Source organism: Ranitomeya variabilis, chromosome 4 (assembly GCF_051348905.1).
Source record: "Ranitomeya variabilis isolate aRanVar5 chromosome 4, aRanVar5.hap1, whole genome shotgun sequence".
Taxonomy (NCBI): Eukaryota; Metazoa; Chordata; class Amphibia; order Anura; family Dendrobatidae; genus Ranitomeya; species Ranitomeya variabilis.
In genome coordinates this window covers 585,335,502-585,479,680 of record NC_135235.1, presented here as the reverse complement: position 1 = coordinate 585,479,680, position 144,179 = coordinate 585,335,502, and the positions used below count along the sequence as shown (strand labels likewise).

Below are 144,179 nucleotides of genomic sequence, written 5' to 3'. Positions count from 1 at the left end.
CGCTCTGTACACCTCATACACACGGCTCCGCTCTGTACACCTCATACACACACACTGCTCCGCTCTGTACACCTCATACACACACACAGCTCTGCTCGGTACACCTCGTACACACACAGCTCCGCTCGGTACACCTCGTACACACACGCAGCTCCGCTCGGTACACCTCATACACACGGCTCCGCTCGGTACACCTCATACACACGGCTCCGCTCTGTACACCTCATACACACACACTGCTCCGCTCTGTACACCTCATACACACACACAGCTCCGCTCGGTACACCTCATACACACACTGCTCCGCTCGGTACACCTCGTACACACACGCGGCTCCGCTCGGTACACCTATTACACACACACGCGGCTCCGCTCGGTACACCTCATACACACGCGCGGCTCCCCTGTATAGATCAGCTGACATGTGCCTGGTTCAGTGCGGGCTCAGCGTCGGAGCCTGCACTGAATCGGGGTTTATTACCTATGTTGTATTATTACTGCATGGATAATATAGGGGTTAAACAACAGCATCAGAATGGGGGGGCATATACCAAGATAAGGGATATATATTACCAGGATGGGGGATATATATACCAAGATGAAGCCCAGTATAAGGGACATATACCACTGTGCATATAGACAGACTAGCTATTGAACCCGTTCTATGCCCAGGTGGCGAGCATTTATATTGGTATCTGGTCTCCATCCTGGTATGTGCTGCTTCCATCCTGCGCCCTAATCTTGTCATTTGCTGCTGCTATCTTGGTCCCCCTTCCTGTCATGTGCTGCTCCCATCCTGCGCCCCATTCTGTCATGTGCTGCTCCCATCCTGCGCCCCATTCTGTCATGTGCTGCTCCCATCCTGAGCCCCCATCCTGTTATGTGCTCCCATCCTGTGATATGCTGCCCCCATCCTGCACTCTTTGGCCATTACACAGTATATAAAAAAAAAAATCCTATATAATAATAATCATCTTTATTTTTATATAGCGCTAACAATTCTGCAGCGCTTTACAGTTTTTTGCACACATTATCATCACTGTCCCCGATGGAGCTCACAATCTAAATAGAAGAGAAATACCAAATAATATTTGATAAGTAACCAATAGTAAATATTACCAATAGATATATACCCCCAAAAATATTTACTAAGTAAATCAATTAAATCAAATTATTTTATTATCATAAAAGGCAATATGACACAATACATAAATTAAAAATTAATATTTAATTAACCCCTTCCCGACATCTGACGTACTATCCCGTCGAGGTGGGGTGGGCCCGTATGACCACCGACGGGATAGTACGTCATATGCAATCGGCCGCGTTCACGGGGGGAGCGCGGCCGGGTGTCAGCTGCTTATCGCAGCTGACATCCGGCACTATGTGCCAGGAGCGGTCACGGACCGCCCCCGGCACATTAACCCCCGGCACACCGGGGATCCAAGATGGCCGCGGCATCCGGGTCCTGCAGGGAGGAAGGTGGCTTTCCGAGTGCCTGCTCAGAGCAGACGCTGGTAAGCCTGCAGTGCTGTAAGTCAGATCGGTGATCTGACAGAGTGCTGTGCAAACTGTCAGATCATCGATCTGTGATGTCCCCCCCCTGGGACAAAGTAAAAAAGTAAAAAAAAAATGTTCACATGTGTAAATAAAAAAAAAAAAAAAAATCCCCAAAAAATGCAAAAAAAAAAAAAAATTCCTATAAATACATTTCTTTATCTAAATAATAAAAAAAAAAACAATAAAAGTACACATATTTAGTATCGCCGCGTCCGTAGCGACCCAACCTATAAAACTGTCCCACTAGTTAACCCCTTCAGTGAACACCGTAAGAAAAAAGAGACAAAAAACAACGCTTTATTATCATACCGCCAAATAAAAAGTGGAATAACACGCGATCAAAAAGACGTATATAAATAACCATGGTACCGCTGAAAACGTCATCTTGTCCCGCAAAAAACGAGCAGCATCATCAAAGAAAAAATAAAAAAGTTATAGTCCTCAGAATAAAGCGATGCTAAAATAATTATTTTTTCTATAAAATAGTTTTTATCGTATAAAAGCGCCAAAACATACAAAAATGATATGAATGAGGTATCGCTGTAATCGTACTGACCCAAAGAATAAAACTGCTTTATCCATTTTACCAAATGCGGAATGGTATAAACGCCTCCCCCAAAAGAAATTCATGAATAGCTGGTTTTTTGGTCATTCTGCCTCACAAAAATCGGAATAAAAAGCGATCAAAAAATGTCACGTGCTCGAAAATGTTACAAATAAAAACGTCAACTCGTCCCACAAAAAACAAGACCTCACATGACTCTGTGGACCAAAATATGGAAAAATTATAGCTCTCAAAATGTTGTAGCGCAAAAAATATTTTTTGCAATAAAAAGCGTCTTTCAGTGTGTGACGGCTGCCAATCATAAAAATCCGCTAAAAAAACAGCTATAAAAGTAAATCAAACCCCCCTTCATCACCCCCTTAGTTAGCGAAAAATTAAAACATTAAAAAAATTTATTTCCATTTTCCCATTAGGGTTAGGGCTAGGGTTAGGGCTAGGGTTAAGGCTACAGTTAGGGTTGGGGCTAAAGTTAGGGTTAGAGTTTGGATTACATTTACTGTTGGGAATAGGGTTGGGATTAGGGTTAGGGGTGTGTCAGGTTAAGGGGTGTGGTTAGGGTTACCTTTGGGATTAGGGTTATGGATGTGTTTGGATTAGGGTTTCAGTTATATTTGGGGGGTTTTCACTGTTTAGGCACATCAGGGGCTCTAAAACGCGACATGGCATCCGATCTCAATTCCAGCCAATTCTACGTTGAAAAAGTAAAACAGTGCTCCTTCCCTTCCGAGCTCTCCCGGGTGCCCAAACAGGGGTTTACCCCAACATACATACTCAGGACACATTGGACAACAACTTTCTCTAGTAGCCTTCCACGACAGCCACCAGGAGGTTGTCTCCATACCCTAATGGGGGACAGGAAGCACAAGAGGTTAAAAACCCCTCCCACCTCCCATTAACCAGTGTCTTTCCTGTCCCCCATGGGGCATGGAGAGGTTACTGGTGCGCTGCAGCGGCCGGCTCTGGCAGTGTACCTTTATTTTTCTTTGTGCCGGGCTCTGATGGTCGAGCCCTCGGGCTTCCTCCTCCGATTGTGCCTCCCGTCTCCTCCGGATTCTGGGACCGCGATTCCCGGTCCTCCTGCGTCCTCTTGCGGGGATAAAGCTGGCCGGTGAGCCCACCCGGAGGCCTCCCTGAGCTCTCCGGCGTCTCCCCCTCCTGTACGCGCTGTTCGGCGACCCGGAAGTCACGTGGTGCTTCACTTCCGGGTCGGCGCTCCTGCATAGGAGCGATACAGTCCAGCGCTATGGATTACCGAACGGCGTGTTAGGCACGCTGCATCCTCGCACGCCTGCCTGGGACCGTGGAGGGGGAGGGGCGGCTAATTGCCTCGCGCTCTTCATGATAAGAAAACCTTCCGGGCAATCTCTGATTATAATAAATCTAAAAGCTCTCAACAAGTTCATAACTTACCGCAAATTCAAGATGGAGTCAGTAAAAACAGCCATTCCTCTAATAGCTCCTCATTCCTATATGGCAACAATAGACCTCAAGGATGCCTATTTCCATATTCCAATGCATCCTCGCCACAGGAAATACCTAAGATTTGCGGTCAGATTCAATAAAAAAAATCTTACATTTCCAATACAATGTTCTCCCCTTCGGGATCTCCTCGGCCCCAAGGGTGTTTTCCAGAGTCATGGCGGAAGCGGTAGCTCATATCAGGAGCCAAGACATCGCTATAGTGCCGTACTTGGACGACCTTTTAATAATTGGACCTTCCGCCGAAATTCTCAATCAGAGAATTTCCAGGACTCTAAACATCTTACACGGTTTGGGTTGGATACCCAATCTAAAGAAGTCTCAGCTATTACCATAAAAAGTGAGGAAATTCCTCGGAGTCCTTTTGGACTCAGGAAATCAAAAATCTTTCCTACCAGAGGAACATCAGATAAACCTGACATCCAAGGTATTAGACTTCAAGAAACAACGTTCTCCGACTCTGCGGACTGCAATGTCTCTTCTGGGGTCGATGACGGCCTGTATACAATCAGTACAGTGGGCTCAAAGCCACTCCAGAGTACTGCAGGCACACATCCTAGGGAATTGGAACGGAAGCCCAAATTCCCTGAACAGAAGAGTGTACACTCTTTACCAGGGAAGGTAAAAGCCTCATTAACCTGGTGGGCAATCCAATCAAATCTGCAGAAAGGAGTGGACTTGGATACAAGATCCGCTGATCACAGTGACAACGGATGCCAGTCAAAAAGGTTGGGGAGCAGTTGTCTCGCAAATCCCATCCCAGGGTCACTGGAGTCTGAAAGAAAGCTCCAATTCCTCCAACTCCAGAGAATTGATGGCAGTGGAGAGGGCCCTCCTGGCCACCAGCAGTCTCATTATAGGCCAACATGTCAGAATCTACTCAGACAATATGACGACTGTTGCGCATCTAAAACACCAGGGAAGTCCAAAGTTCAACCAATTGAGAGCAATATCAAACAGAATTTTTTGCTGGGCAGAGAAGCATCTCCTCTCACTATCAGCAATACACCTCAGGGGGTCAGTAAACATTCATGCGGATCTCCTAAGTCATCACGATTTGCATCCAGGAGAATGGAGCCTGAAGGCGGACGTTTTCAGAATGTTGACGGACAGATGGGGACTTCCCGACATAGACCTTCTAGCATCAAGCCAGAATGCACAGGTCGAGAACTATTTTTCGCTAGACCCCCAAGGACAAGTCTCAGGGAGTAGACGCCTTCGCGCATACATGGAGGTTCCATCTAGCATACGTGTTCCCTCCAATACCGTTGCTTGCGAAGACCCTCCGGAAGATCCGAGACGAGCAGGTCCAGACTATCCTAGTGGCTCCGGCATGGCCGAAGAGAAGCTGGTACCACCTCATCAGAGAACTGAAGGTGGATGGTCCAGTCTTTCTTCAATCATCAGAAGATCTACTCTGCCAGGGCCCCTTTTATCATCCGGAACCTCAAAAGTTCCAACTGGCAGCTTGGCTATTGAAGCCCAGGTACTAAGAGCTAAGGGTCTGTCAGACTCAGTAATCTCTACCTTACAGAAGTCTAGAAAACCTGTCACCAATGCCATATATGGAAAAATTTGGAATAAAGTCTCCTCGTGGTGTCATCCTCATAATCCTGACCCTTTCCATCCTAATATCTCACAAATATTAGATTTTTTACAAAGAGGATTGGAGTTGGGGCTGAAGCCAAGTACCTTAAAAGTTCAAGTTTCAGCTTTGAGCTCTGTCTTCGATCAAGACCTTGCAGGTCATCGTTGGATAAAGAGGTTTATGGTCGCAGCATCAAGGCATTGTCCAAGAAAACAAATTTTTGTACCATCATGGGACTTAAACATAGTTCTAAAGGGCCTTACGGCTCCTCCATTTGAGCCATTGTCATCTTGTTCCTCTCAGCTTCTATCCTGCAAGACGGCCTTCTTAGTGGCTATTTCTACTGCAAGACGAGTGGGGGAAATACAAGCCCTTTCAGTTAGAGAACCTTACCTTACCATAAGAGACGATTCCATTGTGTTCCGACCAGATCCATGTTTCCTTCCAAAGGTAGTGTCAGAATTTCATCGATCACAGGATATAATCCTCCCATCGTTCTGTCACAGTCCTTCAAATCCGGAAGAACACAGATTTCATACCTTGGATGTACGACGTATAGTATTGTACTATTTAGAACATACTAAATCATTCAGAATTGACACAAATCTCTTCATTCATCTTTCTGGCAAAAACAAGGGCAAGAAGGTAGCGAAGAGTACCATAGCCAACTGGATAAAAAAGGCCATTACTAAAGCATACCTAACTCAGAATATTGCTATTCCTACGGGCCTAAAAGCTCATTCCACCAGATCTACTTCTGTCTCTTGGGCTGAAAGGGCTGGAGCTTCAACAGAGCAGATTTGCAGGGCTTCAACATGGTCTTCTCTACACACCTTTACTAAGCATTATAGATTGGACTTCTGGTCCAACCGGGATCTCGCCTTTGGCCGAAAGGTTCTTCAGGCTGTGGTCCCTCCCTAAATTCAGAATTGGTTGGCATTCCTCCTGGTGGCTGTCGTGGAAGGCTACTAGAGAAAATAGAATTATTCTTACCGTTAATTCGGTTTCTAGGAGCCTTCCGCGACAGCGCTAATTCCCTCCCCATGTTCTTGGATAATTTTTTTCTGAGAACCTTAAAGGTAACCGGTGCTATGGGTTCAGTTGTAAGTCACTGGTTAATGGGAGGTGGGAGGGGTTTTTAACCTCTTGTGCTTCTTGTCCCCCATTAGGGTATAGAGACAACCTCCTGGTGGCTGTCGTGGAAGGCTCCTAGAAACCGAATTAACGGTAAGAATAATTCTATTTTTCGGGTCCAATTTCTCCTGTTACCCTTGGGAAAATACAAAACTGGAAGCTAAAACATAATTTTTGTGGAAAAAAAAAAAGATTTTTTATTTTCACGGCTCTGCGTTATAAACTGTAGTGAAACACTTGGGGGTTCAAAGTTCTCACAACACATCTAGATAAGTTCCTTGGGAGGTCTAGTTTCCAATATGGGGTCACTTGTGGGGGGTTTCTACTGTTTAGGTACATTAGGGGCTCTCCAAACGCAACATGGCGTCCCATCTCAATTCCAGTCAATTTTGCATTGAAAAGTCAAATGGCGCTCCTTCGCTTCCGAGCTCTACCATGCGCCCAAACAGTGGTTTACCCCCACATATGGGGTATCGGCGTACTCAGGACAAATTGTATAACAACTTTTGCGGTCCATTTTCTCCTGTTACCCTTGGTAAAATAAAACCAATTGGAGCTGAAGTAAATTTTTTGTGAAAAAAAGTTAAATGTTCATTTTTATTTAAACATTCCAAAAATTCCTGTGAAACACCTGAAGGGTTAATAAACTTCTTGAATGTGGTTTTGAGCACCTTGAGGGGTGCAGTTTTTAGAATGGTGTGACACTTGGGTATTTTCTATCATATAGACCCCTCAAAATGACTTCAAATGAGATGTGGTCCCTAAAAAAAATGGTGTTGTAAAAATGAGAAATTTCTGGTCAACTTTTAACCCTTATAACTCCCTAACAAAAATTTTGGGTTCCAAAATTGTGCTCATGTAAAGTAGACATGTGGGAAATGTTACTTATTAAGTATTTTGTGTGACATATCTCTGTGATTTAAGGGCATCAAAATTCAAAGTTGGAAAATTGCAAAATTTTCAAAATTTTCGCCAAATTTCCGTTTTTTTCACAAATAAATGCAATTATATCAAATAACTTTTACCACTAATATGAAATATCTTACGAGAAAACAATGTCAGAATCGCCAAGATCCGTTGAAGCGTTCCAGAGTTATAACCTCATAAAGGGACAGTGGTCAGAATTGTAAAAATTGGCCCGGTCATTAACGTGCAAACCACCCTTGGGGGTGAAGGGGTTAAAAATAATAAATAATACCTGTATGTGGGGGGTGGGGCACGTCAGACTAATTGGTATTTTGATAACAAAAAATTTAAGTATATAATATGATATAAATAATAAAAAATATATAATAAATCTCACATGACTGGATATAAAGGATGAGAAAGTATACAATTGGCGACAAAATCCTTAATATTTCATAAAGTGCAAATGGCAATAGTAAAAAGGAAGTATATATTGACAGAAAAATACATACAGTATAATATAAAACCAAGATCCAATCTTTAAGGTGCAATGAAAGAGAAACAAAAGGTAACAAATATAATCAATAATGCTGTGCAAAAAGTAATACTGTGCAAAAGTGTGAATAAAATGGCAATAGTGCAATAAATGTATATGTTGACAACCAAGTGCATTCAATATTCCAAGAAAAACAAAAATTCAATCTTGCAAGTGCAAAAATAAAAATGCCAAATTAGTCTGTGCTGTAAATATGCAGTACTATTAAGGACGTGATTTAAAAAAAAAAAAAATATATAAATATATATATATATATATATATATATATATATATATATATATATATAAAATATATAGTGGCCACCGATTATATAAAATATAGAGAATGATGAATGGATATACAGTGGGGCAAAAAAGTATTTAGTCAGTCAGCAATAGTGCAAGTTCCACCACTTAAAAAGATGAGAGGCGTCTGTAATTTACATCATAGGTAGACCTCAACTATGGGAGACAAACTGAGATAAAAAAATCCATAAAATCACATTGTCTGTTTTTTTAACATTTTATTTGCATATTATGGTGGAAAATAAGTACCGTATATACTCGAGTATAAGCCGAGATTTTCAGCCCAAATTTTTGGGCTGAAAGTGCCCCTCTCGGCTTATACTCGAGTCATGATCGGTGGTGGGGTCGGCGGGTGAGCACTGTCATATACTTACCTAGTCCCGGCGATCCTGGCGCTCCCCCTGCCTGTCACACTGTCTTCGGTGCCGCAGCCTCTTTCCCTGAGCGGTCACGTGGGACCGCTCATTAGAGAAATGAATAGGCTGCTCCACCTCCCATAGGGGCGGAGCCGCCTATTCATTTCTCTAATGAAGCGGTGCCGGTGACCGCTGATAGAGAAAGAGGCTGCGGCACCGAAGACAGGCAGGGGGAAGGAGCGGGACGCCGGGAGCAGGTAAGTATGACATATTCACCTGTCCTCGTTCCACCCGCCGGGCGTCGTGCCATCTTCCCGGCGTCTCTCCGCTCTGACTGTTCAGGCAGAGGGCGCGATGACGCATATAGTGTGCGCGCCGCCCTCTGCCTGATCAGTCAGTGCAGAGAGACGCCGGGAAGATGGCGCCGAGGAGCTGCAAGCAAGACAGGTGAGTATGTTTTTTTTTTTTTTTTTTTTTATTGCAGCAGCAGCAACAGCTATGGGGCAATAATGGACGGTGCAGAGCACTATATGGCACAGCTATGGGGCAATGGTGCAGAGCACTATATGGCACAGCTATGGGGCAATGGTGCAGAGCACTATATGGCACAGCTATGGGGCAATGGTGCAGAGCACTATATGGCACAGCTATGGGGCAATGGTGCAGAGCACTATATGGCACAGCTATGGGGCAATGGTGCAGAGCACTATATGGCACAGCTATGGGGCAACAATGGACGGTGCAGAGCACTATATGGCACAGCTATGGGGCAATGGTGCAGAGCACTATATGGCACAGCTATGGGGCAATGGTGCAGAGCACTATATGGCACAGCTATGGGGCAATGGTGCAGAGCACTATATGGCACAGCTATGGGGCAATAATGGACGGTGCAGAGCACTATATGGCACAGTTATGGGGCAATGGTGCAGAGCACTATATGGCACAGCTATGGGGCAATAATGGACGGTGCAGAGCACTATATGGCACAGCTATGGGGCAATGGTGCAGAGCACTATATGGCACAGCTATGGGGCATTGGTGCAGAGCACTATATGGCACAGCTATGGGGCAACTGTGCAGAGCACTATATATATGGCACAGCTATGGGGCAACGGTGCAGAGCATTATATATATGGCACAGCTATCTATGGGGCAACGGTGCAGAGCATTGTATATATGGCACAGCTTTATGTGGAGCATCTATGGGGCCATAATGAACGGTGCAGAGCATTATATGTGGCACAGCTTTATGTGGAGCATCTATGGGGCCATAATGAATGGTATGGAGTATCTATTTCTAATTTTGAAATTCACCGGTACCTGCTGCATTTTCCACCCTAGGCTTATACTCGAGTCAATAAGTTTTCCCAGTTTTTTGTGGCAAAATTAGGGGGGTCGGCTTATACTCGGGTCGGCTTATACTCGAGTATATACGGTATTTGGTCAGAAACAAACAATCAAGATTTCTGGCTCTCACAGACCTGTAACTTCTTCTTTAAGAGTCTCCTCTTTCCTCCACTCATTACCTGTAGTAATGGCACCTGTTTTAAACTTGTTATCAGTATAAAAAGACACCTGTGCACACCCTCAAACAGTCTGACTCCAAACTCCACTATGGTGAACACCAAAGAGCTGTCAAAGGACACCAGAAACAAAATTGTAGCCCTGCACCAGGCTGGGAAGACTGAATCTGCAATAGCCAACCAGCTTGGAGTGAAGAAATCAACAGTGGGAGCAATAATTAGAAAATGGAAGACATACAAGACAACTGATAATCTCCCTCGATCTGGGGCTCCACGCAAAATCCCACCCCGTGGGGTCAGAATGATCACAAGAACGGTGAGCAAAAATCCCAGAAACACGCGGGGGGACCTAGTGAATGAACTGCAGAGAGCTGGGACCAATGTAACAAGGCCTACCATAAGTAACACACTACGCCACCATGGACTCAGATCCTGCAGTGCCAGACGTGTCCCACTGCTTAAGCCAGTACATGTCCGGGCCCGTCTGAAGTTTGCTAGAGAGCATTTGGATGATCCAGAGGAGTTTTGGGAGAATGTCCTATGGTCTGATGAAACCAAACTGGAACTGTTTGGTAGAAACACAACTTGTCGTGTTTGGAGGAAAAAGAATACTGAGTTGCATCCATCAAACACCATACCTACTGTAAAGCATGGTGGTGGAAACATCATGCTTTGGGGCTGTTTCTCTGCAAAGGGGCCAGGACAACTGATCCGGGTACATGAAAGAATGAATGGGGCCATGTTTCGTGAGATTTTGAGTGCAAACCTCCTTCCATCAGCAAGGGCATTGAAGATGAAACGTGGCTGGGTCTTTCAACATGACAATGATCCAAAGCACACCGCCAGGGCAACGAAGGACTGGCTTCGTAAGAAGCATTTCAAGGTCCTGGAGTGGCCTAGCCAGTCTCCAGATCTCAACCCTATAGAAAACCTTTGGAGGGAGTTGAAAGTCCGTGTTGCCAAGCGAAAAGCCAAAACATCACTGCTCTAGAGGAGATCTGCATGGAGGAATGGGCCAACATACCAACAACAGTGTGTGGCAACCTTGTGAAGACTTACAGAAAACGTTTGACCTCTGTCATTGCCAACAAAGGATATATTACAAAGTATTGAGATGAAATTTTGTTTCTGACCAAATACTTATTTTCCACCATAAAATGCAAATAAAATGATAAAAAAACAGACAATGTGATTTTCTGGATTTTTTTTTCTCAGTTTGTCTCCCATAGTTGAGGTCTACCTATGATGTAAATTACAGACGCCTCTCATCTTTTTAAGTGGTGGAACTTGCACTATTGCTGACTGACTAAATACTTTTTTGCCCCACTGTATATAAAAGCCAGAGGAAGAAAATAAATCAGTAAAACATGAGTCAATAAAAAACAAAGAAGCCAGTCATGTGTACCAACCAAAATGACATGCCGCAACCCCCACACACACCACTCCAACGCACGTTTCGCAACCACTTCGTCACTCCCTGACAGGCATTATTTATTTGTTATCAATTTTAATTATTTTTAATAAACTATTTCTTTTTAATTTATGTATTGTGTCATATTGCTTTTTATGATAATAAAATAATTTGATTTAATTGATTGATTTACTTATTTAGTAAATATTTTTTGGGGTGTACATTATACAGTATGGAGCACTGCGTGGCCATTTTACAGTATGGAGCATCATGTGTGGCCATTATACAGTATGGAGCATCATGTGGGGCCATTATACAGTATGGAGCATCATGTGGGGCCAGAGGCATAGCTAGGCCTAATAGTGGAGGAGAACCTCAGCAGATGACCGCGCTGTTACTGAAGATAATCTATATATATATAATTGTCTAAGGAGTACTTCCGTCTGTCCTGGAATTCCCGCGTCGCTGATTGGTCGAGGCCGCCAGCCGAGAATTCGTCCCTCCCTACTTCCATCCAGTCAGTGCCCGGCCCCCTCTCCATACTCCCCTCCAGTCAGCGGTCATACAGGGTTAATGGCAGCATTAACGGACCGTGTTATGCCGCGGGTAACGCACTCCGTTAACGCTGCTATTAACCCTGTGTGCCCAACTTTTTACTATTGGTGCTGCCAATGCAGCATCAATTGTAAAAAAAAAAATCTAATGTTAAAAATAATAAAAAAGCTGCTATTCTCACCTTCCGTTGTCCGCCAATACGCGCGCGGCTGCCGCCACCTTCCGTTCCCAGAGATGCATTGCAAAATTACCCAGAAGACTTGGCAGTCTCGCGAGACCGCTAAGTCATCTGGGTAATTTCGCAATGCATCTCTGGGAAAGGAACTGGCGGCAGTCGCTCGTGCATCAGGACAGCTCCGCTGGACGATGGAGGGGGAGTATATAACTATTTTTTATTTTTATTATTTTTTTAACAGGGATATGGTGCCCACACTGCTATATATTACGTGGGCTGTGTTATATATTGCGTGGCTGCTATATACTACATGGGCAGTGTTATATACTGCGTGGCCTGTGTTATATACTACGTGGGCTGTGCTATATATTACGTGAGCTGTGCTATATACTACGTGGGCAATGTTATATACTGCGTGGCCTGTGTTATATATTCTGTCATGTGGTGCTCCCATCCTGCGCCCCCATTCTGTCATGTGGTGCTCCCATCCTGCGCCCCCATCCTGTCATGTGCTGCTCCCATCCAGCGCCCCCATCCTGTCATGTGCTGCTCCCATCGTTGATGCCCCCCATAAGATGCTCCATAGCATAATATGCCCTGTATGCTGCTGCGATTTAAAATAAAAAAAAATTGACATACTCACCTCTCGTCACTGGGCGCCGAGTGCCTAAGCAGGTGGGGACACTGGCACACTATGGGGGTCAGGTGCCAGAGTCGCCACTGGCTAAGGCCCCCGATGTAACAGCTTGTCCCTCCCCCGTCCTGTGTCCCTGGACTGCCATGTAATCAAGCTTGAGTCAACAACCAGTAGGGGGAGCCCTCCCCCATGGACGGGTGGATCCGAGGGCACAGAACAATAGACTCATGTGTTGGCTGATTCAATTGTGTGGTGACTTGCGAATGGCTGGGATCTTAAGGTACCGTCACACTAGACGATATCGCTAGCGATCCGTGACGTTGCAGCATCCTGGCTAGCGATATCGTTTAGTTTGACACGCAGCAGCGATCAGGATCCTGCTGTGATATCGCTGGTCGTTGAAGAAAGTTCAGAACTTTATTTGGTTGTCAGACCGGCGTGTATCGTCGTGTTTGACACCAAAAGCAACGATACCAGCGATGTTTTACGCTGGTAACCAGGGTAAACATCGGGTTGCTAAGCGCAGGGCCGCGCTTAGTAACCCGATGTTTACCCTGGTTACCAGCGTAAAAGTAAAAAAAAACAAACAGTACATACTCACCATCTGATGTCCGTCAGGTCCCCCGGCGTCCGCTTCCCACACTGACTGAGCGCTGCAAAGTGAAAGTGAAAGCACAGCACAGCGGTGACGTCACCGCTGTGCTCTGCTCTCACTGTATGGCGGCACTCAGTCAGAGCAGGAAGCAGACGGCAAGGGACCTGACGGACATCAGATGGTGAGTATGTACTGTTTGTTTTTTTTACATTTTACGCTGGTAACCAGGGTAAACATCGGGTTACTAAGCGCGGCCCTGCGCTTAGCAACCCGATGTTTACCCTGGTTACCTGGGGACTTCGGCATCGTTGGTCGCTGGAGAGCGGTCTGTGTGACAGCTCTCCAGCGACCAAACAGCGACGCTGCAGCGATCGTCATCGTTGTCTGTATCGCTGCAGCGTCGCTTAGTGTGATGGTACCTTTAGGCTGAGGCGAGAAACTCACCACATGCAAAACTAGGCACCCGCAAAACTCGCCACACGTGCAAAACTCACCTCATGGAAGACTCGCCACACGCAAAGCTTGCACACGTGCAAAAATTGCCACATGCACAAAAGTTGCAACACATGCAAAAACTGCCTCACACAAAACTTGCACATACTCAAAACGCACCACACACAAAACTCGCCATGCACAAAACTCGCTGTACACAACTTGCTACACTAACCTGTCACATGCAACTCGACACAAAAAGTTGTTACACGCATGTCGCCACACAAAACTCATCTCACAAAAGTCGCTACATGCATGTCACCACATTCAACTCAACACACACAACTTGACACATGAAACTCGCCTTAAAACACACACAAGTCTGGTATTATCCTTCAAAAATAAAAATCTGATTAATAAGCAAACTACAAGAGCAACAAATGAACCATATAGGAAATACGGCAGCTGTCAGTCACATGACCTGTCTATTATGTGTATGTGTGAGCTAATATATACTGCCGAGGGGAGGGCTTCCTGTTGGCTGGGGATTTATCAGGCTGCCAATTTAGCTTACAAATATTGAGGTAAAAATACTGAGCAAATAACGTGTGAACAAGGTCTAATACAGGAGGAGATGACACACAGATATATACTATATACAGGAGGAGATGACACACAGGTATATACTATATACAGGGGAGATGACACACACATATATACTATATACAGGGGAGATGACACACAGGTATATACTATATACATTAGGAGATGACACACTGGTATATACTATATACAGGGGAGATGACATACAGGTATATACTATATACAGGAAATGACATACAGGTATATACTATATACAGGAGATGAAACAGGTATATACTATATAAAAGAGGAGATGACACAGTTATATAGAGGAGGAGATGACATACAGCAGGTATATACTATATACATTAGGAGATGACACACTGGTATATACTATATACAGGGGAGATGACATACAGGTATATACTATATACAGGAGGACATGACATACAGCAGTATATACTATTTACAGGGGAGATGACATACAGGTATATACTATATACAGGAAATGACATACAGGTATATACTATATACAGGAGATGAAACAGGTATATACTATATAAAAGAGGAGATGACACAGTTATATAGAGGAGGAGATGACATACAGCAGGTATATACTATATACATTAGGAGATGACACACTGGTATATACTATATACAGGGGAGATGACATACAGGTATATACTATATACAGGAGGACATGACATACAGCAGTATATACTATTTACAGGGGAGATGACATACAGGTATATACTATATACAGGAAATGACATACAGGTATATACTATATACAGGAGATGAAACAGGTATATACTATATAAAAGAGGAGATGACACAGTTATATAGAGGAGGAGATGACATACAGCAGGTATATACTATATACAGTGGAGATGACATACAGGTATATACACTATATACAGGAGATGACATACAGGTATATACTATTTATAGGAGGAGATGACATACAGGTATATACTATTTATAGGAGGAGATGACATACAGGTATATACTATTTATAGGAGGAGATGACATACAGGTATATACTATTTATAGGAGGAGATGACATACAGGTATATACTATATACAGATGAGATGACATACAGGTATATACTATATACAGGAGGAGATGATATACAGGTATATACAATATACAGGAGGAGATGACATACAGCAGGTATATATTATATACAGAAGAGATGACATACAGGTATATACTATATACAGGAGGAGATGACATACAGGTATATACTATATACAGGAAATGACATACAGGTGTACACTATATATAAGGCAGGTGACAAACATGTACACTCACCGGCACTTTATTAGGTACACCTGTCCAACTTCTTGTTAACACTTAATTTCTAATCAGCCAATCACATGGCGGCAACTCAGTGCATTTAGGCATGTAGACATGGTCAAGACAATCTCCTGCAGTTCAAACCGAGCATCAGTATGGGGAAGAAAGGTGATTTGAGTGCCTTTGAACGTGGCATGGTTGTTGGTGCCAGAAGGGCTGGTCTGAGTATTTCAGAAACTGCTGATCTACTGGGATTTTCACGCACAACCATCTCTAGGGTTTACAGAGAATGGTCCGAAAAAGAAAAAAAATCCAGTGAGCGGCAGTTCTGTGGGCGGAAATGCCTTGTTGATGCCAGAGGTCAGAGGAGAATGGGCAGACTGGTTCGAGCTGATAGAAAGGCAACAGTGACTCAAATCGCCACCCGTTACAACCAAGGTAGGCCTAAGAGCATCTCTGAACGCACAGTGCGTCGAACTTTGAGGCAGATGGGCTACAGCAGCAGAAGACCACACCGGGTACCACTCCTTTCAGCTAAGAACAGGAAACTGAGGCTACAATTTGTACAAGCTCATCGAAATTGGACAGTAGAAGATTGGAAAAACGTTGCTTGGTCTGATGAGTCTCGATTTCTGCTGCGACATTCGGATGGTAGGGTCAGAATTTGGCGTAAACAACATGAAAGCATGGATCCATCCTGCCTTGTATGGAGCATCTTTGGGATGTGCAGCCGACAAATCTGCGGCAACTGTGTGATGCCATCATGTCAATATGGACCAAAATCTCTGAGGAATGCTTCCAGCACCTTGTTGAATCTATGCCACGAAGAATTGAGGCAGTTCTGAAGGCAAAAGGGGGTCAAACCCGTTACTAGCATGGTGTACCTAATAAAGTGGCCGGTGAGTGTATATACTGAGGGGAAAATGAGAGGTGTGAGGTGAAAATGAGAGGTGTGAAGTGAAAATTAAAAGGTGTGAGTGCAAAATGAGAGGAGTGAGGGAAAATAATGGAGTGATCGGAAAATGACAGATGTGAGGTCGAAATGGCAAGTGTTAAGGGGGAATGAGAGGAGTGAGGGGGGAAAAAGAGGAGTGAGGGAGGTAAAGAAGAGGAGTAAGGGAGAAAATGAGAGGCGTGATGGGAAAATAAGATAAGTGAGGTGCTATAACTAACCACAGATATTTACTATGCCCAGGCAACGCCGGGCTCTTCAGCTAATATATATATATATATATATATATATATATATCATGGTTTTAGGAAGTTTTGCCCCCAGCAGTTCGCCCCCAGGTACACTTCGCCCCCGAACATTTCGCCCCCAGGTTGTTTCGCCGCCGCACATTTCGCCCCCACACATTTCGCCCCCAGCAGTTTGCCCCCGGATGTTTCGCCCCCAGCAGTTCGCCCCCGGATGTTTCGCACCCAGCAGTTCGCCCCCGGATGTTTCGCCCCCAGCAGTTCGCCCCCGGATGTTTCACCCCCAGCAGTTCGCCCCCGGATGTTTCGCCCCCAGCAGTTCGCCCCCGAATGTTTCGCACCCAGCAGTTCGCCCCCGGATGTTTCGCGCCCGGATGTTTCGCCCCCGGATGTTTCGCCCCCAGCAGTTCGCCCCCGGATGTTTCGCGCCCGGATGTTTCGCGCCCGGATGTTTCGCGCCCGGATGTTTCGCCCTCGGATGTTTCGCCCCCAGCAGTTCTCCCCCGGATGTTTCGCCCCCGGATGTTTCGCCCCCGGATGTTTCACACCCGGATGTTTCGCCCCCGGATGTTTCGCCCCGGATGTTTTGCCCCCAGCAGTTCGCCCTCGGATGTTTCGCCCCCGGATGTTTCGCCCCTGGATGTTTCGCCCCCAGCAGTTCGCCCCCGGTTGTTTCACACCCAGCAGTTCGCCCCTGGATGTTTTGCCCCCGGATGTTTCGCACCCAGCAGTTCATCCCTGGATGTTTTGCCTGTAGCAATTTGCTACTGGATCTTTCGCATCCGGGAAAGACCTGCCTGAACTGAACATTGGCAGGTTCGCTTATCACTAATAATTCACCATATGAGTCTAAGATATAGAATTCTGATCATATTAGTTTTTTTAATTCTAAAACTTTGTTTTCTAGATGAGTAATTTTACAAACAGACAGGAAAATAGTAGGATTTCATTGGTTACTAAGGAGGTTGTGCCCCCTTGGTAGCAGAACGGATCCTGGCTCCCTATTATACATTCAGGGCTGCTTGTTCACAGCCCTCTGCAAAGCTCCCCTTCACCCACCGCTCATGTGCTCTGTCCTGGACAAGAGGAGGGCTCCCCCCTGCCTGTGTAAAGCCGTTACAGGACGGAACACATGGGGGCGCCTTGCAGAGGGCTGTAAACAGCCCTTTATACATCATAGGGAATATATTGTTAGTTGCATGCTCCTGTGCAGCCACGCCCTCTAGAATCCATCCACAAGTACTGCTACTAAGGAGAAACAACCTCCTTAGCAACCACTGAAATCCTGCAGCACATGGAGCTTTAACTTGGATGAGACATTTCACACAGAAGTCAAGCTGCTGGATGGTCTCCTTTGGAAATGAATATCATGGGCACAGGTACTATAACACAACATGTTTTTTGTAGAGTTATGCTTTAACTGTATATATCAAAACTATTTTAACAAGAAACATAAAAAAGTATAGAGGGGAAGGATTAGAGAAAAAGAGAAAATACAAATTACAGGTTATAATGCTTGAATTATTTTACAGCTAAAAACACTGCTCTCAAAACATACAATATGTGACCATGAACTAAAATTCAAAGCTGTAGGCAATGCCTCTCAGATAATCCATCAAGCTTCTATTATTGAAATCTTGCACGATACGTTTAACCCTTGCTGAAATTGCAGCATACTTTTTGTTTCTTGCAGCGATGGGATTTCCTGCTATTATCTGAATAATTTCAAAACTATGGAGCTCTTGCTGATGTTTCAGACAGTTAATGAACCGGTATATATTTTGGGAAAGAGTACCACATGTTTCTCGAAAGCTACGGTGCCATCCTTCGACATTATTTGTTCGCTGTTGATCATTCAATGTTCGTTCATACACATTCCAGAATTGAACTGGAAACAAAGGTGCTTGACGCCCTCTGCGATTCATTCGACCGATATAGCGGTCTTCAAAATAGTTGGCAATAGGTATTGCTGCTTATGGAAAGTCAGGATCTTCCACCAATTCTTCAAATGGTTGCACAACATTCTGTGGTGGTAGAAAGGCCAGGGCAGGAATCATGCGTATCCAACGGGTAAATTCATGGTCACCTTGGTATTGCATCTTGAGTCCTTCATTTTGAACTTTACGCCAAACCGACTGTGATAGGTGGAAAAAGCAACCAGTCTTCACAAGGTTGGGGAATTCACTTTCAAATGCTTGTATTGCAGCTAGTTCAAAATCCAACATCAGGTTGTCTGGCTGCAGTCCAGGCTGCAAGTTCTTCAGCTCTTGCAGCAACCTCTGGTATGTAGAACGGCACTTGTCTGTCAGCAAGGTGTACACTAGCGGAACAACAAGGCTGCTGTGGACTACATGGATTGTGCAAAGTTGCTTAACCCCCTTCCCGACATCGGACGTACTATACCGTCCGATGTCGGGTCCCCTGCTTTGATGTGCGCTCCGGCGGTGAGCGCACATCAAAGTCGCAACATGTCAGCTGTTTTTTACAGCTGACATGTGCGCGCAATAGCGGCGGGTGAAATCGCGATCACCCGCCGCTATTAACTAGTTAAATGCCGCTGTCAAACGCAGACAGCGGCATTTAACTACCGCATCCGGCCGGGCGGCCGGAAATGATGGCATCGCCGACCCCCGTCACATGATCGGAGGTCGGCGATGCTTGTATATTATAACCATAGAGGTCCTTGAGACCTCTATGGTTACTGATCGCCGGTGGCTGTGAGCGCCCCCCTGTGGTCGGCGCTCACAGCACACCTGCAATTCTGCTATATAGCAGCGATCTGATGATCGCTGTTATGTAGCAGAGCCGATCGGGCTGTGCCTGCTTCTAGCCTCCCATGAAGGCTATAGAAGCATGGCAAAAGTTTAAAAAAAAAGGTAAAAAAAGTGAAAAAAATAAAAAAAATATAAAAGTTTAAATCACCCCCCTTTCGCCCCAATCAAAATAAATCAATAAAAAAAAAATCAAATCTACACATATTTGGTATCGCCGCGTTCAGAATCACCCGATCTATCAATAAAAAAAAAGCATTAACCTGATCGCAAAATGGCGTAACGAGAAAAAAAATAGAAACGCCAGAATTACGTTTTTTTGGTCGCCGCGACATTGCATTAAAATGCAATAACGGGCGATCAAAAGAACGTATCTGCACCGAAATGCTATTATTAAAAACGCCAGCTCGGCACGCAAAAAATAAGCCCTCACCCGACCCCAGATCACGAAAAATGGAGACGCTACGGGTATCGGAAAATGGCGCAATTTTATTTATTTATTTTTTTGCAAAGTTTGGAATTTCTTTTCACCACTTAGGTAAAAAATAACCTAGACATGTTTGGTGTCTATGAACTCGTACTGACCTGGAGAATCATAATGGCAGGTCAGTTTTAGCATTTAGTGAACCTAGCAAAAAAAACAAACAAAAAACAAGTGTGGGATTGCACTTTTTTTGCAATTTCACCGTACTTGGAATTTTTTTCCCGTTTTCTAGTACACGCCATGGTAAAACCAATGGTATCATTCAAAAGTACAACTCGTCCCGCAAAAAATAAGCCCTCACATGGCCAAATTGACGGAAAAATAAAAAAGTTATGGCTCTGGGAAGGAGGGGAGTGAAAAACGGAAAAACGAAAAATCCCACGGTCATGAAGGGGTTAAACAAGGCTGGTGTAGTGAAAAACATGCCATCAGCAAACCACTCTTTACTTTGTGCCAGTAGATGGAGATTGTCTCTTGTTCCAAATATCAACATACGGCTGTGTCCATTTCCAAATTTAAAATATAAGTATTAGTAGAGGAAATAACAGAAAAAGTGTAACAAGCAGCAGACAGAGAATTTTCGGATAAATTCACAAAAAAAAAATCTTAATCAGAAGCCTCTGTTCATATCTCACATTAAAAACTCACATTTTGCTCCAGATTTTCTGATTTCATAATAAAAAAACTGAAGCAAAATCTAGTGTGAAAGGGCCAACCAATAGTTTTTTTTACAACATATATTGTCCCAGTGGAAAATGATATATTTTTGTTTAAAACTAAAATTACTTCCAAACTTGAAATAGGTCACATTTTTAGGGTACCTTTAGACCCTTGAACTAGACGGCCATTCAGCATGGCCGATCGCCGCCATGCTGAACGGCCGTCTAGTTGACAGTCGCATCCAGACGCGGCGTGCGGCTGGACGTCTGAATGAACGACTGGGCGGGCCACCCACCTGAATGGGGAATTTCATTCAGGCGGATGGGCGTGCTAGTCATTGGGTGGGCAGCGTGGACGTTTGTGACGTCCGTGCTGCCTATGCTGTCTCATTGAGAGGATTGTGCAGGACGCAAAAAACGCCAGTAAAATCACCAGTGTGCTTTTGGCCTAAAGCATAACTGAATGGTGCATTAGGCTGGGGTCATATGCAGCATTAATGTGTAAATCCCATCCACATGCTGATGAAAAAATGTTGTTTAAAAAAAAAAACATGCAGTGCAGCATGTCAATGTATGCTGCCATTATACAAAGAAAATTCCAGCTATTCAGACAAGGGGCTGAAATCCTGCACTAAAACCTGCACCTAAATCCATAGAGTTAAGTGAAGATTTTGATACAGAATTAGGGTACCACAATAGTGGCCAGTGGCCACAATTGCAGGCACAAATAGATTCCTGTGGGATCTGCAATTGCTACCGCAATTACAGCCGCTGCGGAGATGCCGCTCCGCAATCCCCTTGCGTCAGTGGGCACGAGGCCTCAGGCTTTATCCAGACAAGCTGGATTTACAGGCGTATTCCGTGCTGTGTTTCCTGCCTGAAACCCGCCCTTTCATGTCTATGGTGCGGGTTACGGGCGGATCCGGCGGATCCCGTGCTTAACTCGCCCATTCAAGGGAATGGGCAAGAGGGAAACCTCCTGAAAAATGCCTGCAAACCATGGGAAATATGCTTGGTTTAGGCCATAGCAGGGCATGGCCACGCCCATAGCAGAGCTTGGCCACGTCCCCTATTTGCAGAAGCGTTTTGCCAAAGCGCTTCCAAAGTGCTTAAAAAGTGCTTGCAAGTAGCAGGCAAAACGCCTCTGCAAATCCTGGCGTATCTCACCTGAGCTCCAGAGTTCAGCCCGACCTGTCCACGGATCTGCAGGACTGAACTACGAGAGCCGAGGAATCAGCCGGTGATGGCAGTTCAGCCAGTGCATGCCGCAGACAGGCGAGGCTGAACTCCGTGGCAGCATCCAGGATAGGTATGGCCAGTACCATGCTGCATATTTGGAATTAGTGTTGGCCGATCCGATCACTGAAGATCTTAATTTATTACGATTTTTAGGCAGATCGTTATTTTAAATTACGCTCCGATTTGTAGCCAGATCATGATGATGACCTGAATTAGAAATCGGAATCCTCCGTAATCTGAAAACACTGTCCGAGCATACACGCCCGAACAGTGTGCGTATATATATACACTCACCGGCCACTTTATTAGGTACACCATGCTAGTAACGGGTTGGACCCCCTTTTGCCTTCAGAACTGCCTCAATTCTTCGTGGCATAGATTCAACAAGGTGCTGGAAGCATTCCTCAGAGATTTTGGTCCATATTGACATGATGGCATCACACAGTTGCCGCAGATTTGTCGGCTGCACATCCCAAAGATGCTCCATACAAGGCAGGATGGATCCATGCTTTCATGTTGTTTACGCCAAATTCTGACCCTACCATCCGAATGTCGCAGCAGAAATCGAGACTCATCAGACCAAGCAACGTTTTTCCAATCTTCTACTGTCCAATTTCGATGAGCTTGTACAAATTGTAGCCTCAGTTTCCTGTTCTTAGCTGAAAGGAGTGGTACCCGGTGTGGTCTTCTGCTGCTGTAGCCCATCTGCCTCAAAGTTCGACGCACTGTGCGTTCAGAGATGCTCTTAGGCCTACCTTGGTTGTAACGGGTGGCGATTTGAGTCACTGTTGCCTTTCTATCAGCTCGAACCAGTCTGCCCATTCTCCTCTGACCTCTGGCATCAACAAGGCATTTCCGCCCACAGAACTGCCGCTCACTGGATTTTTTTTCTTTTTCGGACCATTCTCTGTAAACCCTAGAGATGGTTGTGCGTGAAAATCCCAGTAGATCAGCAGTTTCTGAAATACTCAGACCAGCCCTTCTGGCACCAACAACCATGCCACGTTCAAAGGCACTCAAATCACCTTTCTTCCCCATACTGATGCTCGGTTTGAACTGCAGGAGATTGTCTTGACCATGTCTACATGCCTAAATGCACTGAGTTGCCGCCATGTGATTGGCTGATTAGAAATTAAGTGTTAACAAGAAGTTGGACAGGTGTACCTAATAAAGTGGCCGGTGAGTGTATATATATATATATATATATATATATATATATATATATATATATACACACACACACACACACACTGTACGGGTGTACAGCGTGTGTGCATATTTAGCTTTAGTAAATGGCTCCAGGCTGCGCTGCTAAAAAATAAACAAACCCAGTTACTCACCTCTTTCTCCAGTGTCCAGTACTGGCTCCGACTCCTAGCCCAGCAGTGCAGGGAATCCCGAAATCCGGGCGGCGCATCGCCGCCTCTGTGCCTGCCGTACTATAACTACAATGGAGAGTGATCCCAGGACTGCTCACTAGACGGTCCTGGGAAAGCACCACATCACGTCACAGACATGTGTAGAGGTGGTGATGCACAACCCAGAATGCATAGCGTTGGGATTTCGGAATTCCCTGCACCGCTGGAGACAGCGCTGGACACCGGAGAGAGAGTTGAATAACTGGGTTTGTTTATTTTTTAACAGCGCAGCTTGGGGCCATTATATATATGCAAGTATGCTGGAAGAAGAGTGGCTCAATTGAGATTGTTGCTGAGGACTCAGTGTGCTGCTAGAGCAGGGGTTGGCTTCTGCCCGTACTTAACATGCATCCATGAAGAAAGACCTCCGCGCTGCTGAAGTCCTATACAAATCCTTTATTGCATTACAAAGTTCCAAAAGTGCCAGACCACCATCACCCACCCACATATATACATATATATATACACACACTGTTCAGGCGTACAGTGTGCATATATATATATAGAGAGAGAGAGAGAGAGCGAGCTCTGGAGATTGGATCGGAATTAATTCCAATCTTTCGGTATGATCAGCCCGATCTGATCCTATCTTTCCAGTGATCGGCCAGCACAAGTTGGAATCAGTAGGCCTCACTACATTATATTACCCTCAAAGTTTCCCTTGAAGGCAAAAATCACATAGTATTTTATATCAGCACCTTATAGTCTAGCATTTTTCACATTTGTACAAAATAAACTTTGCAATAATTATGCATAACGGAATTGTTTTAACACAATGTTAAATGGTTAAGTAGATTACCAGAGTCATGCAGAAGGAACTGCTGCTGGACACCATCAATACTGATCTCCTGGAACTCCGGGGGGATAACAAGTTGATCAAGCGTTTGAGGTAACCTTGGGATATTGCCAAGTTGCCTTGCTAATCGTATTGTCCTCTTCAGTGATGCTTTCCTTGGGAGAAGTGCTGCAACATTAGAATGGGCTCTTGAAACGACGTCTGTGAGAATCTGTTGTGGTGTCTCCTGTGTTGTCCTTGCCCTGGTGACTGCCTCATTAACAAGTCGGATTGCTTCAGGTCTTGCAGCTTGTGCTGCGTGACTGTGAAGATTGACTACTTTCACAACTTCGCAAGATTCTTCATTGGTCCAAACACGTCCCTTGCAAGTTGACCGTTTTTCACATACCCAGATGGAATGGACATCATCAGCGGTTCGTTTGGAAAATAAGTAAATGTGATTCTCATGAACCAACTTCCTCCTTCCACGTTTGGACAGAACTGAATTCATAGTTGTAGAAAGTGAATTGCTGTGGAAGCTGACTAATTTTTTGTGGCAGTATACTTCTCTCTTTGTGGAGATTTCAGACACTGCTATATTCTGATGTACAGATGGAATAAAAGCTAGTCTAATGTAACTTGCAGGACATGTGACCTGCTACTTGATACATCTGCAACAAAACTTGCAACAAAGCAGGTCAGTGCTGGGTCAGGTAAAAGTTCAAAATTGTTTAGATTTTTGGCCTCTTGTACACTGTAATTTTAGAGTGGTTTCACACTTGTGTTGGTGGCCGCCAGAGGTTGATCCGCTCTGGATCTGACATCCAGCTGACCCCAGGGCAATGCTTGCGGAATGCTGGCATTCCGCTTGCATTGCCCATAGAAGTGAACGGCTGGGTTCCGCGATCTGCAGCCACCCATTCGCTTTCGTAATGCCGCATTCCGCTATCAGTGTCAGAACAAAAAGAAGAGCATTTTCTTCTTTTCGTTCCGCTGCAGGTTAGTGGAATGCGGCATTACAGAAGCGAACGGGCGGCCTGTAGTGCATATGTAGCGGAAGTGTGAAAGCACCCTTATGCTGCCACTGGTTTAGAACTCCAAAGCACGTGCTTTACTGGCATTTTTCAGAGCGCTTTTGTGAGCGCGCTCGGTAATGACCCATAAGATACAGGCTATTGATGATCGCTAAGTGCTCAAAAATAGCTCCTGTAATAAAATAAAAAGAGCTGGCCAAAACAACACCTCACTTTTCCAGCTATTGACTTTTCTACTATATAATTGTCTAAGGGTCACTTTCGTCTTTCTGTCTGTAACGTTTTATTCGTATATTCATTGGTCGCGGCGTCTGTCTGTCATGTAAATTCAAGTCGCTGATTGGTCATGGCAAAATGCTCACGACCATTGCCACGACCAATCAGCGACAGTCACAGTCTGCCAGAAAAATGGCCACTGCCCTGCACTCACCGCTGACCGCTCACACAGGGTTAATGCCAGCGTTAACAGATCGTGGTGTACCGCACTCCATTAACGCTGCGATTAACCCTGTGTGACCAACTTCTCGCTATTGATGGTGCCTATGCAGCATCAATAGTGAAAAGATGTAATGTTAAAAATAATAATAAAAAAAAGAAGTTAATCTCAACCCCTCCGACATCGCGCTGTCCTCCGCGCCTCTCTCCGATGCACGCCGTGCCTTACGGTCCGAACGATGCTATGCATCCTGGACTAGGGTTGAGCGAAACAGATCGGCCAATTTCAAAAGTTGCCGACTTTTGGGAAAGTCGAGTTTCGTGAAACCCGACCCGATCTCACTGTGGGATCGGGTCAGCCGTCGGCGATCTTCGCTCCAAAGTCGGGTTTCGTTTTTTATATGTATATATGTCATTGAGACACACACACATATATATATATATATATATATATATATATATATATATATATAATATTTACTTCAGCGCGATATATGTGAAAAGCCGGTAATTCAATTGCCGGCTTTTCATTTCTCCTGCCTAAACCCGACAGGATATGAGTAGTGTTGAGCGATACCGTCCGATACTTGAAAGTATCGGTATCGGAAAGTATCGGCCGATACCGGCAAAGTATCAGATCTCGCCGATTCCGATACCCGATACCCGATACCCATGCAAGTCAATGGGACACCAAGTATCGGACGGTATCCTGATGGTTCCCAGGGTCTGAAGGAGAGGAAACTCAACCTTCAGGCCCTGGGATCCATATTACTGTGTAAAATAAAGAATTAAAATAAAAAATATTGATATACTCACCTCTCCGGAGGCCCCTGCACCTTACCTGATGTAACCGGCAGCCTTCTTTGCTTAAAATGAGCGCGTTCAGCACCTTCCGTGACGTCACGGCTTCTGATTGGTCGTGTGCCGCCCATGTGACCGCCACGCGACCAATCACAAGCCGTGACGTAGTTCTCAGGTCCTAAATTCCTAGAATTTAGGAATTTAGGACCTGAGAATTACGTCACGGCTTGTGATTGGTCGCGTGGCGGTCACATGGGCGGCACGCGACCAATCAGAAGCCGTGACGCCACAGAAGGTGCTGAACGCGCTCATTTTAAGCAAAGAAGGCTGCCGGTTACATCAGGTAAGGTGCAGGGGCCTCCGGAGAGGTGAGTATATCAATATTTTTTATTTTAATTCTTTATTTTACACAGTAATATGGATCCCAGGGCCTGAAGGAGAGTTTCCTCTCCTTCAGACCCTGGGAACCATACACTGGAAACTTCCGATTCCGATTCCCGATACCACAAAAGTATCGGATCTCGGTATCGGAATTCCGATACCGCAAGTATCGGCCGATACCCGATACTTGCGGTATCGGAATGCTCAACACTAGATATGAGACATGGTTTACATACAGTAAACCATGTCATATCCCCCTTTTTTTTGCATATTCCACACTACTAATGTTAGTAGTGTGTATGTGCAAAATTTCGGCGCTGTAGCTATTAAATTTAAGGGTTAAATCGCGGAAAAAAATTGGCGTGGGCTCCCGCGCAATTTTCTCCGCCAGAGTGGTAAAGCCAGTGACTGAGGGCAGATATTAATAGCCTACAGAGGGTCCATGGTTATTGCCCCCCCCCCCCCCCCCGGCTACAAACATCTGCCCCCAGCCACCCCAGAAAAGGCACATCTGGAAGATGCGCCTATTCTGGCACTTGGCCACTCTCTTCCCACTCCCGTGTAGCGGTGGGATATGGGGTAATGAAGGGTTAATGCCACCTTGCTATTGTAAGGTGACATTAAGCCAGATTAATAATGGAGAGGCGTCAATTATGACACCTATCCATTATTTTTTTTTAACCAATTAACTTTTTATTAGCAATAAAGAAATAAGTACATACAAAAATCCCCCGCAGGAGAAACAAAGCGGGAAAGGGAACAAGGGGAAAGGGAAATAATACACATTGTTCTAGAATCACAGCAATTCCAGCATAGAAATGCAAAATTAACCATAAGACAAAACACAGCATACAAAAGTTACTAAATGAGAGCCAGGGAGGACGGAGGTATGTGAACCGAGGAGACCCAAGGATCCCACCAGGAGAGCACTTTATTTTTCTTGGAGAGACTCTGAGCCATAATTGCTTCATAGGTAAAATGAAGGTTAATCTTGGAAATTAAAACAGTCATAGACGGAATATCTGAAGATTTCCAGTGACTCGCTATACATTGTCTGGCAGCAATCAGAATATTAGAGATTATCGGACGGAGAGGGGAGGGGAATCCTACGAGAGAGATACCCAAAATGGCCAGACACCCGCTTAAAACGAAAGGAATCTGGATGACCTCCGCGATCAAAGTCTCAACTTGACGCCAGAAGACCTGAATCCGCGGACAAGACCACCAGATATGGGAACCGGAACCAATAGCCCCGCACTCCCTCCAGCAGAGAGGGGAAGAAGAGGGACCAAACCTGGCTAAGCGAGCAGGGGTTAGATACCATTGCAGCTGGATCTTTTTGGACTGCTCCAAGTGGCCTATACACGAGGAATATTTAGAGGGGTGCACCATTGCAAAGTGCCAGTCCTCCAAGGATGCATCAAAACCAAGAGAGGACTCCCAGGAAATCATAAAAGGAAGCTTAGCAGGAATGTCATGGGATATAAGGGCCTTATAGATAATAGAGACTCCATGGGGTACTAAAGTGGCCGGCCTGAAGAACCGGTGTGCTGGGTCCTCCGACAGAGGCGGGGAGGCACCGAATAGCCGAGGAGACCTGAGAAAACTGCGGAGTTGTAGGTATTGGAAGAAGTCTCTACCAGAGAGAGAAAATCTACCTGCAAGGAGCTCAAACGACAACAAGCCATCCGAGCCAAACAGGTCAGCCACCCGGTGCACCCCCCGCAACTCCCAAGAGGAGAGAGAGGTGTGCCCAATAGCACATTCCAGGGCCCGTATGGAGACATAGTCATACATAAATAGGAATTGGGAAGAGCAAACTGACGTCCACATTTTAGAGGCAGCCTTGATAGAGCGAAGAGTAGGGCCACGAGGAGAGACCTGAAGCAGCCGAAGCTCCAAAAGTAATTTGAGAGAGTTTCTGGGGGCGAAATGAGATTCAATGAGCACCCAGGGTAACCGCGAGTTCCCCTCCCACCAAAGCTTAAGAGGCTCCAAGATCGCCGCCCTATAGTAAAACTGGATCGAGGGAACACCCAAACCACCCATAGAGTACGGAAGGGACATGATTTGGCGCTTAATCCTGTGTGGCTTGTTATTCCAAATAAACCGATCTATGATCGATTGGAGAGCCGAGATAAATTTGGAAGGTATGGATAGGGGAAGGCACCGAAATAAATAGATAATCTTGGGGAGAAATAGAATTTAAACAGTTTGTATACGGGCCATCCATGAGAGCGAAGAGCTCGATAGCTGATCGATGCCCCTCCTAATTTCGGCGATAGTTTCCTCGCAGTTAGAACGAACGATGCTATCTAACCTAGTTATCCGGACGCCCAGGTACGAAAAGCCCATAGGGGCCCAAATAAACGCAAATTTAGATTGAATTTGAATTTGGAGATCAGCCGAGAGGAAAAGGGGGAAAATAATGGATTTAGTCAGATTAAGTTTATAGTATGAAACCGCGGAGAATTGGGATAAAATTGAGGTGATCGCGTTCAGTGAGGTTAAGGCCGAAGTGCAAGTCAACACTACATCGTCAGCATGAAGTCCAATTTTATGTTCAGTCTCCCCAACCTTCACCCCCCTAATATCAGGACACTGTCTAATTAAGGCAGCCATAGGCTCCATGATTAGAGCAAAAATAAGGGGGGAGAGGGGGCAGCCCTGATGGGTCCCGTTCAAAATCGGGAATGTCCGAGATTTAAAGCCGCCTGAGCAAACCGACGCGCAGGGATTAGAATATAAAGCCATAATGGCCTTGGAAATCAAACCTGTAAGCCCAAATTTCCCGAGCGTGAGCTCGATATATCCCCAGTGCACCCTGTCAAACGCCTTTTTGGCATCAAGAGACAGGAATACACTGGGGAGACCCTCCCTCTCCACCACATCCAGGAGATCGATCAGTCGTCTTGTGCCATCTCTGGTCTGCCTGCCAGGGACAAACCCAACTTGGTCGGGGTGTATAAGGCTGGGGAGCACCGCTATCAATCTATTGGCCCAGATTTTAGCATAGATTTTAACGTCGCAGTTCAGGAGGGCTATGGGGCAAAAATTTCCCGGGGACGTTGTGGGCTTCCCCGGCTTAGGAAGGGTCGCGATGGAGGCCTCCAACCCCTCCGCCCTGATGCTACCAACAGACTCCCAGTTGTTAAATAAGCGAAGGAGAAAAGGGGAGAGGACAGAAAGGAATTGTGCATAGTAAAGAAAAGGAAAACCATCCGGGCCCGGAGAAGAACACTTATTAGAATCTCTGACAATTTGGGAAAGCTCAGACTCAACAATAGGAGAATTCAGAAAGGAAAGCTGCTCCGCATTGACCGAGGGAAGATTTGCTTTCTCCAAGAACGCCGTAATTAGCTCCGGCGAGGGCTGAGGGACTCCCGGGTCAGAACTAAGATCATAGAGAGAGGAGTAGTACGAAGCAAACTCCTCAGCAATATGAATGGGGTTGTAGACACGGGAACCGTCAGACCCAAGCAGGAATGGAATCTTGGATTGAGCCTCTCTCTTCCTAACTCGCCTAGCAAGAACAGCGCCCGCTCGATCCCCCATTGCATAGAATCTGGCCTTGGTTTTCCTCAGGGCATTCTCAGCTTTATGTAGAAGTAATTGGCGAACACGCATGCGAGCTTTAGAAAGGTCAGAAAAGATCGCCGGGCTAGGGGACATCTTATGGGCAGACTCAAGACGAGCTAGTTCGTCCAGGGCCGACTGAAGGGTCGAGTTGTATTTCCTCTTAGCTGTTGCAGCCATTTTAATAAAGCAGCCCCTAGCAACCGCCTTGTGAGCAAACCAGAGGGTATCATCCCGCACGTCTGGGGTATCATTGGAGGAGAAGAACTCCCGCAAGGCCCTCTCCATAAACTGGGAATTTAGTCGATCGGTAAGAAGATGGGTATTTAGACGCCAGTGTGCGGGAGGCCTGATAGCAAGAGGGTCCTTCAGAGTAAGGGACACCGGGGCATGATCTGACCACATGATGCTACCAATATCTGCCGAGATGCAGTGAGGGAGAGCCACATCATTCACCAGCACATAGTCAATCCTACTATAGGAACCATGTCTGGGAGACATGAACGTGTAATCTCTCTCGCCACAATGCAGATACCTCCATATGTCATGCAGCTTATATGAGTTAATTAGTGGCCCCGCCTCCTTCCTTGACAGGGAAGCGGTCGAGCAATCCAAAATTTTAGACATTGGCACATTAAAATCCCCAGCAATCAGTTTGTGACCATGTTGGATGTCCTGCAAAGTTTGGAAAAAACCCTCTAAGAATTTAAGTTGACCGGTATTAGGAGCTGTAGAGATTAGACTGAAAGAATCCATTGTATCTTTCTCTTGAGACGTCTGGCTTATCAGCAAGAAACTTGAGCAAGTTGACATTTCCTTTTTATGCACGCATTCCTTCTGTTATTATAGCCTTTTACCTACATACTAGAGGTTGTAAATTTCACAGTATAGATAAGCTTTGTAAGAGAATGTGAAATAATGAGCGCTTGTACGCATGTCTGCAAATGCATAACTCTTTTTCTTTATAAAGGAGGGGTAAAGCCCAGAGAGTCAGACGCGCTCCTGAGCTTCCCCTGTATATGATCACACAATACTTTGTTTGCGTGTCATTTACCTGGAAGCTTACCTCCAGTAAGCCAGGGACTGAGAAGGACTTAACATTTCTTTGGCGCCTGAACAGGGACCTGAGATAAGAGTATTTGCTCGAGATTTACCTGCGGATACGGACAACGGAGATCTGGGATAATGGACGGCAAATGAACTGAAAAACCTGGCCAGGTAAGAGACATTATTAGTTCTCTTTTATCTGCCCTGTATTATCCGAAAGATCTCTATGAGCCGTGTCACGCTGGGTTAGTCTAGTAGTGAGTAGATACCTATAAAACTCGGGTTACCATATTGTATAGACTTATGAGTCCTGTCCCTGGCAGTGTGTGAACAGTGTGAAGGTTGTGGTATGTTGTGAAAGAAGAGCAAAAGTGCGTAGAAAAATAAGCCGAAATAGTTGGGGTATAAGCCTTATACACGGAAGTCAGCCTAACTGGGTCATGTGGTTGCGTTCTTCTTCTCCGCCCATGCTTGACTATTCATTAAGTGCTTAACCTCCTTCATTTCTGGATAAGGTTTGATAGAATGAGCCCAGGACGCGGAATCATGAGCCTGGGACAAGTATGCTAACTGACACAGAAAGTTTTGTGATCTGTATGGTGTTGATGGGTCTGTTTGCGTGCATAATAGCACTTAAGTACGTCCTGCATATTAGAAGAAACGGAGCAGACAAGCCCTTCAATATTTTAGCTCCCTAGGAGAGAAGGCAACGAGACGCCACCAACAGAGGAAGTGGTTGTCCAAACGTCACCTAGGGTAGTCATAGCTAATATTGAAAAGAAAAATGGGAAATAAACAGACCAAAACTGTCTTAGGACAAGTGGAAGCAGCAGATATCATACAGGAAAGATGTGGAAAGATAGTCAGAAGACAGATTAGAAGGGTAAGAGAAAAATTGGGAATTTCAGAAGCACTTATGTTCAGTACAGAATGGGAAAGACTGGGTAAAGAACGAGGTGGAATTATCAAAGACAATGGGTGGGAAGAAATCATACACTGTATGATAGAGGTCTCATTAGGACCTAAATGTTTTGCATCCAGATTTTTGTATGCCAGAGGTGCCCCAACATGTCTGTTAGGAACTGATGTACTAAAGAAATTAGAAGCTAACATCAAATTTAGGGAAGATGGCACAGTTATGCTGACTATCCCTGATGATGCAGAATCATTAGAACAATATGTCAGAATTCAGGCTTTTGAGGATTATACTGAAGAAAAAGAGTACAACACAGATCTAGACCTCTCAACGGTCCCAGAAACACTGTGGGCACAGGGTGACACTGATGTGGGATTATTGCATATTTCTCCTGTAAAATTATCTGTGCAACCAGGAGCTGTTCTCCCACAGCTCAGACAATACCCTGTGAGTGCCCAGCAGGAATTAGCAATTAGAAAACAGATAGAGGGATATAGAGAGAAAGGAGTTCTGGTAGAGATACAATCACCTGCTAACACTCCTCTGTATCCAGTCAAGAAGAGAACTCTTGATAAGGGTTCTATGCCCAAATATCGTATGGTACATGATCTAAGAGAAATAAACAAAGTTCTAGATCCAATCACCCCAGTTGTACCCAATCCTCATACGTTACTATCACAGATACCAGCCAGTTCTCAAGTGTTTACTGTAATAGATCTTTCAAATGCATTTTTCTCGGTTCCTTTACACCAAGATAGTTGGCATTTGTTTGCATTTACATTTAAGGGCAAACAGTTGGCGTGGACACGCCTTCCACAGGGAATGATACACTCCCCTACTCTTTATTCAAATGCCCTACAAACAGTTCTTCAAAGGTTTGAACCTGAATCACAGGTAGTAATTTTGCAGTATGTGGATGACCTACTACTTTGCTGCCCAGATTTAGAAACTGCAGAAAGGTCCACTGTGAGTTTACTATGTTTTCTAGAAAAAGAAGGGTGTAAAGTGAATAGACAAAAGCTACAAGTTTGTCAGATCAAAGTGGTCTTTCTAGGTCATTGCATTTCTCAAGGTAAAAAGCATCTTACACCTCAAAGAACTGAAGCAATAAGACAGATGAATGAGCCTATAAATCATAAACAGCTACGAGCATTTTTAGGAATAGTGTCTCATTGTAGACAATGGATTATACATGCCAGTCAACTAATGCAACCACTGTATGACTGTGTAAAAAGTGAACCTTATTTGTTGACAAAAGAAGGTCAGATTTCGTTCCAACAATTAAAAGATGCCCTTGTTTCAGCTCCAGCGTTAGGGCTACCAGACTACACCAAACCATTTCAGCTTATGGCTGCAGAAGTTGATTCTCATGCTACAGGAGTTCTTACCCAGAAGCATGCAGGGAAACAAAGACCAATTGCATATCTTTCAGCAAGGTTAGATCCAGTGGCCAGGGCAGCGCCAACCTGTGTACGTGTGGTTGTTGCTGTCTCGCTATTGTTGGACAAAGCATCAGAAATTGTCCTAGAGCATCCACTCACAGTTCAAACTACACATGATGTTTATGGGATATTAAACCAGGTCCAACCAAAACACATTTCCATGGCCAGACATTTGCGGCTACAGTGTTCTTTGCTGCTCCCCTCTACTATCACATTTGCAAGGCTTCAGACTCTCAATTTAGCTACACTGCTACCTCTCGAGTCTGAAGGGGGGAATAAGGACACTGATCCACACGCAAATTTTTTCCCTACAGATACACATGATTGTACAGAGCTCATTTTACAAGAAACGGTAGGCTTACCCAATGTATCCGAAACACCACTTCAAAATCCAGATTTAGAGCTGTTTATAGACGGTAGTAGGTTTGCAGATGACACAGGTAATTTCCATACAGGGTATGCAGTTGTGTCAGAATCTGAAACTCTCAAAGCAGAACCTCTTCCACCGAAACAGTCTGCACAAGAAGCAGAACTAACAGCATTGATTGAAGCGCTAAAAATAGCTGAGAATCAGACAGCTAATATATACACTGATTCTAGGTATGCACATGGTATTGTGTTTGACTTTGGAGTAATCTGGAGAGCTAGAGGTTACATGACAGCGTCAGGCCAACCTGTAAAACATGCTTCTCTGATCAAACAGATCTTAGAGGCTGCACAAGAAACAAAAGAAGTAGCAGTAATTAAGGTAGCTGCACATGTGAGACTCGACACTAGGGAATCTAGGGGAAATGATAGGGCTGATAAAGCAGCCAAGGCAGCAGCGGTCAAACCCTTACAGCAGGTTCATACTGTAAACCCCACAGAAAATACTGAAGATAGACTGAGACAAGCACAGGAAGATGCAGGAGAAGAGGAGAGGGACAGGTGGAAAAAGGAAGGGGCAGAAGAACAAGCAGGAATTTGGAAGAAAGATGGACTAATATGTCTACCTAGAGCCTGGTACCCGATTGTAGTTGGTGGACTGCACCACCCTACTCATGTGTCTGCAAATGCAATGACACTACTGGCAAAGCAAGTCTGGTTGGCTCCAGGTTTTGGCAACTACGCAAGAGACTATTGTGCTGCATGCGTTATATGCCTGGCACATAATCCCGGACAGACGACAAAGACCCCTATGAAGCACCACGTCCGACCTCTCTATCCGTTTCAGTGATTACAAATAGACTTTATCCAGCTGCCAAAAAGTAATGGGTATGAGTATGTGTTGGTGTGTGTGGACATGTTCTCGGGGTGGCCAGAGGCCTATCCAGTTCGGAAGGCTTCAGCTAAAAACACTGCTGTAAAGCTAGTTGCCGAACTGATACCCCGTTACGGTCTCCCTGAAGTGATCGAGTCAGATAGGGGTACTCATTTCACTGGAGAAATATTTCAAAATGTACTGAAAATGTTGGGTGTTGAAAGTCAGTTACACACTCCATACCATCCTCAAAGTTCCGGTAAGGTGGAACGCATGAATGGAACTTTAAAATTAAAAATACAGAAAGCCATGGCTGAAACAGGAAAGCCTTGGACAGAATGCCTTCCACTGGCCCTTTACTCAATACGCAATACCCCAAGGGGTAAGACTAAACTGTCTCCATATGAAATTTTGTTTGGCAGGACTGCCAATTTAGGATGTTATTTTCCACAACAACTTGTGTTAAATATTGAGTCATTGACTTCTTATGTGCAAAATCTTCAGAAACAATTAACTAAGGTGCATGCACAAGTTTTTGCTTCTCTTCCAGATCCTGACAACACTGAAGGAAGTCACAAGTTGGAACCAGGTGATCAAGTCTATGTAAAAAGACACACCAGAAAGGCTCTTGAACCAAGATTTGACAGACCCTTCCAAGTCCTGTTGACAACACCTACATCAGTCAAGCTTGAAGGAAAGGCATCATGGATACATGCAAGCCACTGCAAAAAAGCAGTACAAAACTTATGATATTGATGTTAATAATGTTAACACAGATGTGGGATAAATTAGTTAGAGCCACGGATTATCTAGATGATCAGATTTGGGATATATTGGATATACTAAACACTAGTATAGCTGTACAGAATCAGCTTATAATAGTCATCAACCAACATACTCTGGTATTGGATTACCTAACTGCCTCACAAGGAGGTATGTGTCAAATCATCGGACCCACCTGCTGTCATTGTATAGACCCGAATAGTACTATGAGTATGACATTTAAATTAGGGGACGTACAACGACTCAGAGATCAGTATGATAAAGACAATGACCAGAATAAGGATAGCTGGTGGTCTGATACTTTCTCTTTTCTCAACCCAGCCAACTGGTTCAGAGGGATTGGTGGGTGGGTTGCTGGGATTATGCAGAGCATAATACATATAGTTATGATTATTGTAGTCATATACGTACTATTCCAGATTGTGCTCAAGGGTATCTCAGTATGCACAGATAAACTTTGTGTAATAGATGCAAGAGTATAAAGTTTTTTTTTTTTTTTTTTTTTCTTCCTTCTTATGTTATCCTCTAGTGATTCTAATTAATATTACTGTACTAATTTTTGTTTTTATATTTTAGTATACTGCTAAAGAAGAAAATAATTTGCAATAGAAGAATTAATACTAGATTTGATTCTCTTATTAATAATATAAGTGTGTGTATGTGTAATACCAAAAATAAAGGCTTTGTCTTTGGCCCTATGGTAATAAATAAAAGGAATATGTCAAAGGGGGGAATTGTAGAGATTAGACTGAAAGAATCCATTGTATCTTTCTCTTGAGACGTCTGGCTTATCAGCAAGAAACTTGAGCAAGTTGACATTTCCTTTTTATGCACGCATTCCTTCTGTTATTATAGCCTTTTACCTACATACTAGAGGTTGTAAATTTCACAGTATAGATAAGCTTTGTAAGAGAATGTGAAATAATGAGCGCTTGTACGCATGTCTGCAAATGCATAACTCTTTTTCTTTATAAAGGAGGGGTAAAGCCCAGAGAGTCAGACGCGCTCCTGAGCTTCCCCTGTATATGATCACACAATACTTTGTTTGCGTGTCATTTACCTGGAAGCTTACCTCCAGTAAGCCAGGGACTGAGAAGGACTTAACAGGAGCATAAACTGAAGCAATGGTATAGGGGGCATTATTGATCAAACAAAGGACTACAATGAACCTACCCATCGGATCCACAATGGAACGGATCAGTTGGAAGGCATTGGCTTTGCTAAAGAAAATCGCTACTCCTGCCTTTTTTGTCGGACCATTTGCAAAGAATTGGTGTGGATATAAACCTGAGTACATTCTGACATTATCACATTCCAATAAATGTGTTTCTTGAAGACATATGATGTCCCGACGAGATTTACCCAGATGCCTCCAGACAATCGACCTCTTGCCCGGGGAGTTGAGACCATTAACATTAATGGAGTACAACGAAACACTCATGGTAAAACAGTATAAATAGACTTAGCCCATATTGAGCACCAATGGAGTATGCATAAGAAGAAACAACATGAGAGCTGCAGACCAGAACATGCGTAGGGGGGAACCAGGAGGGTAGGAGGGGGGAGGGAGGGACAAACAAAACAAACAACACGAAAATTAGGACATCCAGGTCCATTCAGGCAAATCCTGAGTCCAGAAGGTGAAAATCAGAAAAAACAGTTCACCTATGAGGCATAAAATTGAAATGCTGCAATTACTCCAACAAGGAGATCAGCACAGCATATAGAATAAAAAAAAAAAAAAACCTCAAGAGAGGAGAAAAAAAAAAATACCAAAATAGTGCGGGAAATAGCCAGGAACCAAAAGTTGTAATATTCTTCAAGCGACCTCCCGGTCTGATGCAACACGGGCCTTGGGGTTACGGCCAATCCCAGACCCAGAGGGACCCCTCGAGACTGGGGAACCAGGAGCCGACAGGCCCCATCCAGCCAATGCAGACGCCGCGTGTGACGGGGTCAGGCAGGTGGTGATGGATCCATCTTTGCGGATGAGAAGCTTAGTGGGAAATCCCCAGCGATATGGAATGCCTTTTTCCCTGAGAACAGCAGTGTATGGTCCAAAAGCTTTACGGAGAGCCAGGGTGCCCGGAGAGAGGTCCGGGAAAACGGTGACAGAGACAAATCTTTCAGGTAAAGCAGGATTCTTCCTCAGAGCTTGGAGAAAGTTCTCTTTCATTTCATAGAAGTGTATGCGGACGAGCACATCTCTTGGGACCGAAGGCCCCAGACCAGTCGGTTTAGGAATCCAGTGTATACGATCAATTATAATGTCCTTTGAGGCAAGGTGAGGGAGAGCAGCCGCAATAAAGTCCTGCAAGAAAGCTTTCAAGTCTCCCGGCAGGATAGATTCTACAATGCCTCTAAGTTTAACATTGTTCCTTCTGGACCTATCTTCCAAATCCATAGTCTTGGCATGGGTTTTAGTGAGCAGATCTTGCAGGGACTCTTGAGCGTCCCATAATTCATTATGAGAGGAGATCATCTCCACCATCTTGCGCTCCAGACGATCCGTGCGGTTCCCAGGCTCCACCACCTCACCTTTCATCTCTGCCAGCATGGTGCGGATGTCTTCCTGAATGGAGGCCCTGAGATCTCCAAGCAGATCCTTAAGTAAAGCAGCAGTGACTGGGCCGTCGGGAGAATGCGACGCTGCAGCGTCGGAAATTGCACCGCCCGGGAGTGATGAGGCCCCCGAAAGCGACGCTTGAGCGTTGCGTTGCGAGGAGCGGGAAGCTCTGGGTGAGGACGGCGCCATCTTGGGATCCTGCAGCAGCCGGGGGGAGGCCGCAAAGAAATCTATAATCCGCCTGGACGGGTCGCCTGCGCCGGCTCTGAATTTCCCCATGCACTCACCGCCGCACCAGGAAGCGATGCTGATATTATAGGAGACAGAGAGTCCGCCGGGAAGAAGATATGAGCCGCTTTAAGGTTCCTGGACATGGAGCTCCCACTCTGTGTGACCTACTCCATCTGCAGCCAGGCCCCACACCTATCCATTATTAATCCAATTGTATGAAAGGGTTAAAAAAACACACACATGATTAAAAAGTATTTTAATGAAATAAACACACCGGTTGTTTTAATATTTTATTGCTCTCTCAATCCACCTGAAGACCCTCGCTTGGAAAAATAATAAACCAACAATATACATACCCTCTGATGAACTGTCACGTCCCACGAGGTAAATCCATCTGAAGGGGTTAAAATATTTTACAGGCAGGAGCTCTGCTAATGCAGCTGTGCTCGTGCCTGTAAACCCCGGGGAATGAATGAAGGAAATGTAGGTCAATGACCTATAGTTACCTTCATTCACGGTGATGCGCCCCCTGCTGGATGTCCTCATGAACTGCAGCCTGGAAACTTTTTCCCATGCTCGAGGTCATATGAGGACATCTGTTATGGTCTGGTGATTAAGGAGCAACATGGGATGAGCTCTGGAGGAGGTGGTACCTGTACTGACCGCAGTTCCTGAACCTAACACAACACTAGAAGTAGCCGTGGGATGTTCCTGTCACTCCTAGACACCTCGTCACAGCCGGAGAACTAACTACCCGTAAAGCTGGAAACAGGAAAGCTATCTTGCCTCAGAGAAAATCCCAAAAGGATAGATAGCCCCCCACAAATAATGACTGTGAGTGGAGAGGGAAATGGCATACACAGGATGAAAACAAGATTTAGCAAAGGAGGCCAATTCTAACTAGATAGATAGAACAGGATAGAATACTGTGCGGTCAGTATAAAAACTAGAAAAATCCACCACAGAGTTTACAAAATCTCCACACCTGACTAAAGGTGTGGAGGGCAAATCTGCTTCCCCAGAGCTTCCAGCTTAACTGAATACATACATGCTGACAAGCTGGACTAGGAAAAACATAGGCTGAGCTGAACGATTAAGTCCAGTACAAGTGGACAACAAAAGAACAAGCAAGGACTTATCTTTGCTGAACTGGACAGAATATCAGGGAAATCCGAGGAGAGATGTGACTAAAACCTGGAAACATTGACAACTGGCAATGGCTGAAAATCAGAGCCAGGTTAAATAGCCGAGCCAGAAGAAACAATCAGTGGAAGCAGCTGCTACTGCTAAATCCAAGGAGCAGCCGTTCCACTTAAAACCACTGGGGGGAACCCAAGAGCAGAACTCACAAAAGTGCGATTTACAACCACCGGAGGGAGCCCAAGAGCGGAATTCACAACAGACATCCAGCAGGGGGCGCATCACCGCGAATGAAGGTAACTACAGGTCATTGACCTACATTTCCTTAATTCCCCAGGGTTTACAGGCACGAGCACAGCTGCATTAGCAGAGCTCCTAACCTGTAAAATATTTTAACCCCTTCAGATGGATTTACCTCGTAGGACGTGACAGTTCATCAGAGGGTATGTATATTGTTGGTTTATTATTTTTCCAAGTGAGGGTCTTCAGTTGGATTGAGAGAGCAATAAAATATTAAAACAACCGGTGTGTTTATTTCATTAAAATACTTTTTTACTTTTTAATCATGTGTGTGTGTTTTTTTAACCCTTTCATACAATTGGATTAATAATGTATGGTTTCATAATTGACGCCTCTCCATTATTAATCTGGCTTAATATCACCTTACAATAGCAAGGTGGCATTAACCCTTCATTACCCCATATCCCACCGCTACACGGGAGTGGGAAGAGAATGGCCAAGTGCCAGAATTGGCGCATCTTCCAGATGTGCCTTTTCTGGGGTGGCTGGGGGCAGATGTTTGTAGCCGGGGGGGGTCAATAACCATGTACCCTCTCTAGGCTATTAATATCTGCCCTCAGTCACTGGCTTTACCACTCTGGCGGAGAAAATTGCGCGGGAGCCCACGCCAATTTTTTCCGCGATTTAACCCTTAAATTTAATAGCTACAGCGCAGAAATTTTGCACATACACACTAATAACATTAGTAGTGTGGAATATGCAAAAAAAGGGGGATATGACATGGTTTACTGTATGTAAACCATGTCTCATATCATGTCGGGATTAGGCAGGAGAAATGAAAAGCCGGCAATTGAATTACCGGCTTTTCAACATTATCGCGCTGAAGCAAATATTAAAAAAGTATGCTTCCCCATTGAATTGCATTGGGTTTTGTGTTTTGGCCGATCCCCGACCCCGACTTTTCAATAAGATCGGCCGATTTCACTCGACCCGACTTTTGAGAAAGTCGAGTTTCGTGAAACCCGACTCGATCTCCAAAAATGAAAAGTCGCTCAACCCTATCCAGGACCTGCGATGACGTCATGGTCATGTGACCGCAACGTCATTGCAGGTCCTACGCCCAGACCGGAAGCCACCGCCAGCACTGCAGTGAGGAGCGATGACTTCAGGGCCCGTGCCTGAGGTGAGTATATCTTTATTTATTTTTTTTAACACGAATATAGTGCCCACATTCCTAGACTACGTGGGCAGTGCAATTTACTACGTGACCAGTGCAATGTACTACATCAGCTGGCCAATATACTATGTGCGCTGTGCAATTTACTATGTGGACTGTGCAATTTACTACGTGCGCTGTGCAATTTACTATGTGGACTGTGCAATTTACTACATGCACTGTCCAAACTACTACGTCGGCTGTCCAATATACTACGTGGCCTGTGCAATGTACTATGTGGACTGTCCAATATACTACATAACCTGTGCAACATACCACGTGGCTGCGCCTTCTATAATACCCGATACATTAGAATCGGGCCACCATCTAGTATATTGAAAATTGTCAATCTTCTTAGCAATTTTCCAGTGCTTAGCACTTGGGAAAGTGGCTACTGTGAAAGAGGTCTTAGGGCTAAAATACAAGGCCGAAAATCCCTGCCTAATTTGGGGCCGAAACATCTGGGGGCAAAAAGCTGGGGGCAAAACATCCGGGGGCGAACTGCTGGCGGTGAAACATCTGGGGGCGAAACATCCGGGGGCGGGGGGCAAAAAGCTGGGGGCAAAACATCCGAGGGTGAACTGCTGGCAGTGAAACATCCGGGGGCGAACTGCTGGGGGCGAAACATCCGGGGGCGAACTGCTGGGTGTGAAACATCTGGGGGCGAATTGCTGGGGGTGAAACTTCCGGGGCGAACTGCTGGAGGCGAAACATCCGGGGATGAAACATCCGGGGACGAACTGCTGGGGGCGAAAAATCCGGAGACGAACTGCTGGGGCAAAACATCCGGGGGCGAACTGCTGGGGGCGAAACATCCGGGGGAGAACTGCTGGGTGCGAAACATCTGGGGGCGAACTGCTGGGGGCGAAACATCTGGGGGCAAACTGCTGGGGGCGAAATGTGCGGGGGCGAAACAACCTGGGGGCGAACTGCTGGGGGCGAAATGTTCGGGGGCGAAGTGTACCTGGGGGCGAAATGCTGGGGGCGAAATGCTGGGGGCGAAACTTCCAACTCCCATATAACATATATTGTGAGGCTGTGGCCTCTGATACAGCTAGGTGGCGCTGTTTGTTCTCCCCAGAATGTGCATGCAGACGGATGAAGTCCATAGGTGTGCATGAGAGTCACGGATTTCCGGTCCGGGGTTTCCAGGTGGCTCAAGGCCACAGGTTTGTGTGTGTTTAAAAGCCCTGCAGTAAGGGGTATGGGTGTGTCAGGCCGTGTCAGGTGTCTGGCCAGGTCAGGCCAGGTGTGTGAGGTGCACGTCAGTGTGGTGTGTGCTGTGTGCTGGTCTGCAGAGTGCATGGAGGCCAGCAGAGCCAGCACCCAGGGCAGCTGAATAGCCTGGCACCCGCAGCGTACACAGAGATGCAAGTCGTCCATGGTATTGGTCTCGGAGGTGGACTGTCCTGTGCCCGGAGGTGGATGTCCTGTGCCCGAAAGAGAACTAGCATGTGCAACGATTGCAAACAGGTGGATATGGTGCCCGGTTGCTATACCGGAGGATATCCTGAACTGTGTACGACTGTGTGAGTAAAGAGTCTGTAATAGGGCACCTTTCCACTTGCGAGAAACTCGTCCGTATCTCGCATGTGGAAACCAAGCTCTGGCGCCGACACTTTGGAGCAGAGCGTGCGGCTCCATGTGTTCCTATGCGGCTGCACAGCTCCGCTCCAAAGTGCCGGCTCCACAGCTTGGTTTCCACATGCGAGATACGGACGAGTTTCTCGCAAGTGCAAAGGTGCCCATAGACTGTGACACAGCGATGCAGGACACCCACGAGAACTAGTCAGAAGAGGGCTAGCGTGTGTAGTGACTGCAACATATGAGGCTGTGTGTATGGAGACGTATAGAGACTGTGAGATGGCGTGCGGTCGCCCAGGGAAACTGGACAAGGGAAGTCTGGCCTGTTTAGGGACCGCAAATCTAAAGCCATGTGAAATGTATTGCATTGAACTGATGTAAACTGTTCACTGAAGTTATATGCATTTATGTCAATTGGGCTTTAATGCTGTGAAGAAACACATTAAAAGAGACTTTTGTGTTTGAATTTGTGGGTCACTGCCTCCTCACTGTGTACGATGCTACTACAGCTTTACTATATATATATATATATATATATATATATATATATATATATATATATTTTATAATATAATGTTTTGAAGAATGTTTCGTTTTCAAACTGTAAATTATTTAGAACATTTCTGTATGTAAAATCTCATCTTAAAATCGCACTGCAGTCGGATGTAGATCGGGTGTTAGGTGTGAAAAGTCAGATTGTACTCGCACAAAAAACGCCTGACACTCACATGACACTTGCATTGCACTCGTCAGACTTAACGGCAATAAATTGGACCGACTTTTAAATCGCTAGTGTGTCTCCAGCCTGTGTATGTAATGGTGTGAGATCAGTGGCCCAAGGTCATTTAACCCCTTAAAAAACCCAGTTACTTATTCAAATCATTAAAGTCAATGCCAACTTTGATACCAATTCTCATGGCCAGAACCCATTTGGGAAAAGGTAAAGTGACATGAATTTCATGCAGGGCATCAAAATGCATGTAATAATGGTGTCAGATCAGTGGCCCAAAGGCATTTAACCCCTGAAAAACATCAGTTACTTATTCAAATCCGTGAAAACGGGCTGTTTGCCCACTTTGATGCCAATTCTGGTGCCCAGAACCCATTTGGGCCAGGCTGGAGGGACCTTAGTTTGAAGTAGGGCATCAATATTTGTGTATTTTAAATGTCAGATCAGTGGCCCAAAGGCATTTAACCCCTGAAAAACATCAGTTACTTATTCAAATGTGTGAAAATCGGCTGTTTGCTCATTTTGATGCCAGTTCTGGTGCCCAGCACCCATGTGGGCCAGACTGAAGAGACCTGGTTTTGATGTGGAGCTTCCTGTTGTATATACATGCACTGTGGTATCAGTGGCCCAAAGGCAGTTAACCCCTTAAAAAAATCAGTTACTTATTTATATCTGTGAAAATGGGCTGTTTTCCTACTTTGATGCCAGTTCTGATGCCCAGAACCCATTTGGGCAAGGCTGAAGGGACCTGGGTTTGATGCAGGGCATCAATATCTGTGCATTATAAGCATGAGATCAGTGGCCCAAAGGCATTTAACTCCTTAAAAACATCAGTTACTTATTCAAATTTGTGAAAATGGGCTGTGTGCCCACTTTGATGCCAGTTCTGGTGCCCAGAACCCATTTGGGCCAGGCTGGAGGGACCTTGGTTTGAAGCAGGGCATCAATATCTGTGTCTTTTAAATGTCAGATCAGTGGCCCAAAGGCATTTAACCCCTGAAAAACATCAGTTACTTATTCAAATTTGTGAAAATGGGCTGTGTGCCCACTTTGATGCCAGTTCTGATGCCCAGAACCCATTTGGGCCAGGCTGAAGAGACCTGTTTTTGATGTGGGGCTCCCTGTTCTATATGTATGCACTGTGGTATCAGTGGCCCAAAGGAATTTAACCCCTTAAAAACATCAGTTACTTATTCAAATGGTCAAAATTGACTGCCCACTTTGATGCCAGTTCTGGTGCCCAGAACCCATTTGGGCCAGGCTACAAATAACTGGTTTGGATGTGGGGCGCCCTGTTCTATATGTCTGCAGTGTGAGATCAATGGCCCAGAGGCATTTAACCCTTTCTTCAGCGCTCTTTGGTGCCCCCTTTGATGCCCATTTTTGTGCCAGTTTTATTGTATTTGTAGCCGTTTTTAAGCGTATTCACATCAGGGCTCCTCGCTGCAGTCTGTTTTATTATTGTGATGATTTGGTTGTTAAACCTATAAAAAACAGAAAAGAAAAAATCACCGAATAAGAAACTGAACGAATAAAAGAAACCAACTTCAGCCTCGTTATTGTGTATGTGGACTGGGTTGGGTCATGGGTGACTGTACGGGGTGCAGTGGGCAGGGTGTACTTTGTGTATGGGTTGGGTGTACACACATGGTGACTTTAGCCCCGCCCCACTGTGTACGGTGGCCGGGAGGGACCGGCCTGGTCTCCGACGTCACCGAGTCCCTGCCCAGCTGCAGCTGTCACACGGTGCCCGAACACCCGGATCCGGCCTGAGGTGCGACCTGGGGGCTGCAGGGGGTGGGGAGCAGGGGACAGCTGGGGTGCACGGAGGGAGAGAGGAAGCACCACCTCGGTCACCCCGTACACACATCACACAGGCCTGTATACAATAGCTGCCGACCCCCTCCCCGGATCTCAGCACTGTGTATGCTGCCGGCCTGTCATAGTATACTGTCACCTCCTGTGTATACCGACCACATGTGTAGCCCACTACTGTACCTGTATATACCGACCCCATATATCCTACCGACCCCATATATATCCTACTGTACCTGTATATACTGACCCCATCTATATCCTACTGTACCTGTATATACCGACCCCATATATATCCTACTGTACCTGTATATACCGACCCCATCTATATCCTACTGTACCTGTATATACCGACCCCATATATATCCTACTGTACCTGTATATACCGACCCCATATATATCCTACTGTACCTGTATATACCGACCCCATATATATCCTACTGTACCTGTATATACCGACCCCATATATATCCTACTGTACCTGTATATACCGACCCCATCTATATCCTACTGTACCTGTATATACTGACCCATATATATCCTACTGTACCTGTATACACTGACCCCATATATATCCTACTGTACCTGTATATACTGACCCTATATATCCTACTGTACCTGTATATACCGACCCCATCTATATCCTACTGTACCTGTATATACCGACCCCATCTATATCCTACTGTACCTGTATATACCGACCCCATATATATCCTACTGTACCTGTATATACCGACCCCATATATATCCTACTGTACCTGTATATACCGACCCCATATATATCCTACTGTACCTGTATACACTGACCCCATATATATCCTACTGTACCTGTATATACCAACCCATATATATCCTACTGTACCTGTATACACTGACCCCATATATATCCTACTGTACCTGTATATACCGACCCCATATATATCCTACTGTACCTGTATATACCGATCCCATATATATCCTACTGTACCTGTATATACTGACCCCATATATCCTACTGTACCTGTATATACCGACCCCATATATATCCTACTGTACCTGTATATACCGACCCCATATATATCCTACTGTACCTGTATATACCGACCCCATCTATATCCTACTGTACCTGTATATACCGACCCCATATATATCCTACTGTACCTGTATATACCGACCCCATATATATCCTACTGTACCTGTATATACCGACCCCATATATATCCTACTGTACCTGTATATACTGACCCCATATATATCCTACTGTACCTGTATATACCGACCCCATCTATATCCTACTGTACCTGTATATACCGACCCCATCTATATCCTACTGTACCTGTATATACCGACCCCATATATATCCTACTGTACCTGTATATACCGACCCATCTATATCCTACTGTACCTGTATATACCGACCCCATATATATCCTACTGTACCTGTATATACCGACCCCATCTATATCCTACTGTACCTGTATATACTGACCCATATATATCCTACTGTACCTGTATACACTGACCCCATATATATCCTACTGTACCTGTATATACTGACCCTATATATATCCTACTGTACCTGTATATACCGACCCCATCTATATCCTACTGTACCTGTATATACCGACCCCATCTATATCCTACTGTACCTGTATATACCGACCCCATATATATCCTACTGTACCTGTATATACCGACCCCATATATATCCTACTGTACCTGTATATACCGACCCCATATATATCCTACTGTACCTGTATACACTGACCCCATATATATCCTACTGTACCTGTATATACCAACCCATATATATCCTACTGTACCTGTATACACTGACCCCATATATATCCTACTGTACCTGTATATACCGACCCCATATATATCCTACTGTACCTGTATATACCGATCCCATATATATCCTACTGTACCTGTATATACTGACCCCATATATCCTACTGTACCTGTATATACCGACCCCATATATATCCTACTGTACCTGTATATACCGACCCCATATATATCCTACTGTACCTGTATATACCGACCCCATATATCCTACCGACCCCATATATATCCTACTGTACCTGTATACACCGACCCCATATATCCTACTGTACCTGTATATACCGACCCATATATATCCTACTGTACCTGTATATACCGACCCCATGTATATCCTACTGTACCTGTATATACCGACCCCATCTATATCCTACTGTACCTGTATATACCGACCCCATATATATCCTACTGTACCTGTATATACCGACCCCATATATATCCTACTGTACCTGTATACACTGACCCCATATATATCCTACTGTTCCTGTATATACCGACCCCATATATCCTACCGACCCCGTATATATCCTACTGTACCTGTATATACCGACCCATATATATCCTACTGTACCTGTATATACCGACCCCATATATATCCTACTGTACCTGTATATACCGACCCCATATATATCCTACTGTACCTGTATATACCGACCCCATATATATCCTACTGTACCTGTATATACCGACCCCATATATATCCTACTGTACCTGTATATACCGACCCCATATATCCTACCGACCCCATATATATCCTACTGTACCTGTATACACTGACCCCATATATATCCTACTGTACCTGTATATACCGACCCCATATATGTCCTACTGTACCTGTATATACCGACCCCATACATATCCTACTGTACCTGTATATACTGACCCCATCTATATCCTACTGTACCTGTATATACCGACCCCATATACATCCTACTGTACCTGTATACACTGACCCCATATATATCCTACTGTACCTGTATATACCGACCCCATATATATCCTACTGTACCTGTATATACCGACCCCATATATCCTACTGTACCTGTATATACCGACCCATATATATCCTACTGTACCTGTATATACCGACCCCATGTATATCCTACTGTACCTGTATATACCGACCCCATCTATATCCTACTGTACCTGTATATACCGACCCCATATATATCCTACTGTACCTGTATATACCGACCCCATATATATCCTACTGTACCTGTATACACTGACCCCATATATATCCTACTGTTCCTGTATATACCGACCCCATATATCCTACCGACCCCGTATATATCCTACTGTACCTGTATATACCGACCCATATATATCCTACTGTACCTGTATATACCGACCCCATATATATCCTACTGTACCTGTATATACCGACCCCATATATATCCTACTGTACCTGTATATACCGACCCCATATATATCCTACTGTACCTGTATATACCGACCCCATATATATCCTACTGTACCTGTATATACCGACCCCATATATCCTACCGACCCCATATAGATTCAAGATTCAAATATATCCTACTGTACCTGTATACACTGACCCCATATATATCCTACTGTACCTGTATATACCGACCCCATATATGTCCTACTGTACCTGTATATACCGACCCCATACATATCCTACTGTACCTGTATATACTGACCCCATCTATATCCTACTGTACCTGTATATACCGACCCCATATACATCCTACTGTACCTGTATACACTGACCCCATATATATCCTACTGTACCTGTATATACCGACCCCATATATATCCTACTGTACCTGTATATACCGACCCCATATATCCTACCGACCCCATATATATCCTACTGTACCTGTATATACCGACCTCATCTATATCCTACTGTACCTGTATATACCGACCCCATCTATATCCTACTGTACCTGTATATACCGGCCCCATACATATCCTACTGTACCTGTATATACTGACCCCATCTATATCCTACTGTACCTGTATATACTGACCCCATCTATATCCTACTGTACCTGTATATACTGACCCCATCTATATCCTACTGTACCTGTATATACCGACCCCATATATCCTACCGACCCCATATATATCCTACTGTACCTGTATATACCGGCCCCATACATATCCTACTGTACCTGTATATACTGACCCCATCTATATCCTACTGTACCTGTATATACTGACCCCATCTATATCCTACTGTACCTGTATATACTGACCCCATCTATATCCTACTGTACCTGTATATACTGACCCCATCTATATCCTACTGTACCTGTATATACCGACCCCATATATATCCTACTGTACCTGTATATACTGACCCATCTATATCCTACTGTGCCTGTATATACTGACCCTATATATACCCTACTGTACCTGTATATACCGACCCCTCATATTTCCTATTGTATCTGTATATTCCTATCCCATATATATTCTACTGTATCTACTGCACCCATATATCCTACTGTACCTATATATACGGCGCCATATATATCCTACTGTACCTATATTGACACCATGTATATCTTAAAGTACCTGTATATACTGACCCCATATACCCTACTGTATCTACCAACCCGATATATATCCTACTTCTACTGTACATGTACATACAGACCCCGTGTATATTTTCATCCCACTCTACATGTATATAATGACCCCATATAAATATATACTACTGTATTTGTAGTCTACCATGGCATATCACTTGTACCTTTATGTACAAACTTTCTGCTACTTGTAATAAAACAAGAACAAAGAAACAACAGAACTAATGTGACAAGTGGTTTCCCCAAATTCCCTCCAAGATGCGCCTATTACTAACTGCTGCAGTCTGAGGATTGCTCACCCCACATATTTAGATAAAGCACATCAAATACCTGGACTGGCTGTAGAGGGGTTGTGTTTGATTGCATGTTAGAAAAGAGTCAATATTGGTCCAAAAAAATAAGAGAAGAAATCATTGTCTGCACAAATAAGGAAATGGATACAAAAAGATAAAAAGGCATTGCATGTTCTTAGAGATACAGCTGGAAGCAAAACTCACAAGGTCAAAATTACAGGAACACTTGCTACACTACCTGGACACAAAAGAAAGAGGGAGCTGTAACCGGCTGCCACCAGATTTCTAAGGAAGCAGATGGTCAAAAACTTGGAAGAGCTTCTGCACGATCTTGTGTCAGCAGGCACCACGGTTTCTACAGTTGGCATATTAAACACTGAATGACTCCAATCCTGGACTCCAAGATGTCTCTACTGACCCAAAAGCACAAGAAAAGTTGGCTCCAATATTCTGAAAGCCACAGACATTCTGCTGTTCTGTTTTGTGTAGGAATGATGCAAAACTGGAACTTTTTATTCCTATGGATCACCGGTTTGTCTGTAGAAGAAAGAATGAAGTATACACTAAAAAGAACACCCTTCCTACAGTGAAGTATGGTGGAGGTTCGGTGATGCCTACAGTGAAGCATGGTGTAGTCTTGGTGGTGCCTACAGTGAAGCATGGTGGAGGCTTGGAGATACCTACAGTGAAGCATGACGGTGGCTCAGTGATGCCTACTGTGAATCAAAATGGCGGCTTTGTGCTGTTATGGGGCTACTTTGCTTCTTCTGGCAGTGGAAATCTGCAGTGTGTGGAGGGTAAGATGGAATCAATCAAGTATCCTGCAAATCCTAGGAGAAAAAGTTATTCCTTCATCAGGACAGTGATACCAAGCAGAACTCAGTCCACCAAGGCTTGGGTTCAGAAGAGGTCCTGGAAGATTCTGGAGTGGTCATCACAGTTGCCTGACTTGAACCACTAAGACAATCTTTAGTGAGATCTGAAGAAGTCAGAATATTATTGACTTGGAGGCCATTGATGATGAGGAATGGGATGAGATTCCTCAGGAGTGTGACCAAAAGCTGGTGTCTGGTTATGTATCCTGTCTGCAGCAGGTTATAACAGCCAGCGGGACTCTAATAAGTACTAAAGACCCATGTCATGATGAGGTGAAGTATTTTGAGACTGCAGTAAAATGGAATTTTGTCCCGAATTTGGAGAAACCATTTGTTTTTTAGTAGTTTTCACCTCAGCTATTTACAGTATTCTTGTTTCATTGCAGAAAATGTACACATTTTGATGAAAAACGAAATTATCATTGGGGAGAGGGAGGGGCGCAGCTGTATTTACCGACTCCATATATACATATAGATATATATTCACTTCCACTTGTCTTCATGAGAGGTGCAGTAATTTCCACAATAATGGAGACCTCCTCCTCTAGCACAGATCCCCCTTTGTATATTTGGGTAGCGCCCCTAATGTTTATGTAACATATTCATGATGTGAATCTCCACGAAAACCTATGGAGTTGTTATTGTCCAGGACCCCCGCCTTTTATAGACCCTTGCTACTATTATAACAACTCCTATGATTACATTTAATCTGAGGCTTCAGCATAACATCAAACCATCTTCTGATCTTACTGAGGCGCGAGGCTTCTTGTGTTTCCGCCACACCCAGCCATTACCCAGCTTTTCTATATACTCCAAATACCTATTCGGCCACGTTCACACGTTCAGTATTTGGTCAGCAGCACAGAGTATTTCAGGAGAGGGGTGTATTGATTTGTTGTTTGTTTTTTGGGTGGAAGGAGGGGGCAGAGGTGATCTCAGATTATGAGTTGTATAACCAAAGCCTGTGGACCCTGAGCAGCACAGAGTGTTTCAGGTGAGGAGTATGCTGATCTCATTGTAGGTCATAGATTGGTAGTTTCATGAGGGTATGTTTCCTCGGTCAGGAATGGCTCAGGATTTGACGCAGGTAAAATCTGCACCTGAGGTCACTGGCAGGTCCCCTCCGTTTTTTATGCGTTTTTTATGCGTTTTTTCATTACGTTTTTTTTGTCACTTGAAATTAAGCTATTTGAAATTGGCTTCTGGGTAGGAAAAAAAAGTGATTTCCTGTTTGCAGGAAGGGTACGTGCACACAGTCAGTAAACGCTGCAGGTTGGACGATGCGTACATCTGTAGCGTCCAACCCGCAGCGTCCAGATGTTACAGCATAGTGGATGGGAGTTCAAAGACGCGGGTCGGAACGCTGCGTATACACAATGCTGCGCGTCTTTATAGACCGCAGCACGTCTGACTACGATGCGGAGACGCTCAGTCCCCGCAGCGTAAATTTCCCATAGACCATCATTACATGCGGTAAAACCGCATCTAATTATTAGTCACATTTGTAATAACTGCAGAAACGCAGCTTACTACGCATGCAAACTAATTTACATATGTTGAATCTTGTGTCACATCCGGAAGTACGTGACGGGCCGGTGTCACACTTGCAAGTGTGATGCAAGTGTGTCGCATCAACACCTGGCGCTGCCGCCTCCACTTGGACCGACGTGTGCCGCGGCATACAAGTACATGCAGCCGCACACTCCGGTCCCGTGTGCCGGATGTTAATGCAAGAGACTCGTGCGAGTTTCTCACATTACACTCGCCAAGTGTGACACCGGCCACACAGGAATATGTAATGTCCTTTCCTTTTTTGTAACTAAATAATTTTTTTTTAAAGTGGCATGGTCTCCTACGCAATTTTCCAAACCTTCAGAGGGAGAGCCAGCGACTGGGGGCCGATGTTTATAGCCTGGGAAGGGGTTAACACCCACGGGATCTTTCCACGCTATGAATATCAGCCCGCAGCTGTATACCTAGCATTTACTGGCTATTAAAATAGGGGGACCCCCCAAAAAATGACGTGGAGTCCCCCTATAATTAATAACCAGCAAAAGCTGTGGGCTGATATTGTTAGCCTAGGAAGGGACCATGGATATTGGTTCCTCCCCCCCCCCCCCCGGCTACAAACACCAGCTCACAGCCGCACCAGAAATGGCGCATCACTACGATGCGCCAATTCCGGCACTTAGCCTCACTCTTCCCACTTGCCCTGTAGAGGTGGCAAGTGGGGTAATAGTTTGGGAGTTAATGTCACCTTTGTATTGTAAGGTGACATCAAGCCGATTAGTAATGGAGAGGCATCAATAAGACACCTATCCATTACTAATCCTATAGTTGTTACAGGTTAAATATAGACACGGCCAGAATAAAGTATTTTAATGAAATAAAACACCACACCGTTTTCCCATCTTTATTGTTCTACTAATTCCTCAATCCCTCGATCTCCTGCAAAAAAAATAAAATGATAAACCAACACAAATACTCCCTGTTCCGACGTAGTCCTTAATAACGAGTGTCCCACAACGATCTCCAGCTCTGACATTCAGAATGCCTGACATCCAGATGTAGCAGAGCTTGTAGATGACCGCCGGAGATTACTCTCCAGCGTTCACCTGCACTGCAGTTCTCATAATCAGCTGATCAGCTGACCGTGAGAACCAGCCTAGTGACCGGAGGTAACCCCGGCTGTCATGTGCACAGTAGTTCTCTCGGTCAGCTCGGTCATCGCGAGAACTGCAGTGGACGCGGACTTCCGGCAGTCACAAGGTAAGACATTGTTTAAATTAGTTTGCATGCGTAGTAAGCTGCATTTACACAGTTACTACGCATGTGGCTAATCATTAGCTGTGGTTTTACCACATCTAATATTAATCTATGGGAAATTTACGTAAATAGACATGCTGCGGTCTGGAAAGACGTGCCGCATGTCCAGATTTGCGGGTCTGCCGCCTGCGTCTCTGAACGCATAGTGGAGATAGGATTTCATGAAATCCCCTCCACTGTGCTGTAACATCTGGACGCTGCGGGTTTGACGCTGCGGCTGTATGCAGTGTCAAACCTGCAGCGTTTCCTGACTGTGGAAACATACACTTATAGAGGCAGCAGCTTTCTGATCAGCACAGAGTATTTCAGGAGAGGAATTTAACTGAGGAAATGTCATGAGGCAAGGAAGGCTCAAGGGAACCAGCAGCACAGAGTATTTCTGGTAGGAAGTATGGTGGCAGAGCAGCTTTCCTTTCAGCACAGAGTATTTACTGATCTTTTATAGTAGAACCAGCATATTTATCCTCTGCACAAAGTATTTCAGTAGAGAAATGTAATGGTGTCAGTGTGCTGACATGACAGAGATACAAGGAGCAGGGCCCCCAGCAGCACAGAGTGTTTCAGTAGAGGTTTTGTGAATGACAGGGCAACAAAGCGGATAGGCTGGAGGGTCTTTATGTCCCCATAGGGTCTGATCATATATTTGGAGCAAGGTCGTAGCCCTCACATTGCTGAGTTTCTGGTCTGGTAGTGGAGCGGCCATATTGCTTCTTTATTGGGATTCTGGAATGAGGAGTTGCTCACAGTTCCCGGGGCAGATGTCTCTAACCAGCACCAAACTTCCGGAATTTAATTTTATTGCACCTTTAGTGAGGTGGACAAAGTCTGAGCAATATCACTGAGCGCAGGCGGCTCCTGCATCCCCGACGTGCTCCTTCTGCGCCTTTGTCAGTGAGCTGAGGGGTGACTGCGCGCTGTGGCTCCTCTGACATGATAAAGACGCTGTTGCTGGGTGATCATGTCCCATGAACTCTTTGTTCTTTCAGGATGAAATCTCGGTGACCAAGGAAAAGCTGGATATGAATGATCCCACATGGGCAGATAAGGAGGGGAGCCCTGGCGAGGAGAAGATGCGGAGCCCTCAGAATGTGCCAGGTCCAGAGGATGGTGAGTAAAGTACATACATGGGCACACATTGTAGGGACAACATGCCATGGAGTAGGGCAATCCTGGGAATTATTGGGGAGTAGTGTAGGTTTGTGCAGGCCCTGATAATAAGCTGCAATATGAGTATAATTTTGGGGAGGTAAGGGTTACAGAGCGCCTGCAGTAAGAAGGCGGAAGGAGGTCAGGGTTATGGAGAGGTGTGTCACATCTGGATGAGCTGGATTGTAAAAGGTAAATAGATATATTCCAGATTAGGTCAAAGATCGTTTCTATGGAGTTTGGGCAGGCTTGAGGCAGACTGTAGCTAGATAGGAGGCAACATGGCATCTGCAAATGACATGAGGTGAAAGAACGCTGCCTGCAAGTTTAGAGGGGAAGCAATCGCTCCCCTTTTGCCAAAAGAGGAAGAGTGCACTGCTGGTGTGCTGAGAGAAGAAGGGTGCACTGCTGCTGTGCTGAGAGAGGAAGGGTGCACTGCTGGTGTGCCGAGAGAAGAAGGGTGCACTGCAGGTGTGCTGAAAGAAGAAGGGTGCACTGCTGGTGTGCTGAGAGAAGAAGGGTGCACTGCAGGTGTGCTGAGGGAAGAAGGGTGCACTGCTGGTGTGCTGAGAGAGGAAGGGTGCACTGCTGGTCTGCTGAGAGAAGAAGGGTGCACTGCTGGTGTGCCTAGAGAAGAAGGGTGCACTGCTGGTTTGCTGAGAGAAGAAGAGTGCACTGCTAGTGTGCCGAGAGAGGAAGGGTGCACTGCTGGTGTGCCGAGAGAGGAAGGTGCACTGCCGGTGTGCCGAGAGAAGAAGGGTGCACTGCCGGTGTGCTGAGAGAAGCAGGGTGCACTGCTGGTGTGCTGAGAGAAGAAGAGTGCACTGCTGGTGTGCTGAGAGAAGAAGGGTGCACTGCTGGTGTGTTGAGAGAAGAAGGGTGCACTGCTGGTGTGTTGAGAGAAGAAGGGTGCACTGCTGGTGTGTTGAGAGAAGAAGGGTGCACTGCTGGTGTGCTGAGAGAAGAAGGGTGCACTGCTGGTGTGCTGAGAGAGGAAGGGTGCACTGCTGGTCTGCTGAGAGAAGAAGGGTGCACTGCTGGTGTGCTGAGAGAAGAAGGGTGCACTGCTGGTTTGCTGAGAGAAGAAGAGTGCACTGCTAGTGTGCCGAGAGAGGAAGGGTGCACTGCTGGTGTGCCGAGAGAGGAAGGTGCACTGCCGGTGTGCCGAGAGAAGAAGGGTGCACTGCCGGTGTGCTGAGAGAAGCAGGGTGCACTGCTGGTGTGCTGAGAGAAGAAGAGTGCACTGCTGGTGTGCTGAGAGAAGAAGGGTGCACTGCTGGTGTGTTGAGAGAAGAAGGGTGCACTGCTGGTGTGTTGAGAGAAGAAGGGTGCACTGCTGGTGTGTTGAGAGAAGAAGGGTGCACTGCTGGTGTGCTGAGAGAAGAAGGGTGCACTGCAGGTGTGCTGAAAGAAGAAGGGTGCACTGCTGGTGTGCTGAGAGAAGAAGGGTGCACTGCTGGTGTGCCGAAAGAAGAAGGGTGCACTGCTGGTGTGCTGAGAGAAGAAGGGTGCACTGCTGGTGTGTTGAGAGAAGAAGGGTGCACTGCTGGTGTGCAGAGAGAAGAAGGGTGCACTGCCGGTGTGCCGAGAGAAGAAGGGTGCACTGCCGGTGTGCTGAGAGAAGCAGGGTGCACTGCTGGTGTGCTGAGAGAAGAAGAGTGCACTGCTGGTGTGCTGAGAGAAGAAGGGTGCACTGCTGGTGTGCTGAGAGAAGAAGGGTGCACTGCTGGTGTGTTGAGAGAAGAAGGGTGCACTGCTGGTGTGCAGAGAGAAGAAGGGTGCACTGCTGGTGTGTTGAGAGAAGAAGGGTGCACTGCTGGTGTGCAGAGAGAAGAAGGGTGCACTGCAGGTGTGCTGAAAGAAGAAGGGTGCACTGCTGGTGTGCTGAGAGAAGAAGGGTGCACTGCTGGTGTGCCGAAAGAAGAAGGGTGCACTGCTGGTGTGCTGAGAGAAGAAGGGTGCACTGCTGGTGTGTTGAGAGAAGAAGGGTGCACTGCTGGTGTGCAGAGAGAAGAAGGGTGCACTGCTGGTGTGTTGAGAGAAGAAGGGTGCACTGCTGGTGTGCAGAGAGAAGAAGGGTGCACTGCAGGTGTGCTGAAAGAAGAAGGGTGCACTGCTGGTGTGCTGAGAGAAGAAGGGTGCACTGCTGGTGTGCCGAAAGAAGAAGGGTGCACTGCTGGTGTGCCGAAAGAAGAAGGGTGCACTGCTGGTGTGCCGAAAGAAGAAGGGTGCACTGCTGGTGTGCCGAGACAAGAAGGAAGAAGGGTGCACTGCAGGTGTGCTGGAAGAAGAAGGGTGCACTGCTGGTGTGCTGAGAGAAGAAGGGTGCACTGCAGGTGTGCTGAGGGAAGAAGGGTGCACTGCTGGTGTGCTGAGGGAAGAAGGGTGCACTGCTGGTGTGCTGAGAGAAGAAGGGTGCACTGCAGGTGTGCTGAGGGAAGAAGGGTGCACTGCAGGTGTGCTGAGGGAAGAAGGGTGCACTGCTGGTGTGCTGAGGGAAGAAGGGTGCACTGCAGGTGTGCTGAGGGAAGAAGGGTGCACTGCAGGTGTGCTGAAGGAAGAAGGGTGCACTGCTGGTGTGCTGAGAGAAGAAGGGTGCACTGCAGGTGTGCTGAGGGAAGAAGGGTGCACTGCCGGTGTGCTGAGGGAAGAAGGGTGCACTGCTGGTGTGCTGAGAGAAGAAGGGTGCACTGCTGGTGTGCTGAGAGAAGAAGGGTGCACTGCTGGTGTGCTGAGAGAAGAAGGGTGCACTGCTGGTGTGCTGAGGGAAGAAGGGTGCACTGCAGGTGTGCTGAGGGAAGAAGGGTGCACTGCTGGTGTGCTGAGAGAAGAAGGGTGCACTGCTGGTGTGCCGAGACAAGAAGGAAGAAGGGTGCACTGCAGGTGTGCTGAGGGAAGAAGGGTGCACTGCAGGTGTGCTGAGGGAAGAAGGGTGCACTGCTGGTGTGCCTAGAGATGAAGGGTGCACTGCTGGTGTGCCAAGAGAGGAAGGCAGCGCTGCTGCTGTGCTGAAAGATGAAGACAGTGGTGCTGGTGTGATGAAAGAGGAAGGCAGCGCTACTTGCGGTGTGCCTAGAAATGAAGGCAGTGATGCTTGTGGTGTGCCGAAAGATGAAGACAGTGATTCTGTTGTTACGAAAGAGGAAGGTAGCACTGCTGGTGTGTTGAGAGAGGAAGGGAGCGCTGCTGTTGTGCAGAGAGATGAAGAAATCACTACTTCTGTGACAAGACAGGAAGGGAGCGCTGCTAGTGTGCACAGTGAACGCGAGTGCTGCTGATGTGCAGAGAAAGGAATGGAGCACTGCTTAAATGTCATGAAAGGAAGGGAGCGTGACTTGTTTGTCGGGAAAGGAAGAGTGCTGCTTGGGTGTTTGCAGCGGAAGTTAGCGGAGCTGCTGTGCTTCTTCTGTGTCAAGAGATGAAAGAGTGCTGCTTGTATGTCAGGAGAAGAAGAGAGCGTTGCTGGTTTGCCAAGAAAGGAATGGAGCGCTGCTTTTATGTCAGGAGAGCAAGAGAACGCTTCTTGTTTAAAGGGGACCTGTCAGCACGACTGTGCACAGTAACCTACAGACAGTGTCAGGTCGGCGCCATTGTAATGATTAAAATGATACCTTGGTTGATGAAATCCGTCTTGTGGTTGTTGTTTATTCTTTATTTTCAGTTCTGAATTAATGATATTCCCGTGCTCCGGGGCGGCCTGTGGGGGTCTCCATGTAGTGATCTAGTTAGGTATTTATCTGTATGACTTCTGACAGGTCACTGATCCCTCACTGACCTGCCCCCTAGTTTACATTATGAATATTAGATATATTGAGAAACCAAAAATCCCCTTCAGCAGGCAGGCGGCGGTGCCTGCGCTGCAGCATGATCGCATCTGTAATAGTGCATTTAATGCTTTTATTTACTTGTATAAATAATTTTATTACAAAAACATTCTGTCTCAAAATGGTGCCGGCCGTGTCTGCGCAGTAGCATCTATCGGCGATCCGATAGATAATACTATGCAGGCGGTGCCATCTTGGTGGAGACAATTTTTTTTCTCCAGCAAGATGGCACCGCTTGCTGAAGTTATGTAAACTAGGGGGCAGGTCAGTGAGGGATCAGTGCAGTCTGCATTACAAATATCTAAGCAGAAGACCACATGAAGACCCCCCCACACAGGCCACCCCGGGGCATGGGCATATCATTAACACAAATCTGAAAATAAACATTAAACAACAACCACAAGATGGATTTCATCACCCAGGTATCATTGTAATCAGTATAACAGCGCGGCCTGACACTGTCTGTAGGCTACAGTGCACAATCCTGCTGACCGGTTCATTTTAAAGAGAAAGGAAGGCAAGCACCGTCTGTGTGCCAAGAGAGGAAGAAAGCACCGCTTCTGTACCACGAAATAGGAAGGGAGTGCTACATGTGTGCCAGGAGAAGAATGCAATGCTACTTATGTGACCAGAAAGGAAGGGAGCTCTGCTGGTGTGCCGCGAGGGGACGAGAGCACTGCTTATATGTTATGAGAAGAAGTGAGCGCGGCTTGTGTGTCAGGAGAGGAAAGGAGCACTGCTTGGGTGTTGGTGCGCTGCTGGTGCGCTGATAGAGGAAGGCAGTGCGGCATGTGCCAAGAGAGGAAGAGAGCGCTGATTTTGTTTCAGGAGAGGGAGAGTGTTTCTTGTGTGTCAGGTCAGGAAGGGAGTTCTGGCTTCATGCTTACAATGGAACAGAGCGCTGCTTGTGTGTGGTGGGAGGTAGAGAGCGCTGCATGTGCGCCAATAGTGGAAGAAAGTTCTGCTTGTGTGCAGAGCAAGGAAGGAAGGGATCGCTGCTTCTGTGCAGAGCAAGGAAGGAAGGGATCACTGCTTGTGTGCCGAAAAAGGAAGGGATCGCTGCTTGTGTGCTGAAAAACGAAGGGATAGCTGCTTGTGTGCCGAAAAAGTAAGGGATCGCTGTTTGTGTGCTGAAAAAGGAAGGGATCGCTGCTTGTGTGCTGAAAAAGGGATCGCTGTTTGTGTGCTGAAAAAGGAAGGGATCGCTGCTTGTGTGCTGAAAAAGGGATCGCTGTTTGTGTACTGAAAAGGAAGGGATCGCTGCTTGTGTGCTCGAAAAGGGATCGCTGTTTGTGTACTGAAAAGGAAGGGATCGCTGCTTGTGTGCTGAAAAAGGAAGGGATCGCTGCTTGTGTACTGAAAAAGGAAGGGATCACTGCTTGCATGTAGGGAAAGTAAGGGATCGCTGTTTGTGTGCCAAAAAAGGAAGGGATCGCTGTTTGTGTGCTGAAAAAGGAAGGGATCGCTGCTTGTGTACTGAAAAAGGAAGGGATCACTGCTTGCATGTAGGGAAAGGAAGGGATCGCTGCTTGTGTGCCAAAAAAGGAAGGGATCGCTGTTTGTGTGCCAAAAAAGGAAGGGATCGCTGCTTGTGTGCCAAAAAAGGAAGGGATCGCTGCTTGTGTGCTGAAAAAGGAAGGGATCGCTGCTTGTGTGCCAAGAAAGGAAGGGATCGCTGTTTGTGTGCTGAAAAAGGAAGGGATCGCTGTTTGTGTGCTGAAAAAGGAAGGGATCGCTGTTTGTGTGCTGAAAAAGGAAGGGATCGCTGCTTGTGTGCCAAAAAAGGAAGGGATCGCTGTTTGTGTACCAAAAAGGAAGGGATCGCTGTTTGTGTGCCAAAAAAGGAAGGGATCGCTGCTTGTGTGCCAAAAAAGGAAGGGATCGCTGTTTGTGTGCTGAAAAAGGAAGGGATTGCCGTTTGTGTGCCGAAAAAGGAAGGGATCGCTGCTTGCATTTAGGGGAAAGTAAAGGATCGCTACTTGTGTGTTGAAAAAGGAAAGGATCGCTGCTTGCATGTAGGGAAAGTAAGGGATCGCTGTTTGTGTGCCAAAAAAGGAAGGGATCGCTGTTTGTGTGCTGAAAAAGGAAGGGATCGCTGCTTGTGTACTGAAAAAGGAAGGGATTACTGCTTGCATGTAGGGAAAGGAAGGGATTGCTGCTTGTGTGCCAAAAAAGGAAGGGATCGCTGCCTGTGTGCCAAAAAAAGGAAGGGATCGCTGTTTGTGTGCTGAAAAAGGAAGGGATCGCTGCTTGTGTGCTAAAAAAGGAAGGGATCGCTGTTTGTGTGCTGAAAAAGGAAGGGATCGCTGCTTGTGTGCCAAAAAAGGAAGGGATCGCTGTTTGTGTGCTGAAAAAGGAAGGGATCGCTGTTTGTGTGCTGAAAAAGGAAGGGATCGCTGTTGGTGTGCTGAAAAAGGAAGGGATCGCTGCTTGTGTGCCAAAAAAGGAAGGGATCGCTGCTTGTGTGCCAAAAAAGGAAGGGATCGCTGTTTGTGTGCTGAAAAAGGAAGGGATCGCTGTTTGTGTGCTGAAAAAGGAAGGGATCGCTGTTGGTGTGCTGAAAAAGGAAGGGATCGCTGCTTGTGTGCTGAAAAAGGAAGGGATCGCTGTTTGTGTGCTGAAAAAGGAAGGGATCGCTGCTTGTGTGCCAAAAAAGGAAGGGATCGCTGTTTGTGTGCCAAAAAAGGAAGGGATCGCTGCTTGTGTGCCAAAAAAGGAAGGGATCGCTGCTTGTGTGCTGAAAAAGGAAGGGATCGCTGCTTGTGTGCCAAGAAAGGAAGGGATCGCTGTTTGTGTGCTGAAAAAGGAAGGGATCGCTGTTTGTGTGCTGAAAAAGGAAGGGATCGCTGTTTGTGTGCTGAAAAAGGAAGGGATCGCTGCTTGTGTGCTGAAAAAGGAAGGGATCGCTGTTTGTGTGCTGAAAAAGGAAGGGATCGCTGTTGGTGTGCTGAAAAAGGAAGGGATCGCTGCTTGTGTGCTGAAAAAGGAAGGGATCGCTGTTTGTGTGCTGAAAAAGGAAGGGATCACTGTTTGTGTGCCAAAAAAGGAAGGGATCGCTGTTTGTGTGCTGAAAAAGGAAGGGATCGCTGCTTGTGTGCTGAAAAAGGAAGGGATCGCTACTTGTGTGCCAAAAAAGGAAGGGATCACTGCTTGCGTGTAGGGAAAGGAAGGGATCGCTGCTTGTGTGTCGAAAAAAGAAGGGATCGCTGCTTGTGTGTAGAGAGAGGAAGTTCTGCTTTTGTATATGGAAAGAAAGGGAGGGCTGCTAATGTGTCAGGAGAGGATGATTACTTGTCTCCGTCAGGGTAGTTGTGGGGTGGAGGATGGGGGTGCGGTATTCTCATGTATTCTTTTTGATGGTGTATTGACATCAGACCTGTCAGCAGTGTTCGGACCTCTGTGTATGGGGCGGACCTGTTAGTTTTAGGTCATTTAGCAGTGTGGGGGGCGGTAGTATGGGGGGTGGGTGACTGGGAGGGATAATACTGCCTAATCCTTGTAAGATGAAGTGAGGTTCTGTGAAGGAAGGATGTGGAGGATGGGAAAAGCTCCAGACGCTGCTCCCCCCACAGCACACACCACACTGTATACCATCATACTAAGTACCGTGCATAGTTGATGAGTGTACTATATGACAGCTGGAAATATACGGCTCATCTCATAGAGTGACAGCACCTCACACCGACACTGAAAGCGCAAGCGATTTCTGGGGTGTCCCTGAGGGTCCGTGTCATCGTGCTGTACCTCTAGTCACAGCGTGTCATTATCCTGTACCGCAAGTGTCAGTGTCCTACACCCCAAGTGTCAGTATCATTTTCCTGTACCCCAAGGGTCATTGTGTCATTGTCCTGCACCCCAAATGTCATTATCCTGTACCCTAAGTGTCAGTGTCATTATACTGTACCCCAAGTGTCAGCGTCATTGTCTGAGACCACAAGTGTCATCTTCCTGTACCCCAAGTATCAGTATGTTATTATTTTGTACAAGTGTCATTGTCTCATGCCCCATGTCAGTGTCATTGTCCTGTGTCCTAAATGTCCGTGTCATTTTCCTGTACCCCAAGTGTCAGGGTCATTGTCCTGTACCCCAAGTGTCAATGTCCTGTACCCCAAGTGAAGGTGTATCATTGTCCTGTACCCCAAGTGCCAGTGTCAATGTCCTGTACTCTGTGTCATTGTCCTGTACCCCAATTGTAGGTGTGTCATTGACCTGTATCCCAAGTGTCATTGTCCTGTGTACCAAGTGTCAGCGTCATTCTCTTGTACCCCAAGTGTCAGTGTCGTCCTGTGTCCCAAGCGTCAGTGTCATTGTTCTGTGCCCTGTGTCAGTGTCATTGTTCTGTACCCTGTGTCATTGCTCTGTACCCCAAGTGTCATTGTTTTGTACTTCAAGTGTAGGTGTGTCATTGTCCTTTGTCCCAAGTGTCAGCATCCTTCTCCTGTGTCCCAAGTGTCAGTGTCATTGTCCTGTGTCCCAAGTATCATTGTCCTGTACCCAGTGTCATTGTCCTGTATCCCAAGTGTAGGTGTCATTGTCCTGTGCCCCGAGTGTCAGTGTCATTGCCCTTTGTCCCAAGTGTCACTGTCATTGTCCCGTCGTTGTGATGTTTTTTGGCTCTCTGATTGCCATAAGGACTTAGAAGAAGATGTGACAAGTGAAGGCCGCACTGTCCAGGATTTCCCATCCCCCATCATCTCCTTCCTTGAGTCTTAAACATGTCCAGGAAATAATCCCCTGTTCCTTCATCTATTCCAGAATTAGCTAAATCCTCTTGGAGCAGAACCAAAGATCGAAGGAGACTGCAGCAATAATCTGATCTTTGCTCTCCATCCTTCATCTGCTGTGGGGGTTGTTGGGGGTCTTGTGCCCATCAATGTACTTACAGCCTCACACAACTCCTATTCATTTTTTTTGCATGTATTTCTGGGAAGGTTGAATAGTCATTAACATGTTAACTGTCATGGACGCTTCCACAGAAGGTGAGGGACCCAGCTTTCTCAGACCTCGGGTACAGCAGTCCAGTCCCCGTCACCTCGGTGCATAATGAGCAGATCTACCATCATGGGGGAGGGAAAGCAGAGTGACAACCATTTTAGCCACCAAGCTTTCCCAGTATGCAGATGTTGTGATGGAGATGAGCAATGTAGGGATTTGAGAATTGAGACCCCTTTAATTGCTGGGATGGTCGCTCCCAGCTGCCGTACTAACTGCAGCCTTCCTGTAGCCGCCATCTTTAATGTGGTGACAGTTGGGGTTACAGTCAGTGGATGAGTCGGACATTTGAGGATCATCGGTAAGGAGCAATAATCTGCGAAAGTGTGTGGGTATATATAATATGTGGGGTAAACAAGGACATCCAAGAGTGCCAAAAAATTACAGATTGTCCAAAAATAACCATGGGGCTCAGTCTGTGGCCATGCCGGGACATTGTACATGTCCGCCATGTTATAAAGAGTGCAGGTGTTGGTGAATTGATTTAGTATCCGGTCTACAACCATGGCACGACATGTCACATGGCCTCGGGTAAGAACGATGGCCGAAATGTAGCGCACTTCTGTCTGGGGTGTGAATATCCTGCAGCAGATGCCATGTCTGTATGCTCTGACCAGGTCTGGTTTGGGATATACCAGGAAAACAGGCAAATGTAAGGATCCGAGTGAGTCTGGTGGGTCAGAGGTCTTTTGGAGTGCCCCGGTATGAGTGGTCACTACCACGAGGGTACTCGAGTGCCAGATTATAATACTCTGGATTAACACACAGTTCTAGGAAAGAGTAGAGATACTTTAATTCTGACCTCAATCTTAAAGGAGTTTTCCCGTAAAGATCAGTTATCACATGTCCACAGTGTAGGCGATAACTTACAGATCAGGGTCCAACGGATTTATTCCCTGGGGGGGCTGCCATAAAAACCGAGTGCAGCGCTCATCATCCACATATGGAATGAATGGAGTGTAGGTGGAGCATGCGCACTGCGCTCCCTTCTGTCAATCGACACGCGGGTCCCAGCGGACTGACCGTCGACGATCAATACATTATTAGCTATCCTGTGATCAGCTTATTGTGACTATTGGGTACAAAGGACACTTCATTTTTCAATAGTTTGTGTGACCACAGGGTCCCCTCTGGTGACTGATGAGGGGCCGCAGAGCTGACAATTTTTTTTTTTGCAGACGACTCCTCCTCTGAGAGCTGTAATGGGAATGTCTTTCCTGCACTGACTCCGTCCACCGCACCCGCCAGCACTGCCCTGAGCCGCTCCCTACCGGACATGAATGGGAACAGCACCAGCCCCGCCCCGGAACTCAGCGCCCCATCCGACGAGCAACCCATGAACCTCAGCGACAAGATTCGCCCACAATATTCTTCGGATGCTTGTACCACAGAGGCGATGCGTAACCACGGAAAATACACTCTCAAAGCCACATCTGAGGTGAGGGCATCCCAGCGTGGGCGACCACTTTGTGTTTCAGGATCTCCGTACTGTGGTGTACAGCCAGAGGCGTCACTCCTTCCTAACCGGGCAGTATTTAGGTTTCCGCGCCTTCGACCTTTTTTTCTCTCTAGCCATAACTATTTTATATTTCCATCAACCAGAGCTGTATGAGAAGTTGTTTTTTTTTGTGGGACAAGCTGTGTTTTTTTATTAATCAAAAACATTTTTACTGAGCACTTTTACATCTTTTAAAATGTCTTCAACTTGTGGTTTTTAATGAGACCATTTACTTTACCGTATGAAAAAAAAAATATGAAAAAAAGGTGTGGGGAAATTGTGAAAAAAATCCCTGCAATTCCACCAGTATATCTTTTTATATACGGTATATTTGTAGTGGTTAAAAAAATTCAGGGTCTTGTAATAAAAAATGTTTGCTATTTTCTGGGATCTGTAACCTTTTCATGTTTCCATTGATGGATCTGTGCGAGGGCTTGTTTTTTACTTGGTGAGCTGTAGTTTTTATTTGTACCATTTTGTATTTTTTGGGAGGAAATGCTGCATTTATTTTGTTACATAGGAATTTTTCAGATGCAGAGATACCAAATATGTTTTTTTAAACTGGGAAATAGGGTTTATATATATATATATATATATATATATATATATATATATATATATATATATATATATATATATACACACACACACTGCTCATAAAAATAAAGGGAACACTTAAACAACAGAATATAACTCCAAGTAAATCAGACTTCTGTGAAATCAAACTGTCCACTTAGGAAGCAACACTGATTACAATCAATTTCACATGCTGTTGTGCAAATGGATTAGAGAACAGATGGAAATTATTGGCAATTATCAAGACACACTCAATAAAGGAGTGGTTCTGCAGGTGGGGACCACATCTCAGTACCAATGCTTTCTGACTGATGTTTTGGTCACTTTTGTATGTTGGTTGTGCTTTCACGCTCGTGGTAGCATGAGACGGACTCTACAACCCACACAAGTGGCTCAGGTAGTGCAGCTCATCCAGGATGGCACATTAATTCAAGCTGTGGCAAGAAGGTTTGCTGTATCTGTCAGCATAGTGTCCAGAGGCTGGAGGCGCTATCAGGAGACAGGCCAGTACACCAGGAGACGTGGAGGGGGCAGTAGGAGGGCAACAACCCCGCAGCAGGACCGCTACCTCAGCCTTTGTGCAAGGAGGAACAGGAGGAGCACTGCCAGAGCCCTGCAAAATGACCTCCAGCAGGCCACAAATGTGCATGTGTCTGCACAAACGGTTAGACACCGACTCCATGAGGGTGGACTGAGTGCCCGGCGTCCACAGATGGGGGTTGTGCTCACAGCCCAACACCGTGCAGGACGATTGGCATTTGCCACAGAACACCAGAACTGGCAAATTCGCCACTGGCGCCCTGTGCTCTTCACAGATGAAAGCAGGTTCACACTGAGCAGATGTGACAGAGTGTGGAGACGCCGTGGAGAGCGATCTTCTGCCTGCAACATCCTTCAGCATGACCAGTTTGGCAGTGGGTCAATAATGGTGTGGAGTGGCATTTCTTTGGAGGACAACACAGCCCTCCAAGTCCTTGCCAAAGATAGCCTGACTGCCATTAGGTACCTAGATGAGATCCTCAGACCCCTTGTGAGACCATATGCTGGTGCGGTTGGCCCTGGGTTCCTCCTAATGCAAGACAATGCCAGACCTCATGTGGCTGGAGTGTGTCAGCAGTTCCTGCAAGATGAAGGCATTGAAGTTATGGACTGGCCCACCCGTTCCCCAGACCTGAATCTGATTGAACACATCTGGGACCTCATGTCTCGCACCATCCACCAACGTCACGTTGCACCACAGACTGTCCAGGAGTTGAAATGTCAAGAATGGCTTACAACTTGTCCTCACCAAATCAAAGCTGAGGGTTTGTTACAGTTGTATCAAATCTAGACCATACTCTGTAAGATAAATGGTCCAGGCTGATAAAATCTCAACTATTAAGCTCACAGATGATTTTTCTAGTCTGGTACAATTGTAGCAAACCCTCAGTCGTGAGAAGTATTAGATCAGGGCTTATTTTATGTAATGATAAAGAATGGGTGGGGGGTCAGTAGTGTCGAAATTTCCCGTTAACTTCTCCTACTTGCTTCCAGTCCCCTCCTTACAGCTCAGGAAGTTATGACTCCATTAAAACAGAAGTGACAGAAGTCAGCGGTGGGGCAGAGGACCTGTCAGTAAGTCGGACCGCGGCGGTGGACGACGATGACGAAGATGACCATGAAGACAATGATCGCATCACAGACACAGAAGGGCTGGACCCTGAGCGTCTGAAAGCTTTTAATGTGAGCCCGGGGTTAATTATTGTCCTGGGGCGGGGGGATAGGAGGAAGGTGACATTCGCTATGACTGTAAATGGCGGCAAGTTTCCGCAGTGGGGAAATTATCCCCAACATAACGGGGGACATTCTACATGCAAAATATTTTTGTAACTGTGCATCCCATAATCCGCTGCTTGTGTGACATGTCTCCACCGTTTCAGATGTTCGTCCGTCTCTTCGTGGACGAAAACCTCGATCGCATGGTCCCCATCTCCAAGCAGCCCAAAGAGAAGATACAGGCCATCATCGAGTCCTGCAGCCGCCAGTTCCCAGAATTCCAAGAGCGCGCCAGAAAGCGCATCCGCACCTACCTGAAATCCTGCCGGCGCATGAAGAAGAACGGCATGGAGATGGTGAGAACCGACCAGGATACTTGCAGGGTCTATGTGAGTTACCAGCTTGTCTACGTGTGGTGTAGCGTGGGCATGTAACATGGCAGTATGGATTACAGGGAGCCTACACATAATATACCGGTGCAGCGGGGCAGTGACGGTGTCTGTTATACCATGGGCTCCTCCAAGCTTGGAGGGGTGTATATGAGAAATCTGCACCCTCTTCTGGTCACTTGCTCTGAGGTACCAGTTTAATTATGGTGTGTGGCTCCTTTAAGAGATTTTGTGTTATTAAGACTGCACAGCAGACAGTTGCAGTCACTTAATGACCAGCCCGGGTCTCTGTCCCCAATGATTGTCTGACTCTGTATTCCGGATCCTCGCTGTTTTTCACAATCTCTGCTTGTTGTCCGTGAACACAAACAGGCTGAAAATCTGCACAGAGCACTTCTGTCTCCACAATTGTCGCAGACCCCCCGCTGTGAGGATTATTAGAGATGTACAGGTGTTTTACTTTCACTGCCAGCAAGCAGAGATCCAGAAAGTGGTTGAGTAAGCACAAGGTATGATAGAAACTTGTAGAACTTACAATGATTAAAAGGGTATTCCGCTAACAAAATATTAACACGTATTTATGGGACATGTAATAACCTCAAGATCGGTGGGTGTCTGACTGCTGGATCCCATCGATCTCCAGAACGAGGCACGTTTGCCCCATGTTTAAATGGAGTGGCAGTGCACATACTCGTCCACCCGCTCCTGCCCTGCTTTCTCCAGTAGTACCATAGAGAATGGAGTGGCATTGTGTATACTCGTCCACCTGCTCCTGCCCTGCTTTCTCCAGTAGTACCATAGAGAATTGAGCAGTAGTGTTCATACTCATCCACCCGATCCTGCCCTGCTTTCTCCAGTAGTACCATAGAGAAAGGAGCGGCAGTGCACATACTCATCCACCCGATCCTGCCCTGCTTTCTCCAGTAGTACCATAGAGAATGGAGCTGCAGTGCACATACTCATCCACCCGCTCCTGCCCTGCTGTCTCCAGTAGTACCATAGAGAATGGAGTGCCATTGTGTATACTCGTCCACCTGCTCCTGCCCTGCTTTCTCCAGTAGTACCATAGAGAATGAATGGAGCAGCAGTGCGCAGGCTCATGCCCTCTTTTCTCCAGCAGTACCATAATGAATAGAGCAACCTTTGAGCATGCACAGACAAGGGACAAAAGTGCCTTGTTCTGGCGATGAATGGAGTCTCGGCAAGCAGACACCCATCAATTTAGAATTTCTTTTTACCGGAATACCCCTATAAACTGGACCGTATACAGTGCTCTTCATGGATCTGTGATGAAAATATACTGTGTACATAATGTACCAACCTGATCTATATGTAGGTAATACAGAGTCAGATAAGTTGGGCTGTAGTATCACAATCAGGTTTAGATATCAGAGCGTTGGAATAATATGTGCCCCCTTATTCCAGGCTCGGCCAACTCCTCCGCACCTGACCTCTGCTATGGCGGAAAATATCCTGGCTGCCGCCTGCGAGAGCGAGACCCGGAAAGCGGCCAAGAGGATGAGGCTGGAGATTTACCAGACAGCTCAGGTAACTCCTATATATCCCAATCAGTGGTCTGCAGCGGTGGTCCCACCATCACACCTAGGCCCATAGAGGAGGGAAGGACTGTAAATGGCGAATAACAGTAATACACATATATACATACACAATATTGTGCAAAAGTTTTAGGCAGGTGCTGAAAAATTGCTGAAAAGTAAGAAAGCTTTCAAAAATACAAGTGTTGATACTTTATTTTTATCAATTAAAGGAATTGTATAGTAGATTTATATTTATGATCCATCCTCAAGATCATCAATATCAAGTTGGTAGGGGTAACGTGGTCCTGCGCATCCACCCGTACAGTACATGCATACATGTATATTTATACACTCACATTCTGTATACAGACATATACATACCAACATCTACAGTGGGTACGGAAAGTATTCAGACCCCTTTGATTTTTTCACTCTTTGTTTAATTGCAGCCATTTGGTAAATTCAAAAAAGTTCATTTTTTTCTCATTAATATACACTTTGCACCCTATCTTGACTGAAAAAAAACAGAAATGTAGACATTTTTGCTAAGTTAATAAAAAAAGAAAAACTGAAATATCACATGGTCATAAGTATTCTGACCCTTTTCTCAGACATTCATATTTAAGTCACATGCTGTCCATTTCCTTGTGTTCCTCCTTGAGATGGTTCTACTCCTTCGTTGGAGTCCAGCTGTGTTTAATTAAACTGATAGGACATGATTTGGAAAGACGCACACCTGTCTATATAAGACCTCACAGCTCACAGTGCATGTCAGACCAAATGAGAATCATGAGGTCAAAGGAACTGACCAAGGAGCTCAGAGACAGAATTGTGGCAAGGCACAGATCTGGCCAAGGTTACAACAGAATTTCTGCAGTACTCAAGGTTCCTAAGAGCACTGTGGCCTTCATAGTCCATAAATGGAAGAAGTTTGGGGCCACCAGAAGTCTTCCTAGACCTGGCCGTCCAGCCAAACTGAGCAATCGTGGGAGAAGAGCCTTGGTGAGAGAGGTAAAGAAGAACCCCAAGATCACTGTGGCTGAGCTCCAGAGATGCTGTAGGGACATGGGAGAAAGTTCCACAAAGTCAACTATCACTGCAGCCCTCCACCAGTTGGGCCTTTATAGCAGAGTGGCTTGACGGAAGCCTCTCCTCAGCGCAAGACATATGGAAGCCTGCATAGAGTTTCCTAAAAAACACATGAATGACTCTCAGACTATGAGAAATAAGATTATCTGATCTGATGAGACGAAGATAGACCTTTTTGGTGATAATTCAAAGCGGTATGTGTGGATAAAACCAGGCGCTGCTCATCACCTGCCCAATACAATCCCAACAGTGAAACATGGTGGTGGCAGCATCATGCTATCGGGGTGTTTTTCAGCTGCAGGGACAGGACGACTGGTTGTCATTGAAGGAAACATGAATGCAGCCAAGTACAGAGATATCCTGGATGAAACCCTCTTCCAGAGTGCTCTGGACCTCAGACTTGGCAGAAGGTTCACCTTCCAACAAGACAATGACCCTAAGCACACAGCTAAAATAACAAAGGAGTGGCTTCAGGACAACTCTGTGACCATTCTTGACTGGCCCAGCCAGAGGCCTGACCTAAACACAATTGAGCATCTCTGAAGAGACCTGAAAATGGCTGTCCACCAACGTTCACCATCTAACCTGACGGAACTGGTGAGGATCTGCAAGGAAGAAAGGCAGAGGATCCCCAAATCCAGGTGTGAAAAACTTGTTGCATCATTCCCAAGAAGACTCATGGCTGTACTAGCTCAAAAGGTAGCTTCTACTCAATACTGAGCAAAGGGTCTGAATACTTATGACCATGTGATATTTCAGTTTTTCTTTTTTAATAAATTTGCAAAAATGTCCACGTTTCTGCTTTTTCAGTCAAGATGGGGTGCAAGAGTGTAGATTAATGAGAAAAAAATGAACTTTTTGGAGTTTACCAAATGGCTGCAATGAAACAAAGAGTGACAAATTTAAAGGGGTCTGAATACTTTCTGTACCCACTGTATGCATACACATATAACAATAAACACACATATACACTCACCGGCCACTTTATTAGGTACACCTGTCCAACTTCTTGTTAACACTTAATTTCTAATCAGCCAATCACATGGCGGCAACTCAGTGCATTTAGGCATGTAGACATGGTCAAGACAATCTCCTGCAGTTCAAACCGAGCATCAGTATGGGGAAGAAAGGTGATTTGGGTGCCTTTGAACGTGGCATGGTTGTTGGTGCCAGAAGGGCTGGTCTGAGTATTTCAGAAACTGCTGATCTACTGGGATTTTCACGCACAACCATCTCTAGGGTTTACAGAGAATGGTCCGAAAAAGAAAAAAAATCCAGTGAGCGGCAGTTCTGTGGGCGGAAATGCCTTGTTGATGCCAGAGGTCAGAGGAGAATGGGCAGACTGGTTCGAGCTGATAGAAAGGCAACAGTGACTCAAATCACCACCCGTTACAACCAAGGTAGGCCTAAGAGCATCTCTGAACGCACAGTGCGTCGAACTTTGAGGCAGATGGGCTACAGCAGCAGAAGACCACACCGGGTACCACTCCTTTCAGCTAAGAACAGGAAACTGAGGCTACAATTTGCACAAGCTCATCGAAATTGGACAGTAGAAGATTGGAAAAACGTTGCTTGGTCTGATGAGTCTCGATTTCTGCTGCGACATTCGGATGGTAGGGTCAGAATTTGGCGTAAACAACATGAAAGCATGGATCCATCCTGCCTTGTATGGAGCATCTTTGGGATGTTAAGCCGACAAATCTGCGGCAACTGTGTGATGCCATCATGTCAATATGGACCAAAATCTCTGAGGAATGCTTCCAGCACCTTGTTGAATCTATGCCACGAAGAATTGAGGCAGTTCTGAAGGCAAAAGGGGGTCCAACCCGTTACTAGCATGGTGTACCTAATAAAGTGGCCGGTGAGTGTATATACATGCACGTATAGCATACATGTATGTATAAATCCCCCATAGGGACATACCGTATTTGTGTCTAATTCTCAGAGGGCCCCATAAATGCTGAACTAGCTTTGCCTCTGATTGCAGATGGCTACTGCTAGCCTATGTTGCCCTGTATTCACTGGTTATTCTGTTTTTTTTTGGGGGGGGGGCAGGAAGAGAACACCTCACTGGATCGGCCCTCCGGACTCACCCAGTCCTCGTTCTCACTGCCAGCAAGCTCCTACAACCAGGATCCTGTCTACATGAATGGCAGCCTCCACTATACCTACCGCGGACACGGGTCTGTTGGAAGCAGCCTGCCGGCAACAACTTCACTGCAAACTGGAAACCACTGCAATGGTGAGTGCGGATGAAGACATCTTTGATGGATCCCCATCCCCCATTAGTTCATTGCCTTTTATAAGTTCTCTTCATACATCCAGAAGTTGTACAGACATAACACTTCTCACAGCGGAGGGTTTGGTGCAGTTGTATCCAGTCTGGACTATCGTCTGTGACCTAAACAGGCGGGACTCCAGACTGATCCATGTGATCGACACTAATGGATTAGTGTTCAGCTCACAGAGGATTGTAGCAGAGCAGTAAGGAGTGTCTGCAGAGGTCTTTGCATTTTGGATGCATAAGCAAATGCTTTAATTCACTGACAGCAAGCAGAACATCCTAATGGCGGGGAATCAAATACGGAGCTCTTTAACTCCATAATGACCTATGACGTACATTTTTGTCACAGGTCACCAAGGGCTGTGTGGAGTGGGCTCGGGAGGTGAGCCTGCTACGTACCATGCAGATTACATAGATGCCATCTGTCTAATCCAATAGCTGCTGTCAGTCACTGAGAGACATTTAAATTATGTCAATATTGGCGCACCCGTGCACTGGCTGCCATCTGCACATGACCATGGCGAGCCTGTGGGTTACCATGACAGTTTGGGGTCTGCTGAAGAACACCCCCATGGCTACAGCTCCATAGGAGAACTGCAAGTACAATATATACTGCAAAACTCTGCATATAATACAGGTGCGTCTCACAAAATTAGAATATTATCAAAAAGTTAATTTTTTTCAGTACAAACTTAAACTCATTTAGAGTCATTACACACAGAGTGATCTATTTCAAGTGTTTATTCCTGTTAATGTTGATGATTATGGCTTACAGCCAATGAAAACCCAAAAGTCATTATCTCTGTAAATTAGAAAAATCTACAAAAAACACCTACAAAGGCTTCCTAAGCGTTTAAAAAGGTCCCTTAGTCTGTTTCAGTAGGCTCCACAATCATGGGGAAGACTGCTGACTTGACAGATGTCCATAAGGCAGTCATTGACACACTCCACAAGGAAAGTAAATTTTGTACTTCATTTGGAAATCAAGGTCCCAGAGTCTGGAGGAAGAGTGGAGAGGCCACAATCCAAGCTGCTTGAGGTCTAGTGTGAAGTTTCCACAATCCGTGATGGTTTGGGGAGCCATGTCATCTGCTGGTGTAGGTCCACTGTATTTTATCAAGACCAAAGTCAGCGCAGCCGTCTACCAGGACATTTTAGAGCACTTCATGCTTCCCTCTGCCGACAAGCCTTTTGGAGATGGAAATGTAATTCTCCAGCAGGACTTGGCACCTGTCCACACTGCCAAAAGTACCAATACCTGGTTTATAAACAACAGTATCACTGTGCTTGATTGGCCAGCAAACTATAGAGAATCTATGGGGTATTGTCAAGGGGAAGATGAGAGATATTGGACCCAACAATGTAGATGAGCTGAAGTCTGCTATCAAAGCAACCTGGGCTCAAAGCAACCTGGGCTTCCATAACACCTCAGCAGCGCCACAGGCTGATCGCCTCCATGCCACACCGCATTGATGCAGTAATTGATGCAAAAGGAGCCCTGACCAAGTATTGAGTGCATCTACTAAACATACATTTCAGTAGGACAACATTTTGGATTTTAAAATCTTTTTTTCAAGCTGATGTTATAAAGTATTCTAATTTACTGAGATAATGACTTTTGGGTCTTCATTGGCTGTAAGCCATAATCATCAACATTAACAGAAATAAACACTTGAAATAGATCACTCTGTTTGTAATGACTATATAATTGAGTTTCACTTATTGTATTGAAGAACTGAAATAAATTAACTTTTTGATGATATTCTAATTTTGTGAGAAGCATCTGCACATGTTCAAATCCTCTAAGAGGACTAAAAAAAATAAAGAAAAATTGTATGTATGAAAGGTTCAAATCCACCCAACTTTTCACCGTTACTAAATAAAATTGTATTAAAAAATATAAAAAAATGTGTAAAAAGTTTAAATCTTAAAACCACTCAACTTTTCACCCTTAAAATAAATAAATAAATAAACATACTCACGATTATCCAAAATAGCTCAGTCTATCAAAATTACATTGCTTAAATTACCGTATATGTTAAATGCCCCCCCCCAAAAAAAAAAAAAATCAAAGCACCAGAATTGCCATTTTGGTCACCACACTCCATCCCCCTCCAAAAAAAATACTATAAAAAAAATCAAATTGTCATATATATCCCAATATGCTTTAATTCAAAATGTCAGTTAAGTGTGCAATAAAAAGCAAGCCCTCACCAAGGTCCATAGACCGAAAAATAAAAAATGTACAGGTCACAGAAAACGACAACACAGACCATAAATTGTGGTTCTGAAGTTTTTTAATCTCTAAAATGTAAAAGAAAACCCTTTAAGTTTGGTATTGGCGTAATCGCGGTGACTTGGAGAATCATAATTCCAGGTCATTTTTAGCATAGAATGAGCATCGTAAAAACAAACCCCTAAATGTTAAGTGCTGAATTGCAGTGTTTTTTCACCATTTTACCCTACTTGGATTTTTTTCCTTTTTCTCAGAACATTATAAGATAAAATGAATGGTATCATACAAAACTCCAACTCGTCCCACAATAAAAGAAACAAAAAAGCCCTCATACATTGAAGTCGATGGAAAAATAACAAAAAAGTTAAGGCTCTTGGAAGACAGGGATGAACAATCGTAAAAGCAAAACTGTTCAGATCCTCTGGGGTTGAGAGGCTGTTGTCCTAATACATTCCTTTAAGAGGCCTGAGGATCAGTGTTCCTAATCAGCGCTCTTTCTTACCAGGTCCCACCGACCTCAGCATTAAAGGATTGGCTTCAAGTAGCACCCACACCAATACCACCAACCGGGCAATGCCATGTGCCCAGCTCAGCCCTACCGAGATCGGGGCCGTGCGGCAGCTGATCGCTGGGTATCGAGAGTCGGCCGCCTTCCTGTTGCGATCAGCGGATGAACTGGAAAACTTGATATTGCAGCAGAACTGAGGGGCCCCCGGAGCCGACCTGCACCTCAACCTCTTACTCTACGGACTGAGATAAGACACTGATGTCTCCTTGCCCCTCAGACGGTCGCAGACACTGAACCTGTTCCTGGAGCAGGAGCCATATACTTTGTTTTGCGGGGAAATCGTGGGGAGAAGGAGTCTTGTCTCTGCGCTGCGAGACTTCCTTTTCATTTTCCCCCACCCCTGTCCATCCAGCTCAGGGGGCTGCAAGCACCTATTTATTGAGAACAGAATTTCTTTTTTTTTCGTAATTTATTTTTCTGAAGATGTTTTTTTTTGTTTGTACGGACTAGTTGTCGTTTCACTATTGGCGAGACGTGTAGTGGGCCAAACCAGTACTGAGCCGCCTCGTTTCCCTCGAAACGTGACCTCATTGAGGGGTAAGGCACCAAGTGCTTTGTGCCTCAGTGATATCACTAGGTGCTAGGGAATCAATAGGCTAATTTGTCCTGAACACTGGCTTATCCAATATGGCTGCTTCTTATCTGTGTAGGTGACGGGTCTCCTCTAAGTAATGAACTTTAGCACTGAACGCTCGTCCCATCTCCTGCCGGGGACTGAAAGAAAAATCATTCTCTCTCTTTCGGGTCGCTGTACCATACCTCAGAAGAAGAAAGCACTCCAGCCGGGGTCATCTGACAAATGCTCCCATGGTTTTGTTATCCATTGGACCATACCATTCTGCAGACAGGTAGTGTCAGTGTAGACCAAACCATACATACATGATCGCACTGGACCATACTATTTTAGAGTGCATGCTCACTGCCCCGTGCACCCTACGTCTGCATCACGTCTCCAATTTCCATGCATCCAGTGAAAACAGACAATCCCATCCACGTTTATAATGATCAGGTGCACCCCATGGGGTCACCCCACGCTACCTTTGCATTTTATACCTTTTGGTTGTCTTTTACTGGAAACATGACACTGCTTTGGACCATACCATTTTGCACTCACATGGTTTGCTTATAAACCATAATATTCTGCACTTACATGGTTTGTCTTTGGATTATACCGCTCTGCACTCTTGGTTTTCTATTGGAACATGCCATACTGCACCCAAAAAAGTTCCTATGCACCATACCTTTCGTACTCAATGGTTTTATTTTAGACCATACCTTTCTGCACTATTTTTTTTCCCCTTTGGATCATACTTTTGTGCACTTACATGGTCTTCTCCTTGGACCCATATTATTCTGCACAGAGTAGATACACACTGGACCATACCATTCAGCACCCACAAACTTATTTTCTTTGGACCATACCATTCAACAGTTTCACACTGTATCATCCTTCATTTCCAGGGGGGAGGCTGATCCATTATTATACTACTTCTGACTTCCTGCTGCTATGGTTCACCTTTATTTCAGGTAACTCGGCCTCCTTCCCTCCGGGGCACACCTTCTGGTTATTGACCACCTGACCTCTCCTGCTTTGCTATGGGTTTCCAAAGTCTTGCACAAAACGTAGCAAATTTAATATACACCTTTTAAGTTTTCATCCACAAAGCTCAGGCAGAAAACTGGCCGAACTCTAAATCCGCACTTCCGATGTCCGCAGACCTCATCACCCAACCACTGGTCGTCCCCCCCCCCCCCTCCCCCGTTCTGGTCCGTGTCATTTCAGCTGCACTCTTTACCTTTCCGGTTGCCGTCTCCCATTTTACGTCCTTCGTATTTCTATTGTTTTTTTTATAATCATTCCATCTGTCACCTCCATATTTATGTGTGACGTGCACTTTTCTGACATGTCCGGAGGCTGTCCTTAGTGGGTAAAGGGGCACTCCGAGGTCACTGTGGGCTACTTTCCATAAGCATTCGCCTAGCACCAAGCTCTGCTGACCTCATATTCCAAAGCGTGCGCTGTCTTTTAAGGACAAGTCTTATTTTATTTTTAGATGCGTGTTGTTGTTTTTTTTTTTTACCCTTATTTCAGAACAAGAACTTTTTGTCTTCGTGGTGAATTTTACGCGGTGCTTCTAGATTTGTTATCTCCCTCCACCCTCCTACAGCCAACGTGTTTGTTTGTATGTGTTTGAGTTGATTTTATATTATTTCTGGACTCCGCCAGTGTCCTGTTTACATGTACAGATGACCTTGTGTAGATGAGCTGTACCACCACCACCCGGGGGCGCTCCTCTGCTTACTAAAGCCACAGCCATTTTTATGCCAGAAGGCATTGACTAGAGTTGAGTGAAAAGATTCAAAGGACCCTCCACGGTGAAGCTCTGCAGACCTCCTCGTACCTGCCGACATCCTCGCCACCTCTTCTGATTAGTAGGCTTGTTGTAGCGAGATACATGCATGACGTCACGCCAGGCTTACTAATCAAAAAGGCATCTGGGATGCCAAGTGGTTGGGGAATATTCGCAGGGCTCTGGCCAGGAGCCCACGGACTACCCACAAGGCGGCTAGACCCGGGTCCTGCAAATCTTTTTGCTGAACGCTACGTCTGAGCAATCACTCCATACCCTAGAACTCAGGTATAGACACTCACAGTTAATTTATTTGCATTGCGACGCCCCAGCACAGTCGCCAGCGATCACGGCAGGCTCCGCCCCTCGCGCCACATTTTTTCTTTTGCACTCCCGAGCGGCCCCTCTCTCCTCCAACTTCGAGGCTCTTTTAAGCAGATGAGAAATTTCAAAAAACCTTATGATATATAATATATATATAAGACGCTATTTATTGTTACTGACGGTTTGTGAGGTTTTAATGATTTGTAGAATGTTTTTATTTGTCATACATTGTGATGTGTTCCCACCATCCAGGACTAAGACCACCCCGCTGTCTACGACACAGCCATACCCTCTCCATTCCTATTATTACCCTCCAGGCTAAGTGCACTGACTCGCCACCAAGTGGAAACCTTCCTTTTTACTCTATGTATAAGGCTGACTAATAAAAACACTGCATAATAAAGTATCCCACCTTTCAGAAAGAGCACATGACTCGTGATTCCTACTCAGGGGCCGACTGCGGGGGGACTATATGCAAAGCCTTCTTCACACGTCTGTTTTTTAAGGGCCAGAAATACTGACATGCGCATCAATGGTGGTGCGCACATGTTAGGTTTTTCACACGGACCGTGTGTAAGTGTGAAAAACCCACAGACTGGTGCCTGGGAAAAGCTGTACTGTTCGCGCTGTTCCCAGGCACCGGCAGTGGAAGGCAGCAATCTTTGTCTCTTGCTCGCGCTGAGATCAACACAACAATGATGGGAGTTGTATTCAGTACACGCTGCGTACCTTTTGTGTAAAATAATGAAAAAAACAAAACCTGGTGTGGGCTCCTGCGTAATTTTCATAACCAGCAGAAGGAAAGCCCACTGCTGGGGGGGCTGATGTTAATAATCTGGAAAAAGGGGCAATACCCCATAAGATTGACTGGCTATTTCTAACAGCTCACAGCTGTTTGCCTAGCCTTTCCTATTGAATTTACGGAGACCCCAGGGAAGAAAAAAAATGGAGTTGGGTTCCCCTATAAATTCAAGCCAGCAAAGGCTAAACAGACAGCTCTGTCTTAATAGTAATAACCTGGGGTCATAGATATTGCCCACCCCAGATGTTAGCATCAGCTCTCGGCTGCCTCAAAAAGGCACATCCATAAGATGAGCCAAATCTGGCCCTTAGCCTCGCTCTTCCCACTTTCCTTGGTGTGGTGGCATGTGGGGTAATATTTGTGGGGTTCACGTCAGCTGACATCAAGCCCGGGAATTAGTCATGGAGAAGCATCTATAAAACGCCTCAGTACTAACCTCATAGAGCGTTTTGAAATAAACACGTAGCATGAATAAAATCCTTTATTTAAAATAAAAAAGTTATACTCTCCATACGCCTTTGTCCCCTATAAAAAAAAAAAAACAAAATGATAAACTACCATAATACTCACCTTATGCCTAACCCGTAGAAGCCCTTGTTCCCTGTAAAAAAAAAAATTAATAAAAACATATCCCTCACCTCTCCAATTTGAAGATAAGCCATACTGTCCCATGCCATAATCCATCTCTGCAATATCTGATTTACAACCTGAATTGTGGCACGATGCGACTGTCCAAGCTGAAAACTAGGACACAATGAGGTTCTGGGAGTGCAGCTTCAGTGATGAGCGGTGACGTCATAGAGGTTACCGCAGGTCAATGAAGGTGCGTTCCCATACTTCACTGTGAGTTGGGACAAGGAACTGCAGTGACCTCAATGAGATCAACGTGAGAATTTTCTCGCGGTGCTTGCTGTGAGCCTGGGCACGGACCTTCAATGAACTGCGGTAACCTCTATGACTTCACTGCTCATCACTGAAGCTGCGCTCACAGCACCTCATTGTATCCTGGTTTTTAGCCTGGACGCTCGCATCGTGCTACTGTTCAGGTTGTAAACCAGATATTGCAGAGATGGATTGCATCGTGGGACAGTATGGCTTGCCTTCACTTCAGACAGGTGAGGGATATTTTTTTTGTCTTTTTTTTTGTTACAGAGGACAAGGGCTTCTACAGGTTAGGCATGAGGTGAGTATTATGGTGGTTTATTTTCCTTTTTTTTGTTTAAAGGGGACAAAGGCTTCAATGGAACAGGTGAAAAGGGGAGTATAACCTTTTATTTTTAAATGTGTAAAACGATGATTTTCATTTCAAATAAAGGATTTTATTCATGCTGAGTCTTTATTTTAAAACGTACTATGGGATTAGTAATGGGGGTGTCAGCTGACAACAGAAGGCTGACATGAGCCCCACAAATATTACCCAACATGCCACCGCACCTAGGCAAGTGAGAAGAGCGAGGTTAAGAACCAGATTTGGCACATCTTATGGATGCACCATTTCTGGGGCAGCTGAGGGCTGATGTTGGTAGCCTGGGAGGGGGCAATATCTATGACTCTTCCCAGGCTATTAAAGGGCCACTGTCACCCCCCCCCCCCAGCCGTTATAAACTAAAAGAGCCACCTTGTGCAGCAGTAATGCTGCAGTCTAACAAGGTGGCTCTTTTAGTTTTTGATTCATTTATTACCTCAATAAAGCGTTTTAAAAATTGGCCACACATACCAGATATTGTACCAGGAGGCGGTCCGAATCGTCCTCTATCAATCTTCCAACTGCCGTCACTCTTCTCTTCAGGGCCGATGGTACCCGCCCCCTTCACGTTGTTGCTTCTTAAATCCGGCGCCTGCGCTGTGCGTGCCTGCCTGGGGCCTGCGCAGTGTTCTTTGTCAGTCACATCTCAGATGCCGGGTGCCTGACTGCGCCTGTGCGGGCAGTGCGGCCGCCCTGTTACTGAATCCCCGCACTGTGCATAATGAATAACACAGTGCAGGGCGGGGATTCAGTAACAGGGCGGCCGCACTGCCCGCACAGGCGCAGTCAGGCACCCGGCATCTGAGATGTGACTGACAAAGAACACTGCGCAGGCCCCAGGCAGGCACGCACAGCGCAGGCGCCGGATTTAAGAAGCAACAACGCGAAGGGGGTGGGTACCATCGGCCCTGAAGAGAAGAGTGACGGCAGTTGGGGGATTCATACAGGATGCTTCGGACCGCCTCCTGGTACAATATCTGGTATGTGTGGCCAATTTTTAAAATGCTTTATTGAGGTAATAAATGAATCAAAAACTAAAAGAGCCACCTTGTTAGACTGCAGCATTACTGCTGCACAAGGTGGCTCTTTTAGTTTATAACGGCTGGGGGGGGTGACAGTGGCCCTTTAATATCAACCCACAGCTGTCTGTTTAGCCTTTTCTGGTTTGAATTTATAGGGGGACCCCATGTCATATTTTTCTATTCACCAATAAAGGCTAAGCAAATAGCAGTAAGTGGTTATTAATAGCCTGCAAACCTCATGATATTGCCTTTTCCCATATTATTAACATCAGTTCCCAGGAGTGGGCTTTCCCTCTGCTGGTTATGAAGATTGTGTGTGAGCGAGCCCACGCCATTTTTTTTAATACATTTTTTTATTTTACACAGGAGTTAGGCCGGTTTCACATTAGCGTTTTTTTGCGCAGCGTAGGCCTGCATACTGTCCGCATGCGTCTTGCGTACCTATCTTTAACATTGTGTATGCAGGGACATGCGTTGGCATCAGTTTGGATGCAGATGCGTTGTTTCGCGATGTCCGGCGAACGTAACATGTTGCATTTTTTGGGGCGTCAAATATGCGCAGGCATACGCATGAGGATGAGAGCGTATCAACGCATTACTGTCTATGGGAACACATTGCTACGCATGGATATAGACATGGATGTGTTCGATGCGCATGCTTACTTCAGACTGAACATGTCCAGGAACTGGTTCCTGCCACTCAAAAAAACAAGCTATATAAAAAGGGGGTGTGGACTCTGTAATTCCAGTACTCTCAAGAATCTTGAAGTGATCACAACACTCTAGGTGTGCTACCAAGACTCTGGATTTCATCTAAAGACTCTGGATGTGAGTATAGAAACTATGATAATGTCCGTCCGTCTCTTTCACTGCAGTCTGTACTCTGTCTCTTTGTGTTTGTCATGTTATGCAGTGTGTACTCTGTCTCTCTTGCAGCCTTTTCTTCCAACATGTCCTCGAGTGAAGACCTGAGCGCTGCTAAATGTTGGTGCATTGATTTACAATTTCTTTTTATTTTCCCCCTTCACTGTGAAGAGAGTAAAATTCTGTTGCCGTTCAATGAAGGATCGCTTCAATAAAAATATGAGAGAGGAGATTCAGGTTCGAAGTGCTGCTGCTCCAAAGATATCGAAATACAAATACCATCGCATGCTGGCTTCCTGAGGCCTGCAGTTGCTCATCGAACGTGAATCTCTTTGTGTTGTATTCAATTATCTAACATCTGAATTGTTCAGTTCTGCAGGATATGTTGGCGCTTTCTAAAATGTTTTTTTTTTTTTTTAGTAGTGTTTTTCATTTATTTTCCACACAGAACCTGGAACGTCCTCAGTTGGAGCGGCCCCTCATCGACCAGCCACAGAACACTCTCAATCATCCACCAGTGATGTAGCAACCAGGCAGGCTTCACAGGCTGGGGAACAGGCAGCCGGTCCATCAGGTTTTCTCCTCTCCCACTGCTTTTGTTGGGACTTCTCGTCAGCGGCAGAGGGCCTGGGAGAGGTCAGGTATGCCCGAGTTTATTCACTTATGCTCGATCTTCCAGGATGGGATGAAGGTGACTGGAGATAGACTGGACAGTGGGTTCACTCAGGTGAACATTTTTCCAGGATGTCCACAGATGCCTTGACCACCTGGAAGCAGACCTTCAGGGACCGGCGTAACAATTTTTTTACTGCAATAGAGCAAGGCGTATCAGAAAACCTTACGCCTGAACTTCAGCTGAACGTCATGCAGGCCTGCCAGGCTGCTTCCAGCCAGGCATTACAGCAGCAGCAGTCCCGATATTACCAGCAGGCAAACATTTCTTTCCTGACACAGCATCAGTGAGCGAAGACGCAAGCACTGAACTATCCTTCACCACCAGCGCTGGACATTACGGCTGTTCCTCCAGTTCATAGCTACACCACGCTCCAGAGTGTAGCACCCCCACCGCGTGCATTTTCCACCCTGCTGCATGCAGCACCCACCATGCCGGATCCACCACGCTGCCCAGGCCAGCACCACGCCAGCATGCCGCATCCACCGCGCTTCCCAGTCCAGCACCACGCCAGCATGCAGCATCCACCACGCTGCCCAGTCCAGCACCACGCCAGCATGCCGCATCCACCACGCTGCCCAGACCAGCACCACGCCAGCATGCCGCATCCACCACGCTGCCATGGCCAGCACCACGCCAGCAAGCCGCATCCACCACGCTTCCCAGTCCAGCACCACGCCAGCATGCAGCATCCAGCACCACTACTACAGAAGCCACCACTCCAACTCAGCCAAGCAAGAAATGCAGAAAAAAACAGACTCCCATTCTGCTCAGCACAGGAAAACAAAGACCCGGAGCAAAAAATGTCAGCCAAATTAGACCCACCACCTCCACCCTCACCTCCCAATGTGTCTCTGTTGTCAAATATGTCACTACCTTCCTTTGTGTCTCTCCCTTCCAATTTGTCTATCCCTTCCCAAGATTCTACTCCTAATGTGTCGTCTACTCTCAAATGTGTCCAGTCCCATCCATGAGCCAATCCTGCAATTTATTGCCCCTTCCCCTGTAACCCCTTTATCACTGACTACCACCCAATCATCACAGCTCAACACCCCCAAGGTCCACAATATCTCACCGTCAGACAGACCCTGAACATAAACCCAACTGTTGGTTAATGAAATATAAACAGTGGTTTGTTGTTGGTAAATAACATTTTTATTTTGTTTGCACAATCCCTGTGTTTTCTTTGTCTCTATGTGAAAACACGTGTGTATTGTTGAGTGATGTAGTAACGGGTGTTTCACTGGAGGTGTTTTATTAGTAAAGTCAGCAAACATTACAAGTACATTTACTTACAATTGTATTAAACCATATCGTCTTGCCATGCCACACATCCAATATCCGAAACAAAGTAAGCAGCAAACGTATCCCTCAGCTGGGCAACTTCCACTGTAGTCCTCAGAGGGTGATCACGGTAATCCTGCAAAGTGCTAGCAACAGTTTTGTCAAGTTCTAATTGTTGTCGCTCTTTTGCCATGATGTAATTGTGCATAACAACACACGCTTTGACTGCATCATTAATTTTCTCAGTTTTTAGATTGATTGGTGTTCCCAAAATACACCATTTAGATGCCAGCAAACAAAAGGCACACTCCACAGTTCTTTGTGCCCTTGTCAGTCAGTAGTTGAAAATCCTTTTGGTGTGATTCAAGTCCCGACTCGAGTATGGTTTTATGAGGTTGGCACACATTTGAAACGCCTCATCCTCAACCACAACAAAAGGTATTGGCGGTCCTTCAGTGTTCGGAAGAGGTTGTGGCGATGGAAAATTGAAATTATTACCATACAAACGTTGGCCCATGTCAGAGTTTTTGAAAGACTGCGAGTAGTTTCCTCATCCAAATGAGCCAACATCAACAAATAGACATTCAGCATCTGCAATCGCCATGAGAACAATCGAAAAATATTTTTTGTAATTGAAATACTCGGATCCACTTCCAGCAGGTTTCATAATTCGAATGTGTTTGCCGTCCACAGCCCCCACATAGTTTGGAAAATTACAAATTTCCTTGAATTTTGCAGCATTTTCCAGCCACTGTTCAATTGTGGGAGGAATTCTTCACGCAGAACGTCACAAAGCACGGCAGGTGTCTCCAACAATCCCAGAAAGGGTGGACACTCCAATCCGGAATTGAAAATGTAGAGATGATAAGGTCTCTCCGGTAGCCAGGAATCAGCTGAACAGAAAATAGAAAAAAAAAAAATAAGTACATGGCTTTTCTAACAATAATACAAACGACATGTTTGTTTTTCAAAATACGTACCTCAGGATCACCAACAGACGTTCCTCAGCAGGAATTGCTCAACGTAGTTGTGTGTCCTGCCTGGTGATGGATCCTCAGACACTTTGCAGCAAGTCATCGAAGCTCTGTTCCGACATCCTCATGTAGTCAAAAAACTTCTCCAGGTTTTCACGCAGCTTGGTGTACGAGTGGTAGGCTCCACGGCTCTCTCAGATTTCAACGATGGGGTGTTGCCAGTAGGGTCTTCTCCGGCTTTCAATTTCAATCTGTATTTCAATGCCAAATCCAGATTACTATAGAAGCTCTCCATGCCAAGATCCATCTTGCAGCAAAAGATGAGGATTTCATCTGTGTAGGGGTCTATATACAGAATCCCAATGAGATATGCCCATTGTGTGTGGCTTTTGTCAAGGAAATTCTCCTGGAATAGCATTTGCCGCATTGCAAAATTCATGGAAATTTCAAGCGCATGCGCAGAAACAACACAAACGCATGCAAAAATGCATACAAACACATGTACACGCTTTTTTTTAGCATCATTCATAAGATGATGTGGATTTAAAAAATGCAGCGTAACCATGTGTTTGCGCATGCAGATGATGCCCTGCTCACAGATACGCTAATGTATACTTAGCCTTGCACAGTTGCTGCTGAATACAACTCTCATCATTGTCTCCTGGACAATCATGAGAGCCGACTTCAAATGCCGGGTCCTGGGATCAGCGTAAACTGTACCGCTTCCTCACAGGCGCTGGTACGTATCACACGGATGTCACATATGGATCTCACCAGTACTGTTTTTTCCCTCCTGTACAGGAATCACCAGGACATGTGAAGGAGGCCTATGGCCATGTTCACACGATCCTTTTTTTGATCCTTTTTTTTTCAGGTCCTGATTTGGAAAACCCGCAGTGCAAAACTGCACTGCTGATTTTCCTGCAGTTTCTTCTGCAGATTCCTCTGCGGGTTTTCAACAGCACTTTCCTATTGGTGCCTGTTGAAAACAGGAGCTGAATCCGCAGAAAGAAGTGACATGGTACTTCTTTTTTTCTGCAGGCAAATCCTCGCGGATTTGCCTGAGAAAAAAAGGATAGTGGGCACAGCGGTTTTTGTTTTCCATAGAGTAACATTGGACTGTACCCTGCATGGAAAAAGGACCTGAAAAAAAAAGGATCAAAAAAAGGATCGTGTGAACATAGCCTAAGGTAGTAAAAGGGTAGGCTGACATTACTTGTAGTAATCAGTTTCTAGAACTCTGCGGAAATCAACCACGTTGTGTATGGTCATGGCGAAAAGTTATGATACAAACACAACTTTTGATTTTCATAAAGCCTGATTCCAGCATGATGGAGACCATGACAAGGCAAAAGTGATAACTTGGGGTCTGTTTACACAGACAGACAATGACCGTCGATCGGTAAATCTTTACCCATCGGGGTCCGATTAGGAGCCTGTTTACACAGGCATACCAAATTAAAATATGTGCACTGCAAATTGTCATAATGGGTCTAGGTTGTGAGACCCAATGGGGACCGTGAAGATAATGTCTGTGAAGAGCTGTGGAATTAATGGTGCTATACAAGTAAAATAAACTCCCAGCACTGATGAGAAGATTGGGCGGCCATCAGTCAAGATATGGCCCAGAAGCAGATACCCAGCTACAAGGGAGAATGGCAAAAAGTCATAAAACATAAGTGACAACTCTAAATATTGAGCCTGTCCCTAAACTTGATCAACAACTTCTGAAATGCTGATAATTGGACTTCAGTAACCACGGAAACATCTGAAAGATCTAAAAGCAATGAAGTAGCAAAACTTTATGAAAATCAAAGTTTGTGACAGTCTCAAAACTTTTGACCACGACTTTGTACAACTATGGAGACCTGTGAACCTCTGGATCGGCAGTCTTGTGTTACTCCAGTCCTACAGTGACTTTCTGTCCCTGATTCATCATTGCTTTTTCTCTAGTTTTCTGGAGTAATTTGCTCATTTTAAGTGGCTTTAGTATTTGCGCCACTTAAAAAAAAAAGTAATTTTCTTTAACCCCTTAAGCCCCAAGGGTGGTTTGCACGTTAATGACCGGGCCAATTTTTACAATTCTGACCACTGTCCCTTTATGAGGTTATAACTCTGGAACACTACAGCGGATCCTGATGATTCTGACGTTGTTTTCTCGTGACATATTGTACTTGATGTTAGTGGTAAAAATTTCTCTAAGACTTGCGTTTATTTGTGAAAACAAAAAATGGAAATTTGGCGAAAATTTTAAAAATTTCGCACTTTTCCAACTTTGAATTTTTATGCCCTTAACCCCTTAGTGACAGAGCCAATTTGGTACTTAATGACCGAGCCAATTTTTACAATTCTGACCACTGTCAGTTTATGAGGTTATAACTCTGGAACGCTTTAACAGATCCTGCTGATTCTGAGATTTTTTTTTCGTGACATATTGTACTTCATGTTAGGGGCAACATTTCTTCGATATTACTTGCAATTATTTATGAAAAAAACAGAAATATGGAGAAAATTTTTAAAATTTTGCAATTTTCAAACTTTGTATTTTTATGCCCTTAAATCAGAGAGATGTGTCACAAAAAATAGTTAATAAATAACATTTCCCACATGTCTACTTTACATCAGCACAATTTTGGAACCAACATTTTTTTTTGTTAGGGAGTTATAAGGGTTAAAAGTTGACCAGCAATTTCTCATTTTTACACCACCATTTTTTTTTTAGGGACCACATCTCATTTGAAGTCATTTTGAGGGGTCTATATGATAGAAAATAACCAAGTGTGACACCATTCTAAAAACTGCACCCCTCAAGGTGCTCAAAACCACATTCAAGAAGTTTATAACCATTTACGTGCTTCACAGGAACTGAAACAATGTGGAAGGAAAAAATGAACATTTAACTTTTTTGCAAACATTTTACTTCAGAACCATTTTTTTTTTATTTTCACAAGTGTAAAGACAGAAATTTAACCATACATTTTGTTGTGCAATTTCTCCTGAATACGCTGATACCCCATATGTGGGGGTAAACCACTGTTTGGGCGCACCGCAGAGCTTGGAAGGGAAGGAGCGCCGTTTGACTTTTTCAATGCAGAATTGGCTGGAATTGAGATCGGATGCCATGTCACGTTTGGAGAGCCCCTGATGTGCTTAAACAGTGGAAACACTCCACAAGTGACACCATTTTGGAAACTAGACCCCTTAAAGGGACTCTGTCACCTGAATTTGGAGGGAACAATTTTCAGCCATAGGGGCGGGGTTTTGGGGTGTTTGATTCACCCTTTCACCCCATTTTGGAAACTAGACCCCCCAAGGAACTTATCTAGATGTGTGGTGAGAACTTTGAATGCCCAAGTGCTTTACAAAAGTTTATAATGCAGAGTCGTGAAAATAGAAAAAAAAAAAAATTTCCACAAAAGATTTTTTAGCCCCCAAATGTTATTTTCACAAGGGTAACAAGAGAAATTGGACCCCAAAAGTTGTCCATTTTGTCCTGAGTACACTGATACCCCATGTGTGGGGTGGACCACTGTTTGGGCGCATAGCAGAACTCGGAAGGGAAGGAGCTCAGTTTTGGAATGCAGACTTTGATAGAATGGTCTGCAGGTGTTATGTTGCGTTTGCAGAGCCCCTGATGTACCTAAACAGTAGAAACCCCCCACAAGTGACCCCATTTTGGAAACTAAACCCCCCAAGGAACTTATCTAGATGTGTGGTGAGAACTTTGAATGCCCAAGTGCTTCACAGAAGTTTATAATGCAGAGTCGTGAAAATAAAAAATATTTTTTTTTCCACAAAAAAGATTTTTTTAGCCCCCAAGTTTTTATTTTCACAAGGGTAACAGGAGAAATTGGACCCCAAAAGTTGTTGTCCAATTTATCCCGAGTACGCTTATGCCCCATATGTGCTGGTAAACCACTGTTTGGGCGCACAACAGAGCTCAGAAGGGAGGGAGCACCATTTGACTTTTTGAGCGCAAAATTGGCTGTGGCGTTTAGAGACCCCCTGATGTACCTAAACAGTGGAAAACCCCCAATTCTAACTCCAACCCTAACCCCAAAACAACCCTAATCCCAACCCTAACCCTAATCAAAACCCTAAATCCAACACACCCCTAATCCTAATCTCAACCCTAACCTTAAACCTATCCCTAATCCCAATACACCCTTAACTCTAATCCCAAACCTAACCTTAATCCCAAATGTAACCCTAATGCCAACCCTAATCCAAACCCTAACCCTAATCCCAACTCTAGCCCTAACTTTAGTCCCAACTCTAAATTTAGCCCTAACCCTAACTTTAGCCCCAACCCTAACTTTAGCCCCAACCCTAACTTTAACCCTAACCCTAAATTTAGCCCCAACTCCTCTAGCTGCCGGCCAGATCGTGGCGGGCGCACTGTGCATGCGCCTGCCATTTTCTTACCGGAGGAAGAAGCCGACGGCCAGGAAAGGACACAGGAGGACCCGGGGACACTGGTAAGTATAACAGGGTCCCCGAATCCCCCTATTTCTCTGTCCTCTGATGTGCGATCACATCAGAGGACAGAGAATTACACATCGCTTTTTTTTTTTTTGCGGTTGCCGGTAAACAGTTAATTACCGGCGATCGCAAAACAGGGGTCGGTAAAAACCGACCCCGATCATGTTCTTTGGGGTCTCGGCAACCCCTGGCAGCCGACAGACAAGGGAGACAGGTGAGTATCAGGGGGTGATCGGGGACCCCATTTCTCTGTCCTCTGATGTGCGATCACATCGGAGGACAGAGAAATTAAATGGGAAATCGCGTTGTTTTTTTTTGCGACCGCCGGTAAACAGTTAATTACCAGCGATCGCAACCCGGGGGTCGGTAAAAACCCCCCGAATCATGTTCTCTGGGGTATCGGCTACCAGCGGTAACCAAGACCCCAGAGAAAATCTGACTCTGGGGGACGCTATTCACTTTATTAACTGCCGCCGTTAAAAGGCGTATCGGCGGTCGTTAAGGGGTTAAATCACAGAGATATGTCACACAAAATACTTAAGTAACGTTTCCCACATGTCTACTTTACATCAGCACAATTTTGGAACCAACATTTTTTTTTGTTAGGGAGTTATAAGGGTTAAAATTTGACCAGCAATTTCTCATTTTTACAACACCATTTTTTTTTTAGGGACCACATCTCATTTGAAGTCATTTTGAGGGGTCTATATGATAGAAAATAACCAAGTGTGACACCATTCTAAAAACTGCACCCATCAAGGTGCTCAAAACCACATTCAAGAAGTTTATTAACCCTTCAGGTGTTTCACAGGAATTTTTGGAATGTTTAAATAAAAATGAACATTTAACTTTTTTTCACACAAAATTTACTTCAGCTCCAATTTGTTTTATTTTACCAAGGGTAACAGGAGAAAATGGACCTCAAAAGTTGTTGTCCAATTTGTCCTGAGTATGCTGATACCCCATATGGGGGGGTAAACCACTGTTTGGGCGCATGGCTGACCTCAGAAGGGAAGGAATTTTTCAATGCAAAATTGACAGGAATTGAGATGGGACGCCATGTTGCGTTTGGAGAGCCACTGATGTGCCTAAACATTGAAACCCCCCACACGTGTCACCATTCTGGAAAGTAGATCCCCCAAGGAACTTATCTAGATGTGTGGTGAGCACTTTGACCCACCAAGTTCTTCACAGAAGTTTATAAGGCAGAGCTGTAAAAATAAAAAATGATTTTTTTGCCCCCAATTTTTTATTTTCCCAAGGGTAAGAGAAGAAATTGGACCCCAAAAGTTGTTGTGCAATTTGTCCTGAGTACGCTGATACCCCATATGTGGGGGTAAACCACTGTTTGGGCGCATGGCAGAGCTCGGAAGGGAAGGAGCGCTGTTTGACTTTTCAATGCAAAATTGACTGGAATTGAGATGGGACGCCATGTTGCGATTGGAGAGCCACTGATGTGCCTAAACATTGAAACCCGCCAAAAGTGACAATTTTGGAAAGTAGACCCCCAAAGGAACTTATCTAGATGTGCTGTGAGCGCTTTGAACCCCCAAGTGTTTCACTACAGTTTATAACGCAGAGCCATGAAAATTATTTTTTAGCCCCCAGTTTTGTATTTTCCCAAAGGTAACAGGAGAAATTGGACCACAAAAGTTGTTGTTCAATTTGTCCTGAGTACGCTGATACCCCATATGTGGGGGAGAACCACCGTTTGGGCGCATGGCAGAGCTCGGAAGGGAAGGGGCGCCATTTGGAATGCAGACTTAGATGGAATGGTCTACAGGCATCACGTTGCATTTGCAGAGCCCCTGATGTAACTAAACAGTAGAAACCCCCAAGTGACCCCATATTGGAAACTAGACCCCCCAAGGAACTTATCTAGATGTGTTGTGAGAACTTTGAACCCCCCCCCCCCCCAAGTGTTTCACTAGTTTATAACGCAAAGCCGTGAAAATAAAAAAATTTTCACACAAAAATGTTTTTTTAGCCCCCCAAATTTTTATTTTCCTAAGGGTAACCAGAGAAATTGGACCCCAAAAGTTGTTGTCCAATTTGTCTTTAGTATGCTGATACCCCATATGTTGGAGTAAACCCGTTTGGGCACACGGGAGAGCTCGGAAGGGAAGGAGCACTGTTTTACTTTTTCAACACAGAATTGGCTGGAATTGAGATCGGACGCCATGTCGCGCATGGAGAGCCCCTGATGTGCCTAAACAGTGGAAACCCCCAATTCTAACTGAAACCCTAACGGGAAAATTATTATTATTTATATAGCACCATTAATTCCAAGGTGCTGTACATGAGAAAGGGGTTACATACAGAGTTATAGATATCATTAACAGTAAACAAATTTACAATGACAGACTGGTACAGAGGGGAGAGGAACCTGTCCTTGCGGACTTACATTCTTCAGGATAATGGGGGAAAAGACAGGAAGTTGGTGTGCTGCAGCAATGGTGGTGGTGAGGCGGCTGCTCGTGGCGGTAGCTCAGGTGGTCGGTGACGAGGTGGCAGCTCGGGCGGTTGGTGAGGCGGCAGAATGGTTATTGCAGGCTGTAGGCTTTCCTGAAGAGATGGGTTTTCAGGTTCCGTCTGAAGGATCCGAGCGTGGTGGATAATCGGACGTGTTGAGGCGTGGAATTCCAGAGGATGGGGGATATTCGAGAGAAATCTTGGAGGCAGTTGTGTGAGGAACGAATAAGTGTGGAGAGTAGGAAGTCTTGGGAGGATCGAAGATTACGTGAGGGAAGATAGTGGGAAATTAGTTCAGAGATATAGGGAGGGGACAGGTTGTGGATGGCTTTGTAGATCAGTGTTAGTAGTTTGCACTGGATTCGTTGGGGAATTGGGGGCCAGTGGAGGGATTTGCAGAGGGGTGAAGCAGGGGAGTAGCGAGGAGAGCGGTGGATTAGCCGAGCAGCAGAGTTGAGGACAAACTGGAGTGGTGCAGGGAGTTAGCGGGGAGGCCACAGAGGAGGGTGTTGCAGTAATCGAGGTGGGAGATGAAGAGAGCATGCACAACAGTTTTAGTAGATTGTGGGGTTAGGAAGGGACGGATTATGGCAATATTTTTGAGTTGGAGGTGGCAAGAGTTTGGACATGCGGTTTGAAGGACAGGGCAGAATCGAGTTACCCAGAGACAGCGGATTTCAGCTGCGGAAGAGAGCGTGATGCCGTTTACTATAGATAGATCAGGTAGGGGGGATATGCAAGATAGGGGAAAGATGAGGAGTTCGGTTATTATTAGATTAGAAAATGGAAATACATTTTTTAAATTTTATTATTTTTCCTTAACTAACGGGGGTTTGATTTACTATTTATAGCGGGTTTTTTAGCAGATTTTTATGATTGGCAGCCATCACAGACTAAAAGACGCTTTTTAGTGCAAAATATAGTTTTTGCGTCTCCACATTTTGAGAGCTATAATTTTTCAAAATTTTGGTCCACAGAGTCATGTGAGGTCTTGCTTTTTTTGCGGGACGAGTTGACATTTTTATTGGTAACATTTTCGGACACGTGACTTTTTTCATTGCTTTTTATTCTGATTTTTGTGAGGCAGAATGACCAAAAACCAGCTATTCATGGAATTCTTTTTTTTTTTTTTGGGGGGGGGGGGGGGCGCTTATACAGTTACGCGCTTGGTAAACTTTATAAAGCAGTTTTATTCTTCGGGTCAGTACGATTACAGCGATACCTCATTTATATCTTTTTTTATGTTTTAGCGCTTTTATACGATAAAAACTATTTTATAGAATAAATTATTTTGCATCGCTTTATTCTGAGGTCTATAACTTTTTTATTTTTTCGCTGATGATGCTGTATGGCAGCTCATTTTTTGTGGGACAAGATGATGTTTTCAGCGGTACCATGGTTATTTATATCCGTCTGTTTGATCGCGTGTTATTCTACTTTTTGTTCGGCGGCATGGTAATAAAGTGTTGCTTTTTGCCTTTTTTTTACCGCGTTCATTGAAGGGGTTAACTAGCGGCACAGTCTTATAGGTATGGTCGTGGCGATACTAAATGTGTACTTTTTATTTAAAGAAATGTATTTATGGGAACAATATTTTTTTTTCATTATGAATTTTTTTTTTGTTTTACACGTGAATATTTTGTTTTTTTTTTACTTTATAACATTGCCCCGTTGGGATCATGTTATAGGGTCAGATCACTGATCTGACACTTTGCAGAGCACGGTGTCAGATCACATGCAGGCTTACCAGCGCTTGCTCTGAGCAGGCGCTGGTAAGCCACCTCCCTGCAGGACCCGGCTGTAGCCCCGCTGCCATTTTGGATCCGGGGCCTGCAGGGAGGAGACGCTCGGTACAAGGTGAGCACATCGCCTTCTACAGAGGGTCTCAGGGAAGCCCGCAGGGAGCCCCCTCCCTGCGCGATGCTTCCCTGTACCGCTGCGATCATGTTTGATCGCAGTGTTCCAGAGGTTAATGTGCCAGGAGCGGTCCGTGACTGCTCCTGGCACATAGTGCCGGATGTCAGCTGTCAGTCAGCTGACACCCGGCCGCGCTCCCCCCGAGAGCGCCGCCGATCACATATGACGTACTATCCCGTCACTGGGAATTAAGGCCCAGGTCACCTCGACGGGATAGCATGTCATATGGGATAAAGGGGTTAAAAAGGTTCCTAGACAGTAGTTATCCAGATGTTTTAGACAGATCCATGAAATGCAACTTTTACCAAATATCTTATTTTTTTGGCGCATCTCACTTTAGTTCTCGGAGAAATCCACGTTTTTGTTATGTATATGAGCGGTTAAGATCTATGTGCCAGACATAGATCACCCCGAGAATCTGCCTCCAGGGCCTATATATAAAGGCGGAATTACCACTGTGAGCCATGTAGATCAGGATAGCAGACTGTCCGTCATTACATGTGTCACACTGGTAATGCCCCTTTTATCTATTTATATAATTACCTTAAATTGTCTGTCATCAGATTCCGTCTGGAGGTCCTCAAATCCCACAATCCACTGCGCCGCACAGGAAGTACGCCGACCGCCATATTGGAATACCCAAGTGATGGGTATTCCAATATGGCACCAGCTGGTGGTACCAGGCCCTTGCGCAGTACCACCAGCAGGTCATGGCCAGACCCCCCCGCTGCTGGGACACCCCCGCCACAAGAACCCCCCCCCGCCGCAAGGACCCCTCCCCACAGCTGGGATCCCGGCCTCCGCTGGAATCCAGACCGCCGGGGCACCCTCCCCGCCGGGCAGCCGTAGGAAAATGACTCACTGCGCAGCTGTGACCTTGGAGTCAGAAATGCTTCCAGGGGCGATCCCCATGATGTTCCTGTGTCTCAATATGTAAAGTTATGGGTGTCTCAATATGTCGACTGCTGCTGGTACCAACCTATTGCACAGTACCACCAGTGGAACACCGTTGCACCACTCACACACACACTTTCACACAGCCTCTTGCGCGGTACCACCAGCAGAACACCGTTGTGAACACGCCGCCGCTGGGATCAGCCGAATGATTCACTAACTGCCGCCATCTTTGTACAGGAGCGCATGCGGTTTTAATGTAACCGCCGCTGTCTGCACAAAGATGGCGGCGGTCTGATTTACTGCACCTGCGCGAATTATGCAAATCATTGGGCTGATCCTGGCGGCAGATGCGCAACGTGTCTACAGGCAGAGGAAGCCGGTCACGTTAAAGGGCTTTTCCCATGAACGAAAGTTAATTTTAAAAATTGTCTGACCGTGTACGGAGCATACCACATCTCCTGGGCAGGGGAAGAAGCAAAAGACAATACTAACATTACAGAAGGGGATCACAGTGGATTCATTTTGTGAGGTAAAATATTTCACTGACTGTTTTTAAAAAAGTATTTTACCTCACAAAATGTATCCTTTGCGATCTCCTGCTGTCATGTCAGTATTGTCGTTTGCTTCCTCCCCTGCCCCGGAGCTGTGGTATGTTCGGTACATGGTCAGACACCGACAATTTTTATAAATGAACTTTTGTTCGTGAGAAAACCCTTTAAAAAGGAGATTTTTGTGTATTCACCGTAAAATCCTTTTCTCCGAGCCAATCATTGGGGGACACAGGACCATGGGTGTTATGCTGCTGCCACTAGGACACTAAGTAAACACAGAAAGAATAGCTCCTCCCCTGCAGTATACACCCTCCTGCTGGCTCTCAGTGAACCAGTTCGGTAACAAAGCAGTAGGAGCTTAATATTTAACAAGGATGAACTATGTCAAGTTAACTTAAAAAAAACAAAGCCAATAGGCTAACAGGGTGGGTGCTGTGTCCCCCAATGATTGGCTCGGAGAAAAGGATTTTACGGTGAGTACACAAAAATCTTTTCTCCTACGCCTCATTGGGGGACACAGGACCATGGGACGTCCTAAAGCAGTCCCTGGGTGGGAAACAACTGCAATTGCTGCTTGTACCCACAAGTTACAGATGCAGCACAGCTGCCTGCAAAATTCGTCTGCCGCCGGTCGCATCTGCCGAGGCCTGAGAGTGAATATGGTAATGTTTTGTAAAGGTATGCAGGCTGGACCAGGTCGCAGCCTTACAAACTTGTGCTGCCGAAGCTTGGTGCCGGATGGCCCAAGACGCACCCACTGATCGAGTGGAGTAAGCCTTAATCCCTGCTGGGACAGAAAGACCTCTGACTCGGTAGGACTCTTGAATAGCCAAACGGATCCATTTGGCTATTGTCGCCTTGGAAGCGGGAAACCCCTTTCCTCGGTCCTTCCGGGAGCACGAATAGGGCATCTGACCTGCGGAAAGACGCTGTCTGCGAGATGTATCTCCTAAGAGCTCTCACTAAATCCATTGTGTGAAGGGCCTTCTTGATGCGATGGACTGGTGCCGGACAGAGTGATGGTAAGACAATCTTCTCATTGAGATGAAAAGAGGATACGACTTTCGGTAGAAAAGAGGGGGATGTCCTCAAAACCACCTTATCCTGATGAAAATTCAGGAATGGATCTTGAGAGGACAGAGCCGCCAGCTCGGAGACTCGTCTAATAGAGGTGACCGCAACTAGAAAAGCAACTTTCTATGAAAGAAGAGAGAGGGAAACCTCCTGTAGAGGTTCGAAAGGAGCCTGTTGCAAAACTCCGAGGACCAGATTAAGATCCCATGGTTCCAACGGCATCCTATAGGGGGGGCGCCCGATGGGAGACTCCCTGAATAAACGTCTTGACCTGTAATCTGTTGGCAATCCTGTGTTGGAAGAAAACAGACAGGGCTGAGATTTGCTCCTTGAGAGAACTAAGGGCGTGACCAAAGTCCAAACCCGTTTGTAAGAATTCTAGAATGGAAGGGATTGAAAAATGTAGAGAACGTCCTCGGTCGCTACACTATGAAAAGAAAGTCGAGGATAGATACGCATAGACGTAGGGCTTTCTAGCGCTGATCATGGTAGCTATGACTTCTGGAGAGAAACCTGCCTGGGTTAGGACCCAGGACTCAACGGCCATGCCGTCAAACACAGGGCCTCAGTTCTGGTGGTAAAAGGGGCCTTGAGATAGCAGATCTGCGCTATTCGGTAATCGCCAGGGAATGTCGGCAACTAGTTGAACTAGTTCCGCGTACCACGCCCGGCGCGGCCAATCTGGCGCAATCAGGATTACCGGTACCCTCTCCGCTCTGATTTTCTTGATGACTCCCGGCAGGAGAGGAAGCGGCGGAAATATGTACGGAAGCCGAAAATGGTGCCACGGGAGCACAAGAGCGTCTGCCCCGATGGCTGCCGGATCGTGGGACCGAGCCATGAAGTCGGGAACCTTGGAATTCAGCCGTCAGGCCATCAGATCCACGTCTGGGGTTCTCCATTGACAGCAGATCTGGTGGAAGATCTCCGGATGGAGAGACCACTCCCCGGAGTCGAGGCATTGCCGACTGAGGAAGTCTGCCTCCCAATTGTCCACTCCCGGGATGTGAACCGCAGAGATCATTGAGTGGTTTTCCTCAGCCCATCGGAGGATGTGGCCTACCTCTGTCATGGCCGCCCTGCTGTGGGTTCCCCCTTGGCGGTTTATGTATGCCACTGCAGTGGCATTGTCGGACTGAATCCTGATTGGGCGACCTGCTAGGAAGGGATGGAACTGGAGAAGTGCCAGTCTGATCGCCCGGATTTCCAAGATGTTGATTGGAAGGCGTGATTCCTGGGGGAACCAGCGGCCTTGAGCAGTGTGAAGGAACACCGCTCCCCAGCCTAGAAGACTGGCGTCTGTCGTCACAACCAGCCAGTGTAGTGGAAGACTTCCCTTGATTAAGGGAGGATTTCAATGTCCACCACCTGAGAGACTGACTCGCTGGGGAAGGAGGAACCGACGGTCTAGGGAGAACGGGTTCTTGTCCCAAACAGCCAGGAGGGCATGCTGTAGGGGACGGAGGTGTAGTTGGGCAAATGGAACCTCCTCCATAGCTGCTACCATCCAGCCGAGGACTCTCATACTGAAGCGCAGAGAGTGAGAAAGAGGCTGAGAGAGCTTTTGAGCTTCCCGCTGTAAGACTGAGATCTTTTCCGGGGGAAGAAGAACCAACCCCCGGGACGAGTCGAGTATCATTCCTAGAAAGGAAATTCGCTGAGCCGGTACTGGGGAAGATTTTTTTGAAGTTTATCTTCCAACCCAGGCGAGAAAGGGTATCTATTGTGATGGCCACGGCTTCCTTGCAGGAGCGGAAAGAGGGGCCTTTGATGACGATATCGTCTAGACACGGTAGCACCACCACTCCTCAGGTGTGGAGTATGGCCACGGCAGCCGCCATGACTTTGGTGAATACCCTGGGAGCGGTGGCGAGGCCGAAGGGCAGAGCAACGAATTGGAAGTGATCTTCCTGGACTGCGAAGCGAAGAAACCTTTGGTGAGAAGGTAAAATAGGAATGTAGAGGTATGCGTCCTGGATGTCTATAGACGCCGGGAACTCGCCTTTTTCCATGGAGGAAATGACAGAATGAAGCGATTCCATCCAGAACCGTCGCACCTGATGAACTTGTTCAGCAGTTTTAGGTCCAGTATGGGCCGTACTGTACCGTCCTCCTTTGGAACAACGAAGAGGTTCGAATAAAAACCTTGAAACCTTTCGCTTTGAGGGACCGGAATAATAACTCCGTCTTTTCTCTTTTCTCAGAGCGCTTATAGCTTTGAAGAACTCTGATGCTTTTGCCCTGGGAGGAAAAGACAGGAAAAAACGGTTTGGAGGACGAGATAAGAGATCTATCTTGTATCCGGCGGACACTAGATCGCGGACCCACTCGTCGTGAACGACGGAGAGCCACGCGGCACTGAAGGAAAGCAGGTGGCCACCTACTTTGAGGGTGTCCCCCGGATACCACAGGGAGTCATTGTGTGGAAGGTCTGCCCGTTCTGGCACCTCTGGATCCCGGCTGCCTTGGCCTGCCTCTCCATGAAGGGGAAGGCTTAAAAGAGGCCTGTGAACCTCTGTCTCCACCTTGTGCCCAGCCGGAACCGGGAGATGTGGAAGTAAAGGACCAGTTTGAGTTGTAACGAAAAAAAAATCGGGACCGAGACTGGTTGGAGGTTCCGAAAAGGCCGAGAGGGTCTCTGTTGTGGAAGAAATTTACTCTTCCCTCCAGTGGCGTCAGAAATTAACTGGTCGAGCTTTTCGCCAAAAAGGCGACTGCGCTGATATGGGAGAGAAGTCAATGACTTTTTGGAAGTAGAATCCGCAAGCCAGTCCCTGAGCCATAAGGACCTCCGGATGGTGATGGCGTTTGCTGCTGCTTGAGAATCGCAGTCAGCGGCATCCAGGGACGCGGCGACTACAAAATCTCCAGCTCTCGCTATCCGAGTAGCGAGGTCTGCTATCTCGGGGGGGGGGGGGAAGATTGGTATCTAGTACTGCTGAAGACAAGACCTCAGGCAAGTGGGTCATAGCCTTAGCCACCCACGTAGCAGCAAAAGATGGAAGAGTGCGGCTGCTGAGGCTTCAAAAGCTGAACACGCCATATTGTCGATCTGACGATCGGTTGGATTTTTAATAGAGGCGCCCTCCGAGGAGGATAAAACAGATTTCGTAGCCAGGCGCGATACCGGAGGATATACAGGGGAGGATTGTGACCAATCTTTTCTTAGATCCTGGGCAAAGGGATATTTGGACTCCATGGGCTTCTGCCCTGTGAATCGTTTATCTGGATGGATCCTGTGAGATTCAACAATTTGCTTAAACTCGGGATGAGTGGCGAACACTCTGATCCCTTTTAGATAAGGGTTCCTCCTCAAGTCTCAAAGCCTTATTCACTGACTCAATTAGAGAGTCGAGAGTCTCCTGATCGTGATGAAATTCCTGATCTAGGGACGTGTCAGAATCGTCCTCTGAAACAGGTTCTCTACTAGCCCCAATGAAGGGGAGCGAAAAATGGGAGCTCTCAGAACCCGAAAACCAGTGATGGTCTTGGGATATGGCAGGAGTCCTTTTCCTGGAAGAGTGAGAACTCCTTGGCAAGGTACGACCCCTGGAGTACGAGGGGTTCTGACCATCGGAAGCGTCGTCCGTATTGGTGCCCTGGTTAGAGGAAGGGTCTCGGAACGAGTCTAACGCTTTTGCCAGGGATGCCATAGACCGGGAAAGAGAGATAGCCCACTCAGGGGGACTAGGCTCACTGGGTTCAGTATCAGCAACAGGTGGTTCCTGAGCCGTCACCGGTTCACAAGCTGTGCATAATGCAGTATTGTGACCCGGGGTAATGATACCTTACAAGAGGTACATGCAGCGAAAAATAGTGTGGGTTTTCCCAGACTTTTTGTGAGGCTTTGGTTGAGACACAGTAAAGCCTGGAGGAAAGCGCTTACTAGCAGGGGAAGGGTTAAGCTATGTTTCCGGGGCTTACCCATGGTCCTGTGTCTTGAGTCCCCAGGGGAGGTCCGCAGTGTGATGCCACGGGAGTTATGCACAGGAATCACTAATCCTGAAGGCTGTGATTGAAAAGGCTGGAGCAGCGCTGCAGCATCAGCCCTGTGGGTGTACCAAGATGGCCGCCGAGATCAGGAAGTGAGAAAGAGAGGGCGGCGGTAACTGCCGGTGGGCGTGGCCAAAACTCCGGCCTGTATGAAAGGGAAAAGCCAGGGGCTAAATTTTAAACCTGCGGTTGCGGCCTGCAACGCCGTGACCGCTATTAGCGCCATTCTTAAGCCACACTCTCTGAAGGAATTGCTGCACTGCAGACCACCCACGGACCCGGGCTTTAAGGTGCGGACCTCCCATACCCCAGGGACCAGGACCCCCAAGCGCTTCGGCCCCCGCAGTGTACTCACGGTAGATGCGGTGGGCCGGTGCTCAATCCACCGTCGCCATAGTCAGGGAGGGGGTGGAGAGCTTCTGCCGCCATGCGTCATCCGCTATATCAGTGGTGATGCAGAGGGGGACTGCACGGACGCCATTCATAATATGTCCGGCTATGCACCTGGCTCCTGGAGAGGTAGCTGGAGGGCTACTCCATGTGGTCGCCTGCTATGGAGGGGGGGGGGGGGGGGGGAGATCGGAACGCGAAGGAACCGTCGCCCGCAAGATGAGCTCAGGGCTGGCATCCAACGTTGCAGGAAAGGATACGGGAGGGACGCTCCACGTACTTGCCTGTTGCTGGTTCGGGGGAGATCGGAGCCTAGAAAGGATCAGTCACCCCCCATTCGCTCCGTTAAAGGAAAAAAATAGAACAAAAAATCAAAAATTGAAATAAAAACGGTGGGGTCTGAAACAGACCCAAGTGCCTCCTACAGACACTAAGCAAGAACTGGTTCACTGAGAGCCAGCAGGAGGGTGTATACTGCAGGGGAGGAGCTATTCTTTCTGTGTTTACTTAGTGTCCTCCTAGTGGCAGCAGCATAACAGCCATGGCCCTATGTCCCCCAATGAGGCGTAGGAGAAAAGCAAATATCAACGCCAACATGGCTCCTCAGAATAAGTACGCCAATGACAGTGAAAGGAAAACAGCAAAGGCACAACGTTGAAGACAACAAAGGGCAAATGAGACTCTTGAAGAGCAACAGCATCACTAGGACAAAAACAATGCATATAAGTGTAGGTGTTAAGTACATGAGTCCCCTGATGCAAAAGTCATTAGATTATCACAGGATGCCACAAGGTAACAATAGTATCGTGACATTACCGCTCTCCCGAAGCGATCGCATCGGGCCTCCATCTAGTTTATTAACCTCTATGTTCTTCCCATGGATCTTAACTGCTCATTTTCTAATTAGGAAAAATGTGGATTTCTCTGGAATAAGACCTCGGATCGCAGATATCAAGGTATCATTTTATTCAGCTTCCTATGACCTACGTGTCATGTAGACAGCTTAGGAGGGTTGATCCTACTGACAGATTCACTTTAAATGGGATGGGGGGAAAAAAAAAAAATAATAATTTACTACTCATGAGGATTCTTAATTTCTTCAGCACCATCTACTTAAGAAAAGGAATATTCTGGTTCCAGCAAATATCTACACTTTTACACATCATTAATATCAGTTCCTCAGAATTTCAAGATCTCTGCTTGACATCATTCAATATAAACCTTTGTTACTTCGAGTGGCTAAAGTCCTGGTGATGTAAAGGACACAGAGGTACACTGCTCATTACATCACATACAGCACAAGTCTGATTAGTGGGATCTAGATCATTTATAAAGGCATGTGGTCCACAACCCCCCAAAGTCTGAGTATTGGTGGGTCCCTGCAGTCAGACGGGTGTAGGAATGGGTGCATAGTTGTGGCTTTGCAGAGCCTATCCACCTCCATGAGAATTTGGGGGAGGGAATATGAATGGAGGTAGGCAAGTGGCATCAGTCAAGAGCAGCGCAGTAAATGACCACACACAGCTGTGTATACAGAATATACATTTATATTATAGGCCAGAAATGTGTACACCATAATAATAAGTACAGGGATAAAACACTGGGATGCAGAAGCCATATCTCCTCCGGTTATGTACAACCCGTTCACGTCACACAGCGCTTCCTGCTTCCAGATATACTGTCCATGCATTACAAAAGATGGACACCCCAATAACCCTCCCCGCCCCTCCAAACCCACCCCCTAAACACTGATCATAGCCCTGCCATGCAGCCCAAACCATAGACAAGGCAGGGGAGAACCCCCCTCCCCAACCCTCTCCCATCCCCTCCGTACGCTCACCTCCATGAGCGTGCAAGGCTTGAAGAGGCAGTAATGGAGCAACGGTCAAAACAAGATGGGTACCAATACTGTAAATGCCCGACCATGGGGGCAGCGTGCCAGCCACCTTCCATGCATGTGAAATGTTTATTAGAAATTAACTAAGTGAATATAAAAATGTAAGTACACCTCCCAGCTATGCAGGAAACGTCTGCCTGTTCACAGCTGAGGGTTTGCTGCATTTGCAGAAAAAAAATGAAAAGTGTTCATTTATGGGGCTGGATAAAAGTCATGGGTATAAACTGAGCAGGTGGTCTTGCAGCATCCCATGATGGCCATTACTACCCCTTCAGTAGGGTCGGTATCCCGATAAGAGCTGAGTAATATTCATCAGCAGGTTTATCAATTTCTAACAAAATGAAGCATAATACAATATTAACATCTCAGAGCTCTGGATATTAAAATACCAACACTAAAAACAACGGGTCGCCACCGGCTCTGCAACACGGGTGGTGGTGGGACTATAACCATCAGTTTGCTGGGTGCTGTAGTTCCACCACCACCATCTTGTATACAAAGCAGGTTGGTGACCATCTTGCTAATCTAAAAGATTGCCCCCCCAGAGCCATCAGATTATCTTATGACAAGGCACGAGACACACAGTTTGGAGGGTCCGATGCAGTCGATGTGACAGAAGGCCCCACAGCCCTCGCACATGGTCATGGCTTTGAAGCTGCAGGAACATCTCAGCGACACCTGCTCTTCCCCACCGTCTCCGTGTTCGGAAAAGACTTCTACGGAGAGCGAGGCGCTGCCCGTAATCGCAAAATCTCCAGGTGAGGAAGAGAGACGGACCCCTGCGGAGTAACAGTAAGACTCCACATCCTGCGACAGCATCTCCAGGAAGGCGTCCTTCATCTTGTGAGGGGGAGACATGGCCAAGTCTGCAGGCAGCTGGATGCGGACCCCCACCTCCTTAGGAAACTGGATGAAGGGCATATCCAATAATGAGGGGACTTTACTGGCAAAGCCAGACAGGTTATTGAGCGAGTGTTTATGCTGTCCAGAGCCGTCCTGGTGCGACATCTCCTTCAAGGGGCGATGGTTGGCTGATGGCTCAGTAGGGGTGCCAGCGCTGCCATGCATTTCTGCCTCCAGATTGGTGGGTGACAAACCAGAAGGCAGGCATAACCTTACCTGCCCATCATTAGTGCCCACTAAAAATCTGCCAACCTTGGTTGTGGGCTCAGGGAATTCGTCCTCCAGAACTGTGTTCGTTATACAAGGGATAGCACTGAGGGGTAAAGAGGTTGCCAGATTTCCCCTAAAATCACCATTTATGGAGTCAGAAATGGGCGTACGCTCGCTAGCGGTCTCAGATGCGGGCGACTGTTGGGTCACCAATGTCTCTTGTACGGACCCTGCCTGAATAGCACCATGGTGTGGGTCCAACTCATTTGGCTCCTGTGAGTTGTTGACTGACGGAGACGAAACATTGTCCTGATGACAGCCGTAACAACATGGGTCACCAGCATAGTCCAATATAGGGTTGGGTATTGAGGGGTCATTGGCATGCACTGGCAATAGCCCCAGGGGTGAGGTTTTAGTTGTGTCCAATAAGTGTGTATGCACTATGGAGGACGTAGGGAGCACCAGGTGCTCGGTGCAGTCCGCTGGCACTGCATCCGGCTTCTTTTCAGGACAATCCTTTTCAGTCGAACACGGTGTGACTTGCTTGATCCTGTTCTGAAAAGTGTTGGAGACATCACCCAGGACATGTCCCTCGATGGGTGTCACCAACATCCTCTCATCACTGCACAGGCCTGTGCACATGTTCTCCTCCTCCGTGTCTGCCACTTGAACATCTTTCTCACCACCCAGGGAGTTGTCCACTGGGACAGCCACCTTATCCAGGTGTCGTTCTTTGGTAAGGGAGTCGGTCATGCTAAGCTCATCACTGCAGTCAGCCGTAGCACTTGACACCCAGCTGATTTTGACTCGCGGGACCTCTGGTTTTTCCGGTGTCATTGTAACGGCCGGCAGTAATTGTGTTCGGCAGCAATTTGCTGATTTCTCTTGGTGTCTTCGCTTTCTGCTTCTTCTTCTAGAGCCTCTAGATCGGCTTCTTCTTTTGTTCGGGTGCTGGAGACCGCTGTTGACGCTACCTCGACCGTCGCCACTGGTGGTTTGGGAGTGATGGTCACCGGTCTGACTGTCAGCAGGCGAGCAGGGAGAAGGCCAGCACCCAGTGGGATCAGGGTTTGGGATGATCCGGGGGCAGATCTGGTAAGCTGGCAAACCTTTAACCACCCAGGGAGGTTTGATCCGAGAAAGCTGTATCTGGGGAAAGGGCGGCAGGGAGAAAAAGCTAAAGTTAGTCCATTTACTTCATATTACACACACCCAGGTTATATCAGCAGGGCTCAAGTACAAAAAGTGTGATTTTACAATATATAATGCACAATAAAGTATTACACAAGACCAAATATATGTACACACATTACACATATGAATATATCATACACACATGTACAATATTAGACAGGAATACATTTTATATACACACACTTTTTTTTTCTTTAAAGTACATAAAATGAAGGAACATTCGGTCTCATACCCGGATTGGTGGGACTTTTGGTTCTTCTTTGGTGGGCTGTGGCTTTTCGGGGTGAACACTCTGAATTGTGTTACGAAAGGACTGACGCTGTTCCATCCGTGGCTTCTTATCGAGGGAGGGGCTGGAGGTCTCTGGTTCTGTGGCCTTCCGTTTCTGCTCGGAGGTAGTTTCGGGGTGAAGCTCGGGCACTCTCTCGGAGGTGGATGGGAGGTTCATGTCAACTCTTGGCCACAGTCTGTCCTCCGCAGGTAATGGATCAGATTCTGTTTTCTCTTGGGGAGGGGAGGAGGCAGCTTTTGCAGCTGCTGGGAGATGATGTTGGATCTTGCCGACATTCCTGTAGAGACTCCTGCGAGTTCTCATGCGGACCTCAGGAGCAGTCTCGTGGTTCTGAGCAGGTTCTGAGATTGTTCTTGGCCTTTCTTGGTGAAGACGCGTCAACTCATTAGATTTCTCTTCTGGATCAGATCCCAGCTCCTCAGAATATCCAAGCCTAAGAAAAACCAAGGCACATCATTAGTTGTCAGGGCCATGACCACCTTACTCATAGGCTAGCAGTCAAGACAAATATGGTCTACCAGAAACTAATATAAAATGGGTGGAGTGCAATAAGACCAAAATATTTAAGGGTGTCGACAAGAGAAAGGGTGGGCTGCGACAACCTCATCAATAGATGTGTGTATGAACAGTGACAACCTAAGTATCAGGTGTTGGAAGGTCCCTGCCACGAGAACCCCCAAAAGATGAAGGATTTTCAGTGCAGAACTGCATGCGATGGGTCCGGACTACAGGGGGCACTGGTGCAGTCCAGACCTTATCCCAGAGGGATTACACCCAGAATGACTTACTTTTGTCCATAGAAATCTTCAAAGAACTTCTCTTTCCAGTCCTCGACTTTTTTCTCCTTCCCCATCTCCTGCCTCATCCGGAGCTGAGCTTCAGGGGTGAATTCACCTGCAGGGAACGCAAGAACAATCACCTAAGAGGCTCCTTAACAAGGAGATAAAGACACAAACTTCATGTGCCAGGCGCCTACCTTCTGCCAGCCTCTCTCGCCATCTCTGGCAAGCGTGAGCAAAAAATTCATTATTCAGGGCGCTACCACTCATCCGCAACTGTCCATCTGGACTGACCTGTGGACCGATGGGGAATGTACATGAATGATGAGTCCAATTATGAAGAGAGATTTTTTTTTTGCTTATTTTGTGTAAAAATAAAAACGTCTCACTGTCCCTACAACTGTATCCAGTGGAAACAACATGAACACATTAAGATTGATTTCTCTACTGTCCTGATTGTTTGCTACAATGTATCAGAGCAGGTAACCGCTATCAGAGAACAGATAAAACGGTACCAAACCCTCAGCTGTGCGACATGCACAGTCAGAACAAGTTTGATTGTACACAACTTTCCCATCTACAAGCATGAAGCCGAGATCTTGGGGAATTTATCAACAAATCACATTAGAAAGTTGCTGAACTTTTCACGATAGTTTGAGTTCTGTTCCAATCACTTCCACATCGGGAGTGGATGTCTACACAACGTACCAGCGGGTATCACTAGACATGACACCACCTGTCCCATTCATCTCCTGACGAGAAAAAGAGTGGAAGAGTTGAGAAAACCTTAAAAGGGTTATTCCCATCTTCATAGTACATGGATATTGTAAAAAAATAGGCACATTTACTATTTACTGCTTCTAAAAAATTTCCAGCCATTCTTGAGATATTAAGACTTTTCTTAGGTTTAGGTCACTGCCTCGGGGACTGACCACTGCAGCAGTCTAGTTTGTTAGCGCAAGGTCACGAGCCCCAGCAAGTTTTGCCCAGTGTCAAACCAGTGTTTACAAGATCAATAAACAAGTAAGCACTGCACATATTCTGGTAACAGTGGTAATCGGTCTCCATGGCAACGAGATGTAAACAAGTGTTAGTATGTAAAAAATTGAACATTTAAAATAGCCGCAAATTACAAAATTGCCAGTATTTACAGGCACTCTGACAATGCGCATGTAGGAAGACGGGAATAACCTTTAAAAAGGGATTTGCCAACTATTTAAAGTATTAATAGTTGAGGGTTTTTTTTTTTTTGGTTATAGCATGGACACCCCCCTTAATGACCAGCCCAATATTTTAGCGTTTTCACTTCTCCACATTGGAGCAGCTGAAATTTTCTTTTTCACGGTTGTGGAAATACGAGGATATAATATGTGGATATCTAGTAATCATATATATTACAACTCCAGCTATTCTTGTAATAGTTTTCTTTATTCGGATTTTTATACAGTTGATATTTCACACTAAATAACCTGAATAGTAATTAAATCACCAGGTTATTAGGGTGATGTGGACACAATATGTACCGTATATACTCGTGTATAAGCTGAGATTTTCAGCACATTTTTATGTGCTGAAAACGTCCCCCTCGGCTTATACACGAGTCATGGTCCCAGGGGATCGGCAAGGGAGGGGGAGCAGCAGGAGCTGCTGTATGTCACATCATACTCACCCACTCTTAACGTGATCGCTGCACATCCCTGGATCACTCTGTTGTCCCGGCGAGGCAGCTTGTTCCTGTGGTCAGCGGTCACATGGTAGCGCACACTAAAGTAATGAATATGGCGTGGAGCGCATATTCATTACTTTAATGAGCGGTACCATGTGACCGCTGAACACAGGAACAAGCTGCCGGTCCCGGGACAACAGAGATGCAGCGACAGCGCGAGCAGAGTGAGGAGGATGGGGGATGAGGGAGAAGGACGGGTGGAGCCGAGCGGAGCCATGCACACAACGGGGAGGACAGAGGAGCACGGGGGGAGCCGAGCGGAGCCATGCACACAACAAGGGGAGGACAGAGGAGCACGGGTGGGAGCAGAGCGGCGCCATGCACACAGCAGGGGGAGGAGCCATGCACACAGCAGGGGGAGGAGCCATGCACACAGCAGGGGGAGGAGCCATGCACACAGCAGGGGGAGGAGCCATGCACACAGCAGGGGGAGGAGCCATGCACACAGCAGGGGGAGGAGCCATGCACACAGCAGGGGGAGGACAGAAGGACGGGAGAAGCCGAGCGGAGCCATGCACACAACAGGGGGAGGAGCCATGCACACAACAGGGGGAGGACAGAAGGACGGGAGAAGCCGAGCGGAGCCATGCACACAACAGGGGGATGAGCCATGCACACAACAGGGGGATGACAGAGAAGGACGGGAGAAGCCGAGCAGAGCCATGCACACAACAGGGGGAGGACAGAGAAGGACGGGAGAAGCCGAGCGGAGCCATGCACACAACAGGGGGGAGGACAGAGGAGCACAGGGGAAGCCGAGCGGAGTCATGCACACAACAGGGGGAGGAGGGAGGAGCCATGCACACAACAGGGGGAGGACGGAGGAGCCATACACCCAACAGGGGAGCCACAAATGCCAGGACAGTGATGAGGGGACAATACATACCCGGCTTATACGTGAGTCAATAAGCTTACCCAGTTTTCCGTGTCAAAAATTAGGTGCCTCGGCTTATACTCGGGTCAGTTTATACTCTAGTATATACGTTTTGGTTTTTTTTTTTTTTATAAAAAATATACACCCTCGCATTTTTAATTTTTTTTTAATTATTATTTTATGTTCCCCTTGGAGTCAGGGACATGTAATATCCCCAAAGATCATTGATTTGTACTGCTTCTAAGCACAGCATCCATCGGGGCCCCAGTTAAGGAAATTCAAATGCACCCAACCTCTCGCCTAGGGCACCCACCATCTGCATAGTGCACCCACCTGTCGATCCACGTCTGGGAGGAGCAGTAGGAGCTGCTGTTGGAGGTGAGACGGGAGAGCGTTGAACGTCCGCACATTTATCAGGGCACGTAAATTAGTGTTCACCAGTATGGAGCCGGGAGTCTCAAAATCGATCTCCTCCTCCTTCTTCTTCACTTGTCCTGCAAAAAGAAAACAAACTTAACACGGATTGGGATCATTCACATTTTATTCAGCAATTTCCCACCATTTTGTGAGCTAAATCCCTCTTGGCTACATAAAAAGTACTAGCACAAGTCAGATATAACAATCAGGAGAGATTTGTGCTGTTGACATAGAAGGTTTTCTACCCTGGATAGAATGGAAACAAACGCATTATGAAAGCTGCAGAACTTGATTGATAATACGGCTCAGCAGACTGCACAATGTAATTTGACCGACCTGGAGCAGAGATGTTCTTTAGGTTTCTCAGATGATGGGTGGAGGTGCCACTCAGTCTGCGAAATGCCAGGCTGCCCCTCAAAGATGCGCTGCTGGACGACTCGCTTTCTACGCGGGAAACGGACAAACCTGGAGCCAAAATGATAAAGTGATATGTTGCCTTACAGAGGAACCTTCACCACATTTTACGTGCTAAACTGGCCCCACCAAGGTCAAGTTGCTGAAAACCTTAGTAAAACTTATTTTTAAATTTATCATCTCTGTTGCGAAAACATTAGCTTGTAAACTTTACATGACAAATTTGGGATGATAACGGGGGGAATCTTATAATCTGAATGTAGCTTACTGGGGGAGGGCTGCTGCGGTGGAGCGGGGTCCCAGGAGGCAAGGGCACTGCTGCAGGAAGCTGGCGGCAGCAGGAGTGGGGAGATACTGCTGGCGCTGGGTTGGGAGGCGGAGGGTGTTCGGCAATGTGCAGCCTCAAGACTTTCAGAAATTTTCGGGAGTCCCCTGCATTTCCCATCCTTTTCCTTGTGGTGGACTTTGGGAAAATGGCCGCCAGAGGAGACGCATGCGCCGATTGAGATCTCGGCTCCCAAAGTCCACTGTAGTGAAAAGGATGGTAAGCGTGGGGACTCCTAACATTTTCTGAAAGCACAGAGTCTGGGCAGCCCCGCACCATGGAACACCCCTCCTTCCAGCCCGGGGTCCTCAGTCTCACTCCTCATACCGTCTCCAGGGACACTGCTCTAGGGCAGGAGCGCCCCCCAGTAAGCTACTGGAAAAGAGGACTAAAATTTACACCATCGTATTATTGAAAATATTTTTTTCCTATTTTCTTCCCCAAAATTTGGAGTGTGTCTTATGCTTCAGTGCATCTTATAATCTGCAAAACATGGTACTTTTCTGGGAGCAGTTACTATGGGGGCAGCATCCAAGTGTCAATGATACATTAAATGTCTACCAAAACCATTACCTTCTGACGAATCACAATACAGTGAAATCCCAAATCAAAACAGCTTTATAAGCCACAATATAGTTTATTATGGTATTATTGTATTTATAATCTATAATGAAGTAGATGCGAATACCTTCTTATAGTGATAAAGTTCTTTCTGCCTGCAGCCACCACAAGGGGGAGCTCACCACATACAGAATGACACCGGACCGTATGGCGAATGTCCTCACCTGAAGTGGATGGCAGATGAGCCCCATTTACTTTGAGAGGTGTAAGGACGACCCGAGGCAGCAGCACCCCACTTCTTCTCTTCTGCTTATTCATCTAAAAACGCAATGATAATGTAAGAATAAAGCCCAACGAATAATAGGGTCCGAATCCTACATAATAACAGTGTCCCCCTGATTGCAAAAGCAACACAGTGATCTTATTTAGGCGACGCCGATCAAGATGCTGCACTTCACAGTAGCGTTCGATCTAGTACTGACCTGTACTAGCGACCTGGTTTCCCTGACGTGCGACTCTCGAGAACAGGACGCGCTGACGGAGGTTTCTGAGGCAGCAGAGAAAAAAAAAAAAAAAGGACAAACTTAATGAAGATATTCAGTCACACTAATATTAAACGGGTTGTCCATGATGCTGACAACACAAGCCCTATGTCCCCCCAGTAATACAATAACACCTACATGTATACTCACCTCCAGTGTTGGGCTAGCGTTACATTGTTACATCATGAGAGCCAGTGCCAACACCGGAGGGGAGTATAACTTATTATACTGGGTGCAAACATATGGGTTGAAAAGGAGTTGTACGAGAAGTGGACAACCCCTTTAACTTTGCTTCCATAGCAGTTTACCAGCTTGAAATGTAGTCTGCAGTGTTAAAAATGGAGATTCTTCAAAAGGTCACCCATGTCATAAAATGTTTATGTACAGAACTGTCGCAAAAAAAATGCTGCAGAACAAGAATGCTTTAAAAAGTGTTAATATATATATTTTTTTAAAGAATGAAAAAAAAGAAAAATGTTGCTTGGCCTGGTTTCATTCATTTTTGTGCAAAGCATTGTGGTCGCACTCTGCAGAAGATCTCTCCCTGCCCCCGTCATAGATCTCACCTGCAGGCACTAAGCCGCCCTCTGTCCACTGGCTTCCCTCCTCATCTGCGGTGTCCTCCGTGTCCCCTTCGTCCGGCAGCGACACCACACGAGACCATTGTACTGCGTTCTTCTGCCAGAGAACAAGCACACATGAAAGGCTGCACAAAGCTACAATATGAGCAGCCCTCCGGGGAAGGAGAACTAGCCTCACTGCTTCCGACAACTGTACCAAAAGCCGGCGGTGTCCCACACTGACCCCTGCTCACATGTTCAGCCTTACTTATTTAACCATTAACAATAAATACCCAAGTCCCAAACTCTGTTTTGATTCATTCAAAAAACATTATGGTGGTTGAAGCTCCTTTTACTGATCCACTGCTCCCAATCCCCAGAATCGGGTGGCATAGAATTGCATATATTTACACTACCCAAATTCTAACTACCATCAGCCACCACTAGGGGGAGCTCACCACATACAGTTACACTGCATCTACTGTCCTCAGTGGCAGAGCTCCACCTAGTGGTCACTGCAGGTAGAACTTTGAAATAGTTACATGATAAAGCAGGAGGTCAGGAGCCCTGAAAAAGCGCTCTAGTCCCTATGAAGAAGCTTTTGGGTCCAGAATTTTCTATCAAGTCCAAAATATAAAAGGTGGGCCGCATGTCATGAACACATTATGATTGCGGTTTATAATATGGTCAATACACCAGTATAATGAGTAGTGACAGCACTAACCTTCATAGTGAAGAGACTGATGCGGCCGGGGAGCTTGTAAAACATGGCTTCTCGTGTCCTGGAGTTGGACTGCAACATGGCGTTCAGACAAGCCAGAGGGGAGGAAATGCTGCAAAGGATGAAGAAAATCAATTTGAGGGGTACCCAAGCATTTAAGGAGAACCCGTCTTCACTCGATGTCTCGGTTTTAGTAAATACTATAAAGCATTTTCTTTTCTAATACCCCCGTGAACAGCACAGAAGTGTAGAAAGGTGCGCTAAAGAACTGCTGCGCTATCAGTAATACAAGGCTGTACTAAACTGTCAAGAGAGAATTCACTGCCAGCAGTTCTTTTATTTTTTACACCTCAGGCAGAGAGGACAAGTTCTGTACTTGTGACATGCAAGAAAATAATTTGATATTAACCCCCCATAATGATTTATTTTCTGGCATATTGCCAAAATGTCACTTGGTGCTTTATACACACAAGCAACGTCACGCAATTTTGCATCAAAGAATAATATAAAAAAAAAAAAGCATTAAACAATTGAAATTTGTGGCCCAAACAGAAAGTTAGACACCTCAGAGTCTCCATGTAGCACCTAGGCTTAGGTCTATATGTCAAATATTCTTTATAAAATCAGATCTGCAGAGAACATTTTTTTTTTTTAATTTTCAAAAAGCTTTTTTTTTTTCTTTTTAATGCCGATTCAGTTCAAGTGCCTCTGAGGGCTCAGATGGGAATGAGCACAAATCACTGCTGCAAAAATAATCATGGCTCATTTTGGGTGGGGACCCTGCAAGCATTTATGATATACAACATGTCTCCGAAGTTCCAAGCTATAAATTTTGCTTTTTCTTCTAACAAAGAAAAATGGTCAAAATAACAACAAAAAAACCCAGTGCTTTAAGACCTGAAATAATGCAAAGAAAACAGGTTCATAATCATTTAGAAACAACAATACTAATGTTTTAACTCAGGAAGAGATCAGAAATCAATATTTTGTGGAATAACCATGATTTTTAATCACAGCTCTTATGCGTCTTGGCATGCTTTCCACCAGTCTTTCACACTGCAAAAATGTAAGCAGTTCTTCTTTGTTTGATGGCTTGTAACTATCCACCATCCTCTTGATTACATTCCAGAGGTTTTCAATGGGGTTCAGGTCTGGAGATTGGGCTGCACATGACAGGGTTTTGATGTGGTGGTCTCTTAATTTTTGCCAGAGCTGTATTTGGCAAATAAAGGGTTGTTGAAAAGATTAGCAACTAAATGTCTTGGCGATTTTAGCATCTCTGATTGCCATTGGTGAACTAACACAATTTCACTTATAGCAAGAGACTGGAAACCCGTACAGATGAAATAATGATGGCAGTGATATCCAGTATATATCTGTATTTAGAGGATTGTCTAGTCTGTTACAATGTGTCAGTCCAAATAAAATGGATGAGTCTTGAGCTCCAGCTGATCCCCTAGACTGGGTACAATTGAAAAAACCCTCAGATGTGAGAAATTTTAGGTCTACAGAGGTTTTAAGATTTTATTTATTCACTCAAAGCAAGCAGTGATCCTAAAACCAGTGAGAAATTGTAACTCAAAAGCAAATCAGAATAAAGCAGAACTTGTAAGCATGCAATAATTAAACCTGGATTGACATAAGAACGGCCCTTTAAATCTTGGACCAGCCACTCCTCCACGGTCACACAGTCTTACCTTCTGTAGATACAACGGACAAAGACGAGCAATAAATACGGAAACAAAAAAGAGAAAAAGCCACAGTCAATAAAATATTACAGTCATCTTGTGAGTAATAAAATCAACTGAAACCAGAAAGCAACAAAAGAAACTCATGACAGCTATATAACTCTCCAACGAGTAAATCCCTCTTCTCCGCCGCCCAGCACTTTCCTGCCTTGCGAAACTTACTTTGTCTCCTTAAGTCCCTCGGCCTCGATCACATTCAGGATCTGTTTAGGAGTCATTGGCGCATCCGAGTAATTCTCCAAAACCTGCAAGGAGAGGAACGGTCAGCCATGCAGATTCACAAGACATTCCGTTTTCATAAAGGAAATAAAACAATCCACTGTGTTCTGCCAAGTGTGGGTTCTGCATGGGCGGAGCATGAAGAAAGGATTTTATTTTTGAGCTCCACCCCTTGGATCCTGAACTAATACATTGTATTAGTTTTATGCAGGGTATCTATGTGCTCCTCGTGTTTGCATAGGAATCCTCCCACAAGCCAAAGACCTATTGACAGGGAGTCTAGACTGTGAGCCCCAATGGGTAGAGTGCCGACAATGTCTGTAAAGCGGTGTGAAATTAATGGTGATATAAAAGTGAGTAAAATAAATAAATCCAGTGGCTGATCTGCCCATTCCTAGCATGATTTACACTGCAGCTCTCCTCTACTAGGGCAAAGCAATGATCAGTGCCTACTTCACCCTTCCATCTGCTGAGTTGTGCATTATGCGTATGATAACTAGCCAATAACCAGATCACTACGATCTATGAACTTCCCCATCTAATAACTACAGCAGCTGCATGGTAGATAGTTACAGCAGTACGGTCCTAGAACGATGGGCAGCAGTATTAACAAATCCATATTTGTGATTTCATTCCTTGTCTTCTGCTGCAAAGAAAACACTACAACGACCTCTGCACAATAGAAATCTAATCAGTAGACTCCCACCAGTTATCTACTCCATTATACATAGGGGACTTATGAATTATGTGGATTTTACTCCAAATATTACCGGTGTTTGCTTCTCCTGTACTGATCCTGAGTTACATCCTGTATTATACCCCAGAGCTGCACTCACTATTCTGCTGGTGCAGTCAGTGTACATACATTACATTACTTATCCTGTACTGATCCTGAGTTACATCCTGTATTATATCCCAGAGCTGCACTCACTATTCTGCTGGTGGAGTCACTGTGTACATACATTACTTATCCTGTACTGATCCTGAGTTACATCCTGTATTATACTCCAGAGCTGCACTCACTATTCTGCTGGTGCAGTCACTGTGTACATACATTACTTATCCTGTACTGACCCTGAGTTATATCCTGTATTATACTCCAGAGCTGCACTCACTATTCTGCTGGTGCAGTCACTGTGTACATACATTACATTACTTATCCTGTACTGACCCTGAGTTACATCCGGTATTATACCCCAGAGCTGCACTCACTATTCTAATGGTGGAGTCACTGTGTACATACATTACTTATCCTGTACTGATCCGGAGTTACATCCTGTATTATACTCCAGACAGTGGCGTAACTAGAAAGTTATGGGCCCCGATGCGAACTTTCAAATGGGGACCGCCCCAACCATGCAAAAATGTTTTCCACCCAAATTAAGATTTTACCTATTCATTTCGCACACTATTGCTTTTTTTCAAAGTTGTATAGTGTGATCTCAGTGGCGTAACTATCCGGTGCCCCATCCTGGTATATATCTGTCCCCCGTACTGCCATTGTTATGTAATTTATAAAAGAAAATAAACCATTATACTCATCAGGGGCTTACATAGAAGTCATGGGGATCCGTATAAGAAGTATAAGGCACCCCCATAGTACTCCTTATAATATAATGCACCCCCATAGTCCTCTATATAATATACTGCACAGTTCATAGTCATCCATATAGTATAATACACTCTCCATAGTCATCCATATAGTACAATAGTATAATACACTCCTCATAGTCCTCCATATAGTATTATACACTCCTCAGTCCTCCATATAGTATAATACACTCCTCATAGTCCTCCATATATTAAAATACACTGCTCAGTCCTCTATAGTATATTTTAATATATGGAGGACTATGAGGAGTGTATAATACTATATGGAGGACTGAGGAGTGTATACTATATGGAGGACTGAGGAGTGTATACTATATGGAAGACCGAGGGGTGCATTATACTATATAGAGCACTATGAGCAGTGTATTATACTATATGGAGGACTGAGCAGTGTATTACACTATATGGAGCATTATGAGGAGTGTAATACACTGCTCAGTCCTCCATATAGTATAATACACTGCTCATAGTGCTCTATATAGTATAATGCACCCCTCGGTCTTCCATATAGTATACACTCCTCAGTCCTCCATATAGTATACACTCCTCAGTCCTCCATATAGTATTATACACTCCTCATAGTCCTCCATATATTAAAATATACTATAGAGGACTGAGCAGTGTATTTTAATATATGGAGGACTATGAGGAGTGTATAATACTATATGGAGGACTGAGGAGTGTATAATACTATATGGAGGACTGAGGAGTGTATACTATATGGAAGACCGAGGGGTGCATTATACTATATAGAGCACTATGAGCAGTGTATTATACTATAGAGGACTGAGCAGTGTAATACACTCCTCATAGTGCTCCATATAGTATAATGCACCACCATCGTCATCCATGTTGTACAATTCACTTCTCATAGTCCTCGATACAGTATAATGCAGCCCACATATAGTATAATGCAGCCACCCCAGAGTATAATGCAGCCACCCCACAAAAGTATAATGCAGCCCCACCATACAATATAATGTAACCCCATAGAATATAATGCAGCCCCCCTCATAGTATAATGCAGCCCCTCCATACAGATGCAGTGAGAAAGACACGGGCAAATGATGACTATGCAGCAGGGGAGAAGGACACAAGGGGGCTAGGGGAGACAGGCACAATGGTGACACAGGGGGGCTAGGGAGCAAGGAAGACAGTCACAAGGGGACACATGCGGGCAAGGAGGCAGGGGAGAAGGGCACAAGGGGACTAGTGGGCAAGGGAGACTGACAAGGGGACAAGGGAGACTGACACAAGGGGACACGTGGGCAAGGGAGACTGACACAAGGGGACACGTGGGCAAGGGAGACTGACACAAGGGGACAAGGGAGACTGACACAAGGGAACACACAGGGACTAGTGGGCAAGGGAGACTGACACAAGGGGACACACGGGGACTAGTGTGCAAGCGAGACTGACAAGAGAGCTAGCAGGCAAGGGAGACTGACACAAAGGGACACACGGGGACAAGGGACGCAAGCACAAGGGGGCAAGGGAGACAGGCACAAGGGGACACAGGGACCAGTGGGCAAGGGAGACTGACACAACGGGACACAAGCGCGACAGGCACAAGGGGAGACATGGGGACTAGGAGGAAGGGGAGAAGGGCACAAGGGGGCAAGGGAGACAGTCACAAGAGGAAATAAGGGGACTCCTAGGGCAGAGTAGATAGGGACACACGGGGAGACGGAGCTGCAAGGGGACAGGGGAAAACGGGGGGAGACTTGGGAGCAAGGAAGAAGGGGGCACATGGATTATGAGGACAGGGTAGATGGGGAACACACGGTGAGAAAGGGGACAGGGGAGACTTGAGAACAGGGCAGACCGGTCACACGAGCGGCTGCTAATGACAGGAAGACAAATGCAGATCTGAGGCTTAAGGGACCCTTCGGCAGCAGGAGGAGGACGCAGCAACAGATTGCAGCTTTTAAGGTTTAGGCACTCAGCCACTCACTCAAGCAGCACCAGCTCCCTTCGACCAGTCTTTCCCTTTGGTGTGGCTCAAGGACCTGTGGACACGCCTCTCTCCAGTCACAAGGTTGGATCACGTGATCGCATTAAATCCATCTTCCCCCATGTAACTGGAGGACCTGCGGGGACGCCTCCCTGCTGTAATGGTTGGGTCCTTCTTCACTATTGCTGGACGGACGGGCCCCTAAGCAGTCCAGGCCCGGTCGCAGGTGCGACCGCTATAGTTACGCCCCTGACTCCAGAGCTGCACTCACTATTCTGCTGGTGCAGCCACTGTGTACATACATTACATTACTTATCCTGTACTGGTCCTGAGTTACATCCTGTATTATACCCCAGAGCTGCACTCACTATTCTACTGGTGGAGTCTCTGTGTACATACATTACATTACTTATCCTGTACTGGTCCTGAGTTACATCCTGTATTATACCCCAGAGCTGCACTCACTATTCTGCTGGTGGAGTCTGTGTACATACATTACATTACTTATCCTGTACTGGTCCTGAGTTACATCCTGTATTATACTCCAGAGCTGCACTCCCTATTCTGCTGGTGGAGTCACTGTGTACATACATTACATTACTTATCTTGTACTGATCCTGATTTACATCCTGTATTATACTCCAGAGCTGCACTCACTATTCTGCTGGTGGAGTCACTGTATATATGAATTACTGATCCTGAGTTACATCATTTATTGAGTGTCATAAATCTCCCAGCATTATCTACATTTGCACAGTGTAACTTTGGATTTGTTGCTGCTTGCATCAGGGCCAGACAAGCAATCATTTTTTATTAATTTGCCATTTCATTTTCTTGTTTCTTGCAATATGGATTTTATACTAAATCAAAAATTGTATGCAACCTGCCCCTTTGGGCAGGGGGGATGTGCCACCTAATCTGGGAGCAGCATGAGGTAGGAATAAATAATCTGATTCCAGTGATTAGTCACTGGGCTGCTTGCTGTAGTTTTGACAAATTATCATTTTTTTTATTCACAGGATAACAAAAACACAGAAATTGTAATAAACTCCAAGCACTGTATAGACAAAAATGGGTGGTCATCAGTCAGGATTTAGTAGTAGAACACGGCACTCGTGTCAGCAGGAGCATAAGTAGGAGCGCAAGCCATAGTAGAATATCTACAAAGTACATGGCACTCAGATGTAGAACAAAGAGGATTTATTTGCCATTCACCATTAACATACGACTTCAGCCTCAGGTTAGACCGTTTCCTATGGACGCCATGCCTTTAGCGGTATTCCCACTCTAGTCACTTTGTATCCGGTATAGTTTCAGCATTTAGTCCAATACATTTCTATGGCAATCTGTATATCTGAAGAAGACCGAAACGTCACATAAGTTTCACTGTGCAAATAAATCATCATTGTTCTAGATCATCTGAGTGTCAAAGGGATCAAGAAAAGATTAAAACCTTAAGTGTACGTGGGCACGCTGAGTAATTGAAGAAATTTCTGCATCTCTAAGCCTCGTTTTTCAACAGCACTGAAAGCTTTTTTGAGCTGCTGTGAGAAAGGTCACACAAGTTCACCAGCTGATGAGCTCCGGTGATGTCACGTAAGGCACCAGTACTGCAGCAGTGGTGCCATGAGATCACAGGGGCTCGTCAGCTGATGAACTCGTGTGACCTCTCTTACGGCAGCTCAGCACTATACACTGCGGGAGCGATGACGCTTCTGTCAGTCTGTAGCCGGCGGCTGGTTAGAACAGTCAAATCTCCCGATGTGACTCTTCTACAGGTGAGATCGCCGTGGGACACACTGGATTGGGGGTTGAGGTTTTTTTTTTCATTTACAATATTTTATTTTTTTTTGCAGGAGACAAGGGCATCAGGGATTTTGTGTTAGGCGAGTATAATGTGTTTTTTATTCAATTATTTTAAATGAACTTATTTTACGTTTGAGCACAGGTGTCGGCTAACAAGAGACTACATCTATCAGCAGCTCCTGCTGTCACGGTCATCAGTGACAGCAGATGTAGCCTGATGGGAGTAGTAGTCTCTAATCAGCCGTCGCCTGCTACCCTGAGGTAAGCTTTTTACCACGGGTCACGCTGACATCCGATATTGTGACCCCGCAGCGCTCTGACCGCAAATACTCAGGGAAAATTACTGATCATGTGCACAACACTTCAGGATAGTCATTGAATTAGGAGTTTTTTTGGCCCAATTCTGCAAGAACCCCCCCCATCCCCCAGAAAAAAAATGCACCATGTGCACACAGCCTTGACGCTGATAATTGTACTTCATTAACCATAGAAACATCTGACTAAAAGAGCCAGAAACACTGAGGCAGTAAACTGCGAGAGTCAGAATTTGTGTCAGTCTCAAAACTTTTGGTCAGGACTCCACGTCTGTGCTCCTTGTGTATGACTGATTATCAAGGAGCACAGAAATATTAAGAAATTAACAATTCAGTAATGATTAAAAAAAAATAAAAATCTAAATTTCAGCAAGTGCAATGCTTCCTTTATGTAAAAAGGAAAAAAAAAGCGCCTTGGGGCATATTCTTTTAGATTGTTAAATTATTTTTATTTTTTTGCTTTGGGCAAAATCACTTAGTCCTACATTGGATTATTATTGGTTCCTTTGTGTCAGTTTTTACAAACGCATCAACTTTTTTAGAATCTAAAAACGAAAAACATAACCAGAGAGCCACGTAATAATCAGTTATTTTTATTAATTCAATTTGTCTGTTCCTAAAATAGGAGGTCTGTAGACTGCTTCTCATAACCATCATTTGTAAATGCAGCTCTGGAGATTCTGCTGATTTTTTTTCTTTTTTTTTACTGCAATGCATTGCATAGCCCACATTACAGGGGGCTATCCTGGGCTTTTTTTATTTTTATCCTATGGGAAAAAGAACTGGCTGCTAGTTAGCCTGTAAGTTACTACGGTAGCCCCAGAAAAAAAAAATCCTGGATAACCCCACTAACCCCTTAACGACCGCTGATACGCCTGTTAACGGCAGCAGTTAAGGGTACTTATGCCTCAGTGCTGCTTTTTAACAGCACTGAGAAATAAATGTATAGCGCCCCCCCACCCCGCAGAGTCGGATTTTCACCGGGGTCTCGGCTACGACTCCAGAGAACATGATTCGGGTCAGTTTTTACCAACCTCAGTGTTGCGATTGCCATTATTAACAGTATAACGGCAACCACAAAAAAATAAGTCAGATTTTCCATTTATTTTCTCCTCTGATGTGATTACACATCAGAGGAGAGAGAAATAGGGTCCCCAGATTCCTCCCCCTGGTAGCTCCGGAGTCCCTGCAGTCTTCTTTTGGGAGAAAATAGCAGGCGCATGCGCAGTGCGCCCGCCGAGATCTTCCGTCCTGCACCAATAGGAAATGTTTCCTACTGGTTCATCTTGATCACTGTGATAGAGCCCATCACAGTAGTCAAAATAAAAAAAAGTAAGTCAAACCCCCACTTTATCACCCCCTTAGGTAAAATAATAATAAAAAAATGCATTTATTTCCATTAGGGTTAGGGTTGGGCTAAAGTTAGAGTTTGGCTAGGGTTGGGATTATGGTCAGGGTTGGGATTAGGGTTGGAGTTAGAATTGTGGTTAGGTACAACACGTGGTCTCCATACGTGACATGGCACCACCATTGATACAAGCCAATTTTGCATCCAAAAAGTCAAACAGTTCTCCCTCCCTTCTGAGCCCTGCGGTAAAACAAACAGTGGCTTTCCCCCACATATGGGGTATCTGCATACTCATCAGCCCCAACCCATCCTAAAATTATTTCTTCCATTGCCCCCCAGTATTATCTTGCCCACCCCCCATATTAACTTATCGCAGTATTATCGCCCCCATCCTCCCCCCCTGTATTATTTCTCCCATCCTCCCCCCCTGTATTATTTCTCCCATCGCCCCCATCCTCCCCCCCTGTATTATTTCTCCCATCGCCCCCATCCTCCCCCCCTGTATTATTTCTCCCATCGCCCCCATCCTCCCCCCCTGTATTATTTCTCCCATCGCCCCCATCCTCCCCCCCTGTATTATTTCTCCCATCGCCCCCATCCTCCCCCCCTGTATTATTTCTCCCATCGCCCCCATCCTCCCCCCCTGTATTATTTCTCCCATCGCCCCCATCCTCCCCCCCTGTATTATTTCTCCCATCGCCCCCATCCTCCCCCCCTGTATTATTTCTCCCATCGCCCCCATCCTCCCCCCCTGTATTATTTCTCCCATCGCCCCCATCCTCCCCCCCTGTATTATTTCTCCCATCGCCCCCATCCTCCCCCCCTGTATTATTTCTCCCATCGCCCCCATCCTCCCCCCCTGTATTATTTCTCCCATCGCCCCCATCCTCCCCCCCTGTATTATTTCTCCCATCGCCCCCATCCTCCCCCCCTGTATTATTTCTCCCATCGCCCCCATCCTCCCCCCCTGTATTATTTCTCCCATCGCCCCCATCCTCCCCCCCTGTATTATTTCTCCCATCGCCCCCGTCCTCCCCCCCTGTATTATTTCTCCCATCGCCCCCATCCTCCCCCCCTGTATTATTTCTCCCATCGCCCCCGTCCTCCCCCCCTGTATTATTTCTCCCATCGCCCCCGTCCTCCCCCCCTGTATTATTTCTCCCATCGCCCCCATCCTCCCCCCCTGTATTATTTCTCCCATCGCCCCCATCCTCCCCCCCTGTATTATTTCTCCCATCGCCCCCGTCCTCCCCCCCTGTATTATTTCTCCCATCGCCCCCGTCCTCCCCCCCTGTATTATTTCTCCCATCGCCCCCGTCCTCCCCCCTGTATTATTTCTCCCATCGCCCCCGTCCTCCCCCCCTGTATTATTTCTCCCATCGCCCCCGTCCTCCCCCCCTGTATTATTTCTCCCATCGCCCCCGTCCTCCCCCCCTGTATTATTTCTCCCATCGTCCCCATCCTCCCTCCCCCCGGTATTATTTCGCCCATCACTCCCAGCAGACACGTTGCTCGGGAGAGCCCACAATAGCCGCGCCGGCCCCTCCCCCAGAACAGTCCCTGCTTATAACCTCCTGCCCTCGCCTCCCCTCGATCACGGCTCCCGCCCCTCTCCGTACCATCTTGGCGGCCTCGGCCCACGTGCGTTCCCTGCGGCGCTTCTGTTTATCTCTCATGTTGTCCGGTCGCCGGGCAGGTCTGCGGGGGTCTCCGGGGTGGTCTTAGTATCCGCAGAGGTCGCTCGATTCAGGGATGTCGGGAGTTGTAGTCCGCTCCGGCCCGGGCAGCTTCTACACACCGGAACCACACTCCCCACAATGCACTGCGATAGCCACTTCCGCCCCGCCTCAGAAAAAAAACACGTAGGCGGGACCAGAGTACGGGATTGGCTGAGGCGCAAAGCTCCCTTCTCGCGAGACTCAAAACACCTACCGTGACGTCCCTGGATAACTGCGCATTGGAAGGCGGGGCTAAGCGTCACGTGAGAGGAAAGGTGGGGAAACCTGTGCTCCGCCTACCGCAATGCATCATATGTATTGTTGTGTGTATGATGCGGTTCTGTCGCGTTCACACGTGATGCGATTTTTAAGGTCGTTAAAACCCATTGGTGATCACTGCAGATTTTTTTTCTTCGGATTGTGAACATGTCTTTGAAACCAAAGTATAGACCTAGGGCCGATTCAGCCATGCGTTTGCTCTAATTTGTACTGTGGGTTTTTCGTTTGCAACTTATTATTTTTTTTTTTTGTAATTTGAGCTTTGTTTAACCCATTCAGGACCGGGCCATTTTTGCCCCATTCCTGACCAGTCACATTTATGGTGTTTATTTCATCAGATGTAAAAAAAAAAAAAAATGAATAGGACTTAATTTTGTCATTTTTATTTTCCTAATATTGGGGAAAGTGATGAAAATTATGTCTATTTTTCTCTTTTTTTATGACCTCAAGGAACCGCTTAAAATTTCCGTATACTCTGGCCATATCTTTTTCTATGGGGGATGGGGCCAGAATGAGCTAATCATGAGCTGACCCCGCTATTATGTAACGTTTGTTTTATGTAAAGAGACCAGAAGTAGAATGGTGCCAGAAGAAATAACACAAATACACCTGGGGTACAAATAACACGTGGGGGAAATCGCTCTCGTCCTCTGGCTACCCTAAATCTGTAACCTTCCTGGCTGCAGAGGCTGGCGGATACAGGGGCTTCTCACTACATCAGAGTAGCATCAAAAAGTGACCCTCAGATACAGAGTCATCACAGAGTGATCTATTTCAAGTGATTATTTCTGTTAATGTTGATGATTATGGCTTACAGCCAATGAAAACCCAAAAGTCATTATCTCAGCAAATTAGAATAACAAAAACACCTGCAAAGGCTTCCTAAGCGTTTAAAAAGGTCCCTTAGGGTATGTGCACACGTAGAATGATCCTCTGTGGATTTGATAAATCCGCAGGGCAAAAACTGCACGTTTTTTCTGCGGATTTACCGCGGTTTTTGTGCGGATTCCACTGCGGTTTTCTATTATGGAGCAGGTGTAAAACCGCTGCGTATTCCGCACAAAGAATTGACATGCTGCAGAATGTAAACCGCGTTTTTTTCCGCAGCATGTGCACTGCGGATTGTGTTTCCCATAGGTTTACATTGTACTGTAAACGCATGGGAAACTGCTGCGGAAACGCTGCGATTCCGCAGCAAAATCTGCAGCGTGTGAACATAGCCTTAGTCTGTTTCAGTAGCTCCACAATCATGGGGAAGACTGCTGACTTGACAGATGTCCAGAAGGCAGTCATAGACACACTCCACAAGGAGGGTAAGCCACAAAGGTCATTGCTAAAGAAGCTGGCTCTTCACAGTGTGCTGTATCCAAGCATATTAATGGGAAGTTCAGTGGAAGGAAAAAGTGTGGTAGAAAAAGGAGCACAAGCAACCGGGATAACCGTAGACTGGAAAGGATTGTTAAGAAAAGGCCATTAAAAAATTATGGGAGATTCACAAGGAGTGGACTGCTGCTGGAGTCATTGCTTCAAGAGCCACCACACACAGACGTATCCAGGACATGGGCTACAAGTGTCACATTCCTTGTGTCAGGCCACTCATGACCAATAGACAACGCCAGAAGCGTCTTGCCTGGGCCAAGGAGAAAAAGAGCTGGACTGTTGTCAGTGGTCCAAGGTGTTGTTTTCAGATGAAAGTACGTTTTGCATTTTATTTGGAAATCAAGGTCCCAGAGTCTGGAGGAAGAGTAGAGAGGCCACAATCCAAGCTGCTTGAGGTCTAGTGTGAAGTTTCCACAATCAGTGATGGTTTGGGGAGCCATGTCATCTGCTGGTGTAGGTCCATTGTGTTTTATCAAGACCAAAGTCAGCGCAGCCGTCTACCAGAAAATTTTAGAGCACTTCATGCTTCTCTCTGCCGACAAGCTTTTTGGAGATGGAAATTTCATTCTCCAGGAGGACTTGGCACCTGTCCACACTGCCAAAAGTACCAATACCTGGTTTACACACAAGAGTATCACTGTGATTGATTGGCCAGCAAACTCGCCTGACCTTAACCCCATAGAGAATCTATGGGGTATTGTCAAGAAGAAGATGAGAGACACCAGACCCAACAATGCAGACGAGCTGAAGGCTGCTATCAAAGCAACCTGGGCTTCCATAACCCCTCAGCAGTGACACAGGCTGATCATCTCCATGCCACACCGCATTGATGCAGTAATTGATGCAAAAGGAGCCCTGACCAAGTAATGAGTGCATTTACTGAACATACATTTCAGTAGGCCAATGTCTCGGCGTATACTGACAGGACAGCAGGAGACCACAGCTGATTCTTTCTGTGAAAAAAACATTTCCCTGCCTTTTTTAATCAATATTTTACCTCAAAGAGATAATTATTTGCGATCTTCTTTTGTAATGCCTGTATCATCTGTTTTTCTTCCTCCGCTGCCCAGGTGCTGTGGTATGAACAGACCAGGTCCCTGTACGTTCAGACACAGACAGTCGGCGTTAGGGGCAGGCAGACTAGGCAACCGCCTAGGGCTCCCGCTCCTTCAGGGGCCCCCAGCCAGTGGCCGCTATGGGGCCCCTGAGTAAGAGGGGCCTGCCACTGCCCCCTCCCCGTATTGCACAGTCAACTTATCTGCATCATAGATGCCGATAAAGCTGAAAGCAGTGATGGAGGAGAAATCGTCAGCTGACACTCCCTCTCACTTCACTCCCCCTCTGCCTGTGACTCAGCATGTTTCAGCACTGGAGCTGATGAGACACTCTGCAGAAGAGCAGAAGGGGTACAAGGAAGAGAGGTAAGGTGTGTGCGCATTATAGTGTGTGTGGGGGGCTGCATTGTACTGTGCATTGTCCCATGTGTGGGGCTGCACTGTGTATGGGGGCTACATTATACTGTGTGTTTGTGGGGGGGCTGCTTTATACTCTGGAGGCTGCATTATGCTGTGTTCCAGGGGCTACATTATACTGTGTGTGAAGGGGGCTGCATTGTACTGTGTGTGTTAGGGTGGGGCTGAATTATACTGTGTGTGTGAGGGGGCTGCATCATACTGTGTTAAGGGGGCTGCCCTATACTGTGTGTGTGGGAGTGAGTCCTTCATTATACTGTGTGTGTAGGGCTGCATTTTGCTCTAAAAGGGCTGCATTGTACTCTATGGGGATCTGCATTATACTCTACCAAGGCCCATGGGGAGTGCATTTTACATGGGGACCTGCATTATACTGTATGGAGGACTATCGGTACCAATCATTCTTCCTCAGCTGGATTAAGGATATGTGCACAAGATCAGTAAATGATGCAGGGTTGGACGCTGCATACTTGTGCAGCATCCAGACATTACAGCATAGTGGATGGGATTTCAAGAAATCCAATACCCACTATGCGTCCAGACACCCACAGCTCACCCGCGGAGACAGACATGCGTTGCGTCTTTCCAGACCGCAGCATGTCAATTTATCTTTGTCTCCGCAAGATAAATTTCACCCGTACAATGTATTGGACGTGGTGAATCCGCACGGTTCAATGAACGCAGAATCACCTACATTCAATAGCCGGCAGTGGACATGTACTGCATCCAAAGCACTGCCAATTACTGACCATGTGCACCTACCCTAAAGAGGTCGGGAAACAAGTGTCGAACGACTTCAATATTGTCGATCGCGTTGTTTAACGGCCTGAACTCAGCGCATGTAAATACAACAAAAATGTTTCTGTGTGATGGTGCAATATGTTAGCATTTAGGGCCCCAGTTTAAACTTTTGCCCAGAGCCAAACTTTGTCTAAAACCGGCCCTGGACACAGACATTACACAGTACACAGCAGGGGCATATTTATAAGATTATCTCAGCACAGGAACATTTTATTTACACACATCCAATTGTGGAAATTATTATTATTCCAAGATCTATTGATTAAAATGAACTTTTGTTCATGGTAAAAAAAAAAAAAAACCTTTAACCCCTTCATGACCTTGGACATATCCATAAGTCTAGGTGGCCTGGTACTTACAGCTGACTGACAGCTGACACCCGCCTCTTTAATCAATCTTATAATAGGTTGCCGTTGTAAGTAGTCTCCCAACTGCAACCTACTACTATAGGATTTATTTTAACCCCTTTCTGACATCTGACGTACTATCCCGTCGAGGTGGGGTGGGCCCGTATGACCACCGACGGGATAGTACGTCATACGCGATCGGCCGCGCTCACGGGGGGAGCGCGGCCGATCGCGGCCGGGTGTCAGCTGCCTATCGCAGCTGACATCCGGCACTATGTGCCAGGAGCGGTCACGGACCGCCCCCGGCACACCGCGATCAAACATGATCACGGTGTACCGGCGGTATAGGGAAGCATCGCGCAGGGAGGGGCTCCCTGCGTGCTTCCCTGAGACCCCCGCAGCAACGCGATGTGATCGCGTTGCTCCGAGGGTCTCCTACCTCCCTCCTCGCCGCAGGTCCCGGATCCAAGATGGCCGCGGCATCCGGGTCCTGCAGGGAGGGAGGTGGCTTACAGAGTGCCTGCTCAGAGCAGACGCTGGTAAGACTGCAGCCCTGTAAGTGAGATCGGTGATCTGACAGAGTGCTGTGCACACTGTCAGATCACCGATCTGTAATGTCCCCCCCTGGGACAAAGTAAAAAAATAAAAATAAAAAATTTCCACATGTGTAAAAAAAAAAATAAAAAATAAATTCCTAAATAAAGAAAAAAAAAAAAAATTATTCCCATAAATACATTTCTTTATCTAAATTAAAAAAAAAAAAACAATAAAAGTACACATATTTAGTATCGCCGCGTCTGTAACAACCCAACCTATAAAACTGCCCCACTAGTTAACCCCTTCAGTAAACACCGTAAGAAAAAAACAAACAAAAACAAGGCAAAAAAACAACGCTTTATTACCATACCGCCGAACAAAAAGTGGAATAACACGCGATCAAAAAGACAGATATAAATAACCATGGTACCGCTGAAAACGTCATCTTGTCCCGCAAAAAAACGAGCCACCATACAGCATCATCAGCAAAAATAGAAAAAAGTTATAGTCCTGAGAATAAGGCGATACCAAAATAATTATTTTTTCTATAAAATAGCTTTTATCGTATAAAAGCGCCAAAACATAAAAAAATGATATAAATGAGGTATCGCTGTAATCGTACTGACCCGACGAATAAAACTGCTTTATCCATTTTACCAAACGCGGAACGGTATAAACGCCTCCCCCAAAAGAAATTTATGAATAGCTGGTTTTTTATCATTCTGCCTCACAAAAATCGGAATAAAAAGTGATAAAAAAATGTCATGTGCCCGAAAATGTTAACAATAAAAACGTCAACTCGTCCCGCAAAAAACAAGACCTCACATGACTCTGTGGACTCAAATATGGAAAAATTATAGCTCTCAAAATGTGGTAACGCAAAAAATATTTTTTGCAATGAAAAGCGTCTTTCAGTGTGTGACGGCTGCCAATCATAAAAATCCGCTAAAAAACCCGCTATAAAAGTAAATCAAACCCCCCTTCATCACCCCCTTAGGGAAAAATAAAAAAAAATAAAACAATGTAGTTATTTCCATTTTCCCATTAGGGTTAGGGCTAGGGTTAGGGCTAGGGTTATTACTAGGGTTAGGGTTAGGGCTAGGGTTATTTCTAGGGTTAGGGCTAGGGTTAGGGTTATTGCTAGGGTTAGGGTTTGGGCTAGGGTTAAGGCTACAGTTAGGATTGGGGCTAAAGTTAGGGTTAGGGTTTGGATTACATTTACGGTTGGGAATAGGGTTGGGATTAGGGTTAGGGGTGTGTCAGGGTTAGGGGTGTGGTTAGGGTTACCGTTGGGATTAGGGTAAGGGGTGTGTTTGGATTAGGGTTTCAGTTATAATTGGGGGGTTTCCACTGTTTAGGCACATCAGGGGCTCTCCAAACGGGACATGGCATCCCATCTCAATTCCAGACAATTGGGGGACAAACTGGGGGCTAAAAAATCATTTTTGTGAAAAAAAAAAAAATTATTTTCACGGCTCTGCGTTATAAACTGTAGTGAAACACTTGGGGGTTCAAAGTTCTCACAACACACCTAGATAAGTTCCTTGGGAGGTCTAGTTTCCAATTTGGGGTCACTTGTGGGGGGTTTCTACTGTTTGGGTACATCAGGGGCTCTGCAAATGCAACGTGACGCCTGCAGACCAATCCATTTAAGTCTGCATTCCAAATGGCGCTCCTTCCCTTCCGAGCTCTGTCATGCGCCCAAACAGTGGTTCCCCCCCACATATGGGGTATCAGCGTACTCAGGACAAATTGGACAACAACTTTTGGGGTCCAATTTATTATGTTACCCTTGTAAAAATACAAAGCTGGGGGCTAAAATATCATTTCTGTGAAAAAAAAGAGGAATTTTTATTTTCACGGCTCTGCGTTATAAACTGTAGTGAAACACTTGGGGGTTCAAAGCTCTCAAAACACATCTAGATAAGTTCCTTAGGGGGTCTACTTTCCAAAATGGTGTCACTTGTGGGGGTTTTTAATGTTTAGGCACATCAGGGGCTCTCCAAACGCAACATGGCGTCCCATCTTAATTCCAGTAAATTTTGCATTGAAAAGTAAAATAGCGCTCCTTCCCTTCCGAGCTCTGCTATGCGCCCAAACAGTGGTTTACCCCCACATATGGGGTATCGTCGTACTCAGGACAAATTGCACAACAACTTTTGTGGTCTAATTTCTTTTCTTACCCTTGGGAAAATAAATAAATGGGGGCGAAAAGATCATTTTTGTGAAAAAATATTATTTTTTATTTTTACGGCTCTGCATTATAAACTTCTGTGAAGCACTTGTTGGGTCAAAGTGCTCAACACACATCTAGATAAGTTCCTTAAGGGGTCTACTTTCCAAAATGGTGTCACTTGTGGGGGGCTTCAATGTTTAGACAAAAGAAAAGAAAGATCATGCCCACATAGATAGGAACACCTCTATGATAGTGTAAAAATGTAATTTTTATTGAATTGGCAAAAAGACCTACAAAATACGCACATATGTGCACACAAAACACAACATAATGATTAAAAACACTTAAAAAATGCAAATATGCAAAAACACTGCCCAAATATGTGTATACATGTCATATCCCAGGATGGGGAAAATGACAACCCACAAGAACATGAACTTCCCAAGATGAAATGACTATAATAGCCTGACTACACAGATGGAAAGTGGCACACAGATCGATATTGCAATACCATACATTCCCCTGATAAGGTGCATGATAATTGTGCAGAAAATGACAAAGTTGTCAAAGCTTAAATATATGGCTTATGCCCAATGTGAAAAGAATATTTACAAGGGCATACCAATAATGAATGAGACAATTCAAAATAATCAGACATATATATACATATGAGTGTCTCAGTAATGGTGCACATGGGACCTGCGAATGGGGGAGGGGGAAAGGGGGAGAGGAGGAACTGAGCACGTAAGAACCCACAACCTCAATCCAATGTACAAAAACCCCCCGTCATACCCACAGTCCAAAGCCATAAAAGAGGTTTGTGGTGCAGTAGGGAAGCAGAGTGTGGGATAGGCTCCCACGCGTATCGCCGCCAAAGTGGCGGCTTCCTCAGGGAAAGAAAATATCATATAGTATGAAGCGTTCAATGCAGCAGTATATATGCGTATTGTCTAATGGTGCTGAGGATATTCACCTGAAGAGAACACAGGGGGCATCCGGCGTGTGATGCAGCATAGCCGCGGCCATCTTGTTATTGTTGTAACCCTGATCTAAACAATAAAGTTTGTTCAAATGGCTCGTGCGCATGCGCGCGCACATAGAGGCAAACCGTATCTATGCCTCGGATCTGGCACAGCACACGTTTACTACGTAAACAGGGGAGGGTGGTCAGCGCATGCTCAGTGTGTATATATACACACAACACTCCCTCAGGTACCTTATACATACGACAAGAATTATGTTGATGCTAAATAGCAAATCAAAATAACTATAACTATGAAGAACCTGTTTATGCAGTACCAATTGGATTGAAAACAGCCCCTAATCCAGTTTTTTGAGAAGGAAAAGAACAATAAATGTGTTAAAGTACACATATATAGATACCTTGCAATATACAAAATCAGTCTGATATCGACGCATGCCATGTATGCTGAATAACACCCATATAGAGTTTTGGAAAAAGGTAAACAATTATAGATCAAAGTGTCATGATTCTCAATGGCGAGAGAACATAGCCCAGCATATATGAGAACTAGCTCTTGGAAGATGGAAACTATACTGACCATGAACTAAACCTGCCGCACAACTAGAAGTGGCCGGGTAGCATGCCTACGTTTTTTATCCCTAGATGCCCAGCGCCAGCCGGAGAACTACCTAATCCTAGCAGAGGAAAAGACAGTCCTGGCTCACCTCTAGAGAAATTTTCCCAAAAGGCAGACAGAGGCCCCCACATATATTGGCGGTGATTTTAGATGAAATGACAAACGTAGTATGAAAATAGGTTTAGCAAAATCGAGGTCCGCTTACTAGATAGCATGAAGACAGAAAGGGCACTTTCATGGTCAGCAGAAAACCCTATCAAAACACCATCCAGAAATTACTTTAAGACTCTAGCATTAACTCATAACACCAGAGTGGCAATTTCCGCTCACAAGAGCTTTCCAGACACAGTAACGAAACAGCAGCTGTGAACAGGAACAAAATGCAAAAACACACAAGGACAAAAGTCCAACTTAGCTAGGAGTTGTCTAGTAGCAGGAACATGCACAGAAGGCTTCTGATTACATTGTTGACCGGCATGAAACTGACAGAGGAGCAAGGTTATATAGCGACTCCCACATCCTGATAGGAGCAGGTGAACAGAGGGGATGATGCACACAAGTACAATTCCACAAGTGGCCACCGGGCGAGCCCAGAATCCAATTTCACAACAGTACCCCCCCCTCAAGGAGGGGGCACCGAACCCTCACCAGAACCACCAGGGCGATCAGGATGAGCCCTATGAAAGGCACGGACAAGATCGGAGGCATGAACATCAGAGGCAGTGACCCAAGAATTATCCTCCTGACCGTATCCCTTCCATTTGACCAGATACTGGAGTTTCCGTCTGGAAACACGAGAGTCTAAGATCTTTTCCACAACGTACTCCAACTCACCCTCAACCAACACCGGAGCAGGAGGCTCAACGGAAGGCACAGCCGGTACCTCATACCTGCGCAACAATGACCGATGAAAAACATTATGAATCGAAAAGGATGCAGGGAGGTCCAAACGGAAGGACACAGGGTTAAGAATCTCCAATATCTTGTACGGGCCGATGAACCGAGGCTTAAACTTAGGAGAAGAAACCCTCATAGGGACAAAACGAGAAGACAACCACACCAAGTCCCCAACACAAAGCCGAGGACCAACACGACGACGGCGGTTGGCAAAAAGCTGAGTCTTCTCCTGGGACAACTTCAAATTGTCCACCACCTGCCCCCAAATCTGATGCAACCTCTCCACCACAGCATCCACTCCAGGACAATCCGAAGATTCCACTTGACCGGAGGAAAATCGAGGATGAAACCCCGAATTACAGAAAAACGGGGACACCAAGGTGGCAGAGCTGGCCCGATTATTGAGGGCGAACTCCGCCAAAGGCAAAAAAGCAACCCAATCATCCTGATCCGCAGACACAAAACACCTCAAATATGTCTCCAAGGTCTGATTAGTCCGCTCGGTCTGGCCATTAGTCTGAGGATGGAAAGCAGACGAAAAAGACAAATCTATGCCCATCCTAGCACAGAATGCCCGCCAAAATCTAGACACGAATTGGGTCCCTCTGTCAGAAACGATATTCTCCGGAATACCATGCAAACAAACAACATTTTGAAAAAACAGAGGAACCAACTCGGAAGAAGAAGGCAACTTAGGCAAGGGAACCAGATGGACCATCTTAGAGAAACGGTCACACACCACCCAGATGACAGACATCTTCTGAGAAACAGGCAGATCCGAAATAAAATCCATCGAGATGTGCGTCCAAGGCCTCTTCGGGATAGGCAAGGGTAACAACAATCCACTAGCCCGAGAACAACAAGGCTTGGCCCGAGCACAAACGTCACAAGACTGCACAAAGCCTCGCACATCTCGTGACAGGGAAGGCCACCAGAAGGACCTTGCCACCAAATCCCTGGTACCAAAGATTCCAGGATGACCTGCCAACGCAGAAGAATGAACCTCAGAGATGACTCTACTGGTCCAATCATCAGGAACAAACAGTCTACCAGGTGGGCAACGATCAGGTCTATCCGCCTGAAACTCCTGCAAGGCCCGCCGCAGGTCCGGAGAAACGGCAGACAATATCACTCCATCTTTAAGGATACCTGTGGGCTCAGAATTACCAGGGGAGTCAGGCTCAAAACTCCTAGAAAGAGCATCCGCCTTAACATTCTTAGAACCCGGTAGGTAAGACACCACAAAATTAAACCGAGAGAAAAACAACGACCAGCGCGCCTGTCTAGGATTCAGGCGCCTGGCAGACTCAAGGTAAATTAAATTTTTGTGGTCAGTCAATACCACCACCTGATGTCTGGCCCCCTCAAGCCAGTGACGCCACTCCTCAAAAGCCCACTTCATGGCCAAAAGCTCCCGATTCCCAATATCATAATTCCGCTCGGCGGGCGAAAATTTACGGGAAAAAAAGGCACAAGGTCTCATCACGGAGCAGTCGGAACTTCTCTGCGACAACACCGCCCCAGCTCCGATTTCAGAAGCGTCGACCTCAACCTGAAAAGGAAGAGCAACATCAGGCTGACGCAACACTGGGGCGGAAGAAAAGCGGCGTTTGAGCTCCCGAAAGGCCTCCACAGCATCAGGGGACCAATCAGCAACATCAGCACCCTTCTTAGTCAAATCAGTCAATGGTTTTACAACATCAGAAAAACCAGCAATAAATCGACGATAAAAGTTAGCAAAGCCCAAAAATTTCTGAAGACTCTTAAGAGAAGAGGGTTGCGTCCAATCACCAATAGCCTGAACCTTGACAGGATCCATCTCGATGGAAGAGGGGGAAAAAATGTATCCCAAGAAGGAAATCTTTTGAACCCCAAAAACACACTTAGAACCCTTCACACACAAGGAATTAGACCGCAAAACCTGAAAAACCCTCCTGACCTGCTGGACATGAGAGTCCCAGTCATCCGAAAAAATCAGAATATCATCCAGATACACAATCATAAATTTATCCAAATAATCGCGGAAAATGTCATGCATAAAGGACTGGAAGACTGAAGGGGCATTTGAAAGACCAAAAGGCATCACCAAATACTCAAAATGGCCCTCGGGCGTATTAAATGCGGTTTTCCACTCATCCCCCTGCTTGATTCGCACCAAATTATACGCCCCACGGAGATCAATCTTAGAGAACCACTTGGCCCCCTTTATACGAGCAAACAAATCAGTAAGCAGTGGTAACGGATATTGATATTTAACCGTGATTTTATTCAAAAGTCGATAATCAATACACGGCCTCAAAGAGCCGTCTTTCTTAGACACAAAGAAAAACCCGGCTCCTAAGGGAGATGACGAAGGACGAATATGTCCCTTTTCCAAGGACTCCTTTATATATTCTCGCATAGCCGCGTGTTCAGGCACAGACAGATTAAATAAACGACCCTTAGGGTATTTACTACCCGGGATCAAGTCTATGGCACAATCGCACTCCCGGTGCGGAGGTAGTGAACCAACCTTGGGTTGTTCAAAAACGTCACGAAAGTCAGACAAGAATTCAGGAATCTCAGAGGGAATAGATGATGAAATGGAAACCAAAGGTACGTCCCCATGAGTTCCTTTACATCCCCAGCTTAACACAGACATAGCTCTCCAGTCGAGGACTGGGTTATGAGATTGCAGCCATGGCAATCCCAGCACCAAAACATCATGTAGATTATACAGCACCAGAAAGCGAATAACCTCCTGGTGATCCGGATTAACACGCATAGTCACTTGTGTCCAGTATTGTGGTTTATTACTAGCCAATGGGGTGGAGTCAATCCCTTTCAGAGGTATCGGAGCCTCCAATGGCTCCAAATCATACCCACAGCGTTTGGCAAAGGACCAATCCATAAGACTCAAAGCAGCGCCAGAGTCGACATAGGCGTCCGCGGTAATAGATGACAAAGAACAAATCAGGGTCACAGATAGAATAAACTTAGACTGTAAAGTGCTAATTGAAACAGACTTGTCAGGCTTCTTAGTACGCTTAAAGCATGCTGATATAACATGAGTTGAATCACCACAATAGAAGCACAACCCATTTTTTCGTCTAAAATTCTGCCGCTCGCTTCTGGACAGAATTCTATCACATTGCATATTTTCTGGCGTTTTCTCAGTAGACACCGCCAAATGGTGCACAGGTTTGCGCTCCCGCAGACGCCTATCGATCTGAATAGCCATCGTCATGGACTCATTCAGACTCGCAGGCACAGGGAACCCCACCATAACATCCTTAATGGCATCAGAGAGACCTTCTCTGAAAATCGCCGCCAGGGCGCACTCATTCCACTGAGTAAGCACAGACCATTTGCGGAATTTTTGGCAGTATATTTCAGCTTCATCTTGCCCCTGAGACAAGGACATCAAGGCCTTTTCCGCCTGAAGCTCTAAATGAGGTTCCTCATAAAGCAACCCCAAGGCCAGAAAAAACGCATCCACATTGAGCAACGCAGGATCCCCTGGTGCCAATGCAAAAGCCCAGTCCTGAGGGTCGCCCCGGAGCAAGGAAATTACAATCCTGACCTGCTGTGCAGGGTCTCCGGCAGAGCGAGACTTCAGGGACAAAAACAATTTGCAATTATTTTTAAAATTTTGAAAGTGAGATCTATTCCCTGAGAAGAATTCAGGCAAAGGAATTCTAGGCTCAGACATAGGTGCATGAACAACAAAATCTTGCAAATTTTGTACCTTTGTGGCGAGATTATTCAAACCTGTAGCTACACTCTGAAGATCCATTTGAAACAGGTGAACACAGAGCCATTCAAGGATTAGAAGGAGAGAAAGAGAGGAAGACTGCAGTATAGGCAGACTAGCAAGTGATTCAATTAAGAGCACACTCAGAACTGGAGGGAAAAAAAAAAAAAAAATTGTAGCAGACTTCTTTTTTCTCTCCTTTCTCAGCCAGTAATTTAACCCTTTTTTTGGCCGGTCAAACTGTCATGATTCTCAATGGCGAGAGAACATAGCCCAGCATATATGAGAACTAGCTCTTGGAAGATGGAAACTATACTGACCATGAACTAAACCTGCCGCACAACTAGAAGTGGCCGGGTAGCATGCCTACGTTTTTTATCCCTAGATGCCCAGCGCCAGCCGGAGAACTACCTAATCCTAGCAGAGGAAAAGACAGTCCTGGCTCACCTCTAGAGAAATTTTCCCAAAAGGCAGACAGAGGCCCCCACATATATTGGCGGTGATTTTAGATGAAATGACAAACGTAGTATGAAAATAGGTTTAGCAAAATCGAGGTCCGCTTACTAGATAGCATGAAGACAGAAAGGGCACTTTCATGGTCAGCAGAAAACCCTATCAAAACACCATCCAGAAATTACTTTAAGACTCTAGCATTAACTCATAACACCAGAGTGGCAATTTCCGCTCACAAGAGCTTTCCAGACACAGTAACGAAACAGCAGCTGTGAACAGGAACAAAATGCAAAAACACACAAGGACAAAAGTCCAACTTAGCTAGGAGTTGTCTAGTAGCAGGAACATGCACAGAAGGCTTCTGATTACATTGTTGACCGGCATGAAACTGACAGAGGAGCAAGGTTATATAGCGACTCCCACATCCTGATAGGAGCAGGTGAACAGAGGGGATGATGCACACAAGTACAATTCCACAAGTGGCCACCGGGGGAGCCCAGAATCCAATTTCACAACATCAAAGATAATGAAATAAAAAATAATAATAAGTGAATAATAATACAGAATGAATAAAAAATAAATAAATAAAATAAGAAATATAAATAAAAAATAATAAAGATAAAGATAGAAATGAATAAAAGCAATATATAATGATAATAAGTAAACTCAAAAGTGGATGCTATTATTCGGTTGTATTATTCAATTATATTAGTAATACATAAATATTATAATATACAGCATGCATGACAAAAAAGTGTGAGTACTTCAGTACCGTTAAATTCAATATGCCTACGATACAATCCAACTTAATGTGGTAGGCACACCCTGAACCAAATGTATGGTATTGCAATATCAATGGAAGTTTTTTTAGGGGAGGGAGGGCAACTCAAAAAAGTCATAAAAATAGACATGACCAGTTTTTTGACACAACAGCGTAGGCAAAATACATGGACAGACAGGTGACACACTTTTTAGATGTATGTACATATGTATCTAACATCAACCCAGGCAATGTCCGAAAAACCATGTTATATAAAAGGTCCAAGCTGGAATTTAGACCAGAGGCCAAATCAGCCATAAAAGCCAGAGAAGAGGAGCTCCTCATTTAGTCCGTTGGGTGACAGGCTTTTTAAATTGAAAATCCAACGGGATTCACGGCGTAATAGTTCCTTCGTCCGATCGCCCCCACGTATGTTGCCCAGCACCTGGTCCAAAACCATGACCTGTATATTGTGATATTTACTGTCATGATTGTCCAGAAAATGGGACGCCACAGATGAGATGGGTTTGTCCTTCTCCTTGTCAATTTTTGCTCTACCAATATTCGACAGATGTTGCTGGATTCTCCGTCTGACTTCTTGGCTTGTTTGCCCAACATATATTTTTGGACATGAACAGACAAGTAGATACACCACGTTCTTGGATCGGCAGTTGGCATATGTTCTCGTCTCAATTCGTCCTGGAAAAACGGAAAGCATGATGACATTAGTGGCAACCATATAAGGACACACATTGCAGCTGCCACATGGAAAGGATCCCTTGAGACGGCTTCCCGTCCCCAGATTCACAGCGGGTCTCCTAAAGTGGCTAGTGGTGAGACAGTCTTTCAAATTTGTAGCCCTCCTGGCAATCATTTTGGGCATGTCAGAAATATGGGGCCTGAGTTTTGTCTCATTTAGTAAAATGCCCCAATGTTTCCTCAATATGTCATGAATGTCCTGCCATTGATTGTTGTACACCGTTATAAGGTTAGTCGATGATATTGTATTCCTAACCCTGGGTTGGAGGAGGTCCTGCCTGTCACTGTGCCGAGAATTCTCAAAGGCACGAGATATAATTTTATGTGGATAACCCCGCTCAGACAGGCGGGTCGTCAGATCTCGTGCTCCTTCCCGAAAGTCAGTATCAGAGCTACAATTTCTCCTTACCCGCAGAAATTGACCCTTGGGCAGATTTTTTCGCAGATGATGAGGGTGGAAACTGGAGAAGTGGAGTAAATTGTTCGTTGCCGTATTCTTCCGATGAATCTTTGTTTGAATGTGACACCCAGACTTGATGATTTTGAGATCCAAGAATTCAACCGATGGAGTAGAGATAGAGGCTGTTAGAGAGATGTTAATTGAGTTGTTATTAAGCACCGCCAAAAACTCCTCGCACTCAGCCTTAGTACCCGTCCATAAAACCAACAGGTCATCAATGTATCGAAACCAACGAAATACATTGGCCTCGAAGGCCCGCAACGGGCGCACCTGTGTCTCCTCCCACCAACCCATGAATAGGTTGGCATAGGAAGGAGCACAGCGAGCGCCCATTGCGGTACCAGAGATTTGTTTGTAAAAAAACTCTGTCAAAGACAAAGTAGCTGTTGGTCAAAACAAAAGATAAAAGATCTACCAGAAAAGATTGATGTCTGCGGTCACCTGTGGTTTGCTTGTTCAAAAAGAACGAGACCGCTTCGATCCCCAATGTGTGGCCAATACAGGTGTATAACGAGGCAACATCCATTGTGACAAGTAGGGTATCTTCTGGGATCCTTAAGTCTTGTAGTTGACGAATAAGATGAGACGTATCCTGAATGTACGAACCTAGACAAAAAACAAAGGGTTGCAAAAAATGGTCTAGGTAAATGCAAGGTCTCTCATAGAGACCCCCTATCCCAGCAACTATGGGCCTACCAGGTGGTTCTTGCAGGGACTTGTGTATTTTTGGAAGCAGGTACAACGTGGGGACGATCGGAGAGGCTGTCGACAGAAACTTAAATTCTCTACTATCCAATATGCCGTTAGACTTGGCTGACATAAGTAAGCGATCCAATTTCCTCTTGAAAGTGTCTGTGGGGTCAGAGGGCAAAATTTGGTAACACTTGGAATCTTTTAGTTGTCGGTGAGCCTCCTTTGTGTACATTTCAATGGGCCACAGTACTATGTTACCCCCTTTGTCCGCCTCTTTTATAACAAAGGGTTTCAATGTTTAGGCACATCAGGGGCTCTCCAAACGCAACATGGCGTCCCATCTCAATTCCAGTCAATTTTGCATTGAAAAGTCAAATGGCGCTCCTTCCCTTCCGAGTTCTGCCCTGCGCCCAAACAATGGTTTACACCCACATATGGGGTATCGTCGTACTCAGGACAAATTGCACAACAACTTTTGTGGTCTAATTTCTTCTCTTACCCTTGGGAAAATAAAACAAATTGGAGCTGAAATAAATTTTGTGTGAAAAAAAGTTAAATGTTCATTTTTATTTAAACATTCCAAAAATTCCTGTGAAACACCTGAAGGGTTAATAAATTTCTTGAATGTGGTTTTGAGCACCTTGAGGGGTGCAGTTTTTAGAATGGTGTCACACTTGGGTATTTTCTGTCATATAGACCCCTCAAAATGACTTCAAATGAGATGTGGTCCCTAAAAAAAATGGTGCTGTAAAAATGAGAAATTTCTGGTCAACTTTTAACCCTTATAACTCCCTAACAAAAAAAAATTTGGTTCCAAAATTGTGCTGATGTAAAGTAGACATGTGGGAAATGTTACTTATTAAGTATTTTGCGTGACATATGTCTGTGATTTAAGGGCATAAAAATTCAAAGTTGGAAAATTTCGAAATTTTCGCCAAATATCCATTTTTTTCACAAATAAACGCAAGTTATATCGAAGAAATTTTACCACTATCATGAAGTACAATATGTCACGAGAAAACAATGTCAGAATCGCCAAGATCCGTTGAAGCGTTCCAGAGTTATAACCTCATAAAGGGACAGTGGTCAGAATTGTAAAAATTGGCCTGGTCATTAACGTGCAAACCACCCTTGGGGGTGAAGGGGTTAAAAAGCAGGGAATTTGTAGAAATAATGTTAAATTGTCAATTTTAGGATTTTTTTTTTTTATTAAGTTAAATTTCATATACAACCCCTGGCCAAAATTATGGAATCATCGGCCTTGGAAGATGTTCATTCAGTTGTTTAATTTTGTAGAAAAAAACCAGATCACGGACATGGCACAAAACTAAAGTCATTTCACATGGCAAATTTCTGGCTTTAAGAAACACTAAATAAATCAAGAACAAAAAATGTGGTAGTCACTAATGGTTACTTTTTTTTAACCAAGCATAAGGGAAAAATTATGGAGTCACTCAATTATGAGGGAAAAAATTATGGAATCATGCAAAACAAAAAAACACTCCAAAACATCACTCGTATTTTGTTGCTCCACCTCTGGCTTTAACCCCTTTCTGACATTAGACGTACTATCCCGTCGAGGTGGGGTGGGCCCGTATGACCACCGACGGGATAGTACGTCATACGCGATCGGCCGCGCTCACGGGGGGAGCGCGGCCGATCGCGGCCGGGTGTCAGCTGCATATCGCAGCTGACATCCGGCACTATGTGCCAGGAGCGGTCACGGACCGCCCCCGGCACATTAACCCCCGGCACACCGCGATCAAACATGATCGCGGTGTACCGGCGGTATAGGGAAGCATCGCGCAGGGAGGGGGCTCCCTGCGGGCTTCCCTGAGACCCCCGGAGCAACGCGATGTGATCGCGTTGCTCCGAGGGTCTCCTACCTCCCTCCTCGCCGCAGGTCCCGGATCCAAGATGGCCGCGGCATCCGGGTCCTGCAGGGAGGGAGGTGGCTTACCGAGTGCCTGCTCAGAGCAGGCGCTGGTAAGCCTGCAGCCCTGCACAGCAAATCGCAGATCTGACAGAGTGCTGTGCACACTGTCAGATCACCGATCTGTAATGTCCCCCCCTGGGACAAAGTAAAAAAGTAAAAAAAAAAAATTCTCCACGTGTGTAAAAAAAAAAAAAAAAAAAATCCTAAATAAATAATAAAAAAAAATATTTATTATTCCCATAAATACATTTCTTTAGCTAAATAAAAAAAAAAAAACAATAAAAGTACACATATTTAGTATCGCCGCGTCCGTAACGACCCAACCTATAAAACTGCCCCACTAGTTAACCCCTTCAGTAAACACCGTAAGAAAAAAAAAAAAAAAAACGAGGCAAAAAACAACGCTTTATTATCATACCGCCGAACAAAAAGTGGAATAACACGCGATCAAAAAGACTAATATAAATAACCATGGTACCGCTGAAAACGTCATCTTGTCCCGCAAAAAACGAGCCACCACACAGCATCATCAGCAAAAAAATAAAAAAGTTATAGTCCTGAGAATAAAGCGATACCAAAATAATTATTTTTTCTATAAAATAGTTTTTATCGTATAAAAGCGCCAAAACATAAAAAAAATGATATAAATGAGATATCGCTGTAATCGTACTGACCCGACGAATAAAACTGCTTTATCAATTTTACCAAACGCGGAACGGTATAAACGCCTCCCCCAAAAGAAATTCATGAATAGCTGGTTTTTGATCACTCTGCCTCACAAAAATCAGAATAAAAAGCAATCAAAAAATGTCACGTGTCCGAAAATGTTACCAATAAAAACGTCAACTCGTCCCGCAAAAAACAAGATCTCACATGACTCTGTGGACTCAAATATGGAAAAATTATAGCTCTCAAAATGTGGTAACACAAAAAATATTTTTTGCAATGAAAAGCGTCTTTCAGTGTGTGACGGCTGCCAATCATAAAAATCCGCTAAAAAACCCGCTATAAAAGTAAATCAAACCCCCCTTCATCACCCCCTTAGTTAGGGAAAAATTAAAAAATTAAAAAATGTATTTATTTCCATTTTCCCATTAGGGTTAGGGCTAGAGTTAGGACTAGAGTTAGGGCTAGGGTTAGGGTGAGGGCAAGGGTTAGGGCTAGGGTTAGGGCTAGGGTTGGGGCTAGGGTTAGGGCTAGGGTTAGGGTTGGGGCTAGGGTTAGGGCTAGGGTTGGGGCTAGGGTTAGGTCTAGGGTTGGGGCTAGGGTTAGGGCTAGGGTTATTGCTAGGGTTAGGGCTAGGGTTAGGGCTAGGGTTGGGGCTAGGGTTGGGGCTACAGTTAGGGTTAGGATTACATTTACGGTTGGGAATAGGGTTGGGTGTGTCTGGGTTAGAGGAGTGGTTAGGGTTACCGTTGGGATTAGGGTAAGGGGTGTGTTTGGATTAGGGTTTCAGTTATAATTGGGGGGTTTCCACTGGTTAGGCACATCAGGGTCTCTCCAAACGGGACATGGCATCCGATCTGAATTCCAGCCAATTCTGCGTTGAAAAAGGAAAACAGTGCTCCTTCCCTTCAGAGCTCTCCCGTGTGCCCAAACAGGGGTTTACCCCAACATATGGGGTATCAGCGTACTCAGGACAAATTGGACATCATCTTTTGGGGTCCAATTTCTCCTGCTACCCTTGGGAAAATACAAAACTGGGGGCCAAAAAATAAGTTTTGTGGGGAAAAAAAAGATTTTTTATTTTCACGGCTCTGCGTTGTAAACTGTAGTGAAACACTTGGGGGTTCAACGTTCTCACAACACATCTAGATAAGTTCCTTGGGGGGTCTAGTTTCCGATATGGGGTCACTTGTGGGGGGTTTGTACTGTTTGGGTATATCAGGGGCTCTGCAAATGCAACGTGACGTCTGCAGACCAATCCATTTAAGTCTGCATTCCAAATGGCGCTCCTTCCCTTCCGAGCTGTCATGCGCCCAAACAGTGGTTCCCCCCCACATATGGGGTATCAGCGTACTCAGGACAAATTGGACAACAACTTTTGGCATCCAATTTATCCTGATACCCTTGTGAAAATACAAAACTGGGGGCTAAAAAATCATTTTTGTGAAAAAAAAGAGGAATTTTTATTTTCACGGCTCTGCGTTATAAACTGTAGTGAAACACTTGGGGGTTCAAAGCTCTCAAAACACATCTAGATAAGTTCCTTAGGGGGTCTACTTTCCAAAATGGTGTCACTTGTGGGGTTTTTTAATGTTTAGGCACATCAAGGGCTCTCCAAACGCAACATGGCATCCCATCTTAATTCCAGTCAATTTTGCATTGAAAAGTAAAATTGCGCTCCTTCCCTTCCGAGCTCTGCTATGCGCCCAAACAGTGGTTTACCTCCACATATGGGGTATCGTCGTACTCAGGACAAATTGCACAACAACGTTTGTGGTCTAATTTCTTCTCTTACCCTTGGGGAAATAAAAAAATGGGGGCGAAAAGATCATTTTTGTGAAAAAATATGATTTTTTATTTTTACGGCTCTGCATTATAAACTTCTGTGAAGCACTTGTTGGGTCAAAGTGCTCAACACACATCTAGATAAGTTCCTTAAGGGGTCTACTTTCCAAAATGGTGTCACTTTTGGGGGGTTTCAATGTTTAGGCACATCAGGGGCTCTCCAAACGCAACATGGCGTTCCATCTCAATTCCAGTCAATTTTGCATTGAAAAGTCAAATGGCGCTCCTTCCCTTCCGAGCTCTGCCCTGCGCCCAAACAATGGTTTACACCCACATATGGGGTATCAGCGTACTCAGGA

The 144,179-nt window shown here is 45.6% G+C and overlaps 2 protein-coding genes across 7 annotated transcripts; one reads left to right on the top strand and one right to left on the bottom strand.

Moving 5' to 3' along the window:
- Positions 1-45,236: 45,236 nt before the first annotated feature.
- On the top strand, positions 45,237-110,836 carry NOL4L (nucleolar protein 4 like). 6 transcript variants are annotated; one of them, XM_077253112.1, is made up of 8 exons: positions 45,237-45,321; positions 54,728-54,848; positions 64,882-65,141; positions 67,311-67,499; positions 67,697-67,888; positions 69,347-69,469; positions 72,604-72,790; positions 75,574-78,735. In XM_077253112.1, the coding sequence occupies exons 2-8, from the start codon at positions 54,761-54,763 to the stop codon at positions 75,771-75,773; spliced, it is 1,239 nt and encodes a 412-aa protein (XP_077109227.1). In that variant the 5' UTR covers positions 45,237-45,321; positions 54,728-54,760; the 3' UTR covers positions 75,774-78,735. The 6 variants fall into 6 exon arrangements, with proteins under 6 accessions (XP_077109227.1, XP_077109226.1, XP_077109228.1 ...); XM_077253111.1 differs by having other exon boundaries at positions 67,697-67,921; XM_077253113.1 differs by lacking the exons at positions 45,237-45,321; positions 75,574-78,735 and adding an exon at positions 110,706-110,836 and having other exon boundaries at positions 54,600-54,848; positions 67,697-67,921.
- Positions 102,478-123,288, bottom strand: ASXL1 (ASXL transcriptional regulator 1). Its single transcript, XM_077253107.1, has 12 exons — positions 122,987-123,288; positions 114,278-114,360; positions 112,371-112,479; positions 111,653-111,764; positions 111,027-111,091; positions 110,769-110,862; positions 109,581-109,709; positions 109,161-109,321; positions 106,425-106,521; positions 106,237-106,342; positions 105,389-105,881; positions 102,478-105,111 (listed from the first exon to the last, which is right to left on the bottom strand). Exons 1-12 carry the CDS (start codon positions 123,041-123,043, stop codon positions 103,405-103,407), a joined length of 3,213 nt encoding a protein of 1,070 aa, XP_077109222.1. The 5' UTR covers positions 123,044-123,288; the 3' UTR covers positions 102,478-103,404.
- Positions 123,289-144,179: the final 20,891 nt, after the last annotated feature.

What these genes read in the sequence shown, in the direction of transcription:
- NOL4L (XM_077253109.1), top strand. Translation starts at nt 54,707, where the DNA reads ATGAACTCTTTGTTCTTTCAGGATGAAATCTCGGTGACCAAGGAAAAG. An exon ending in AGGATACTTGCAGGGTCTAT is followed by an intron (nt 67,922 to 69,346) that starts GTGAGTTACCAG and finishes CCCTTATTCCAG; the next exon opens with GCTCGGCCAACTCCTCCGCA. An exon ending in AACTGGAAACCACTGCAATG is followed by an intron (nt 72,791 to 75,573) that starts GTGAGTGCGGAT and finishes CTTTCTTACCAG; the next exon opens with GTCCCACCGACCTCAGCATT.
- ASXL1 (XM_077253107.1), bottom strand. Translation starts at nt 123,043, where the DNA reads ATGAGAGATAAACAGAAGCGCCGCAGGGAACGCACGTGGGCCGAGGCC. An exon ending in GAGGGACTTAAGGAGACAAA is followed by an intron (nt 112,480 to 114,277) that starts GTAAGTTTCGCA and finishes CATCCTTTGCAG; the next exon opens with CATTTCCTCCCCTCTGGCTT. An exon ending in TCATCTGCCATCCACTTCAG is followed by an intron (nt 109,710 to 110,768) that starts GTGAGGACATTC and finishes TTTTGGCTCCAG; the next exon opens with GTTTGTCCGTTTCCCGCGTA.